General features: G+C 49.2%; 2 protein-coding genes and 2 non-coding genes across 12 annotated transcripts; all 4 read left to right on the top strand.

Moving 5' to 3' along the window:
* Positions 1-8,549: 8,549 nt before the first annotated feature.
* On the top strand, positions 8,550-65,666 carry CARS1 (cysteinyl-tRNA synthetase 1). 4 transcript variants are annotated; one of them, XM_050758286.1, is made up of 23 exons: positions 8,550-8,661; positions 17,931-18,179; positions 24,450-24,541; positions 25,720-25,808; positions 26,779-26,875; positions 27,416-27,514; positions 28,623-28,772; positions 37,911-38,051; positions 38,268-38,356; positions 39,541-39,662; positions 46,290-46,402; positions 47,353-47,481; positions 47,862-47,991; positions 48,097-48,200; positions 48,665-48,762; positions 49,334-49,523; positions 50,806-50,874; positions 54,232-54,313; positions 59,731-59,811; positions 61,585-61,652; positions 63,989-64,048; positions 64,540-64,623; positions 65,349-65,666. In XM_050758286.1, exons 1-23 carry the CDS (start codon positions 8,637-8,639, stop codon positions 65,481-65,483), a joined length of 2,496 nt encoding a protein of 831 aa, XP_050614243.1. In that variant the 5' UTR covers positions 8,550-8,636; the 3' UTR covers positions 65,484-65,666. The 4 variants fall into 4 exon arrangements, with proteins under 4 accessions (XP_050614243.1, XP_050614245.1, XP_050614246.1 ...); XM_050758288.1 differs by lacking the exon at positions 17,931-18,179 and having other exon boundaries at positions 8,556-8,661; XM_050758290.1 differs by lacking the exon at positions 8,550-8,661 and having other exon boundaries at positions 18,087-18,179; positions 25,673-25,808.
* LOC126936755 (U1 spliceosomal RNA) lies at positions 17,407-17,569 on the top strand. Its single transcript, XR_007719562.1, has one exon. It is a non-coding gene; the product is annotated as a U1 spliceosomal RNA (small nuclear RNA).
* A 9,206-nt stretch (positions 65,667-74,872) lies between the features above and the next one.
* NAP1L4 (nucleosome assembly protein 1 like 4) lies at positions 74,873-122,046 on the top strand. Of its 6 annotated transcripts, none has more exons than XM_050758320.1 (16): positions 74,873-74,960; positions 86,342-86,372; positions 87,244-87,302; positions 89,448-89,547; positions 93,535-93,676; positions 94,248-94,334; positions 95,822-95,953; positions 100,955-101,026; positions 105,870-106,009; positions 107,226-107,371; positions 110,601-110,623; positions 111,660-111,779; positions 114,430-114,459; positions 114,915-114,971; positions 116,946-116,983; positions 120,855-120,913. In XM_050758320.1, exons 2-15 carry the CDS (start codon positions 86,359-86,361, stop codon positions 116,949-116,951), a joined length of 1,128 nt encoding a protein of 375 aa, XP_050614277.1. In that variant the 5' UTR covers positions 74,873-74,960; positions 86,342-86,358; the 3' UTR covers positions 116,952-116,983; positions 120,855-120,913. The 6 variants fall into 6 exon arrangements, with proteins under 6 accessions (XP_050614277.1, XP_050614273.1, XP_050614278.1 ...); XM_050758322.1 differs by lacking the exon at positions 116,946-116,983 and adding an exon at positions 78,838-78,872 and having other exon boundaries at positions 74,879-74,960; positions 120,855-122,046; XM_050758319.1 differs by lacking the exons at positions 74,873-74,960; positions 116,946-116,983 and adding exons at positions 74,971-74,985; positions 78,838-78,872 and having other exon boundaries at positions 120,855-122,046.
* Positions 101,797-101,920, top strand: LOC126936718 (small nucleolar RNA SNORA54). The gene has a single exon (XR_007719537.1). It is a non-coding gene; the product is annotated as a small nucleolar RNA SNORA54 (small nucleolar RNA).
* Positions 122,047-125,340: the final 3,294 nt, after the last annotated feature.

Genomic DNA, 125,340 nt, shown 5'->3' with positions numbered 1-125,340 from the left:
GTGGATCACGAGGTCAAGAGATTGAGACCATCCTGGCCAACATGGTGAAACCCCATCTCTACTGAAAATATAAAATTAGCCAGGCATGGTGGTATGTGTCTGCAGTCCCAGCTACTCAGGAGGCCGAGGCAGGAGAATTGCTTGAACCTCGGAGGTGGAGGTTGCAGTGAGCCGAGATCACGCCACTGCACTCCAGCCTGGTGACACAGCAAGACTCCAGCTCAAAAAAAAAAAAAAAAAAAAAATACATGAACAAACATTTCTCAAAAGAAGACACACAAACAGCCAACAAACATGAAAAAATGCTCAACATCTGATAGGATCTGGCTGTGTCCCCACCCAAATATCATCTTGAATTGTACTCTCATAATTCCCACATGTTGTGAGAGGGACCCAGTGGGAGATAATTTCAATCATGGGGGTGTTTTCCCCCATACTGTTCTTGTGGTAGGAATAAGTCTCACAAGATCTGATGGTTTTATCAGGCGTTTCTGCTTTTCCATCTCTCATCACTTTCTCTTGCCGCCGCCACGTAAGAAGTGCCTTTTGGGAGGCTGTAGTGAGTGGAGATCGAGCCACTGCACTCCAGCCTGGGCAACAAGAGTGAAACTCCATCTCAAAAAAAAAGTGCCTTTTGTTTCCCGCCATGTTTCTGAGACTTCCCCAGCCATGTGGAACTGTAAGTTCAATTAAACCTCCTTTCCTTCCCAGTCTTGGGTATGTCTTTATCAGCAGCATGGAAACAGACTGATACAGAAATTGGTACCAGTAGGGTGAGGCATTGCTAAAAAGATACCTGAAAATGTGGAAGTGGCTTTGGAACTGGGTAACAGGCAGAGATTGAAACAGTTTGGAGGGCTCAGAAGGAGACAGGAAAATGTGGGAAAGTTTGGAACCTCCTAGAGACTTGTTGAATGGCTTTGACCAAAAGCCTGATAGCGATATGGGACAATAAGGTCCTCTGAGGTGGTCTCAGAGGGAGATGAGGAACTTGTTGGGAACTGGAGCAAAGGTGATTCTTGTTATATTTTAGCAAAGAGACTGGCAGCATTTTGCCCCTGTCCTAGAGATTTGTGGAAGTTTGAATTTGAGAGAGATGATTGAGGGTATCTGGCAGAAGAAATTTCTAAGCAGCAAAACATTGAAGAGGTGACTTGGGTACTGTTAAAGGCATTCAGTTTTATAAGGGAAGCAGAGCGTAAAAGTTTGGAAAATTTGCAGTCTGACAATGTGATAGAAAAGAAAAACCCATTTTCTGAGGAGAAATTCAAGCCAGCTGCAGAAATTTGCATGAGTAACGAGGAGAGCTGAATATTAATCCCCAAGACAATGAGGTAAATGTCTCCAGGGCATGTCAGAGGTCTTCACAGGCCTGGAGGCCTGGGAGAAAATGGTTTTGTGGGCTGGGCCCAGGGTCCTGCAATGTGTGCAGCCTAGGGACTTGGTGCTCTTCGTCCCAGCTGCTCCAGCCCTGGCTGAAAGGGGCACTTCTTACATGGTGGCAGCAAGAGAAAATGAGGAAGATGCAAAAGCGGAAACCCCTGATAAAACCATCAGACCTTGTGAGACTGATTCACTACCACAAGAACTGTATGGGGGAAAACACCCCCATGATTCAAATTATCTCCCACCAGGTCTCCCCCACAACACGTGGGAATTATAAGAGTACAATTCAAGATGAGATCTGGGTGGGGACACGGCCAAACCATATCATTCCACTCCTGACCCCTCCAAATCTCAAGTCCTCACATTTCAAAATCAATCATGCCTTTCCTACAGTCTCCCAAAGTCTTAGCTTATTTCAGCATTAACCCAAAAGGCCACAGTCCAAAGTCTCATCTGAGACAAGGCAAGTCCCTTCTGCCTGTGAGCCTGTAAAATCAAAAGCAAGCTAGTTACTTCCCAGAAACAACGGGGGTACAGGCATTGGGTAAATACAGCTGTTTCAAATGGGAGAAACTGGTCAAAACAAAGGGGTTACAGGGTCCATGCAGGTCCAAAATCCAGAGGGGGAGTGGAATTTTAAAGCTCCAAAATGATCTCTTTTGACTCCAGGTCACATAGATGCAAAAAGTAGGTTCGCGGCCGGGCGCGGTGGCTCAAGCCTGTAATCCCAGCACTTTGGGAGGCCGAGACGGGCGGATCACAAGGTCAGGAGATCGAGACCATCCTGGCTAACACGGCGAAACCCCGTCTCTACTAAAAACACACAAAAAATTAGCCGGGCGAGGTGGCGGCGCCTGTGGTCCCAGCTACTCGGGAGGCTGAGGCAGGAGAATGGCGTAAACCCGGGAGGCGGAGCTTGCAGTGAGCTGAGATCTGGCCACTGCACTCCAGCCTGGGCGACAGAGCGAGACTCCGTCTCAAAAAAAAAAAAAAAAAAAAAAAAAAAAAAAAAAAAAAAAAAAAAAAAAAAAGTAGGTTCGCATGGTCTTGGGCAGCTCTGGCCCTGTGGCTTTTCAGGGTACAACCTCCCTCCTGGCTGCTTTCACAGGCTGGTGTTGAGTGTTTCCACTCACTGCAGCCTTGACTGCTGGGCTCAAGCGATCCTCCTGCCTCAGGCTCCCAAGCAGATGTCCACGACAGAGAAAGGGCTGTGAACAGCTGTGAGTTCCACAGCAGCACACTGCACAGCTGTGAGAGAGGACTGGGGGTCCCTGCACACCACGAGGGGTCCCACAGAGGTGAGGGCATGCCACAGGACGGTATGCACAGCATGACCCCCTTGATGTCAGCTCACGGGCATGTGCTGTTCGACACGTCTGCTCCAGGGCTGTTCAAGAGGGTGGTGTAATTATAGGCAGAAGACGAAGGCTGACGTGGGATGTGAGCTGTGCATGGTCAAGTTCTTGGTATCAAGCCAGGAGAGACTGGTGCTACTTGAGCCAGGGAGGTCCTCGGGGGAGCTGGGGGCTTCCGGGCTGGGCACTGACAAAGCCCATCCACTCCGTGTTCTGCCAGATGTTCAGCAATGGGTTGACAAGTTTTTCAAATATAAGGAGATTTCTTGGTTATGAATTAAAAGCACTTTCATTCCTTCACAGAAGTCATGGTCCCAGTTAATAGAAATTCATTTCACGTCTCCTCTTTTTGCTTTCAGAAGAGGCAAATGAGCCCGGCAGCCCTGGAAGGACCGTGCTGGTGTTTGGGCACATCCTCCTGGAAATGCCTGACGTGTCTCAGAGCCCCGGCACAGAGCTGGGCGTTTAGGCCTTCACATGGGCAAAGCAAAGTCCCCAAAAGTTCCAGGAGTGGGTGTGGGGCAGCCCCAGGCCTTCCCGCCTGCACCCCCAGTTTTAGCCTGTGTCATGGTGTTTGCATTCACCTTATTGTAGCCCCAGGTGTCTTTGCTGGAAGACTGAAATTCTGGTTGTTTAGACCACTGAGTGGAAACTGAGGCACAGGGAGGAAAAGGGCTTCATCCAAACGTCCCAGAGCTGCAGTAATAAATGACAACAAACTGGGGTGTTCAAACCATCAGGATTTACACACCCACCATGCACTCACAACAATTAAACATTAAAAACAGGAACAATAGGAATTCACACATCAACCATGTACATTCCCACAACAATTAAATATTCAAACTAAAAACAGAAACAATCGGGATTTACACAACCACCAAGCACCCACAACAATTAAACATTAAATATAGGCCGGGTGCAGTGGCTCAAGCCTGTAATCCCAGCACTTTGGGAGGCCGAGACGGGCGGATCACGAGGTCAGGAGATCGAGACCATCCTGGCTAACACGGTGAAACCCCGTCTCTACTAAAAAATACAAAAAACTAGCCGGGCGAGGTGGCGGGCGCCTGTAGTCCCAGCTACTCGGGAGGCTGAGGCAGGAGAATGGCGGGAACCCGGGAGATGGAGCTTGCAGTGAACTGAGATCCGGCCACTGCACTCCAGCCTGGGTGACAGAGCAAGACTCCGTCTCAAAAAAAAAAAAAAAAAAAAAAAGCAAAAAACCAATAGGGATTTACGTGCCTGCCTACCACATACCCACAACAATTAAACAGTAAAAACAAAAACAGAAACAACAGGGATTGATTATTTCACAGCTATAGAGGCCAGAAGTTCCAAATCAAGGCGTCCGCGGGTGGGTTCCTTCAGGGCCTCTCCAGGAGGTCCTTCCTTGCCTCTCTCCTGGCTTCTGGTGGCCACTTCGTGGCTCCATCACTGGCTTCTGGTTTCTGGTGGCCACTTCGTGGCTCCATCACTCCAACTGCTTCCCCCTTCACATCTATCTCTGTATCTCTGAATCTCTCTTCCCATAAAGACACCAGGCATTGGCTTAGGGCTCATTCTAATCCAGATGACCTCATTTTAACTTGATTATATCTGCAAGGACCCCTGTTTCAAATAAAGCCAGCCAGGTACAGGGGCTCATGCCTGCAGTCCTCTCACTTTGGGAGGGCAAGGTGGGAGGATCGCTTGAGCCCTGGAGTTCAAGACCAGCCTGAGCAACATAATGAAACCCCACCTCTACAAAAATATAAAAAATTAGCCAGGTATGGTGGTGCACATCTGCAGTCCCAGCTACTCAGGAGGCTGAGGTGGGAAGATCACCTGAGCCCAGGAGGCTGAGGCAGGAGCTGTGACTGCACCACTGCACTCCAGCCAGGGTGACAGAGTGAGATCCTGCTTCCATAAATAAATAAATAAATAAATAAATAAATAAATAAAAATAAGTAAAAAGCAAGTCACAGTCACAGGTACCAGGGGCTAGAACATGGGCATAATCATTTTGGGGGGAACACAGCTCAACCCACAACAGGCTTGTCTTGGGACCCCCCAGGAGTTGGTAGCAGAGCTGGGAGCTCACCCATGTGTGTTCATCTCTAACCCTGTGCTGACCCGGCTTGCAGGCCATGCGGCATTTCTTTCCCTAAAAGTGGTTTGGGTAGGACCTGAGCTGCTGGCTGTGCCAGCAAAGAAATGACTCTGCTTTAGTCACCTCAAAGCGGTGGGCCCAGCGACATCCTCCTGCCCATGGACACTGAGGGGGACCATCCATCCTCTGGCATGGAAAGACCAGTGTTCTTGGAGAAGAACTTGGCCTTGGCCCTTAGGACACTCAAGGGAGAGCCCTGCATGGTGGCCACTGGTGGCCGAGAAAAGCCCAGCTGCCCAGGGAAGGTGCTGTTCACTCACCCACTGCCCGTGGCCCAGGGCCAGACCAAGGCATCAGCCCCTCAGCCATTCAGAACAGGCCAATGAAGCTTCAGGATGGGTCTGCACTTGTGGAATATTTAGTAGGCAGGGTTCTGTGTTACGTCCTTACCCTACGTGCTCTTGTGAAATCCTCATTATCAGTTTGCTGGGGCTGCCACGCTTGGGGGCTTCAATAAGGATTTATTGTCTCACAGTTCTGCAGGCTGGAAGTCTCAGGTCAGGGCATCAGCAGGGTGGGCTCCTTCTGGGGCTGTGACGGAGAATCTGTCCCAGGTTCTCCCCTGACTTCTGGTGAGTTGCTGACAATGCTTGGTGCCCTTTGGCTTGTAGAAGCATCGCCCTGATTTCTGCCTTTACCTTAACATGGCACCCTCCCTGCTTGTCAGTGTCCAAATTTCCTCCACTTAAAAATTTTAATTAATTGGCCGGGCACAGTGGCTCACGCTTATAATCCCAGCACTTTGGGAGGCCGAGGCGGGCAGATCACCTGAGGTTGGGAGTTCGAGACCAGCCTGACCAACATGGAGAAACCCGTCTCTACTAAAAACACAAAATTAGCTGGGTGTGGTGGCGCATGCCTGTAATCCCAGCTATTCGGGAGGCTGAGGCGGGAGAATCTCTTGAACCCGGGAGGCGGTGAGCCAAGATTGTGCCACTGCACTCTAGCCTGGGCAACAAGAGTGAAACTCCATCTCAAAAAAATTTTTTAAAATTAATTTATATATGTGTATTTATTTATTTATTTATTTATTTATTTATTTTAGAGACAGGGTCTCACTCTGCACCCAGGCTGGAGTGCAGTGGCACAATCATAGCTCACTGCAACTTGAAACTCCGGGGCTCAAGCCATCCTCCCTCTTCAGCCTCCCAGAGTGCTGGGATTACAGGCGTGAGCCACCATGCCCAGCTGAAATTTTCCGTTTTTTTTTTTTTTTTTTTTTTTTTTTTTTTTTGAGAGAGAGTCTCGGTCTGTCGCCCAGGCTGGAGTGCAGTGGCGCGATCTCGGCTCACTGCAAGCTCCGCCACCTCCCGGGTTCACGCCATTCTCCTGCCTCAGCCTCCTGAGAAGCTGGGACTACAGGCGCCCGCCACCACGCCTGGCTAATTTTTTTGTGTTTTCAGTAGAGACGGGGTTTCATCGTGTTAGCCAGGATGGTCTCGATCTCCTGACCTCGTGATCCGCCCACCTCGGCCTCCCAAAGTGCTGGGATTACAAGCATGAGCCACCGCGCCCGGCCAATTTTCCCTTTTTACAAGGGTATCAGTTATACTGGATTAAGGTCCACCCTAATGACCTCATCTTACGACTTTATCATCTGCAAAGACCCTATTTCCATATAAGGTCACATCCACAGGTCCTGGTGGTTATAGGACTTCCACATCTTTTGAGAGAGACACAATTCAACCCATAAGAACCTGTGACCCAATGTGCTGCCCCAACGAACTACGACACCAGAGGGATGCTGAGGTTCAGAGAGTGTCCTCGCCCTGGTGGTAGGGCTGGGACGCAGCAGGACCGAGGAGGCGGGACCCACTGCTGCTGGACACTGCAGCACTCTTAGACACAGCTTGGCCACCTGAGCAGGTGATCATTTTCCAGTTCTGCTCTGCAGACCTTTTTTTTTTTTTTTTTCCAGTAGAGATGGGGTTTCACTATGTTGGCCAGGCTGGTTTCGCACTCCTGACCTCAAATGATCTGGCTGCCTCCGTCTCCCAAAGTGTTGGGATTACAGGCATGAGCCACCGCACCCATCCCCCCTTTGCAGATTTAAAAACAAGACATCTGGAAGCTCAGAGAAGTTAAACTCACCCCAGGTCACACAGCCAAACTCTGGTTTGCCTGACCTGATGTCAGGAGGCCTTCTCAGTGCGAGAAAGGAAGGGCGGGGCAAACCTTAGCCGACTGTTTACCTCCAAGAGGCTTCTGACTCTCCTGGGCGCCTCTGGTTCCTTCTCCAAGGAAGGCATGTGGCCGAGCTGGGCTTGGGTGATTCATGGTCCTAGAGTGATGAGTGAGCAACAGGCACCATGAGAGTCGTGGTAGGACCTGGCCAGACCTTCATCCCCTAAGTCCTGGACCTGGCCCCTTCTTTGGGATCAGTTGGGATCTCACAGAGCCTCCCACATCCTGGGCAACAGTTACGGCACATGCTACAGGGGCTTCGCAGAAATGTAAACAAACTCTTCCCTCGTTTTTTTTTTTTGTTTGTTTGTTTGTTTTTTGCCACCAATAGAATTTAGAATTAATTTATTATTTATTTATTTTTTATTTTTTTATTTTTTTGAGACAGAGTCTCGCTCTGTTGCCAGGCTGGAGTGCAATGGCGCAGTCTGGGCTCACTGCAACCTCCGCCTCCCGGGTTCAAGCGACTCTCCTGCCTCAGCCTCCTGAGTGGCTGGGACTACAGGCAAGCGCCACCATGCCCAGCTAATTTTTGCATTTTTAGTAGAGACGGGGTTTCACCATGTTGGCCAGGATGGTCTCGATCTCTTGACCTCGTGATCCGCCCGCCTTGGCCTCCCAAAGTGCTGGGATTACAGGTGTGAGCCACAGCGCCCGGCCTCAGAATTTATTATGAAATTAGACATGAGGTTCCAAAAAGTAACTAGAAGATTTTTGATTTTTTTATTTTTCGAGAAAGGGTCTCACTCTGTCGCCTAGGCTGGAATGCAGTGGCAATCATAGCTCACTGCAGCTTCAAAATCCTGGACTCAATGATCCTCCTGCTTTGGCCTTCCAAGGTGCTGGGATTACAGGCATGAGCCACTACTCCTGGCTAATAATTTTTCTTGACATACTAAAATTCTGTTTCTCAAATAGCATTTCCTCTCATTTTGGGTGGGTGCACGAACCTTGGGAGGGATATCCTTGGGAGATGACATCATGCACACTGAGGAGCCCTAACGGGGTTGGAGATGGCTCCAGAATGGGGTCTGAGAAGGAGATGGAGAAGCCTGTTCACGGAACACTTCATAATGGCTTGCTTTCCGCAGGGTCACTGGCAGGACGGTCCCTAGGCCTGGAGCGCGCTTCCCGTCCATCCCCAGGCCCTGCTCCAGGTCGGCCTCCTGGGAACCATCCCGTCTCACACCCAGCCCCGAGGCCGCCTCTGACCTCCAGGCTGGGCCTGGTCCTCACGGCGCTTAGTGCAATGGTGACTTAAACACCTATTACAGGACACTCAGTCTTTAGTGCCTGTCTCCCCGCGGCTGGGCTGACTACTCCCAGCACGGACACCGAACGCTTTGCCGCGCGATGCTCCAGAGAGCGGGTCGCCGGGGGTTGAACTACAGCTCCCAGCATGCTCCGGGCCAGCGACATCCTGAGCCGCTGGTGGTTGCCTAGCGACCGGGCGTGTCCCGGAAGACGGGCCCGGCGCGGGGCGGGACTTCCGGGGCGGTGATTGCATCAGATTCTGGGAAGTGTCTATAGCCGCAGCTGTGGGTCCGGGATTCCCAGCCATGGCAGGTTCTTCCGGGCAGCAGGGTGAGCGGCGCGGCCGGGCCGGGCTGAGGGCGGCTGGGGTGCTCGGCTCGAAGGGCGGCGAGTCCTTATGTCTGAGGGGCCTGGGTGCCTGGGGTCTGAGGGGCGTCAGTGCCCGGGGTCTTAGGGACGGCACGTCCTTGGGTCTGAGGGGCGGCAGTGCCCGGGGTCTGAGGGACACGGCAAGTCGTCGGGTCCAAGGGGCGGCGGGTCCTGAGGTTCGAGGGGTGGCATGTCCTAGGATCCGAATGACAACGGGTGCCCGGCTCCGAGGGACGGCCACTGGGACCTCTGCGTGAGGGTCTGCCCGACCCGTGGCTGGAGCACAGACCCGCGGTGACCCGAGCCCGGCCGGGGAGCTGCCCAGACCACCCAGCCTCAGTTTCCTCACTTGGTTCCTGCAGAGGTCCCCTTGCATCCTCACCCCGGGAGGTGGCCCTGCATCAAACAGCCTCTCCCCAGCCGGTGCCTGGGCGGGCCCTCGCCCCCTCTTGCCCCAGCTGGACTTTGGGGGGGAGACAAAGGCCCAAGGGTTGTTTTGGTTTTCTGCCCAGACCTGGCAGCTTCCGGGAGGTGGGCGGAGGGCACCTGAGGTTGGTACTTAGGGAAATGGGGCAGAGGACGCCAGGGGTACGCGTACACACAGTAAAAGGGCTTGGGGCTTTACGAAGGCTTTCATCTCCAGTTCCGCAGGCAGTCCACTGCAAGCTGATTGTGAGAGCATTACTGACCCACTTTATTGCCAACCTGGGAGGTTCCCCAGGGACACAGCTGTGTCAGCTCCCCCAGTCACTCATGTCACCAGCGGGTAGACCTCGAGAGACCAGTGGGTCTTCTCTCACTGTCCCTCCAGCAAAATTTTAGGTGCTGGAAAGGCAAGAGACTGAATCAGAAAGCCCAGATTCCTAACAATCTGGAGCAGGCTTTCCAAAGGAAACATTCTCAGTGTCTAGTTTTTAATTCTCTTGGCTGCAAAAATTAGATGCAAGCTCTTTTAAGACACCTCCAGGCCCCATCGTCAGTTTAGATTGCACCAGGATTTCCTTGGCATCCGGTGGTGCCCTTTGCCCCTGAGGGTTTATTGGGTTATAGATAGGTAGTTCTGACAACCTGGGTAATCTGGCAGCGTGGGGACACCCAGATGACAGGGCTACACTCTTGTGCCTAGTGGCAGGAGGTAGTCACCTTCCAGGCACGCCACCTACCACCCTACCTGTGTGCCTGGATTCCAGCACCATCTCCACCCGTCCCAGAGCCGGGCAGTCCTCAGAAGTCACCCAGATTCCTGTAAAACAGCATCATGGTTAACAGCACCAACTCTGGAACCACCTTGACAGGGCCAGGGTCCCAGCTCTGCGCCCCCCTCACAGCAAACCATGGGTAATGGCTCCTACCTTGGAGCATGGAGCGTAAATGAGTTAATAGATGGGAAGGACTTAGAACAGTGCCTGGCACTCAGTAAGTGCTGTGTCCATGCTGAAAACTAGAGCTTTTTTGTTTTCAAAGTAAAAATGTGTTTTTGTTCATTTGTGAACATAAACGACATATTAGTAGTGTTTTATATCTTGTTTTTAAAAATAGCTTCAGAATTTTAGGTTTTCAGAGCCTTGTAAGAATTGCCTTCTTTTTGGAGCTTGCCAGGTAGCTTGGGATTGCCCACTCCTGGCTCTCAGGGCAGCAGGCAGATTGCCCAGTCCTCAGCCTGCTCACAACATCTCCAGCCGGTGTTCTTCTGCCCCAGGGCATGGCCCACCTGCCCTTTACTATCAGCTCCTCCCATCACACACACACTCTCAAAGATGAGAACAGGAAATAAAATCCAATCGTAAATGCTTTCAGTGATCATCTTCCTAGATTTTTCAAAGAGGCCCTCATTTTTGTACCATCTTCCCTAAGTTGACTCAGAATGTCTGTTTATTCTTCATGATCTCATTGGGTGTACAGCTTCTCCTTTGTAGTCTTGAAGGTGCATAGGCTTGGTGTCCGTCCAAGGGCCCAATTATTTCAGAAGGATGAGTTTCATTTCTGAGATTTCTGGGGTAGACGAAGCCTACCTCAGGGCCTTTCCATACAGACTTGGGATACCACTTGGGTGACTGCTCATTAGGTCAGACTTATAGTTTAATTTTTATACAGTTTAATTCAAGGGTCTTCATAATAACACAGCCAGCATTTTTTCAGCATGAGTCTGTGCCAGGCATTGCTCTAAATGCTTTACCTCTGTTATCTCCTGCCACCCTTGGAGGAACCCCTTTGAGGAAGATCCTGCTGGCATCTTGTACAGATGAGAACCGTGAGGTTCAGAGAAGTCAAGCAATCTGTCCACCATCATGACTAGCCCAGAGGCACAGCCAGGCTCCCAACCTGGGCAGCCTGACTCAATAGGGACCTTAACTACTGTGCTGTGCTGCCTTTGATGATTCTCTTCAGACTCAGAGTAACTCAACCGAGTTAAGGCAGATGAGAATGAAGCTGATGCCCTTCGATGTGTTCCCCAGAGCCACGTGAAATGTTTGCTCCTCTATGAACTCAGGTACCATATTTCCAGATATTCGAAGAGTCTTAGGCAGTACCCTTGGGATAGAGATCAAGCCATTTCCAGTGTGGGTGCTCTGGGTGGCAATATGGCTGTCTGATCGCCCCACAGGCTCACTGTGAGGGATGTTGGATTTCCCTAATAATGAATAACCTCCCTGCCAGTAAGGAGGAAGATGGAGGTGCCATTCTTGGGGGTGAGAGAGGATGCCTGGGGGCCAGCTTTGTGAACGAGTGACAGCTGGACCTCTGGGGCTGGTGATCAGGAGAGATGGAGGCAGGGCGGGTGAGTGAGCCCTCACCTGTGGGAGGAGGCTCTGGTCTCTGGGAGTGGATGGTGTTGGCTCCTAGTTGGTGAGAGCAGGGGTGCATGCCCCTCTCTCCTCCCCACGATTCATGTCTGGGGCTTTTTCCAGTCCTCTTTCTGAGCACTTCTTGGGTAGGGAGTGGGTCACTGGGAAGGACCCAAGAGGAGCCACTGTAGAGGGTGGGGGGGGCGGGGTGGGATCAGGGAAACATTTGTAGAAAGGGAGTAACCTGCAGGGTGAGGTGTTGCCTGGACACCCACAAGATGAGGACCCTGGTGGGACCGTAGAAGTAGCAGATTCAGAGGGCAAAGGGTCAGGGTGAGTGTGGGGTGCAGACCCCACCAAACCGAGGCACTTCTTAGGAGCTCAGACCTGCTGTAAAAGGGTCTGCGTTGGCCGGGCGCGGTGGCTCAAGCCTGTAATCCCAGCACTTTGGGAGGCCGAGACGGGCGGATCATGAGGTCAGGAGATCGAGACCATCCTGGCTAACCCGGTGAAACTCCGTCTCTACTAAAAAATACAAAAAACTAGCCGGGCGAGGTGGCGGGCGCCTGTAGTCCCAGCTACTCGGGAGGCTGAGGCAGGAGAATGGCGTGAACCCGGGAGGCGGAGCTTGCAGTGAGCTGAGATCCGGCCACTGCACTCCAGCCTGGGCGACAGAGCGAGACTCCGTCTCAAAAAAAAAAAAAAAAAAAAAAAAAAGGGTCTGCGTTTTAGCGAGCTGCCCACCCATAGGGAAGGTAGTTTAAACCTTACTTGCTGGGCCCACCCCAGAGATTCTGATTTGGCAGGTCTCTGGTGGGTGCAAGAAAGTGACTTCTATGGAGCCCCCAGATTCTGCTACTGATGGCAGACCAGGACTATGCCTGGAGTGGAGCTGGGAGAACCTCAAGGGAAGGCAGGAAGAGAAACAGGGCAGCCGGGAGAGGTTTAAATGCCGATAGGAGGCCAGGCGCGGTGGCTCACACCTGCAATCCCAGCACTTTGGGAGGCCAAGGTGGGTGGATCACCTGAGGTCAGGAGTTCGAGACCAGCCTAGCTAATATGGTGAAACCCCGTCTCTACTAAAGATACAAAAATTAGCTAGGTGTGGTGGCAGGCGCCTGTAATCCCAGCTACTGGGGAGGCTGAGGCAGGAGAATCGCTTGAACCCGGGAGACAGAGGTTGTGGTCAGCCGAGATCATGCCACTGCACTCCAGCCTGGGTGGCAAGAGCAAGACTCTGTCTCAAAATAAAATAAAATAAAATAAAATAAAATAAATAAATAAATGCTGATAGGAAAGAGCCAGAGAGAGGGAGAGGCCACACTGGCACGGTTGTTTGACGTGTCTGGGATGTGGTTCATTTGGTGTAGATTTGTTTTGGTATCTGTGCTGAGTGATTGCTTGGTACTTGCACTTTATTTCAATAAATGTTCTGTAGAGACTCCACCTTTGTAGCCAGTGATAACCACCTTCCACCTTTGGGACATTGCCATGTCCTTCAGTGTGTTGATGAACTGAACTGCAAGGTCACCCGGTAGTGGACATTCCTTCCCATGGGGGCAGAGCAGGAGTTTCAGCACGGAGTGTGCAGGCTCTACAGTGAGGGCCAGTGTCGAGGAACAGGTCCCTGGGAGGTTTTCCATCTGCTCAGAAGTGTTCTCATCTGATCTCAGCATCAGACTGATAGACCACAGCCTGGCTCAAACCCATGACCACTTGATAGCTAATCTATTTTTATTTGTTTCCTCGAGACACACTTAAATGCAGCTACCACAATTACCCAAATGACTGACTGCGTCCATCTCGTGGAAGCCTGTTGTTCTCCTCTGCTTCCCTGGGCACCAGCACCTTTCTGCTCTGAGAGGATCCTTCTCAAGCGTGGACTTGGTTCCCTTTTGATGAGTAGTCTAGGCTGCTCTAGACGGTACATTTAAGAATGATGTGGTCCAAGATCAAGGCAGATTTGGTAATAAACTTTTAAAATAATAAAATTAATTAAATAAAAATGAGTGCATGATCCCCAGGAAAACTCCAGGAAATTCTCTATGTGTAGCATGCGGCTATTACCATAACTCTAATAATACCAGAGCGATTATGATAATAATGATGGCAAATGGGGCCCCTGACTCTGTGCCAGGCAGCTTTTAAACATTTTACAAGTGTAATTTGACTTAATGGCCTGCAGCTTTACAAGGCGGACGTTCTGAGTGTGTTTTACCATGAGGAAATGCTGCTGTGGGTGTGAGTGTAGGCACTCAGCCCTGGAGGGCGTCAGGGCCGCCCCTCGGGTCTCCAGAGAGCGGATCTGCAGCAGCTTCAGTTCCCAGACTGCTTCCTCAGCACTCAAAAGCCACTGCAACCGTTAGGACATATTATGTTTTTCTCATTTTAAAAATAGCAGATGCTTACCGCAGAAAATGTGAGCAATGAGGAAAAAGGGGGAATTAAAATCACCTGTAACCCCCTCTCATCAACCACCGTCACTGTCAGTGTTCAGGCCGTTGCTGGTGGTCTGTTCATCAGAATCGATTCTGAGTGTGAGAGGCGCATGCCTGTCAGCTCGCTGTCGGAGCTGGAAGCCGACGCTGTGTCACTGTTTCTCAGGGTGCTGCTGTTGTCTAGCCCAACCCAGGCATGAGCAGTTGCAGAAGACCAAGGCTCAGCGAGGGGACAGGAGAGGAGTGGGGGGGGTCAGCATCGGGGAACAGCTTTCGAACTGTGGCCTGACCTGTGAGGGTCACCTTCCCGCTCTGTCCATCCCTCTGGCAGGTTCTCTAATCTTTAGTGAACTTCATTTTCTTTATCATGAAATGGGACCGCTGCTGGCGGCTGCAGAGCTGTTGGAGGGAAATGTCCAGCTAAACTAGAAGTCTCCCGGTTGGAAGTTGCTCTGCAAAAGAGTTTGTAGGAGTCTGATATTTATTTAGAGTTAGTTTTCCAGGACCTCGCTTTGGGGTGCTTGGAGCTGCCATGGTGGGTCTGCCTCCGCCTCCGTCCTCCCTGATCTCATCTCCAGCTGGGAGGAGAGCGCATTTCCGTGTGAGCAGCCTCCTTCCTTTCTCAGAGGGAAGCCCCGGCAGTGCCAGTGCTGACACCGGGCCTGTAACTGTGGGGATGGGGCAGGTGAGCTCACAGGCCCTCAAGGGCTCCCAGCACCCCCCTGGCGTCTTCAGCTGGGCAGAGTCCGCCCCTGTGTTTCTCTTTCCTTGGACTGTTGGAAGAGCTGAAGTGAAAAGTGACTTGTTCTTGTGTCTCTGGTATCTTTGGGCAGCAGGGCTCCTGCTAAGCAAGCCCTTGGGGGCTCAAAGCAGCAGAGGCTGTGGCCGGTTCCCAGCACTGGTCCTTGTGCAAGTGTCCTTCTGAGAAGGGTGCGTGAGGCCCAGTGCCATAGGGGAACGCCAGCCCACCACCGGTGGCAGGCACTCTGTGGTGCCATTCTGCTGTCCACTCATCTGTTCCCTCAGCAACTTTCACTGGTATCTGGAATGTCACACGCTCAGTTGTAGATGCTGAAGATCGAGCAGTGACTAAGGTAGATGGAGCAGTGGGGCAGATGGTGAAGGAAAGAAATGCGTGCATATGTTAGACGGGGGTGCTGCGGAGAGAAACAGCAGCCAGACTCGGGGTCTAGAGGCGGGCACCATATGGTCCAGGAGTCCTTGAAGACCTGGTGGGGAAGCCAGCACCCAGCAGAGCTGTGAAGGATTAAGGGGCCTACTGGTGTCTGGGGAGCATTCCCCCTAAAAAAGGAGCAGCAGGTGGAAGGGCCCTGTGACCAGGGTATGGAGAGCCAGGTGGGGGTCCATGGCCAGCATGAGGACAGGCTTGTGTTGCTGGCGAGGTGGGTGTTAGGGGACAGTAATGTGAACTTTCTCTTTTCAGCAAAGCTGCAGGAGCCCTGTGGCTGTGAGGGGAGAGCCATGCTCTCCAGGTGGCGGTGTCTGGCTTACAGGAATCCAGGTGACAAAGGCTGGCTCTCAAGTCCAAAGCCTCTTGAGTTAGTGGCCCTGGATCCTCCCATGGGTTGGCTATCGGTGCTCATAAGGATAACTCATAAAGGGGTGTGATTCCAGCTTTGGCTAGAGAGCGTGCCCAGAGCTTTGCTTCTGGGTGCCTCTGGCTGCTTGGAGTGGGTGGCCATCTTATTGGGGTCAGATGGGACGGTGGCTCCGTGCAGGGGGAGGGAAGCAGGGCAAGTTAGAGGGACACTGCACTCATCATCCCACCAGCGAGAGTCATCCCAGGAAGTCATTTTAAGCCCTGCATCCATGTTGAGACTTCAGGAAGGCTTTCTCACACAGTGCCCACCCCTTTACTGCAGGTGGCTTCAGGATATCCTCTCCGGCGGCCACGGAGGCCGGGCCCTGGGGCATCACGTGGCTCCGTGGGCTCCCTGGCGGGTGAAGAACTCAACCCAGGGGGGCATTCTTGCTGCTGCAGCTATGCACTCCGTTCTGACTCATCTTTGCTGACACCACAGCATTGTGGGAAATGCCAGTTATTGGCCTGACACTAAGGGTTTTCCCCACCCTAGGCAAAGCAGGAAAGGCATTTGTGTGCAGTTACCTCCACAACACACTCTGCTCTCCGTTTTCAGAAGCTGCGTGGGTCTGGTTGGGGTGACTGGCTCTGTGCCAGGGAGTAAACACAGAGATGGGGGACAAAAGGAAATGGGAGAGGGCAGAGAGGGGGACTGTGACGTGCAGGTCATCCACCCCCATGGCGGTGATGTCGGGCAGCTTGTGCCCAGGAAGGGGTGGCCAGACATGTGCTTTCCCACCCTGAGTGAACTCGGGTGGGAGGGTGTCTGCGTGGAAGGAGCAAGCATTGGGCCTTTTCCCACAGTCCTCTCAGCAAGCACAGTCACTGGTTCAAGGTTTGGATGCACTTGTGCTCATGGGCTCAGGGACCAGACTCCCTCCCCTGGCCGGAAACCTGGTACCATCTGCCTGCTCTGCCCCCACTTTAGGGAGGCGGGCTGTGGACACAGCACCTGGTCCCCAACTCTCGTGTCGGAGGTAATTGCAGGCAGATATTCCTTAGAATGGTGAGACAGATTTTATTCCCTAATTCCTGGCAGTAAGGGAAGGAGCTACGTTCCCTGCCGACTCAGCAGAGGTGACTTTTGAATTTAAAGGGAGAATAATTAGCTGGGCCTGGTGGCATGTGCTTGTAGTCCCAGCTACTCGGGAGGCTTAGGCTGGAAGGTCACTTGAGCCCAGCATTTTGAGGATGTGATGAGCCTTGATTGCACCACTGCACTCCAGCCTGGGCAGTAGAGTCAGACCCAGTCTCTAAAAAATAAAAATAAATAAAAAAAAATAAAAAATAGAGGGAGAATGAAGGAGGAGAAGGAGGGTGAGCAGGGGCTCAAGTGCACAATGCCATGGGGCTGGTCAGCGTGCATGTGCCAAGGTAGCTTTGTCTACAGCTGGCAGTGGTAAAAGTTAGGGTTCTGCTGATCCTCCCAATGGTGACATGCGGAACAGCGGCTCTTGGGTCCTTGAGTGACACACCTGAGTGGTGGAGGTGCATGCTTACTACTTTGAAGGCTCTAAGGAAGGAGGCTGGGGCCTGGAGCCAGGGGCCAGGGGCCAGGGGCCAGGGGCCAGGGGCCAGGTAAGGCTGGCTGGAGCAGCCACGTTATCCTGGCAGCCCTGTGCTTTCTTGGGCTGGTCCTTTGAGGGGGCTCAGTCCTCCTGAGGCTGTGGCCTTGACCTGCAGAAGGCACGCTAGAGTCCAGCTGTCTCTTGGTACAGGGGTGTAAATGGCACACATTGTCAATGTGGGGTTCTCCCTACCCCTCATCCCCCAGCACCCAGAGGGAGAGGGTGCCACTGCGGCAAAGAGACTTGAAGTTGGTTTGGTTTGGGAGATTTTTGTTGTGAGTTTTAAAACATTGAGGTAAAGTTCACGTAACATACTTACCTGGCAGGAGGGATACCACGATGGTGTAGGCAGCTCTCCCAAGGCGAGGCTTATCCTTTACACTCCAGATGGGCTGACCGCGGTGATTTCCACAAATGTCAGAAACTGAACTGCACAATTTGTGATAGTGTGGAACTGTGTTTGTGCTTTCCCTGATAGAAAAAATAAATTAAAAACTTAAAAACTAATTTCTATGACATAAAATGAAAAGTGCACAATTCCGTGGTATTTGGTGCACCATGTTGTCATGCAGCCTTCAGTTCTGTCTAGTTCCAAAGCATTTCATCACTCAAGAGGAAACCCGTCCATACCTGTTAGGTAGTCACTCCCCCGACCCCAGTGGACGCGCTGCCCCGTCCCTTTGCCTGTTCTGGATGTTTGGCGTCCAGGGAAGGGCTTGAGCACCTTTTTCCTTGGTTCTGCGCCATCCCCTGGTCCCTGTCTTTCTGAGTTCTGCCTGGCGGCCTCTGGGCTGCCTACCTGCTGCCTGACGCCGTGTGCCCTCTGTCTTTGCAGCTCCTGACTACAGGTCCATTCTGAGCATTAGTGACGAGGCAGCCAGGGCACAAGCCCTGAACGAGCACCTCAGCACGCGTAGCTATGTCCAGGGGTACTCACTGTCCCAGGCAGACGTGGACGCGTTCAGGCAGCTCTCGACCCCGCCTGCTGACCCCCAGCTCTTCCACGTGGCTCGGTGGTTCAGGCACATAGAAGCGCTCCTGGGTAGCCCCTGTGGCAAAGGCCAGCCCTGCAGGCTCCAAGCAAGTGAGTAACAGAGTGGGTTCCCTGGCCATTAGAACCTCTCCCCGCAAGGTCAAGGGCTTTCTCCATCACACTGGTGCTTACCTGGCACCTGTGGATACCTCAGAGGGAGCCTCGCCCAAGTGTGTCTCGAGCAAGTGGCCTGGATGGGCAGATCCAGCGCTCGCTGGGTGGAGGTTGGGATAAAGTCATACCCTGTGGAGTTGGGTATTCAGGAGCAAGATGTTCACATCACTGTTGTGGCAGAATTGCCTGAGGTGGTGGGGTGCAGAGCTGCTGCGGCTCTGGGGTTCCATGTAGCATGCCCAGGCCACGGGCCCTAGCCTTGTGATTTTTAGCTAAGACTGTGCCTGGCTCTGGTTGACTCAGTTCTTTCTCTTTATTTTTTCCATAAGATTGCAGCGTGTCTATCCTCCAGCTTTAAAATCGTTGAATCCTAAAGTTTTTTTGTTTTTGTTTTTGTTTTTTTGAGGCGGAGTCTCGCTCTGTCACCCAGGCTGGAGTGCAATGGCGTGGTCTCGGCTCACTGCACCCTCCGCCTCATGGGTCCATACCATTCTCCTGCCTCAGCCTCCCAAGTAGCTGGGACTACAGGCGCCCGCCACCACGCCCAGCTAATTTTTTTGTATTTTTAGTGGAGACGGGGTTTCCCCATGTTAGCCAGGATGATCTGGATCTTCTGACCTCGAGATCCACCCGCCTCGGCCTCCTGAAGTGCTGGGATTACAGCTGTGAGCCACCGCGCCCAGTGAATCCTAAAGTATTAATTGGCATTGAACTTTTAAAAAATCGGAAATAAGTCATTTTTTCTCTTTGAGATGATGTCTGTCCCATAGCTCCAGCCTGTGGTTGTTGGTTGTGTCTGGGAAACGTGGCTGTGGTTATCTGAGGGAGATACTCCTGGGGTACCTGCATGGCTTTGTCACTGTCTGTGGCAAATCTGAGGGGGCTCCATGTCATCATCACTGAAGTATGCCTTTGGGTGGCTCAGCTCCTCCTGTGGCTGTGGGCACTCCTCCACCTTCATGTGGGGGTAGGTTTTGTGCCCTGGTAGTCCTGGCTGTACCTGGTGGCCTCCTGGGGGCTTCTCTAAACTCATTTGGGGCCTGGGATTTGGAACATGCCACCCCGCCTCTGCCATGGGTCAGGCCTCTGCTAGACCACTGTTTGAACCAGGGTGGAGGTGGGGATGTCACATCTCCTAGGGGCCGTGTTTTCTGGATAACTCTGCAGCAGACACTCCTTCCCCAGCATAGGGTGGAGGCCATTGCTGTGCAGGTCATCTCCTTCCCCATGTAGCCATTCCTGCCTGAGCCTCCAGTGTGGTCACCCAGGTGACACCTGTGCTATGAGGTGCCTTCTCTCCAAGTGCTCGGGTGTCAGGTTGTTCCCCCTGCCATGTGCCGTTCCAAGACACAGGCAGAGGGGGGCGGGATTAGGGGGTGGAGTGGGCCTCGTACCTCTAGCTCAGCAGTGGCCTGTCCAGTTTTCCCTCATAGGGACTTGTTGAAAGAGCGGTACAGACACAAGCCTCCATCCACACTATGAGATGAAGGAAGGGTTTTGCAAACACCTTTTAACCTACAGGGAGGAAGCAGAGCCATGTTGTTGTGTAACAGAATGGACCGTGGATAGCACTAATGGAGTTGTTGTGCCCTCCCCAGGTTCCAAATCCCCTCATCACCCAGGCTGCCCAAGAGGCTGCCAGGGACTGCTTGTGCCAGGAATGATGGACATTATGTCAGGCGACCCTCACTCAAGCTTGGTGTACACTGAGCAGGGGCTGAAGAGGGAGGTGGGAACTGGAGCCTGGGACTGCTAGAGCATCCAGTGACCTCTAGTGGGTCCGAGGCGCCATGGAGTCCAGTGGAGTGTCCTCACTCATGTCCCCAGGATGACGGTAGCCGTGGATCTCCCTCCATGTAGCTGTGAGAATCAGAGCCGCTACCCTCACTGAGTGGGAACGCCCTCCATTTCCATTGCTCATACTCCCCAAGTATGCACCTTCCCTCCTGGCACGGTAGGCCACGTGCCCCTCCTCCTGCTCGCCCTTCCACCTCTGCTGGCCATCCCAGCAGCATCAAATGTGCCCGTGTCCGGCCCTCAGCATGCCCGCCTGTCACCAGCCCCTCCCATGTGCCTTCTGTGTCCTTTCTCTCAGACCATGGGCCTCAGCAGCCCGAGGGATCTTCTCAGACATGGAAAGGCTGTGCTTGGCCAGGCGCGGTGGCTCACGCCTATAATCCCAGCACTTTGGGAGGCCTAGGCGGGCGGAGCATGAGGTCAGGAGATTGAGACCATGCTCGCTAACTCGGTGAAACCCCATCGCTATCAAAAATACAAAAAATTAGCCAGGCGTGGTGGTGGGGGCCTGTAGTCCCAGCTGCTCGGGAAGCTGAGGCAGGAGAATGGCGTGAACCTGGGAGGCGGAGCTTGCAGTGAGCCGAGATCGTGCCGTTGCACTCCAGCCTGGGCGACAGAGCGAGACTCTGTCTCGGGGGGGGAAAAAGAAAGGAAAGGCTCTGCGTAACCCCCAGGGCCCTATTCCTGTGAAGCCAGACCCCTTCCAGGGGAATCCCTTCCCTGGATCGCCGGCCTCCAGCATGGAGGTCCACTGGATATCAGGACGTTGAACTTGTTGGGCACTTCTCACCCACAGTGGAGGCTCAGCCCTTGCAGCCTGCCGGCCTCTGCCTGCCCCCGGGAAAGAGTGTCAGGCACACCCTTCACTGAGGAAGGTGTGGGTCTGTCAGACGAGGCCGTGGTTTTACGAACATGAAGGTTTGGTGTTGCTCTCTCCCCTCGGATGGAGGACCCTTAACTTCCTGATGAAGGATTTCTCTCCATGAACCCCTCGCTTGGGTCCTGATTTCTCTCCATGAACCCCTTGCTTGGGTCCTGATTTCTCTCCCTGAACCCCTTGCTTGGGTCCTGATTTCTGTCTGTGAGCCCCTTGCTTGGTCCTGATTTCTCTCCATGAACCCCTTGCTTCGTCCTGATTTATCTCCGTGAACCCTTTGCTTGGTCCTGATTTCTCTCCGTGAAACCCTTGCTTGGTCCTGATTTCTCTCCGTGAACCCCTTGCTTGGTCCTGACTTCTCTCCGTGAACCCCCTGCTTGGTCCTGACTTCTCTCCGTGAACCCCTTGCTTGGTCCTGACTTCTCTCCGTGAACCCCTTGCTTGGTCCTGACTTCTCTCCGTGAACCCCTTGCTTGGTCCTGACTTCTCTCCGTGAAACCCTTGCTTGGTCCTGACTTCTCTCCGTGAAACCCTTGCTTGGTCCTGACTTCTCTCCGTGAAACCCTTGCTTGGTCCTGACTTCTCTCCGTGAACCCCTTGCTTGGTCCTGACTTCTCTCCGTGAACCCCTTGCTTGGTCCTGATTTCTCTCCGTGAACCCCTTGCTTGGTCCTGACTTCTCTCCGTGAACCCCTTGCTTGGTCCTGACTTCTCTCCGTGAACCCCTTGCTTGGTCCTGACTTCTCTCCGTGAACCCCTTGCTTGGTCCTGACTTCTCTCCGTGAACCCCTTGCTTGGGTCCTGATTTCTCTCCATGAACCCCTTGCTTGGGTCCTGTCTGCATCTGATGTGATGTAGGCAGACACTGCTTGCCACTTCCTGGCTTCTCTCTCCATCGTTTTATCGTCAGCCTCCCACATCCCTGTTTCGAAGGCATGTCTCTCATGAGCGGTTCATAGTTGTTCTGTTGTTGGATCTCTCAGGTCAGGGTGGGACTGTGGAATCAATGAATGTATCTTCATTTTTCCCAAAAAAACAAAAGCACAGGCCGGGTGCGGTGGCTCACGCCTGTAATCCCAGCACTTTAGGAGGCCGAGGCAGGCAGATCACAAAGTCAGGAGTCCGAGACCAGCCTGGCCAATATGCTGCAACTCCATCTCTACTAAAAATACAAAAACTAGTGGGGCGTGGTGGCGGGCACCTGTAGTCCCAGCTACTCGGGAGGCTGAGGCAGGATAATTGCTTGAACTCGGGAGGCGGAGGTTGCAGTGAGCTGTGATTGTGCCACTGCACTCCAACCTGGGTGACAGAGCGAGATTTTGTCTAAAAAAAAAAAAAAAAAAAAAAAGCCGGGGGGACAAGGGTCCTTATGTAGTATCTCTCAGTTCTTTCCTTTTGCAAATCTGAATTTGTATATCTGGGCCTCGTAACCCGTTTCCTGGGGAGCCCGTCGCCAGCTGTATGGAGGTAGCAGCCTTAGGGGAGCTGGAACGCTGGCTGTGGCCAGGCTTCTTGGACGAACTTTCAGTCCTGTGAACCCTGGGCCCTTTCCTCATAGCAGGGCAAGTGTGATGATCCCGTGGCCTCATGGCTGTGTTTCTGGGCAGTGTCTCCAGCTGTCTGAGATGGCAACAGTGTCCTATGGAAGGAGCTCCAGGGTCTTAGTGAGGGAGGAGAGTGAGGGATCCTAGAGTGACCGGATCCTAGAGTGACCGGTTGAATGCCTCCAGGCATTGAGTGAGATTCTCCTTCAAGGGCTTGTGAGGCATTTAACGTAAACTGAGGCCCAGCTACACTTGGCCTCAATAAGCACATGATGTTTGATTAGGATTGGGAATTTCCTATGCTTTAGAATCTGACCACCTGTGACTGCTGGAACTCACCTAGAGTGGGGGCTCCTGCTGAGCACTGGACCTGTCTCCGTCTCCTGCCCCATCTCCTATCTGCCCACACTTCCCTCCCTGCCCAGACACACACACTGCAGCCGCCCTCCTTCCTGCCCTTGGCCTGTTTGTCATCACCGTCTGCCGTCCTGGCTCTTGTGGCCCAAGCAAGAGCCAGGAGGCCAGGAGATGGCTGCTGCCCAGGACCAACTTCCCCGTGATCACTGTGTGGCGATTTGCTGGCCATGCTGCCAGACTGTCTGGCACAGAAACCAAGGACAGGAGGAGGCAGGATGCGAGCACCCTGGTGAGCTGCCAGGCGGCCTGCTGGGGTGGGCACAGGTCAGTGCCACGAGTATCCATCTTGTAGGCCTTCCTGGTGCCACTCAGCAGCGATATGTGAAGCCCTTCCCAGGGCCAGGCACCAGCTGAGGTCAGAGGTGTCCAGCAGAGCATAACGCAGAACCTGGACCTGTAGGCGACAACTGTGGAGGAAAGTGGGGATCTGCTGAGGGGGCAGGGCAGGCAGGAGCCAGCCGAGGACAATGGCAAAGTCACCAGGTACCGTCCTCCACACCCAGCTTTGCAGGATTGACGTTTCAGAGGATGAATAATCACCCTGTGACTGCCCCTGGCCCCAGGGACAGAGCTCTGCCCCTTCAGGGGTCCCAGATGTAGGTTGTGTAAGGACAGCCTCATGCCAGGTTGGAAGCCAGACCTGGAAGCAGTGTGGTCAGAGCAGCCCAGGCAGCCCACAGGCGAGTGGAGGGGAACAACTGGGGAAGTCTGGCTAGGAGGAGGTGACTGCACTGAGGGGCTAGCTGGCAAGGGTCTCTGCCTGGGGGCTGAGAGGAGCTCAGGTTATTTCTGAAGGCAGTATAGACCTGTGTGGAGCTTGAAGCCCAGTGTCTGGATCAGAGTCTGCTGGGCTGCGGGCCCAGAGCTGGGAGCCAGCCGCTGGCTTCTGCAGTGTCCGAAGTGGTGAGGAGGAGCTGGGCTGGAGCCAGTCTTGCCTGCTGGCAGTGGCCACGGTGGGGTCCTTTCTGCCCTGACTCCTGGCCTCTGTTGCCAGGGCTTGGAGGCTTGGAGGTGGCCTCTGTCCCAAGAGGAGTCCCCAAAATCCTCACTTTGTCCAGTGAGGGATTCTGGGAGGGGGAGGTTCCCAGGGCTGCGGTGGCACAGACCATACCTTGTCAGTGTTGAGCCCTGACTGACCCAGGAGTGCCAGGTGGTGGTGTGCTCGCTGCCAGCAAGGGGCCAGTATTTGAAGAGCAGTGGAGTGTGCTGAGCACGCTGTGTAGGCGTTCCTCAGCCCTTCTGGGTTCCAAGGGTGGTGTTGGGGTACGCTGCCATACAGAATATGAGAAAGCAAAAGAAACACACGGTTGTCAGGAGGCGGAGCTTGCAGTGAGCCGAGATCACGCCACTGCACTCCGGCCTGGGCCACAGAGCGAGACTCCGTCTAAAAAAAAAGAAAGACACCGTTGTCTTTGACCTGCGTGATGTTGACCGAGGTTCGCGTGGTTTCACGTTGTGTAAATTTCATGGAAAACTATAGTCCCGTTGTAAAAACCAAGTCTCCAGACGAAGAGGCGACTTGCACTTCCTGGTGCTGCCCCTGGACCCTGACCCCGCTCTCTTCGCCTCCCAGGTAAAGGCCGGCGTGTCCAGCCCCAGTGGTCCCCTCCTGCTGGGACCCAGCCATGCAGACTCCACCTTTACAACAGCCTCACCAGGAACAAGGTAAGGAGGACACAGATGCTGTGGTACATGCACACGATGGGAGGCAGGACGGCCCCTGTGCCTTGTCACACAACAGACTTCTCCGTTCCTTGTGTTGGGCTCTGGAGTTCCATAAATCCAGGTTTAAGATCCTTCAGTCACTTCCATGTTAGAATCTCTGTGGCCCAGGGGCAGAGCTGTCCTCTGAAACTCAGACACATGAAGGATCACGCCTCATGTGGCAGCCTGCGCATGGCTTCTGGGCATGGATCACCCTGGCTTGTCTCTCGGACTCTGCCCAACCGTGAATACTTGAGGTCATCCACAGCCAGGCCTTTCAGGAGGACATGTGGTTGCAGCAGGTGTCACCGTGTGAGCCGAGCAGGATGGGCAAAACTGTAAACCGGCTGGATGTTGCTGGGAGCACAGCAGGTTTTGAGAAGAAGGCAGGATTGGTTCCTAACAGAATGGGGTTTGCATGGTTTGCTTGGCTCAGGGCATGGCCAGTGACTCCAGAGATTTCAGACCAGACTCTGGCCGGGGGTGCTTGGATTTCCATCAGGGAGCACGTTTGGCAGACAGAGAGTCAGGTGTGAGGGAGTTCATGGCCTTCCTCGGGAAACTGGTTGAGGATACTGCCCCCAGAGAGGTCTGAGGATGCTGGGAGGTTGAGGGGTGGTGCCAGAACAGTGGTGAGCAGCACCACGATTCAGGGGTCCTGGCCTCCAAGCCGGGCTCCTCCGACAGGGACTGACCCTGGCCAAGTGCTGTCTGCCTCAGTTTATCTGTTAAAAGAAAATGACATAACCTACATCCTAGAGTGTACTACGTATTGAGTATTTAACTCAGGGCCTAGCACATGGTAGGTACTCAGTAAATATTAGCTGTGTTATTGTTAAATAAGCAGCATTTCAGCAATAAATAAGATCATGGATTCCCTTTATAGCGTCCCTCCATAGGTGAGTAGAAGGCCAGGGAGGAAGAGGCTCCACCCACCCAGGGCTCAGTTGGTGGGAGGTGCCGTACATCTCACTGGGCTCCCACTGAGACTGTGACTTTTCACAGTAAAACAAAATGGTCTCTGTTGAATTGTTTGCACAAAACACAAGCCACACTGTGATGTTTGTTGCTGTTTTTGGTAATCCTGTGCAGTGTTTCTTGCATTTCTTGTGATCGTCATTCCTTCATTCCTAACAAAGGAAGTGTTCATACCTCAAGATGGGAAAAAGGTGACGTGGTATTGCTGTGGGCCAACCGTCTATGACGCATCTCACATGGGGCACGCCAGGTAGGTCCACTGCGGAGTGTCCCTGCGGCTTCTGCAGTTGTACGCAGAAGTCAGAGCCACTGGGATCCACAGCGGGAATCTTAGGTCCATAGAAATCTTAGATCTGCTACAGAGACCTGAGATTTGAGGAATCAAGCCTGAATTTCTTCTCTTGTTTTTATGATGAAAATTTTAATTCCATAAGTAATCCATATTCGCTGCAGAAAGACTACAGATCACCAAAAACAAAATGTCCATAGCCCCACTGCTAACATGCTGGACTCGACCTAGGCGCTTTTTCTCACGTACCTTAAAGTTTTCTCTCATCCCTCAGGCTCTGGTGGGGGTCCCCAGATGCTGAGTTCCCGTGACACTCAGACCTGACAGGCCTGAGGCTGAGTTGGCTGTGACCCCCCTGACCACTGGATGGTCATGGCTGTAGCTCCTGATGAGTAGCTGGCTGTAGATGCCACAGAGTCCTTTTATTTGTTCATGTTTTAGTTGCAGTGCCAAGGACATGTATAGTCAACCCTTGAACAACCTGGAGGGTAGAGGGCGTGACCCTCTGCACATTTGAAAACCCACACATAACTTTTGATTCCCCAAAAACTTCACTACCAAAATAGCCTCCTGTTGACCAGAAGCCATACCAATAGCATGCCAGTCAGTGAACACGTATTTTGTATATACATTACATACTGTATTCCTAACAATAAAGAAAGCCAGAGAAAAGAAAATATTATGAAGAAAATCTTCAGGGAGAGGACATATATTTACTATTCGTTAGGTGGAAGTGGATCATCATGAAGGTCATCTTCCTTGCCATCTTCATGTTGAGTAGGCTGAGGAGGAGAAGAGGGGGTTCTTGCTGTTTCAGGGGTGGCAGCGAAAATCATGTATAAGTGGGCCCGTGCAGTTGAAACCTGTGTTGTTGGAGGTTCAGCTGTACATATCGTCTGGTCTGGAAATGTTTGTTTTTTCGTTGCTTTAGGTCCTACATCTCTTTTGATATCTTGAGAAGAGTGTTGAAAGATTACTTCAAATTTGATGTCTTTTATTGCATGAACATTACGGATATTGACGACAAGGTAAAGGGAATTTGTAAGATTAAATTTTAAATGCAATTGGATGGTGTGAAAGGAGATAGGACTTTTGCATAAGTAAATAAAATAATGTAGGCTTGAGCTAGCCTGTGTTTTGACCTGATAAACATCATTTTAATCCCCTCGATGAGTTAATATTACCACTTATGCTGCTGATATCATTTCTATGATGCTCAGACAGGTTAGAAACCTGCATGTTGCTCAGGGGTCAGTAGCCCCTGGTGTTGTGCAGAAGGAAGGCGTCCCATAGCACGCACTTCAACGTGTGGCTTGCAGGGGAAGCTGGGGCCCCCCGGGCTCATTTCGTTAAGTGTCACAAAGATCACATTAGGCCTTGGGCACTGGGCAGGTGGGAGATGGAGGGTGGTGTTTCTATTTGATGATGGTATGCATGTCTGGGGCCCACAGTTGTCTGCCACCACCCTCACCCTCACTTAGGGTTGGCCAAGGGAGAGAGTGGCCTGCTGCAGAGGGATGCAGCTGGGTTCCAAGCTTCACTCCCCAATGTCTGTCTTCCCTCCCTAGATCATCAAGAGGGCCCGGCAGAACCACCTGTTCGAGCAGTATCTGGAGAAGAGGCCTGAAGCGGCACAGCTCTTGGAGGATGTTCAGGCTGCCCTGAAGGTGGGCCTCTTGCTGTCTGCTCTAGAAACCAAACCCTTTGCTTCTTTTCTCGGTCCTTTGTAGGTTACTGTCCTAGGGTAGTGTCAGTCTCACAGGCTTTCACAAAGTGTATGTTACTCAAGCCAGTTCCATCAGGGGCACTGAAGTCTCGATAGGTAAGGTCCCCTGGCCTGTGACAAAGTCACCAGGAAAGATGCACTGGGGTGGAGTGGAGAGTAGGTGACCTTCCTACCACTTACAGGAAAACAACTGAATTCATCACGGTGCCACTAATTACACCTATAAAAACGCTTGCCAATATTGCTATCTAATTTTCAATGCCAAGGTCACAAGTAAATCAGAAACTTCTGCCTGAGATACAAAAGCTGTACTAAGCTTTTTAATTTGGTAATACTGTAAATTTCCAGAATCTTTTGAAGAAGTTAGTTCTCTCTAGTATTTTCATTCTGAGTAACCATTATTATATAGTTATTTTTATGACAATAGTAAGAATAGGTGACTTTACTCTCTACTAATTATCTTTAGTAATTACAGTAATCATTACAGATATGTTTATGGCATTTTATCTCTGGAATTAAAAACAGGAATAAAATTAGAGCTTAGCAATCTTTTAGGTCAGTGAGGCCTGAGTGCCTTCTTTTTTTTTTTTTTTTTTTTTTTTTTTGAGATGGAGTCTCGCTCTGTCGCCCAGGCTGGAGTGCAGTGGCCGGATCTCAGCTCACTGCAAGCTCCGCGTCCCGGGTTCACGCCGTTCTCCTGCCTTAGCCTCCCGAGTAGCTGGGAACTCACTGGGTGGCCCACTTTTCCTCATCCCCAGAACAGCCCTAGAAATACTGCTCTCACACCCATTTTGCATTGGAGAAACTGAGGCACAGAGAGGTTAGGTGCCCTGTCCAGGGGCACACATGAGAGGGCAGTACCAGGAGCTCCTGAGTGGGGTGCTTCAGTCTCCCTTAGTTACTTACTGCCCTGCCACTTGGGGTGCAAACTTCTCTATCTCTATGGGCCGTGGGAAAAACTGGTCTGTTTCCTACCTGGAATCACCTTTATGAACTCGGGGTTTTGCTGAGCAGTATCTAATAGGTTTGACATCTCTTTATGGTTGTAGCCATTTTCAGTAAAATTAAATGAGACGACGGATCCTGATAAAAAGCAGATGCTCGAACGGATTCAGCACGAAGTGCAGCTTGCCACAGAACCGCTTGAGAAAGCTGTGCAATCCAGACTCACGGGAGAGGAAGTCAACAGCTGTGTGGAGGTGAGGCTTCACATGTCTCCAGCCAGCCCTTTCGGGTCACATGTCGGGCCGTGCATAGATGGATCTGTGTGCGCGGATTGATTCCACAGTTTGTCTTAGTGGAAGACACGCTGTGTCTCCCGTAGCCCCACTGCGGCAGGTGGCCCTGTTCTGTGGTGGCAGAGTCAGTGCTCCTCCCCTCCCACACCCTCTTGCCCCATTTCCTGGGTGCAGAGCCTGTGCCGCTGGAAGGAGACTCGGGATCCACACCCTCCCAGCACTCCCATCAGATAGGCAGGAGGTGCACTTGGAATGTGGGGAGGCCGCCTTCTGTGGAAGCATTCCAGGATTCTCCAGTGGACTCTCCCCACACCCGCTGGAGAAGGAGGAGCAGGGATTACCACTGAATTGAGAATTGAGGCCTGTGGGTGCCTACTGAGCTTGGAGCCTTCACGTTGACCAGGTCTGCTGCCCCTGCCGAGATCTCCTTCAGACACAGGGGAGAGACCTGGGTGCAGAGGGGACCCTGCCCTCTTCCTCAGGCCTTCCCCCTGTGACTGGCACCCTGTCAGGAAGGCCTTCTCCTTTGTGCCAGCGCCACCTGCTGGTCACCCTTTAAGAACTCGATGGAAAAGAGAAGAGATGGCTGCAGCCGTGCGTGGAAAAAAGAGGCCCCACTTAGGCGGCAGCCTTGCCTTCCCTCACCACTGCCCTGGCCCCACCTCAGTGATGGGGCAGGGAGTCCGCGTCTGCCCTTCGCCGGCATGTTTCTTTCTAGTTTGGTCTCTTCTGTGTCCTGACTCAGCAGATTGCTTCGTTGTGCCTGTTTCCAAACTTCATGGAAACGCGCCCCGTGTGTGTAGTCATGAGTGTGCTTTCACCCAAGCTGTGCTTCTGGGACGGACCCGCATGTGGTCGCTGTCACTCCCTCAGTGCCCACCTGGGGGCCGAGCTGTTTGTCTGTTCTCCTGGGACAGGCAGTTAGGTTTCCTTGTTACCAACAATGCTGCTGTAATTTTTTTCCCAGTTGTTCCACTAATATATATATTTTTAAATTGTGGTAGAACACACATTATAAGAAATTTACCATCTTAGCCATTTTTAAAAGCTTTTTTTTTTTTTTTTTTTTTTTTTGTAGAGACAGTGTCCTTTTGTGTCTGGTTTATTTTGCCCAGCGTAGTGTCCCCATGGTTGACCCATGCTGTAGCACGTGTCAGACTCTGCTTCCTTCCTGTGACTGAACGATGCTCTGTTGTATATAGATGGGCCACATTTTGCTCATCCTTTCACCTGCCCTTGGACACGTGGGTGGTTTCCACATTTTGACGATTGCGAGTAATGCTGCCGTAAACCTGGGTGTACAAATATCTGTTTGAGTTCTTGCTTTCACTTCTTTGGGGGACATACCCAGAAGTGGAATTGCTGGGTCATAGGATGATTCTATTTTTGATATTCCGCGTAACCACTGTATTGTTTCTGCAGTGGCTGTGCTATTACACATTCCCACCCATAGTGCACTGGGGTTCTGTTTTCTCCGTATCCTTGCCAAAGCTTGTTATTCTTCATTTTTTCCATTCTAGTAGGTGTGAGGTGGTATATCCTGTGGTTTTGGTTTGCATTTCCCTAATAACTAGTGACGTGGAGCGTCTTTTCCTGAACCATGAGTTGTTCTGTGTTGTCTCTAGGTAGACATTTGCAAGTTTCTTAAGGCCGTATACCTGCAAGTGGAATTGCTGGGTTGTATAGGATATATGTGGGTGACTGTGTCGGGGTTCCCAACACTGCCCACACATTCTGGGGTCCTCTAGAAGGACTCATGAGACTTGGCATTGACTTATCATCTCGTCTAAGGTTTATAACAGTGACACAGCGAGGGTGCAGAATCTCAGGCAGAGTCTTCAGTCATCCACGGACAGGCTGCTGAAGCTTCCTCCCTCCCTCCCATGAGGGGACACAGCACACTTTCCCCCACCAGGAAACAATGCAGCCATATGTGTGAAATGTCCCTGCCTAGGGAAGCCCAACATAGGCCCCCTCTGCCTGGCACATGCCACAATTCCCGACTCCCCAGAAGGAAAGCTGGGGTTCCACCTGCATAAGCCACAGTGTTTGTTCAACAGCCCACGGGGCTGCTGCCGCAGAGCTGGGTTTCCCGGCCTCTTAGCACAGGGGACATTTCAGCTCCTGGATGACAGCCAATGGCCAGCTCTACAGGCAGGCCTTTCTCAGGTGGCAGACACAGACCTGCTAGGCTCATTCTTATCTTCACAGTAGCCATATCAGAAATGTCTATGTGGCCAGGCACAGTGGCTCACACCTATAATCCCAGCACTTTGGGAAGCCAGGGCAAGAGGATCACTTGAGCCCAGGAGCTCCAGACCAGCCTAGGCAATATAGTGAGACTATTTCTACAAAAAATTTAAAAACCAGCCAAGCATGGTGACGCATGCCTGTGGTTCCAGCTACTGGGGAGGCTGAGGTGAGACAATTACCTGAGCCTAGGAGTTTGAGGCTGCAGTGAGCCATGATCGCACCACTGCACTCCAGCCTGGGCAGCAGAGTGAGACCCAGACTCTTAAAAAAAAAAGAAATAGGCCGGGCGCGGTGGCTCAAGCCTGTAATCCCAGCACTTTGGGAGGCCCAGACGGGCGGATCACGAGGTCAGGAGATCGAGACCATCCTGGCGAACACCGTGAAACCCCGTCTCTACTAAAAAATACAAAAAAACTAGCCGGGCGAGGTGGCGGGCGCCTGTAGTCCCAGCTACTTGGGAGGCTGAGGCAGGAGAATGGCATAAACCCGGGAGGCGGAGCTTGCAGTGAGCTGAGATCCGGCCACTGCACTCCAGCCCGGGCGACAGAGCGAGACTCCGTCTCAAAAAAAAAAAAAAAAAAAAAAAAAAAAAAAAAAAGAAATAAAGAAATGTCTATGCAAATTTCTTCTTCCTCTACCACATTTCGGGTATGCTGTGTATTTGCACATACACCCACCCCACATTTGTATTGTCAGATTCTTCCCTTTCAACAATGCCATGAATGCAAAGTGCTGATTTCTTTGGTTTCAATGTCCCTTTTTCCAACCTTTCCTGAGACTGAGCATTTTGTCACATGCTTGCTTCCAGCTGTGATTCTGTGCCCCCATATCTCCCCCTTTCCCATGCGGTTATTGGTCCTTTTCTTACTGTTTTGTATCATTCTTATGTCTTCCGATACTGATTTCTGTGATTTGAATGTTTGTTCCCTCCAAAGCTCATGTTGAAACTTACTCCCTAGTGTAACAGTGTTAAGAGGTAAGGCCTTTTAGAGGTGACTGGGTCATGAGAGCTCTGCCCTCATGAATGGGTTAATGGATTAATGGGTTATCACAGGAGTGGGGTAGTTATCATGAGAGTGAGGCTGTTACAGAAGCCAGTTTGGCCTTCATGAGGCCCTGGCCATATGATGCTCCACGCCACCCTGGGACTCTGCGGAGAGTCCCCACCAGCAAGAAGGCCCAGAACAGATGTGGCCCCTTGACCTTGAACTTCCCAGCCTACAGAATTGTAAGAAACAAATTTTCTTTTAAAATTACCCATTCCCAGGCCGGGCATGGTGGCTCACGCCTGTAATCCAGCACTTTGGGATGCCGAGGTGGGCAGATCAAGAGGTCAGGAGATCGAGACCATCCTGGCCAACATGATGAAACCCCATCTCTACTAAAAACACAAAAAATTAGCTGGGCATGGTGGTGCGCATCTGTAATTCCAGCTACTCGGGAGGCTGAGGTGGGAGAATCCCTTGAACCAGGAAGTCAGAGGTTGCAGTGAGCCAAGATCGTGCCATTGCACTCCAGCCTGGCGACAGACCAAGAGTCTGTCTCAAAAAAAAAAAAAAAAAAATTACCCATTCCCAGCCAGGCGCAATGGGTCGCACCTATAATCCTAGCATTTTGGGAGGCTGAGGTGGGCGGATCACCTGAGGTCGGGGGTTTGAGACCAGCCTGACCAACATGGCAAAACACCGTCTCTACTAAAAATACAAAAATTAGCCAGGTGTGGTGGCGGGCGCCTGTAATCCCAGCTACTCTGGAGGCTGAGGCAGGAGAATAGCTTGAACCCAGGAGGCGGAGGTTGTAGTGAGCCGAGATCACGCCACTGCATTCCAGCCTGGGCAACAGAGTGAGACTGTCTCAAAAACAAAACAAAACAAAAACAGACTAAGACACAAATTATCTCCGTTACATGTTGGGTCTCCATGTGTTTGTGTCTCTTAGTTCCGTTCTGTTGGTCAAATTGTCCAGCCCAGACCAGGTGCAGTGGCTCGTGCCTGTGATCATAGCACCTTGGGAGGCCAAGGCAAGAGGATCCCTTGAGCCCAGGAGCTTGAGATCAACCAGGACAACATAGTGAGACTCTTATCTCTACAAAACATTTAAGAATTTAAAATTTTAAAAATTTATAAAAATTGTCCCGTCCTGCAGGAGTGTCATGCTGTCTCTCACACGTATCTGGCGGGTAAGAGGCCCCATCTTGGTTTTGTCGTTAGGTGTGTTTTGAAGCCTCAGCTTGTCAAGTTCCATGTAAGACACTGTTGGGATTTTGCATGTTGTATCTAAGAACCAGTATCTCGGCCGGGCGCGGTGGCTCAAGCCTATAATCCCAGCACTTTGGGAGGCCGAGACGGGCAGATCACGAGGTCAGGAGATCGAGACCATCCTGGCTAACCCGGTGAAACCCCGTCTCTACTGAAAAATACAAAACACTAGCCGGGCGAGGTGGCGGGCGCCTGTAGTCCCAGCTACTCAGGAGGCTGAGGCAGGAGAATGGCGGGAACCCGGGAGGCGGAGCTTGCAGTGAGCTGAGATCCAGCCACTGCACTCCAGCCTGGGCAACAGAGCGAAACTCCGTGTCAAAAAAAAAAAAAAAAAAGAACCGGTATCTCAGATCCAGTTTTTTGTGTCGATCCTCTCTAGTCTTTTTGTTTTTATCAGTTTTTGTCCATTCTTTATTACTTCTTTTCTTCTTTTTTTCTTTGGATTTATTCTGTTTTTCATTGTCTCACTTAGCAGTTTAGCTCATTTTCTGATTTAAGAATTTAAGGCTATACATTTTCCTCTGAGTGTTTTTGCTGCAAAATTTGACATCATGTACTTGTGAACAATTTCTAATACCATTTTGGATTTTTTAGCCCAGGAATGATCTAGATGTAATTATCTAAAAGTTAATTATCTAAAATTACCTAGAAGTTTGAAATTTCCAAATGGATGGTATTTTTTCATATTAACTTATTGTTATTCCCTTATAACTTTATTACCCAGTGGTTGGAGAGTATGGTCTGTCCCGAGCTGGATCTGAACAGAGACTTGTGTTGTGGCTCCTGTGTGTGCTGGCTTCTGAATGTTCTCTTGTGTTTGAGAAGATTTTGTCTGATCACCTACTGCACAGTCCCACATGCCATCCGCTTAGCTATACCTGTTGGCCATGTTGTTAATATTTTGTGTGTCTTTGCTAATTCTTCCTGCTGGCTTAGCCTATTCATACAGTTGCCTAAAAAACAAAAACAAGAACCAAAACAAAACTCCTCCTCTGACGGTGAATTTGTCTGTTTCTCCTTATTTTTTCACTTTTTAGAAAAAAAAAAGTTCTTTTTTTAAGAGTAGATTCTGGTTCACATCAGAAGTGAGAGGTCATATGTATATCCCCTACCCACCTCACCGTCACCTCCCCCGGTGTCCGCACCCACCAGAGGGTACGTTTGTTACAGTCAGTGAACCTGCACTGAACGTCATGACCCTGAGTCTGTGGTTTACATTAGGATTCACTCTCAGGATTGTACATCCTGTGGGTTTGGACAAGTACTATCTCGTATCCCCCATTACAGTATCACACAGAGTAGTTTCACTGCCCTGAACGTCCTCTGTGCTCCAGCCATTATCCCTCCCTCCCCACCCCAACTCCTGACAACAGCTAGTCTTTTTACTGTCTCCATAGTTTTGCCTTTTCCAGAATGTCACATACTTGGAATCCTACAGTGTGTAGCTGTTTCATATTGGCTTCTGTTTGAGGTAGGGGGGAAACAATGTTTAAATTATGTAGGGATTTCTCCCTCACCCAACCCACCTCTGCCCCAACAACCTGTCAGTTCTCTAGCAAGCATCAGCTGGGAGTCCTGTAATTTAATTCATTTCCAACACAATCTGCCAGGAGGCAGTGTCAGATCGGACAGGTTGAAGGCTTAGTCCCGTAAGACTGTCCCCAATTCAGATGTCAATTGAAAGTAGTAGTTTGTTACCTGTACTTCTGACCTACCAGTTATTGGCCGGGTGCGGTGGCTCATGCCTGAAATCCCAGCACTTTGGGAGGCCCAAATGGGCAGGTCACAAGGTCAGGAGATTGAGACCATCCTGGCCAACATGGTGAAACCCCATCTCTATTGAAAATGCAAAAATTAGTTGGGCGTGGCGTCACGTGCTTGTAATCCCTTCTACTCAGGAGGCTGAGTTAGGAGAATTGCTTGAACCCAGGAGGCGGAGGTTGCAGTGAGCCGAGATTGCACCACTGCACTCCAGCCTGGCGACAGAGCTAGACTTTGTCTCAAAAAAGAAAGAAAGAAAGAAGGAAAGAGAGAGAGAGAGAAAGAGGAAGAGAAGAAAAGAAAAGAACAGAGTGCACTGGTGTATTTTGGAATGCTTCCTTTCCCTTCTTGCTATTGGAAACACAAGGGGATTTTTCTCCAGTATTCACTGTGAGAGCCTGGTCAGGTTCCTAGAGGTAAAACTCACAAAAGTGTTGGGTCACCTTTGACTGGGTCCCTGGAGTTTTCAGCTGTCTGACTTGCCTACACCAAGCGTACAGCAATCTCTCAGTTACAGTCCTGGTTTTCCTCCCCCAGCAGTGGTTCCCCCAATAAGTTTTCAGCTTATGAGTCTCTGCTCTGGTAAGTTGTGATTCTCTGTCTTCTCCTGTTGGTCTCTCCAGTTTGGGGGGCAGTGGTTTGCCCTATGACCTTACTTCTCTTATGGATCTAAGAAGAGTTGGCTTTTCAGTTTGTTCAGCTTTTTACCTATTGTTAGGTAGAGTGACAACTTCCAAGCTCCTGACTTACGTGAAACTGAAACCAGAAGTCTCTTATCTTTTTGTATTTATACATTATGATAGTTAATCTGTATGACCAGCAGCATTGAGTATTCCAATCCTATCACCAGGCAAGTTTTAGAAACATCATCTTAGAAGTATTGGTGGGAAGCAGCTTTTGTCTATCTCGAAGTGTGTATATCTCCCTGTTTGTTCGAGGTGGTTGCCGTCCTCTGGCTTCCATTGTTGGCTGTTGTTGAAAACATCGGTTGCCCTTCAAATCACTTTTCTTTGATCGGTAAATATGCCTTTTCTATCAGGCACCTTATCAAAATATTCTCTCTTTTCAGTTTTCTGCTATTTGACTAAGACATTATAAGAGATTTGTTTTTACTTATCCTATTGGATATTTTGTGTGCTTCCTGGGTCTGGATTGTTGCCTGGGTTTCGAGAAATTCTCAGACGCGTCTTCAAGTATCACTTTTACTCAATTCCCTCCCTCTTCTCCTCTGGGATGCCAGTTAGATGTGGGTCTCATCATTTCATCTCATCCTTCTCCGTGTCTCTTAACCTGTCTTTCATATTTTCCTTCTTGTCTCTATTCCATTTTGGATGACTTCTTCAGTTCTGTCTTCCTGTTCACAAATTCTCCTTCAGACAGGAAGTGAAACACAGTCACTCAGTAGGATACGTAAGACTCTTTCGCCGGTTAATAGATTTCATCTCTGCAGGTTCCGTTCGCCTCTATTTTCAGATCTACCTGGGCCATTTTGCTGGCCTCTCCCTGCTTGCTGTTGCGTATCTGTGTCTCCTTATTTCTTTAAGCATGTCATACTTAGTGGATTGTATTATGTATCTGATAACTCTTGCATCTGAAGCGTCCATCTGTTTGTCGTTTCTGCTGACTCCCATTCACAGTTGCTCACGTGCTTGGGCGTTTGGTGACCTTGATTAGGACATCAGTTCGTGCTGGGTCATGGCCTTGGTGACCCTGAGGGCCAGGATGCATGTGTCCCTGTTCTTGGGACAGTCCCAGAGTTTGCTTTCCAGGCAGCAGACTTGGCAGCCTTTGCTCCCCAGGGCGCACACCCTGCTTTTGGTGCTTGTCTACGCACTGGATGCCCCGCCGTGATGGGAGGGTGTGCTCACTCCTGCAGACGTGCCTTGCCACTCGCAGGCCTGCAATACATTAGCACATCTGTTTGATTCAGGAGCTGTAGGCAGGGACTGCGTCAAGAGCCTGGCCCACATGGGCCCTGTTCCCCTTCTCTGTCTGTGTTGTGGCTTCTCTGTCCACCCTGTGTCCTCACTGTCCGCCAGGCCATTTTCCTACACTTTTTCCCTCTATCCTTGGTTCTCTGCCTCCCATCCCCATAGTAGGCCACAGACCATCCGCTTGGTGCCACGCCCTGTCCTAGGTCCAGGTCAGTACACTGTGAGCGCTAGGTCCCTCCAAGGTAGGCGGAGGGTGGACATTTCTCTCTTCTGACATGAGTGCATTTGGGACATGTCTCATGCCTAGAGTGTGTGTGGTCAGTACCTGGGTCACACGGATGCAATGTTGTTCTGGGATTGGTGGTTTTTCCTCCCATTCCATGGTGTGTCAAGTGGGGATGGCATCTTCAATCAATGGCATCAGGGAGATGGGGCTTTTGAGACCTCTGGGACCAGTGCCTTGCCTGTCTTTGCTAACCTCTGGCTGTCCCTGTCATGAATCTTCCTGAACGCACCAAGTGGTTGTGTGTAGATGACACACTGTGTACTCCTGCCCAGCCTCTGCCCATGACCCTGCCCTGCACGGCCCAGGTAGGCTGCACACGCTCACCAGGCTCACCGTGGCGCTCCCACCTCTTTGTGCCTCTGCACCCACAGTCCCCTCGGCTCTGCTCTTCTGAGTTCATGTGAGACCCGCCTGTTTGTGGAGTCTTGTGTTTGTCCCAGCCAAGCCAGTTGTGTAAGCATCACTGTCTCCCTGGGAGACGGTGACTCTTCACAGATCAAGGCCAGCACCTTTGAATTCAGGGCACTGATGGGCTCACACCAACTGCACGAGATGTGCTCACGCGAAGTATGTGCCCACTCCTGGGTTTTTGTTTCTTTCTCTTCAGGTGTTGCTGGAAGAGGCCAAGGATTTGCTCTCTGACTGGCTGGATTCTACACTTGGCAGTGACGTGACTGACAATTCCATCTTCTCCAAGCTGCCCAAGTTCTGGGAAGGGGAGTTCCACAGAGACATGGAGGCTCTAAACGTAAGTGTCACGATTGTCTCATGCTGGCTCTCTTGCACTGAGGGCCCTGGTTTCTGAATTCCTGTTTTGGCAAAGCTGGCTCAATTAAGTGGCCAAGTCAACATTGAACTTGAGTTGGGGGCATAATGGGCTTTTTGTTTTATGAACTGGGGACGTTTTTATGGAGCGTGTGGTTTTCAGAAGGAAAATCCCAGGGCTTTCTCATATCTTGCACAGGTTCTCCCTCCAGATGTCTTAACCCGGGTTAGTGAGTATGTGCCCGAAATCGTGAACTTCGTCCAGAAGATTGTGGACAACGGTTACGGGTAAGCACAAGGGCCCTCCCTAGGGAGGGGGGCTGCAGAACATCGCTCAGGGAGGAGCTCCCCAGCTCTGAGTCTGAGTTCGGGAAGCAGAGGAGCAGGTGTTCTGGGGCTGCATAGCTAGAAGTCCCCAGCAGACCCTCCTGAAACTCTGGGCCCCACCCAGGGGCTGAGGAGGATGGGTCTGCACTGCCCTGGGGGCCATGGTGAGAACCTAACCCAAAATCTGCTGGGAAGCTCGGCAGCCAAGACCATTGGTCATGGGGCCCCAGAGCTGCATAATGGTGAGTGTGAATACTGCTGGGCCTTCACAGACATCAGCGCCATTGCACAGACATTTTGAGAGCGCTAGTCCTGGTGTCATATCCCGAGGGAGAGTGCGTTTCATCAGCATCTATTGCTTGGCTATGATTTTAGTGACTTTTTGTTGGCGAGTCCATTGCACACTTCCCTGGCCCGTATTGTCTCAATCTCCAAAGTAAGCATTTTCAGAAATGGCCAACAAATGGGAATGCAAACAGGAACCCGGTTATCTGTCTGTAGCGCTCAGTGCTGTACCGTGCCCCTGCTCCCGGAGACCCACTGTGTCCAGCCTCAGGTTGCTTCCCTCCCACAGGAGCTACACTGGCTGGATGAAAGAGAAACGAGAGGTAGTGGCAGTGCCAGGAACGGGGAGACTCTTTAGCATTAATGCCGCTTCTCTCCCCACTTAACACAGACGACTGTGAGGCAGCATAAGAGGCTGTGCCAAGCTGAGAGGCACGGGCAAGCCGAAGTTCAGAGAGGACGGGTCATTCCAGACTGGAGTAATCTGGAGTGCTTCGTGGAGGCCAAGAGCCTCAGCTGGGCCAAGCTGAGGGTGTGTGGACATTCAGGGAAGGCAAGGCCACACAGGAGTGAGGATGGCAGCAGGCCTGAGCAAGGCAGGGTGGGAGCTGCATGGGTCACAGGACGCCAGGCAGAGGGGTGAGCTGCCCAGGGCAAGCAGGCCGCCTCCTCAGCGGGATGGGCCCTCGTGTCCCACTCAGTCCAAACAGCTGATACCATTTTCAGTGGCCACCACAGAGAGTAGATAGGCCACAGATTTCGCAGTTTTATAGCCCTGCTTTATTTTGTTACTGTCATCCTGCTGAAACACTTTTGGGTCTATTAGATTCCCCCCACCCAATTCCTCTTTTGTTTTCCAGCTATGTCTCCAATGGGTCTGTCTACTTTGATACAGCGAAGTTTGCTTCTAGCGAGAAGCACTCCTATGGGAAGCTGGTGCCTGAGGCCGTTGGTGATCAGAAAGCCCTTCAGGAAGGGGAAGGTGAGGAGGGCATGCCTGAGAGCGCTGTGGGCTCTCCCTCCTGGCACAGCTTGGGTTGTGTTTATTCTGCATGGCCACGGAGGCTGCGCTGAGCCCACCCCTCAGTCTCTTGGGAACAGTGGTTTTTCACCTGAAGGAATTAGGAGTTTTCTACACTCACCGTTATGCAGCTCTAAGACCATGGAATGTGTTTTTTTAATTGATACATAATAATTGTGCAATTTACGGGGTACATGTGATGTTTTAATACATGCACACAATGTGTAATGATCAGGGTAATTAGGATGCTCATCATCTTAGACATTTATCTTTTCTTTGCATTGGGAACGTTCCAGATCTAGCTATTTTGAAATATACAACAAATTTTTTGGTAACTGTAGTCACACTACTGTGCTGTTGAACACAAGAACTTATTCCTTCTATCTGTGTGTTTGTGCCTAGAAACCAACCTCTCTTCACTCCCTCGCCCTGACCTGACCCTTCTCAGCCTCTGGTGACCACTGTTCTACTCTATATCTCCTTGAGGTCCACCATTTTTTAGCTCCCACATAAGAGAGAGAACATGTGATACTTGTCTTTCTCTGCCTGGCTTATTTCACTTAACAGAACATCTTCCAGTTCCATCCATGTTGCTGTAAAAGACAGGATTTCATTTTTTTATGGTGCGTTATTTTTTAAGAAACAAAAGACAGTAAACACAGCGCTGTCTTGAGAAACATAGCGGCCCCTGGGGCCTGGATTCTCAGGCTGGTGTTTGCTGGCTGAGCATGTGAGGTTTAGGGGGATTGTGGGGTGCCGGGATGTGTGCTGAGTGATGCATATTTGACAACAGCCTCTGCACCCATCTGGATCCAAATGCTTCAAACACAGATATTGGGCTTTTTATAGACCAGGCAGAATTATATTGGGAACCCTTTCATTGGCGTTTTCTTCATGTTTATTCCTTAAGTGAATCTGGGGACACATCCACAAGAGGCAAGGTGGGAAGCCTCCCTGCAGAGTGGGAATTCCCTCAGTGTGCCAGGGCACGTTCTGTACCCCCACCTGCCTGCTCTCGTGTTTCTGGAAGACAAATTTGGCCATAAAAATGTTCATACTTTTTGATCTAATTTTAGGTCTCTATCCTAAAGAAATATCAGAACCTAAAATAAAGGTGCAGTGGCTCATGCCTATAATCCCAGCACTTTGGGAGGCTGAGGTGGGCGGATCACCTGAGGGTTGGGAGTTCGAGACCAGCCTGGCCAACATGGTGAAACCCCATATCTACTAAAAATACACAAATTAGCTGGGTGTGGTGGTGCATGCCTGTAATCCCAGCTACTCAAGAGGCTGAGGCATGAGAATCACTTGAATCCGGGAGGCAGAGGTTATAGTGAGCCAAGATAGTGCCACTGCGCTCCAGCCTGGGTGACAGAATGAGACTCTGCTTCAAAAAAAATAATAATAAAATAAAACCACACAGCACAGACTGAGAAAAGATAGAGGTAGCCAGGTTAACATGTAAGTATCAGACCCATGGCATTTTAGGCTCCAGGTTTGTGAGTAGAGGGGCGGGTTTGTGATGATAAAATGCCTCAGCTCTGAGAGGACACAGCTTGGGCCTCTGTGGACCAGAAGCCTCCACAATCCTAGAACCAGAGCGGACACACCCACATTTCACACACTTCCCCGGAGTTGACAGATCAAGTAGGCCAAGAATTAATATGGGTGTGGAAGGTTTGAAATACAGTTAACAGGCTTGGTTTGAGAGCTGGGAACTTCGCACTCAGGAATTACAGAACATCCTTTCCTTCCAAGAACACAGAACCATACGCCGGGCCGCAGAAAGAGATTTCCGGAAATCCCAAAGAACCGTTTTCAAGGAGACCTCATTCTCTGACCACGGAGCGATTGTATTAGATAACTCTACTTGGCCGGATATGGCGATCCACACCTGTAATCCCGGCACTTTGGGAGGCCGAGGCAGGAGGATCGCTTGAGTCCAGGAGTTCAAGACCAGCCTGGGCAACATAGGGAGACCCCCTTTCTACAAAAAGTTTAAAAATGAGCTGGATGTGGTGGCATGTGCCTATAGTCCCAGCTACTTAAGAGCCTGAGGCAGGAGGATCACTTGAGCCCAAGAGGTCGAGGCTGCAGTGAGCCCTGATTGTGCCGTTGCACTCCAGCCTGGGCAACAGAGCAAGACTGTCTCAAAAACATTAAAAAAAATTTTTTTAATAGAAAAGATACCAACACTAACAGGACATCTGAAGTGTACAAACTTGTCTGGGCGGTTGAAATCATGCTCCTGGATAACTCCTAGGAAAGAAAACCACGATGGGAAATAAGGGGTGTTTAAGCAGAGTAGGAGCAAAGCTGCCACACACCGAATCTGGAGAATGCCTCTAAAGCACCAATTAGAGGAAATTGATGTTTTTAAATGTAGTTATTAAAAAACAAAGATTAAAAATGAGTGAGCCGCCGGGCACAGTGGCTCACTCCTGTAATCCCAGCACTTTGGGAGGCCAAGGCAGGCGGATCACAAGGTCAGGAGTTCGTGACCAGCCTGGCCAATGTGATGAAACCCCATCTCTACTAAAAATACAAAAATTAGCCGGGCGTGGTGGTGCTTGCCTGTAGTCCCAGCTGCTTGGGGGGCCGAGGCAGAAGAATCGCTTGAACCCCAGAGGCGGAGGTTGCAGTGAGCTGAGATCGTGCCACTGCACTCCAACCTGGGTGACAGAGAGACTCCATCTCAAATTTAAAAAAAGGAAATAAGTGAGCTAAGCAGTGAGTCAAAAAGTCGAGAAAGGAACAAGAAGAAGTGGAAAGAAATAGGAGGACATAAAGTAAAATCAGAGATTAAAGAAACAAATAATTGTAAAAGCCAAAAGCTGATTCTTCTCAAAAAATAATATAGAAAAACCCTTAGCAAGTTTTTTTTTTTTTTTTTTTGGGACAGAGTCCCGCTCTGTCGCCCAGGCTGGAGTGCAGTGGTGCGATCTCGGCTGCACTGCAAGCTCCGCCTCCCGGGTTCACGCCATTTTCCTGCCTCAGCCTCCTGAGTAGCTGGGACTACAGGCACCCGCCACTGCACCCGGCTAATTTTTGTATTTTTAGTAGAGACGGGGTTTCACGGTGGTCTCGATCTCCTGACCTTGTGATCCACCCTCCTCGGCCTCCCAAAGTGCTGGGATTACAGGCGTGAGCCACCGCGCCCGGCCAGCAAGTTTAATTAATGAAAGTAGAAGATTGAAAAACATATTAGGACTGAATTATAGCTCATGCCTGTAATTCAGCACTTTGGGAGGCCGAGGCAGGAGGATTGCTTGAGGCCAGGAAATCGAGACCAGCATGGGCAACGTAGTGAGACCCCATCTCTAAAAAAAATTTAAAAATTAACTGAGCGTGGTATCGTGCACCTGTAGTCCCAGCTACTCAGGGGGCTGATGTGACAGGGTTGCTTGAGGCAGGGAGGTCGAGGCTGTAGCAAGCTGTGATTGCACCCTTTCTCTCCAGCTGGGGTGACAGAGCAAGATCCTGTGTGTATGTATGTATGTATGTATGTATGTTTGAATAACAAGACAAAAACGGAATGTAACTATGGATATAGTCGAGCGTTTCTTAAAGTCCTTAGAGGAAGCCGTGAATAACTCACACTGCATTTGACACTTAGATGCCAGGAGGAAACCCGAAGCGCATGGGAAAAATGGGAGTGGTAAGTGGAGCAGTGCCCTCAGGTCACGTGGTGAAGGAATGTTCCGGAGGCAGCTAGAGCACACTGACTCACCACTTTATGAAGAATTTTGCTATGGGCCCCATCTAGGCTCTTTTTCTTAAGTATCATTTATTCTTGGACCCATTTTCTTCCAGAATGACTTCAGCATTGGTTTAAGTTCCAGGAAACAGGAGTAGAATCTAACAGCAAATATGCAGGACGGAAGAGGGACATGGATTTCCACCCCTCCACAGTCAGTGATCAGACCCTGAGCACATGACCACCCCCACAACCTTCCCCCACCGTAGGGAGTCATAAGGAGTGTAGCCTCAGCTCTGTGCAGTCACATGCCTCTAGTCATGGGGACTCTAATGGTAGAGGAAAAGGGGAGAGGTGATGCTGGGGCCCGAGTGGTCCTAGATGATGACAGCTCCTCCCTCCGTCAAGTAAGATGGCCCACCAGAGGCCGATGGGCCCTGCAGACCACTTGGGAAGGCATGTGGCAGGAAGGCCTAGTGCAGGGAGGAAGCTCCCTCGATGGGAGAGAACAGGACCCTGTTGTGCTGGTATGGACATGCTTGTAGGGTCAAAGCTAGAAACACTCACTCTGCCTCTGGGGAGAGAGACAGGAAGTGAAACCAAGAAGGAAAACTTGAACGAGATTGTGTTGTAACCATAATAGGTCTGTTGCCCAGTGCACAGTGAGTCAAAATACCGGGATACCAGGGGTTGCCACAGAAAAAGTGTAGTAATTGCGTGGTGGACAAATGGAGATGGGAGGAAACCTCAGACCCGCCTCCCTGAGAGATTTGTGGAGGGGTTTTTAATTGGCCTGGACAGGTGATGGGGATTGCTGGTTGCTGGGGAAGTGAGGGGTGAAGTCATGGGACAGGGAGGTAAACCGCATTTCTGCGACGAGTCAGTTCCTTGGTGCAGGTCTTCAGACCAGTTGGCAGCAGCTGTCCTCCCGGAATTCAGAATCTGAAAAATACCTTAAGTAATTCTTGGTAAAAGGTCCAGGGTCAGAGAATCTATTTCTAGGAACAGTGGTGGAGCAGGTGGTCAGCGGGTTGTGTGACTCTCAGTTAGTTAGAGCTGCAGGGAAGCGGGTGGACATGCGCTACACCTGGCCGGTGACCGGCCTCGTCATTCTGCCTGTAACCTGGCTCGGAATTCTCATTAACCCTATGAGGGCAGTTGCAGTGTGACATTTGCTGGAGGATAGGGTATTTGTGGGGAGGGTCCTGTGTTCTCTGTTGTAAATTTTTTCAAAGTGTATTTTTTAAAAATCAGATATAAACTTTCATGAGTAACTTCATAATAATGAAAAATTAAAAACGTAAATGTACATTTTCTATCAAAGAGCATCTAAAAGAGAATGTCATGAGCCATATCAAATTGTGCTTTCGCAAAATTGTCGATGGCAGAACGGTGAGGGGGTAGAAGGAAACTAGGACAGAGTCCTTCCATGTTGGTGGATAAATCTGGTGGATAAATCAGAGGTTTTCTGTTTTTGTTTTTGTTTTTGTTTTTTAAATCTGGGATTCAGTGCTCCAAAATGTTAACAGTAGTAATTCCTAGGTTAAATGATTATGGCAATTTTTTTCCTAGTTTTCTTTTTTTTTAATCTTCCAAATATTTTACATTTAGTACATACTTTATAATCATGAAGTTGGTGTTTTAAAAAATATATTTAACAGTACTTTTCCTCTTGACTCTGTTTCTCAGGGCAGCTTAGGTCTGTTCCCTGATTAGGTACCTGAAAAGTGGATTTGTTACCTGGAAAACTCTCACTGCAGCCTCTTCAAGGTCACCTGAGTTAGAACCCTAGGTGGAGTCTGTTCTTCCTCCACAAGGGGGTGACAGCACCTAAGGCAGCCCTTCGACCAGGGACCAGGGAAGGCTGCAGCAGCCGGGCAAGACCTGGAGTGGGTCCTGGCAACCTTGCGCCGGCAGGGAAGGCCTCTGCTCTGCCCATTGGTCGAACAAAGGGTGATTCTCTGCGTGGCCTTTGGACTGGCTCACAGGTTTCTGTGTTCACAGCAGCTACTCTCTTCCATTGGTCCTGCATGTATCGTTGAGAGAAATCTGCAGTGATGGTGCCTTCCTTTTCTGGGGACTCAGACCATCTTGTACCCTGAGTATCAGGTGGCTGAGTGTCACCAAGTCAATGCATGGAATTCACCAAGGGCTTATTTCTCACCCCTCCGGCAAGGCCTAGACTGTCTCATTTTTTGTTGGCCGGGTGATCATTGGCTTTGTCTAGGAAGTAGAATTTGTGCCAAGAGTAGTACTCCCCTTTTCTTATGGCCTTCCTGGACTCTTCTTTAGTTTCCTTCACCTTTTTTCCCCTTACAAATACGCAGGGACAGCAAGTGTCCTCTTCACCACTGCACTGCCGCCAGGTTCCCTGCAGTAGTACACGGCAGCTTAGCTGCGTCCTTGTATCCCCCGGAACCTGTAAGCAAGCAGTCGTGCAGGTTCTTGACATATTGGCCCCGCCTGCGTGAGCCAGGCAGGATCCCTGAGCCATGCCCCAGTGGGCTGTACCACTACGTCACCTCCTAGCTTTAGCCCAGAGTGCTATCACCTGTCCTAGACACTGGTGGGCTGATGCTGTGAGAAGGCAGCAGGAAGGAGAATGTCTTACGGAGACCCCAGATGTGGCCTCAGGTCAGCCAGGTCTGCTTGGACACTGGTGTATACGCTGGTAACTTTGGGGCTTATGAACCATTTTGTAAATCTAGACACTGGGTCAACACCAGAATCTGGTAATACATAGTAAACTTGAAGCAGTGCTTGAGCCAAGTTAATAAACGGAAGTTAATCAGAAGGACTGACCGTTAGGCACCCAGGATGGCCTTGAAGTGAGACACCTGGATCTGTGGGTGCTGCTGAGTGACCTTGCCTGGCATCCCTCGTGTTTGCAGGGGACCTGAGCATCTCTGCAGACCGCCTGAGCGAGAAGCGCTCTCCCAACGACTTTGCTCTATGGAAGGCCTCTAAGCCCGGAGAACCATCCTGGCCATGCCCTTGGGGAAAGGTGAGTGAGTGGCCTAGAAGGTGTGGGGCTTGGGCAGGGGCACTGGCACCAGCCGCACTCTCAGGCCCCCAGCAGGGGCCGCTTTATGTGTGAAGGATGTTGTCACTGGGCCAGAACCTGGTGTGTGTGCAGCACACTGGCCCGAGGGACCTGGACATCATGGAAACTCCCTGAGTCTCTGGACAAATCACTTCCCTCCGGGGATTTCTGTTTCCTGGCCTGTAAGTGGAGACGTGATCAGAGTAGACCCCCATGGAGGCTTCTTGGTTCTCGTGTTGTGTGACTCTGAGTATTCCAGGCCCCAGGGTGTAGGATGCCTTCTGATACTCCCGGTGACAGCAGTTCTCGACTGCAGGGTAACCTAGGAAGGGGCGTGACCATCTGCAGCTGTCCAGGGCTCAGAGGTCTGGATGTAATTCACTAACTTCACCTAAGCCTCAGCTCATATAGGACTGGTTTATGAACTTCACCAAAGAAGGCTATCCGTAGTCTTTTTTTTTTTTTTTTTTTTTTTTTTTTTTGAGATAGAGTCTCGCTCTGTCACCAGGCTGGAGTGCAGTGGCGCGATCTCACCTCACTGCAACCTCTCCCTCCTGGTCCTGGTTCAAGCGATTCTCCTGCCTCAGCCTCCGGAGTAGCTGGGATTACAGGCACATGCCACCATGCTCAGCTAATTTTTGTATTTTTAGTAGAGACGGGGTTTCACCATGTCGGCCAGGCTTCTCTTGAACCCCTGACCTCGTGATCTGCCGCCTCGGCCTCCCAAAGTGCTGGGATTATAGGTGTGAGCCACCTTGCCCGGCCTTCCCTTGGTCTTTTCATGTGTGGGATTTAACGCTTATTCCAATAAAGTTCAGAGGGTTTAAGGGCCATCAACTTGGAGTGATAAATGATAAAGGCCTGGACACGCGGATAGGCCAGTCGGTCACTGTGTGTTCGACTTTCTCCAGGGTCGTCCGGGCTGGCATATCGAGTGCTCGGCCATGGCAGGCACCCTCCTAGGGGCTTCGATGGACATTCACGGAGGTGGGTTCGACCTCCGATTCCCCCACCATGACAACGAGCTGGCGCAGTCGGAGGTAGGCGGAGACAGGGTCCCCTTGTCAGCTGCAAGAGCACTGCAGTGGAGGAAAAGTCAGCCCGGGCCTCGCCTCAGGAGGGCCTCTCTCACTAGCACTTGACAGCTTCCTCAGGGCTTGTGGAATCTGAACCCTGATCGTTTAGTGTGGTTGCCTGCATTGACAGCCTGGCCTTTGGCAACAGACTGGCCTGGATTTGAACCAGTTGTGGTACCTGCTGGCTTATTAACCTGGGCTCTCCTTCCAAGCCCTGCCTGCACCACCTGGGAAGTGCAGCTCCTGCCTGTGGACAGCACCCACAAGGCAGCAGACAGTGCAGGTGGCAGGAGGCGGCCCCAGTGACACATGACTGTTGACGTCCTATGTCTCTTTCCGCACAGGCCTACTTTGAAAACGACTGCTGGGTCAGGTACTTCCTACATACAGGCCACCTGACCATTGCAGGCTGCAAAATGTCAAAGTCACTGAAAAACTTCATCACCATTAAAGATGCCTTGAAGAAGCATTCAGGTATACACTGGCTTCTCCCACAGACCCTACCCACCTTCTCATAGATGTGTAATGGCTGTAGCACTCGGGAAGATAAGGGCGTCGCTGTCTTGTGTCCCCCTGCAGCACGGCAGTTGCGGCTGGCCTTCCTCATGCACTCGTGGAAGGACACCCTGGACTACTCCAGCAACACCATGGAGTCAGCGCTTCAGTATGAGAAGTTCTTGAATGTGAGTTCCCAGCCCCTTTGTGGAGGTTGGCAGAGCAGCCTCCCCTGCACAGTGAGCTCCTTGTGGAGTGGTCATAGGTGCAGCAGCCTCCCGATGCCTCTAATGGAGACCAGCACATTGGTGAAAGCACCTCCATGCTAGTGGGTAAAGCAGGCTCGGGACCGCTCCTGAAATGGCCGATGGCTCAGCAGAACGGACGGAGGCCTCATCCTCCTCGTCACTGCAGTTCACGTCCTTCTGACTTGTACTTCCCACCAAATGAGCATCCGTGAACCTAAAGCAAGAACATGTTTCTGTCAAAGAAATATCTTTTCCTTTCTTTCTGACCACTTGCATAATGTCAGTGTATTCTGATCTTTCAGGTTTTTACCAAAAGTAAAATCACAGCAGTAGAACAGTTTTATCAGATATTTCAGGATAGAAAAGTTGTCTAAATGCTGTTAAACTGATTTTTCTAACTTCAGGAGTTTTTCTTAAATGTGAAAGATATCCTTCGAGCTCCTGTTGACATCACTGGTCAGTTTGAAAAGTGGGGAGAAGAAGAAGCGGAACTGAATAAGAAGTAAGGTGGTGCCTTTTCTTTGGGGTTTTCCAGCATGCCCATGTTCTATGCCTAGCCTCGCATCTTGGCCACCATGTGTCCTGGACTGTCGAGGAAGGGCTGGGGACACTGTCGTACATTGTGCAGAATTCATTCAGGATAGGTGGCTCCGCTAATGGGAGCTGCTCTAATTGTTGAAGTGCATGGAGAATTTATTTTTTGTTTTTTTTCCTTTTGAGATGGAGTTTCACCCTTGTTGCCCAGGCTGGAGTGCAATGGCCTAATCTCGGCTCACCGAAACCTCCACCTCGCGGGTTCAAGTGATTCTCCTGCCTCAGCCTCCTGAGTAGCTGGGATTACAGGCGCCTGCCACCATGCCCAGCTAATTTCATATTTTTAGTAGAGACGGGGGTTTCTCCATGATTGTCAGGCTGGTCTTGAACTCCCGACCTCAGGTGATCCACCACCTCAGCCTCCCAGAGTGCCGGGATTACAGGTGCTGTAATCCCTGTAATCTGCACCTGGCCACATGGAGAATTTCTATGATGTGTTATCAGGTCTGACTTCACATTCCTTCCTCTTTGTTGCTCAGCTTTTATGACAAGAAGACAGCAATTCATGAAGCCCTCTGTGACAACGTTGACACCCGCACAGTCATGGAAGAGATGCGGGCCTTGGTCAGTCAGTGCAACCTCTATATGGCAGCCCGGAAAGCCATGAGGAAGAGGCCCAACCGGGCTCTGCTGGAGAACATCGCCCTCTACCTCACCCATATGTTGAAGGTAACCCAGGCCCCAGGTAGGCATATCCCTCAGCCTGTGCAGACACAGGAGCCAGGCCCCAGGACTGGGAGAACAGAGGCCTCTGGTGCCCCCCAAAGCTGTGCCTGGTGCCCAGCACCTCTGAGTCGTGGAGACGTGCTTCTATCCACGTATTTGGTTCCCGGTGTACTTTTCATGCGTTAGAGATGACACCCATAAGCACAGCACAGCTATAACCTATAACCTATAACACTTTGGGAGTTATAACCATCTGTAACCCCAACACTTTGGGAGGCAGGTGAGTGTATCACTTGAGCCCAGGAGTTCAAAACCAGCCTGGGCAACATAGTGAGACCCCATGTCTATAAAATACATTAAAAATTAGCCAGGTATGGTGGCACACACTTGTTACCCAGCTGCTTGGGAGGCTGAGGTGAGGGGCTCGCTTGAGCCCAGGAGGTTAAGGCCATAGTGAGGCGTGATTGTACTACTGCACTCCACCCTGGGCAGTAGAGGGGAGACCCTGTCTTAAAAGCAGACAAAAAGAAATAACACCCATATAGTTGTCCTTTATTCAGAGCTATTTCTTTCCTTTGCCTCAGTTTCCCTCTACTCCCATCTTGGAGTTTGAAAAGCAAAACCAGGCCAGGCGCGGTGGCTCATGCCTGTAATCCCAGTGCTTTGGGAGACCCAGACAGGCAGATCACGAGGTCAGAAGATCGAGACCATCCTGGCTAACATGGTGAAACCCCGTCTCTACTAAAAAAAATACAAAAAATTAGCCAGGCGTGGTTGCGGGCTCCTGTAGTCCCAGCTACTTGGGAGGCTGAGGCAGGAGAATGGCGTGAACCCGGGAAGCGGAGCTTGCAGTGAGCCGAGATTGCACCACTGCACTCCAGCCTGGGCGACGGAGTGAGACTGCATCTCAAAAAAAAAAAAGAGAGAGAAGGAAAACCAGGAACAAGGCCTCCTCTCTGAAGACATCCTTCTCCGCAGTGCACGTTGAAAGGCCAGCAGGGCCTGGCCTCACTCCCCTGCCCTCTCCTCCTCTTTCCTTGTTGTCGGGCTCCAGTGGCTTCTGGCTGAAACAGAGCTGCAGAGGGTAGCTGTGAGTCAGGGCCATCCTGGAACAGTGAGGGCACCCTCAGGCTCGTGTTTCTGGGGCTCCTGGAACTGCTGCTTCCGTCTCTTTCCTGGTTTTGGGGCACCCCCTCCCGTGAATGAGGAACACAGCTCATGGCTGCTCACCACATGCGGGCTTCATTTCCCCACAGCTTCAGGTCCCATCTGTTTCTTTTCCTAGATCTTTGGGGCCATAGAAGAGGAGAGCTCCCTGGGGTTCCCGGTTGGAGGGTCTGGAACCAGCCTCAATGTGAGTAGCATACAGGGTCCTGCCTTCTGCACCTGCTCCCTCCCCACGCCCTACCGCTCTGTGTCCTTCTGAACTGCCCCCGCTCTTCTAGCCACCCACACCAGACCCTTCCGGGTGGCGCCTCGGGCTGAAAGGCAGATCTGGCTCTGAGAGTGCTAAGTGTGGTCAGCTGCCCTGCCAGTGTGGAGGGTCTGTCTCGGTTGTGACTGTTGGTTCGGGGCACTTTGCCATTGTGCTGTCCCATGAGCTTAGTCTTGGACCCCAACTACATAGGCCACTGCTTATTTGCATTTTGCTGTGGCCACTTGGCATCATGAACTCTCACGTGACTTTGTCACATATGCTGACCTGTATTCAGTAACGCTTCATCGAAAGGCTGCAGAGTTCACAAACAGCACAGAGTTTACACTGATGGGGAGATACACCACTGTCTGCCTCAGTCCCCTTGGGGCTGGGCAGATGCCCTGCCAGGCCCAGTCCTGACCCTGAGCCCAGGTCGGTCCACATGGCCTGAACCAGAACCCCCTGCCCCTAGAACTGTGGCCCACAGGTCAGGGGAGGTCTTCCTATAGAGCCCCCTGTCTAGCGGGTCTGTGCAGTGAGAAAATCTATCCGGAACACCCTGACTGTCCGTTGCTGGCTTCCATTTGCAGTCGGCATGTGAGCAGACACTGTCAGTCATATCCCTCTGCTGTAGAACCCCGCCCCCTCTGACATGACCACAGTCTGGCTTCTTCAAATGGACTTCCACCCCCTCCCGGGTCACGAATGCTCTTTAATATTCGATAGAATGCAGATCTGAATATTTAAATATAACAACGGTAATTTTAATTAAAACAGGAGCTTAGTACAAAGTGAAAATGCAAAACCTTTTTAAAATCCTGTTTCCTAATGACAAGTGGTATGAAGAGCCCCCACGCAGATGGAGCTTACAGATGCTCCCCCAGGAACCAACTTGCAAAGAGAAAACAGTCCGTGTCGTAAGAAGTCCTGCCAGAGCGCCTAGCCTGTGTATCTGGTGCCTTTTGCCAGCCTTAGCACTAGCTAGCTGTTGGTGTGGTATTTTTGAGACTTCCTGATATGAACCTTCTTTGGTGCTTTTAAGAAAACCCACATAGCTTCTTTGTTCTCTTGCGCAAATGATACTAAGATATTTATTTTCTTTAAAAACAAAAAACCAAAACATACCTCCTGGGTTAAAGTCAGCCTGCCTTTGAACTGCAGGGTTTTTCCTCTTAATGGCTGCTGTGGTTGGTGGGGGGTGCCTTCAGTGTGCTGTGTACATGCATCTGCATCCCCCAAGCAGCCTCGTTTGGCCTTTGCAGTCAGCTGATTGGGAAGAAGCAGCTGCGGCGAATGGTGAGCCTGCTGGCAAAACGTCCTCTGCCCACACATCATGGCCATTTGACATTCATGGATTAACTTCCAAATCCAAATGGTTTTAGGAGCAAGCGAGGCAGCTCCTACATCTTGTACCATCTCAGTGTTGCCACACAGCCACCTGCTAGTGTGCTCAGGTGGGGGTTGCAGCCCCAGGCATCCTTGAGACAGACCCCTGCAGCCATTCTGAGAGCTCCCCTCCAGTGCCCCTAAGGCTGGGGCTGAGCCTGGCAGTGGGGTCCTTCCCTGAGGCTTGTCTGGGTTGGCTGTGTGATGGGTAGAGATACAGATCTAAAACCCCCAAGAAGTCCAAAGTTCAGATGCAGAATTGGATGTAAGGGAGCTTGGCTTAGACTCAAGGGCTTGTTAACCTGCCTGACTTTTGCACTTGCTAAATTTGTGTGTTTTTGTTTTTGAGATGGAGTCTCACTCTGTCGCCCAGGCTGGAGTGCAGTGGCGCCATCTCCGGTCACTGCAACCTCCGCCTCCTGAGTTCAAGTGATTCTCCTGCCTCAGCCTCCCAAGTAGCTGGGACTATAGGCATGCACCACCATGCCTGGCTAATTTTTTTTGTATTTTAGTAGAGACTGGGTTTCACTATGTTGGCCAGGCTAGTCTCGAACTCCTGACCTCATGATCCACCCGCCTCGCCCTCCCAAAGTGCTGGGATTACAGTCGTGAGTCAATGTGCCCAACTAGCACTTGCTAATGTTTTTGTTTTGGTTATTGAGCTGCTGAATCAGCTAAGGGGCAGGGAGCAACCTTGCTCAAAAGCCTAAAACCTTTTCTGTCCTGTTAAAAAAAAGGGAAATGCTAGCCCAGCGTGGTGGCTCACACCTGTAATCCCAGCACTTTGGGAGGCTGAGGTGGGTGGATCACCTGAGGTCAGGAGTTTGAGACCAGCCTGACCAACATGGAGAAACCCTGTCTCTACTAAAAATACAAAATTAGCCAGGCGTGGTGGCACATGCCTGTAATCCCAGCTACTTGGGAGGCTGAGGCAGGAGAATTGCTTGAACCTGGAAGGCGGAGGTTGCGGTGAGTCAAGATCGCCATTGCATGCCAGCCTGGGCAACAAGAGCGAAACTCTGTCTCAAAAATAAAAAGGGGGAAATGCTTTGGGAGGCCGAGGTGGGCGGATCACGAGGTCAGGAGATTGAGAACATCCTGGCCGACATGGTGAAACCCTGTCTCTACTAAAAATACAAAAAATTGGTTGGGCGTGGTGGTGCGTGCCTGTAATCCCAGCCACTCGGGAGGCTGAGGCAGGTGAATCTCTTGAACCTGGGAGGCGGAGGTTGTAGTGAGCTGAGATCAACCACTTCACTGCAGCCTGGTGACAGAGCAAGACTCCGTCTCAAAAAAAAAGGGAAATGTAGTAGAAAGGTTTTTCTATCCTGTGGCCGCCTCCCCAGTGTTACTGTGGGTAGTGAATCTTAGTGTAGCTGCTATTGTGCATGTAGATAGTAGGTACTTAATGGAGTTCATTAATCTTAAACAAGTGTATGTGTGACCACAGATCAGACGAAAGCACGGCCCGGGAGCCGCCAGCCTCAGCATAGGTAAGGCCCCAGCCTGGGGAGTGATGTCCTTGGGCCCCTTAGGAAATAGTCCCTCCCAGAGATGGCCCCTCTGCAACCATAAAGACAAGCTGTTTCACAGCAGCGTGTCTGACCTGAGAAAAGCAGGGCCTGTCAGCAGCTGGGCAGAGCGGCTGCAGAGCCCACCTGCTGCAGTAGAAAGGAGGCTCACTTCATGCTGTCTGACCTGAGAGTCTGTGTGACCTGCACACCTAGCAGGGACCGCGCGTCGGGGACGAGAGCATCCAGGCTCTGGGATGCCGGTCACAGCTGTAGTGTGCACAGCAGCACTGCCCATGGCAGTCCCTGCCCTGTGTCATGGCCGCTGAGTTATTATTCAGTTATGAATATAGGAGTGTGAGCAGCTCTCAGCGAACCAAAATTGTTCTTTCCACAGCTCGAGTCCACAGTCATGCCCTACCTTCAGGTGTTATCAGAATTCCGAGAAGGAGTGCGGAAGATTGCCCGAGAGCAAAAAGGTGAGGACCAGTTGCTGGAAAGAGTGTGGGAGCCGTTCCCCTCACTGGGCTCCCTGGACTCGGGCGTCTCCCCCTAGGCACTATGGCGTTCGGGCCGGATCACCCTCTGTGAAGGCTGCCCTGTGCACCACAGGGTGTTGAACGGCATCCCGGGCCTGGACCCACCAGGTCCATTAGCACCACACACCCCAGTCACCACAGCCCTGCCTGTCCCTGCAGGGCAGACTCCTTGAGTGAGTGCAGCTGAGTGGGCACTGGGGACCAAGGATGTGATACGATGGGCCAGGGTTGATTTGCCTCTTCTTCTCTGAGCTGAGACAGAATGGAGGGCCTTCTGACCAGCCCAGTCACCACCTGCCCTTTGGCTCACGCTGCGGCTTATTTTTGCTCCTGGTGACCTGGTAGGCTGGGTGCGCTGAGGTGTGGCTCGTTCCTGCTGCAGAGTGGAGCTGAGGTGGAGCTTCCGGAGTTCCCTTTTCTGCTCAGGCATGCCAGATGAATGCTTGAACTTGGGGTTCACACCGTGGCCCCTCACTGTCCATAAGCAGCCATTCCCTCACCTTTTGACATTTCTGAGATGTGTGTGGTTTAAGACTTAGAAAGTGCTGGATCTGAGCATTCATTTTGAGGGCCAGTTTTTAAAAAGTGTTAAACCCAGCAACAAGCAGCGTCAGTCAGGCCTTTGCTTCTCACTGAGTAGTTCTGATTGGTGAGTAACAGCACAGCTGGGAACACACACTGAGGACTTAGGATGTGCTGGGCCCTGCCTACTGCTTTCTGCACATTGCCTCATTTACCCCCATGATCCTCCGAAAGAGGAAAGCAGAGCCCCAGCCAGGTCACACTGACCTTGAATGCTACTCCATCACCTGCTGTGCTATGCTTCCTCCCCAGGGGGCCTCTATGTTGTGGGAAGTCAGACCTAGGATCCACCTGGTCCCCATCTGTGCATAGCCCATCATGGAGGGTCACAGTGGGGCAGCATCCCGGCAGGGCACGCTGAAGATAGAGCAGACAGAGACCCAGCAAGCCTCTAGGAGAAGCTGCACCTTGAGGAAGGTCAGGAAGCCTGGGCAGGTAGAGGGCCTGAGAGGTGGAGGAGCCGAATCCGGGCCTGTTTCAGGCAGGAGACAGCGGAGCAGGAGGCGGGAGGGCAGGAAGGAGTTTCAGGAGCTCAGAGCTCCACAGGCTGCAGGACAGAGTGCAGGACACTGGGTGAAAGGAGAGGCTGGCTGGGCTGCTGGGCTGCTGGGCTGCCACAAGTGGTCTGTGGAGAGGGGCCTGGGCCTGACCGAGCCCCTAAGAGGCCACGGTGGGTGCACTTGACCTGACCAGGTAAGCACCATCGCCTCTCTCCAACACCTGATGCCCTCAGCATTTCAAAGCACTTGAATCAAACGGAACCAAGCCTGGACCAGCCCATTCAGGACCAGCGCAGGGCTCTCCAGCGATCTTGGCAGCATTGACTTAGCGACATCGCTGGGGTCATGGGCTTGGGAAGACCATTCTTGGAGGCAGCCTGGGCATTTCCATCTGCCTTCTGGGGAACATCGAAGGCCGAGCCCGGGCCCCAGCAACCTGGGTCACACAAGACTGTGCGTGTGGCCTTGGTTTCTCTGGCATGCCACAGCCCCAGGAGGACGCTGAAGGGGGACTGGCCAGGCACAAGCTCGTGCTCGGTGGCACTGTCCAGGACAGGGCTTGCTCAGGCCTGGAGAGTGGCACCAGCCAGCCAGCATTGGAAGTGGTTTGGTTTTGCTTTCGGTTTGCTTTTCACTTTTGTTTTGTTTTGTTGCTTGCAGCAGGTAGATGGATGATGTGGCCCCAGGTTAAGATGGGGGTGACCCCTACCCTGTACATCATCCCATATGTGCCTTGTGAGCCAGAGACCCTGGGGATCCAGGGGCTCAGACCTTCCGATGGGGCAGCGTGTTAGAGGTGGCTCTGGTGCAATCACCCTGTCTCCCCAGCAGCAGCAAATAGTGACGTTTTTGTTATTCACTGTTATCTCATGGCTGGCCGAGGAGAAAGTGAGTGTATAACAGACTCAGGGGTGGCCCTCAGATCAGCTGGGATCTGCTTGGCCCAGGCCAGGTGCTCCACAGACGAGAAAGAAACCGTTTCCCCTGGAAACGCCTCCATGGTCTAGTCAGCTAGAGAGCACAGGCCTGGCAAGGAGGGTCGTGGGTTCGGGGTTTGACCAGGAGGGAGGCATTGAAGTGAGAAAGCCAGGGGCTAAGCCAGGGTCCGCTGCACTGGCGAGATGATGCCATTTCCCCATTGCCAGTTTTTTGTTTTCATTGTGTTAAAATACACAGCTCAGTGCCATTAGGGACGTTCACAGTGTTGTGCAGCTGCCACCATCCGTCTCCGCAACTCTTCCCTTTTCCCAAACTGGAACTCTGTCCCCGTGGAACAGCAACTCCACATCCCCTCCCTCAGCCCCTGGTGCCCACCCTCTACTTCTGTCTCTGTGGATTTGACTACTCCAGGGACCTCACATGAGTGGAGTCACACAGTGTTTGTCCTGTGTCTGGCTTATTTCGCTGAGCACAGTGTCCTCAGGTCTACCCATGTCGCAGCCTGTGTCAGGACCTCCTGCCTTTTTAGTGGCCGAATCATATTCCGTCAGTGGATGGACCCTGATCTGTCTGTTCTTCCGTGGATGAATTCTCATCACCTTTGCGTTATCTTTGTAGCCCACGTTTCTCTTCAGTAAATCCCTGATGATGATGTCACTGTCCGCTCCTCTGCCCCAGCTCTGCTAACAGAAGCCGCAGAGGCTAGCAATGGGTGACCATCGGAGCAGGCACCAGGAAGCCTCCCAGGCCACACTCCCTGTGGGAAAGGGACACACGCCGTACCCCTCAGGCCCACACCGGCCTCTGGGTCTGGATTCTGAGGAGCTGAGGAAGAAGCCTCGTAGCCACTATGGCACCCAGCAAAGGAAAATGTAGTCCCTGGGTCAGGGGCCACTCACGAGGGCACCTGCGCCAGCTGCCCAGCCTCACAGGGTCAGGGGCCGCTCACGAGGGTACCTGCGCCAGCTGCCACACCAGAAGAGGTGTGCCCGTGCCTGGCATCTGCACTTAAGCTCTGTGAACACAGGTTCCTGGAGCGCCAGGGAATGCCCACCACGGGCTGGGCCGGGGGCAGGAGGCAGGACACTTGCTGGGGAGGCAGCAGTTACACTGTAGGTGTTCAGGCGCTGTGGGTTCCCCTGATGCTTCTGAGGAGCTGCTCACTGGCAGGTGGCCCCGATGCACCTTCTCCTTCTCAAATGTCACGGAGACAGCCTCCTACATTCGACAGGACTGTGAGGCTGGGCAGCTGGCACAGGTGCCCTTGTGAGTGGCCCCCGACCCAGGGACTACATTTTCCTTTGCTAGGTGCTGTAGTGGCTACGAGGCTTCTTCCTCAGCTCCTCAGAATCCAGACCCAGAGGCCGGTGTGGGCCTCAGGGGTACGACGTGTGTCCCTTTCCCCCAGGGAGTGTGACCCAGGAGGTTTCTTGGTGCCTGCTCTGATGATCACCCATGGTGGGTGGGCTGGGGTGCTGGCCTTGTGGCCTCCCATGACACCCATGACGGTAACCACAGGTGAGGGTGCTGTCCAGCGATGGCTTTCAAAGACTGAAAGGCAGGCACCTACCTCAGCTCATTCCCCAGTCAGTCCTTCCTCAGATGACTGAGGAGGGCCCATTCCCAGGAATGATACTGCGGACAAATATAAAGGCCATCGTTCCCCTAGGTCCCTGCCTGGGGAGGTTGAAACTCAGGAAGCTGCCCAAGGTGGCTGTGCTTGTGGGCAGGTCCTTGAAACCCAAGGATATGCATTTTTTTTTTTTTTTTTTTGAGACGGAGCCCGTCGCCAGGCTGGAGTGCGGTGGTGGTGTCATCTTGGCTCACTGCAACCTCTGACTCCCTGGTTCGAGCGATTCTTCTGCCTCAGCGTCCCCAGTAGCTGGGATTACAGGCACGTTATACCACACCCAGAGAGTTTTTGTATTTTTAGTAGAGATGGGATGTCACCATGTTGGCCAGGATGGTCTCGATCTCCTGACCTCGTGATCCACTCGACTCAGCCTCCCAAAGTGCTGGGATTACAGTCATGAGTCACCATGCCTGGCTGGATATGTAAATGTTCTATCTAGCAGTGAATGAAGGTGTGGGGCGCCCAGCAAGGAGCTGTAGGGGGTCTCAGTCATGAGGACACAGCAGGAAAAGGACAGATGAGAATGGCAGCATGCGTGTGGTCAGTGCCGCCCAAAGTCAGGGCAGGCAGGAGGATGGGGTGGGATGGCGGGGGTCCCAGCAGGCTGCGGGCAGGGCACCTGCCCACCTAGCACAGTTGGGTGCAGCAAGCTGAGGGGCCAGAAGAAAACTAAAGGGTGTGGTGATTCCAGCAAACCCAAGGTCAGATTTCAGAGCAGAAAGTTGTCACTTGGAGAGCAGCAAGCATCCATCCTGTCGATGTAGTCTAGCAGATGCTGTTGCATCACCCAGTACTCAGGAGTCTTTCTGAGATAGGTTGGCATCCCATTTACCCTGCAACACCCAAAACTCCTTATGTCCTGTTCCCCACCTGGGCGTTGTGCGTGGGCAGGGGACGGGGAAAACTTGGGCAGAGCAGAGGCACCGGGGGGCGTCTGGTAGAGACTGCATGAGGAGCCCCTCAGGAGAACCGTGGGATGCCGGGCAAGTCTGCAGTGCTGTGCTCTGAAGCCAGTCAGCCACAGACGTGTGGGTTTCCAAGTGAAGCTCCCTCCCCATGTGATGGAGGTCATAGCCGCTCTCCCTGTCATGCTTCCCTTCACCCTCCCAGCTGGGCTTGGTCCCCAGTCAGAGGCAGAGGTGAGCACAGTCTTGGGAAGCAACCTGTGGTCCAGCCCCACTGCTCACCCCTGCCTTTCCAGCTGCATGTGCTTCAGCCCTGGGAGGCCTGATTCTCACAGAGCCAGAGCTCTTTAGTGGTCCTGAGACTTAGCTCTCCTGGGTCCCGGTCAGGACCCCCGTCCCAGTCCTGTGTGCATTTGGGAACCAAGTCCTTAGGGGTTTGAGTCTAAATGGTCCTTCCGTAAGAAAACTGATTGTAGCACCAACAGAGAAACTGCCTCAGATGAAGAGCGTTAGCACCCGTAGGGACCCCCAGGCCTGTCCTGACCCTCCCGCCCCTGCTATTGGCCCAACTTGTGTCCCTTTCCTGGAAGAACCGCTTCCAGCAGCCATTGTGCTATGTTTCCTCCTGGCTCTGCCCTGCACCCCCAGAACAGCCCCTGGGTTTACGGGGGACACTAGTCTCTGGGCTTCTGCAGCCGGTCAAGCTGCTGGCCCCTCCCTCCCAAGCACTGGAGGAGGCACTCGTTCTGTGGGCCCCGGCCCCTCATGTCTGACGGAACTGCTCTGCTTTCCCTGCAGTCCCTGAGGTTCTGCAGCTCAGCGATGCCCTGCGGGACGACATCCTGCCCGAGCTTGGGGTGCGGTTTGAAGACCACGAAGGTGGGTGGCCCTTGCTGTTTGCTATGAAGTTACCAGGAGCTTGGAGAGGTGTCACAGGGAGAGCTCCCGGGGCTGGGCCGAGGCTCCTGCATCATAATTGTTGATGCAGAATCCCAAAGTGGCAGCCCCATGGGTCCCCCGGCACCATTCCTACGCTGGCCAGCCTGGCAGGGGCAGGGGAGCACCCCGTAGCTCCATCCCACTGCAGCATGTGGTGGTGTCACCTCCCCTGCGTGTCATCTCCCCTTGGGGCCTGGCTGCCCACTGCCCCCGTTGCTGCTGCCTCTGATGCTCTCAGCTAAGGAAACCAGCCTGTATCCTGTACACTGTCAACAAATTTCATGCTGTCCTCCCACTTGGTAGAGGTTTTTTTGTTCTACAGAAAATTAATTTTTTTGTTTTTTATTTTTAATTTTAATTTTAATTATTTTATTTTATTTTTTTTGAGGCGGAGTCTCGCTTTGTCGCCCAGGCTGGAGTGCAGTGGCCGGATCTCAGCTCACTGCAAGCTCCGCCTCCCGGATTTACGCCATTCTCCTGCCTCAGCCTCCCGAGTAGCTGGGACTACAGGCGCCGCCACCTCGCCCGGCTAGTTTTTTGTATTTTTTAGTAGAGACGGGGTTTCACTGTGTTAGCCAGGATGGTCTCGATCTCCTGACCTCGTGATCAGCCCGTCTCGGCCTCCCAAAGTGCTGGGATTACAGGCTTGAGCCACCGCGCCCGGCCTTTAATTTTTATTTATTTGTTGAGACGGAGTTTCGCTCTGTTGCCCAGGCTGGAGTACAGTGGCGCGATCTCGGCTCATTGCAACCTCTGCCTCTCGAGTTCAAGCAATTCTCTTGCCTCAGCCTCCCGAGTAGCTGGGATTACAGACGCCCACCACCATACACAGATAATTTTCATATTTTTAGTAGAGATAGGGTTTCACTGTGTTGGCCAGGCTGGTCTTGAACTCCTGACCTCAAGTGATCTGCCCACCTCGGCCTCCTAAAGTGGCATGAGCCACCATGCCCGGCCTTATTTTCAGTTTTTGTGGATACATAATAGTTGTACAAATTTATCGGCTATATGTGATATTTTGATACATGCATATGATGTATTATGATCAAATCTAGGTAACTGAGATTTCCATCATCTCAAGCATTTATCATTTCTTGTGTTATGAACCCTCCAATTCCACTCTTCCACTCTGCCCCTGGTAATTTTAAATCTCAGATGACATGTCATATTTTCCTACTCCTGGCTGGCAAGACCTTCCTATCTTCCAATTACAAAATGTTCTCGCCAGGTATGGTGGCTCATACCTGTATCCTAGCACTTTGGGAGACTGAGGTCGGCGGATTACCTGAGGTCAGGAGTTCGAGACCAGCCTAGGCAACATGGTGGAACCCTGTCTCCACTAAAATATAAAACATTAGCTGGGTGTGGTAATGCGTGTCTGTAGTCCCAGCTACTCGTGAAGCTGAGGCACGAGAATTGCTTGAACCTGATAGGCAAAGGTTGCAGTGAGCTGACATCATGTCACTGCACTCCAGCCTGGATGACAGAGCAAGACTGTCTCAAAAAAAAAAAAAAAAAATCACACACAAACCAAAATGTTCTCTTGTGCTACACTGCTGCTATGGAGGTTCTTGTTTGTTTTTCTCCAGTGGGCCCTCGCTCTGACTGGGCAGCACGGCATGGTCTGGGCAGGGCAGGGCAGGGCAGGGCTGGCCCAGCAGTGGAGATGGCCCACAGAGCCCAGCCTCTTCTCACACGCTGTTTATTTTGCAGGACTGCCCACGGTGGTGAAACTGGTAGACAGAAACACCTTATTAAAAGAGAGAGAAGAAAAGAGACAGGTGAGTAAAGTGAAAATGACTCAAGCTTGATATTTTTTGAAAATGTAAAAACCATTGCAGTTATTACATAGTTTACTTTTTAAGCATTGATGTTTACACTTTTTTTAAAATCCCAGTATTTATAAATGTCAGAAAGAAAAATTAACTAGTATCTTCTAATGAAGCACCTCTTTTAAAAAGATTATTCCCTCAGTTTAAGTGAAAACCAGTCACTTTTAGCAAACTGTGAAGCTGACATGTTAAGATCGCAGTCACACCTTGCCCTCACCTGGGTGGTGCGTGTCACTGATGCAGCTCCACTTCCTATGCCCAGCATACTCCCCACTTGCGCCCCACAACACTCCCAGGATTAGGGATGGTCCAAGTTCCTCGGTGCCTGATAGGAGGGAAGAACAGGAACAAAAACGCAGTGTCAGAACCTCTGGGCACAGTGTGTGGGGCACCCTGGGATGCAGGCAGCAGGATGAGAGGCACGTGGGCCCCCAGTGCACACTATGGGAGGTGGGCCTTGGGTGCTGTTGCCACCAGCAGGTGGGTCCCCAAGAGGCTTAAAGCAGGAGACCGCCGTGGAGGGCGAGTTTGGATGTCACAGTTCTCAGGAAGGAGGCTCTGGGAAGAACTGAGGAAGGAGAATCGACAGGGTGGGTGATTGACAGATGAGATGTGCAAGGTCAGGGAAGGCATCTGTGCCCAGCCCTGGACTGGCCCAAGGCACAAAGGGAGAGCTGATGCCAGATGCAAATGTGGGTGGCTGGAGTTTGCAGTGCTTTAGAGGAATGACAAACTGGAACTCTGGGGAAAGCTCCAGTGGTGAGTGGTCTGCAGGTCCATCCTGGTTGGCAGGTTGGGAGGAGCTGGGCTTGCCCTGTGAGGTTGGCTGGTGTGACTGCCTCATCAGGGCCCCTCCTCATTCCATCACAGTCACTCACCTAGCCTTGGGTCTCGCCTGCCATGCTGTGCTGTGAGGCGGCCTGGTGCTGGCTGTACAAACACCCTGGCTTGCTGCACTCCCTGGCAGAGTGCTCAGAAGCAGGAAGCAGACAAGAGGAGCGCCAGGGTGGCCCGACCAGAGCCTTGCAGGCCCTGTACTCTTTGTGCTGGCCTTTCCACTGGCCACCTTGGCTGTGGCTTGTGACTTCTAGTAGCTCCTGTTTCCCAACCAAGGGACTCTTACCTCACCACACTGCCGCGAGAAGGCATCCCCAGGCCCGAGGCACCACGGGGGAGGGATCCTGACTCCCTGTACCATTCCCACCAGCACATAAACATACCCTAACTTTTAAAGGGAAAAAGCAGAAATCCTGAGCACTGCCTCTCTGGCTCCTCCAAGCTCAGTGCCCAGCTCCTTCCTCCCCCACCTCAGCCCCTTCCCCTTGGCCGGCCCTGCCCTCCCTCCATCTACCTCGAAAGAGCTCGATCCTGTTGGCCCAGCCCCTTCCTGAGTCCCTGAGATCTTTGTGCCTTCCTGGTTTCTTTTCCCCAGCTCTGTGTGTGGAGCTCCAGGAGACCTTACCTGGTCCTGCGGCTTCTCCACCATCTATCATGTAGCCGATGGCCCAAAAACACTTGTGCCCAGCTGCCTACCTGATAGCTCCACTGGGCCGGGAAGCACCTGAAACCTAGGCTGTCCAAAGGAAATGTGAAAATGTGATTTTCAACTCCCCAAACTTGTTCCTTTTCCGTCAGTGGAGGGCATGTCTATTCGTGCAGTGGCTCAGGCCAGAACCTCCCAAAGCAACGGAGGGCCTCCCTCACCAGCACACAGCCTGCTGGCTCCACTAATAAGCTCTCCCTGCAGCATCAGGCTGCGCTCGCCCCTGCCCGGGTACTGCCTGCTGGTTGGAGTGGGCTCTGGTCTCCTCACCCAGCCCCCAAGGCTGGCCTCCACCCTCCTCTCCCCATCCTGCCCTGGGGCTCTTGCTCCTTCCCAAGTATCCCAAGACCCGCTCAGGGTAACCCTCGCAGTGCTGTCCTGGTCATCACCTGACGGATCCTCTCTCCTTAGGCCAGGCTGACCATGCTGGTCCATTTCTTCATGTTAGTGGTGCCTGGATCTTTTAGCATTGGTTCTGTTTGTCTGCCTACTGCATACCTTTGCATCTAGGGCAGGGCCAGGCACCCAGGGGTGCCACTGAGGATCCCCAAAGGGAACGGAAGAGGGTGGGTGTGCTGCCCAGCACATGGACTTGCCTCCCCACAGTGGAGTGGGCCTGGTCAGAGTTCAGCCCTCCATGCCAGGCCCTCCGGGAGGGGCTTGTTTTGCGGGACCTCTCACTCTGAGAGACGCAGCAGCCCGAGGCAGCCCTGTCTCATCTGGCTGTGTGCTGCCCCTCTAGGTTGAAGAGGAGAAGAGGAAGAAGAAAGAGGAGGCGGCCCGGAGGAAACAGGAACAAGAAGTAATGCACTTTGTTTGTTTGGGGGTGGGGGCTCCCCTGGGCAGGAGTGCACCCTGACTCCATGCCCTGTGACTCTCTGTGCCTCCGTGGACCTTAGCCAGGCCCCTGCAGACCCTCGCAGAAGGAGCTCCGCTCTCTGCCTCCACCACCTAAGGCCTGCCAGGCCCTTCTCACATCGGGTGCAGGGAAGGCCTGGCCAAGGGGAAGGCTGTGCCATTTGGTCACAAGCTCCAAGACAGCATTTACAGACTTACTACTATTAGTGGTTCTAGCAAGCTTTCCACTATTGCTGTAGAAATAACATCTCGTTTAATTTTAAATTCCTTGTATGTTCCCTCCACCTTGGCTTTCCCCTTCCCGTCTTTCGTAGCACTCTGAATCTGAGGGCTGGGAAGCAAGTTGACGGCTGGAGGTATGAGCAGATGTCGTTCACAGTGTGGAGCCCCAGGTGCTGCTCAGTGGCAGTGACTGTGCTGTGTTGTGTGTTCCAGGCAGCAAAGCTGGCCAAGATGAAGATTCCTCCTAGTGAGATGTTCTTGTCAGAAACCGACAAATACTCCAAGTTTGATGAAAATGTAAGCATCCTTCTCTTCTTTTCGGAACTTTATTAGACCACATTAAATTGGGAGGACAGGAATTTTCAATCTTGGACAAGCAGATTTTCTGTCTGTAGAAAATTTGGAATCAAATCTGACACCTGCTTTAGGTCCAGGGCCTCCTGGCCCAACTACTGAGCTCCTTCCACAGCCCAGGCAGCTAGGCAAGCCCGTGCCAGGGCCACCCCTCCACTGGTGTGGCAAGCTCTGGTTCCTAGCCCTGGGAGTTGTGGCCCGGGCCGAGATCCACCCAGGCCCTCACAAGCTGGCTGAAGTGCAGTGGTGCAGATAGGCCTCCTGCCCCCAGGTCCTTCGTCATAGCGATTCACAGCCACTGCCTCCAAACCTCTAGGCCCCTCCCTGCTGGCATTTGGATGTGTTTGCTGTGTACCTTTGGGCCGGCTGTGTCAGAACTCAGCCATGGGTAGGCTCTGAGGGGCACAGTGCCTCTCACCTTGGTCAGGAAGCACCCCCAGACTCTGGCCTCCCCTCTCCCATTCTTAGCTGCTAGAGCTGGCACTGCCAGGTCAGTGTGCCAGCACCAGATCAGTGTGCTGGCTCCAGAGCAGTGTGGTGACTGTCCAAGCAAGAAGACATGGCGGCATCAGGGAGATGCACGCTTTGAGACAGGACGGCCAAGAAAGGGGAGTCGGGCTTACCCAGGTGCAGAGGAGACCAACAGCCACTGTGCTCTGGCTTTTCAGGGTCTGCCCACACATGACGCGGAGGGCAAAGAGCTCAGCAAAGGGCAAGCCAAGAAGGTGAAGAAGCTCTTCGAGGCTCAGGAGAAGCTCTACAAGGAATATTTGCAGATGCCTCAGAATGGAAGCTTCCAGTGAGGGGCGCAGGACTGACTTTTTAAACCGTTGCGGACTAGCGGCTCCTGTCTGCCTCAGTGACAACGCTCCAATGCTCCAGTCATGCTTACAGTTGCCCTTGGGTCCTAAATTAAGAGTTGTGTTCATGTAGGTTCATGTCGTCATTGGCTCTGAGACATTATAATAAATTTTTCTGAACAGTGAGACCCTCTCTGCCTTGTTCTGCATGTTCAGCACTTGGCAGGGGGCCTGGTGGCCGGCCAGGGCCGCTTGGTCAGCAGGTCACAACCTAGGTGCTTGGGTCAGTTGAGCTGCTTCAGCTGGCCGAGGAATTTCTCCCCCATGCTGATGGCTATCGGCTAATCTCTGGTGTGTGGGCACATTTGGAGGTATTTGAGTAGGAAAAAGACAGGCTCAGACTGGCAGAGCCTGCTGAGCCCTAGACAAAGGCCACTCAGTCTGCCCTCGGGTTCTGATGAATAAACACACTGCAGGTTTTCCTAGAGCCATTCCATACTGGGCAGCAGCATAGCCAGTGGCTCAGCAGGCGGGCCCCTGGCGAGCTGCCCAGAACTGCCGTTGGAGACAGCAAGTCCAGGATGTGCATGGCTCATGGGTGAGATGTGGGGGTGTTCTCAACACAGCAGGGACCTTCTGTCCCCAGTGCCCAGTGTTGTCCTTGCCACCCTGCCCCTACACTTGGTTCACCTGGACTGAGAATCAGCACCCAGACGCGAAGGTGCTTACCCATCCTTGGCTGAGGAGGGCATAAGCAGAAGCCAGAGCCTGCTTCATGCCTGTGGAAGCTGGTGCCAGGCCATATCCATCCGGACAAAAGACAGTCATTGGTGCTGTGGACAGCCGGGGGACACTCTAGCCAGTGCACGTGGCTGGTGGCAGCAGCCCCAGCATGGGGAGTGTGGCAGTGTTGGGTTGTGGGCGCGCCGGTTCTTTGTTGTTGCCCTCCACGTGCGCTTGCTGTTTACTGCAGTAGTGTGTGACACAGCAAAAGGCTGGAACCAGCCTGTCTGTGCATCAACAGGGTGCTTGGCACAGCTTGAGAGCACCCACCCAATTATGTAGGGAGCACTAAGCTTATAAATCAATGGGGACAGTCTCTGGGTATTGATAGGTCTGACTTTGAACCTTGTCAGTGTTTTTTATATACATATATATAAATTTAAACCAGCAAGAAAGAAAAGTCCCCCAAACAAAATAAAACAAACGTGTTCAGTTATCTGTTGCCACTTAACAAATCACCCCAAAACTTCATGGCTGAAAACAACAATGATCATGTTAATAACTCATGGCTCTGGATTGACTGGACTCAGCGGATTGGTTTTCAGTTGCAGGCAGATGGGGTCATCTCTAGGTTTGTGCCTGGGTCCCATACTGGGGCTGCTTGGGCACCTTTTATCTCTGTGTGGTCTCTCTAGCTTGGCGGCTTCAGGGTGGCTGATTTCTGTCACAGCAGCCTGTAGCTCCAAAGGTGCAAGTCCTGAGAGAGAGACGGGAGCTGTCTGGCCTTTTAGGATCTAACCTCGGAGGTCATGTCCTGACTTCCACTGTCCTCCCTAGTGGAGGCCGTCACCAGGCCCACCCACGTCCATGGGGAGGGGGAGGCATAGACACCACCCTGTGATGGGCATTACTGGGTTCCAGAAGGGATGGGAAATACTACTGTGGCTATTTCAGAAAGTACCATCCGGCACAAAACGATAAATCAAATTGGCAACCTCAAGAATTTGAACTTTCTGAGAATTGGCCATTTTTTGCTACACATCTTTAATGGGGTATCTTCTAAGGTCAAAAAAGGTGCAGAAAAGTCAAACAATTCAATAGTTTGTTTTTTTTTTTTTTTTTTGAGACGGAGTCTCGCTCTGTCGCCCAGGCTGGAATGCAGTGGTCGGATCTCAGCTCACTGCAAGCTCCGCCTCCCGGGTTCACACCATTCTCCTGCCTCAGCCTCCCGAGTAGCTGGTACTACAGGCGCCCGCCACCTCGCCCAGTTCGTTTTTTTTTTTTTTGTGTGTGTATTTTTTTTTTTTAGTAGAGACAGGGTTTCACCTGTTAGCCAGGATGGTCTCAATCTTGTGACCTTGTGATCCGCCCGTCTCGGCCTCCCAAAGTGCTGGGATTACAGGCTTGAGCCACTGCGCCCAGCGCAATAGTTTTGTTGTTAGTAGTAATATTGACACTGTAATTTTCAAACTCTATATGCCAAGACAAATAAGATCACTGACACCCAGGCTGGAGTGTGGTGAAGCAATCTCAGCTTGCTGCAACCTCCACCTCCTGGGTTCAAGCTATTCTTTTGCCTCAGCCTCCCAAGTAGCTGGGACCACAGCCACGTGCCACCAAGTCCAGCTAATTTTTGTATTTCTAGTAGAGATGGGGTTTCACCATGTTGGCCAGGCTGGTCTTGAACTCCTGACCTCAAGAGATCCGCCCACCTCAGCCTCCCAAAGTGCTGGGATTACAGGTGTGAGCCACTGTGCCCAGCCTAGCAACCAAGTTTTTAATGTAAGAGAAAAAAATACAAGGATAAAAATCAAAGAAGTCAAGGAAAAGCACTTTACTATTAAATATGAATTAGAAAATATGAAGTAACTTGTGATTTTAAAAAGTAGGTTGTTTCTTGGCTGTGTAGATGGGAAGGGTGGAGAAGCAAAGCAGCCCTGGTGGCAGTGAGCAGCCCCAGCCCCGATCTGGGGCTCTAAATCCCATCTCCCTACCCCCTGGAGAAATGGCCAGTTCCAGGTCTGCAGCAGCAGGAGTAGCCAAGCACTCTTGTGCCCCAAAAGGGGAGCCTTCGAACACCAAGAAGTCAGGTCAGAAGGACACTGGACAAGCTAGTGACACATAGCAGCTGGGTGGTATGTGTCAGGGGCATTCTGCTGGGTGGAAAAGCCACCCCTGAAAGGTTGCCTACTGTGTGATTCCATGTAGATAACATTCTCAAAATCCAAGCTGTAGGAATAGAGAACAGATGGTGGTAGCTGGGGTTAAAGATGGTGGGGGGCAGGTTGGGGGAGTGACTGTACAGGGACAGCGGGGGGTGGGGGTTGGTGGGGAGGGCACGTCCATGTTCTCATTGCCATGGTGATCACACAAATCTGCATGTGTGATAACACAACGTAGAGCCACACACATTGTACCAATGTCAGTCTCCTATGTTGATCATGAACTCTGGCCAGGCAAGGTGTGACCATCAGGAAACAAATTTTGCAGTTTTCTGGGAGCCTGTACTTACTGTAAAATAAGGCTTCAGGAGCTCCTACTGGCTAAGTTTGGGACAATTTGAACATTGAAAAGAATGATTCCAGCCAGGGCAACATAGTGAGACCCCATCTCTACTAAAAATAAAAAAAATTGGCCGGTTTGGTGGTGCACTTGTAATCCCAGCTACTCAGGAGGCTGAGGTTGGAGGACTGCCTGAGCATGGGAGGTGGAGGCTGCAGTGAGCTGTGATCACACCACTGCATTCTAGTCTGGGTGACAGAGCAAGACTCTCTCAAAAAAAAAAAAAAAAAAAAAAAAAAAAAAAGATTAATCAAAACCCAGGCATCTATTTATTCTCAAAAATAGAGAAAGCGAAAACATATTGTCATTACTGGAGGTGGCTCCTGTGTCAGCTTTCTGTAGAGTTACTCATTGGTGACAGAACCAAGTATTTCACCTTGCATGGGAAGTGTATTTCAGAAATGGCCCTAGCTGAAAGGAGAAAGTTGTTCTTTCCCCAGAGATGCCAGCTAAGGGAAGAAGCACCAGGATCAGACATCTCCATTCTGCAGCCCCAAATGAAGTCATTGATTCAGGCAGGGGCTGAACATGGAAGCTGAGACCCCTGGGTGAAAGCTGGTAGGTGCTGGATAATTTCGTGGTGCCAAAGTGTCACCTTGTGCGTGGCTTGTAGGTTTCCAGGAGGGGATATGTGTTACTTTCTGATGCCGGGCTCTGGCTCTCAGCCCCCCCCCACAAAAAGAAGGATTTCCTCTAAAAGTATAAGTCAGTATTGAATGAAGCTTTTAGGCTAGGGCTCCTCAACCTTGAATGAGAATATAAACTGCCCAGGATTGCTTGTTAACACAAATTCCAGTTCAGACCTAGGAGGAGCCCGAGAGTCTGCATTCCTGCAGTCTCCCAGCTGTGGCCTGTGCTGCTGGGCTAGAGGCCCCTCAGGAGCAAGGCTGTCCAGCTCACTTCCTGTCTGCAGGAAATACTGGACCCAGAGGGACAATGCAGGTGAGGCCATGAAGCAGCCACCACACGTGTGCAGAAGGTGGGGCATTCTGCCAGATGCCCAGCTGGTGTCTTCAATATGCCTGCGTCAAAGGGAGCAGAATAGGGCATAAAAAAGGACTGGGAGAGACTCAAGAAACAAAACCACCAGGTTTGAGGGATAATCTTTGAAGGATTTGAACAAACCTGCTGTAAAGACATTTCAAGGGGGGCTGGGCGTGGTGGCTCACACCTGTAATCCCAGCACTTTGGGAGGCCGAAGCGGGCGGATCATTTTTAGTAGAGATTCCATTTCTACTAAAAATACAAAATAATTGGTTGGGCATGGTGGTGCATGCCAGCTACTCAGGAGGCTGAGGAAGGAGAATCACTTGAACCCAGGAGGTAGAGGTTGCGGTGAGCTGAGATCGTGCCATTGCACTCCAGCCTGGGCAACAAGAGTGAAACACTGTCTCAAAAAAAAAAAATAAAAATAAAAATCAAGAAATTTGAATGACCAGGTATTGGATGACAGTCAAGATTTTTGCTAATTTCGTTAGTGTGGTGATGGCAGCTGCCTCCAGAGGTGTCTTTAATGAGATACAAAGTAGCCTGAAGCCGGTAACTCAGTATCCTTCAGCCAAGGAAACTGATGAAGCCCAGCGGTCACCCCAGCAGCAGCAATCCCTTCCACAGTGTATCCTCTCTACCAGCCTGTGCTGGAAACCATGTATCAAATGTCCTGACAACCGGGCCATGAGGAAATACCCTTGTCTGTAGCTGCCACGACTGGGGTGAGCGGAGGTTGGCCCAAGGCCACGGTGCCATCCAAGGAGACAGGAAGGAGTGGCCTGTGCCCCCCCGTTTCCAGTGGTGAGTGCACAAAAACGTATTCAGATCGCCAGGGGCACACCTGGTCCCCACAGCTGAGGAAGGCCTGGCTCTACCTGGACTGGAGTAGGGTCAGGCTGTGGCCCCTGTTTCACACCCCCTCCCCCATTCAGAGTAATTCTGGGCCGATTTTCTGCCTGGAGTTTACCCCCTCTGAGTGCCCACTACCCGGTGTGCCTTCTCCCTGCCCTCCCCTAACTTCCTCCAGTCTCCCCAGGTTGGGTCGAGGGCCTGCAGTGACAACAGGCTGGCTGGCCAGGCCACTGGCTTGGTCCCCAAGAGGACCCCAGCACCTCCCTACCCTGCAGTATCTTGCTGTCAGGCTGCAGCAGATCCTTCTTGATCAATGTGGGGTGGACACTTTTCTTAACTTGTATAATATTAGTTTGCCTGTGAAGTGTTTCTTTTGTGTACATGGAAGCTCTGTTCAGCTGTAAGAGCCAGATTTACATCTTCCTGTTTTTCCACAAAGAGCAATCTTTGGTGTCTTTACTATAAAAAGTCATGTATTCATTATTTAAAAATAAATAATATAGCAAATTTCCAATATAAAGTAGAAACTGAAAGGCCCTGTGCCCTGCCTCTCAAATCCCTGCAACATTTGGGGTACAGTCCTCCAGATGCCTTCTTTCCGAGGCTGTGAAGTTTACAAAGTCACTCCCTGACTGTGCACCCCGCTTTTGTGCGCAGTACACCATGGGTGTTTTCTGTTCTCCATACACCAGAAGAAACCTGCCACCTCTCTTGGATGTCTCCAGGGCCCCACTTTGTTAATGCCCCATAGGCTGAGCCACCACCCTACTGAGGAGGATTTGGGCATTTCTGAGGCCTAGGCTCCAGCTCTTGGCGGCTGCGAGGTCGTTTGAGGAGTAGCGCCCCGCCGCAGGTGAAGGGCATGGTCCCCTCCAGGGCCAGAGCCACTTAGCTGGGGGCATTACAGGGGTTTCTCTGTTTTCTCCTCTGTTTAATGGGACAGTGATTCCTGCCTCTACTTCCAGGCCAAGGTGTAGCCATTGTCAGTAGCACCCAGGTAAGGGCACAGCTCGCCAAGTGCCAGGCACTTTTCCAGGTGCTGGCCACGTGAAGGAGAAACACGTGGTGTCTGTCCAGGACTGTCTCCCGGAACCCCACTGAGCACAAGGCAGCCAGGAGCAGAACCACAGGCAAGGCAGCCTCTGGAGGGGACTCCTGATCTCCAGGTTGGAGAAGGCTGAGATGGCGGAGGGGTTGTAGACAGGTGGGCTCATGCCTGAGGCCTGGCAGAGGCAGCGCTGGGAAAACGGATGAAACCCACCGAATGCTGGCTACCCTGGGAGTCCTGATCCCAGTGGTCCTCAGCCCTGGTTGCATGTCTGTCATCTGGGGACTTCTTTTTTTTGACACAGGGTCTTGGTCTTGCTCTGTCACCCAGGCCACTGCATGATCACAGCTCACTGCAGCCTCCAACTCCCAGGCACAAGTGATCCTCCCACCTCAACCCTCAAGCAGCTGGGACTATAGATGCACCACTATGCCTGGCTAAGTTTTAGATACTTGGTAGAGATGGGATCTCATCGTGTTGCCCAGGCTGGTCTCAAACTCTTGCGTTCAAGCAATCTGCCCATTCGACCTCATTACCTAATTGCATCTGTGAAGACTCTTATTTCCAAATGAGAACCTTCTAAGGAGAGAAACCACCAACCACCAAGAGAAAAACACCACCACCACAATCATTCCAGTTCCAGCAGATCTCGCAGGGAGCAGGTCCAGCTGCCCCCAGCCCCAAAGCCCAGCTCCCTCAGAGGCTCCACCCACCCGGATGCCACCCCCTACCAACCCCAACATCCAGGAGCAGCTGGATCCCATTACTGCAAATGGACTAGAGACTTTATTAGACGGGAGGAAGGACCCTCAAAACTTCAAATGCCCAGGTTCTTGTGTCGTTTCTTTCCTTGTTTATGCTTCCACAAAGCATAAAGCATGACCATTGTAGAAAAGTCTGAAGGTCTAAATAAGTAAAATAGGAATTGAGAGCACACACACCCTCTCCTAAAACACAGATGGCCAGACAGGACTGAGCACGCTGTGTGGGTCAGGGCTCAGCCATGCACTGGTCACCTCTGAGGGGTTTTTATGGTTTTTGTTTTAATTAGTTTCTTTTTCTTTTCTTTTTTTTTTTTTTTTTTTTTTTTTTGAGACGGAGTCTCGCTCTATTGCCCAGGCTGGAGTGCAGTGGCACGATCTCGGCTCACTGCAAGCTCCACCTCCCCAGTTCACGCCATTCTCCTGGCTCAGCCTCTGGAGTACCTGGGACTACAGGCCACCATGCCCGGTTAATTTTGTTTTTGTATTTTTAGTAGAGACGGGGTTTCACCGTGTTAGCCAGGATGGTCTCGATCTCCTGACCTTGTGATCTGCCTGCCTGCGCCTCCCAAAGTGCTGGGATTACAGGCATGAGCCACCGCGCCTGGCCTCTTTTTCTTTTCTTTTCTTTTCTTTTTTTTTTTTTTTTTGAGACTGAGTCTTGCTCTGTCGCTGAGGCTGGAGTGCAATGGCACGATCTTGGCTCACTGTCTTGGCTCACTGCAAGCTCCGCCTCCCGGGTTCATGCCATTCTCCTGCCTCAGCCTTCCGAGTAGCTGGGACTACAGGCGCCCGCCACCACACCCGGCTAATTTTTTTGTATTTTTAGTAGAGACGGGGTTTCAAACTGTGTTAGCCAGGATGGTCTCGAACTCCTGACCTCGTGATCTGCCCACCTCGGCCTTCCAAAGTGCTGGGATTACAGGCGTGAGCCACCGTGCACGGCCTCTTTTTTGTTTTTTTTGAGACAATATACCCCTCTGGTTACCTAGGCTGGAGTGCAGTGGCCCAATCTCTGCTCACTGCAGCCTTGACCTCACCGGCTCAGGTAATTCTCCTATCTCAGCCTCCCAAGTAGCTGGTATTACAGGCCTGAGCCACCACGCCTGGGGAATTTTTTTTTTTGGAGCGGGGGAAAGGTGCTCTCACTATGTTGCCCAGGCTGGACTTGTTGTCTCTACCTCCCAGAGTGCTGGGTTTACAGGCCTGAGCCATGGTGCTCCACATTAAATTCTTTTTAGAGATGAAGTTTCACTATGTTGCCCAGGCTGGACTTGAATTCCTGGGCTCAAGGGATCCTCCTGCCTCAGCCTCCCAGGTTACCTCTGAGGTTTATAATTGACGCTATGTTCTTAATCCCTCAACCAGAAGCCTTTAGATGGTTACAAATTTTCCCCATTACAGGCATGACTTGCTAATAATAATAATTAGCAATTATTTCAAAAGTAACCTCACCCCCAAAAAAAGAACGTTTCTGAAAAAATGCACAAAAGACTTGAAGACCTCCAATGGCACGGTTGAACATGGAAATGACTAGCCTCAAAAGCCCCCAGCGCAGGGGTTATTTTCCGATCAAATCGGACGTCTTTCTACAAAATGTGATGTGGAGAGGCTGGGGCTATTACCTTCACCCCAGCCCAGGGGGCACCCTGAGAGGGAGAACAGGGTGGGCGAAACGGGCCAGCTCCTCCCCAGCCCCCCGCCCTGCTCTGCTTCAGGGGCCTGATCTGAGGGCCCAGTGCGCACTGTTTTTCCTCCTTGTCCGACAGTGTCTCCCCCAGGCCAGAACTAGGCTGCTGGGACACTGCGGGGCTCAGGGCGTGCGGGAAGAGACGCAGGAAGTGGGTAGTTCCGTCGTGTCCGCGGAGGCGACCCAGCCCCGACCTTTTCGCAGAGGAAGTGTTATCCAGCCTGGGACCTGGGGGATGAGCAGGGGTTAAGCTTAGGTCCCAACCACTAACGGGACTGGTTGAAAACGGCTCCCAGGCGGTGGGGCCCCCCGCGATGTTCTCAAGGAGTAGCGCCAGGGGACGACGTGGGAGGTGGGGTTCTCACACCAGCGGGCGCACGGACGGCTGGAGGCACCGACCCGCCGCGGACGGGATTGAACTAGGGAACTGGGAGGGCGCAGGAGATAAAGACGGCCGGGACCCACGGAGAGAGGTGGTGCCCAGTGTCCCGCGAGGATGCAGTGCCAACTGGGGAGGGTCCCGGGAGCGGGGACCCAGGCCCGCGCAGAACCACACACGTGGTCTGCACCTCGCCCCGCCCCATCTAAAGAGGCGGAGGAACGCAGGGCGAGGGCAGCGCGGAGGAATATTTGCATAAGGCGGGGCGATTCTTCGGTGGCTTCTGATTGGCTGCCGTCTGCGGCGCGAAGCGCAGTTGACTTGCGCCGCGCTCGCCCAATCGCAGCCTGTCTTGCTCGCGGAGAGAAGAGCTAGGAGCCTCGGCCAATGGGAGGCGGCGTTGTTGGCGGCCACGGCGGCGCAGCCCCAAAGCGAGCGAAGCCAGGGTCGCCGCCAGTGCCGCAGGAGGCGTGAGGTGCGGAGACGCGGGTGCTGGGCCGGTAACGGCGGCTGGGGAGGGCGGCTGGGCCGGGGCGGGCGGGAGGGGCCTCGGGGCCGGCGCGGGCGCGGCGGGCGGCCATCTCTGGAAGCCGCGGGGCGGTGGGGCAGGGGCGGGGCCGCGTCCTCGTCAGAGCAGGTAGCGGCGGCCGCGGCGGGCCTGGAGCCTGGGGCTTGGAGCTTGGGGCCTGGAGCCCGGGCCTGGGGCGCTGGCGGGCGGCCCCTCCCAACTCCCGGCGCGCCTCTCCCGGCTGCCGGCCCCCCTGAAGGTCAGGGCGCTTTGTTCTGCGCCGCGGGCGGCCTCCTGGGCGGCGGCCCCGCGGAGGAGGCGAAGACGGCTAGAGGCGGCGGCCGCTCAAATCTCCCGCTAGCCCGGCCCGCCCCGCGTGCGGGGGCCGCGGCGGTTACACGGCCGGGCGCGCCGGAGCGTTCAGGCTTCCCGTTTTTAAGGTGGAGACGTCCAGGACCTCTTTATTAGATGTTGATGAATTTGAGTTTTTCCGTAGGGCGATGGTCATCGTGAGCCTCTGTGGGGTCAGGCTGCGCTAACTGGGGTTTTGATGTCAGTTTGGTGTGGCCGAGGGCATGTCTGACGGGGAAGAAAGTCCTTGGCGTTGCTTCTTAGCTGTTGGGAGCTGTGCGGTGCGAGCGAGATGGGCGGCGTGCGCTCCCCGAGGACTGGCCTGAGTAGCCTTAGACTAGTTACTTGCGGGACTTGGTTTCCCAGCCAAGGTGGGCAGCAAGTCTGTTTACTGTTTAAAACCGTCTTTCACAAGGGAAAAGCAAAATCTCCAAAAAAAAAAAAATTGTACATGTTATGAATGGAAAAGTGCCATGCTTTTCTTTCAGTTCAGAGATGGTGAAAGAGGTCACATTTGTATTTTTTGACCTGACCAGTGTCTTTGTTTTTTTCAATTTTCCCCTTCTAAATGCTTTCCGTTCACCCCAGCGAAGGATGGCCTGGTCATGATAAGACTTTTCACCGTCCACACTTCACTAAGTCTGATTGCGGGGCAGGAGGCAGACAAGTTTAGGGTCCAGGAAAGGGGACTCCAGCCTTGGGACCTTTAGACCCTAACGTGTGTGTCACATCACCTGCCTGAGTGACTCTGCGCTCCTCTGGCAGGAAGGTCCGCCATTTCATTATGTTCTCGGCAGAATCGTCGGGGCACATTCATCTGTGCTGTTCACATACCCAGTCTGCATTACTTTTTCCTGTAGTAATCCCTGTCTCATCTTCTTGCATTAGGTGTACGGTATAAAATAGACTTTTAAAAGTTATCTTACCTTAAAAATATACAAGTATGTAGATGAGGTTGTTGGACCTTAAAGGTAAGTCTTTTTAAGTTACTGCCTTGCAATAGGAACTATATCTCTAAATGACTAATACCTTCACTACGCACCAGGGACTCCTTCAGCCTGTTTGCGTGTATTAACTCATTTCGTAATCTAATAACTTGTGAGATAGATAGTATTGTTTTTCCATTTAACTACTCTGGAAGCTGAGGCCCTAGGAGGTTACGTATAATGACTTGTCCAAAGTGATAAAGCTTAGGTAAAGACCCAGGCAGTTTTAACTTTACCCAGGGTTACTGCTTCTGTAGAGGGAATGAAAGAATTTTTAATCAGAAGTTGTTTTCATCATTGTACTAAGCCTCACTGAACTCTAGCTTACGAGGTTTTGAGCTGGTTGATCATTTCCATCTCAAATTATTCCACAGCATGCCAAATGCCTCCTGTAGTAGAATTTTGAGATTCAGACCGGGATGAGCAATTACTAATAGAATAAATAATATGCAAATGTAAAATGAAGTTAAGAGAAAGGAACGTGGTGATAGAATCGGGATATATTCCAAAGATAAAATGAGTGACTACAGAGAGAGAGAAAAGTTAGTTATTTAGTAGTAGTTCACAAGTTTACTTAGAGACATTTTTACTAGAATTTTAGGGCCTCATGATGTGATTTTTATGGACCGTTTTAACACGTTACTGCTTTTTTTTTTTTTTTTTTTTTTTTTTTTTTTGAGACGGAGTCCCACTGTATCGGCAGGCTGGAGTGCAGTGGTGCGATCTCCGCTCACTGCAGCCTCCGCCTCCCGAATTCAAGCAATTCTCCTGCCTCAGCCTCCCGAGTAGCTGGCACTGCAGGCGCCCACCACCATGCCCGGCTAATTTTTGTGTTTTTATTAGAGACGGGGTTTCACCATGTTGGCCAGGATGGTCTCGATCTCTTGACCTCGTGATCCACCCGCCTCAGCCTCCCAAAGAGCTGAGATTACAGGGGTGAACCACCGTGCCCGGCCTACTGCTGTTTTAAATAGCTGTTATTACATATCCAGTTGCAGCCTTTTTTTTTTTTTTCTGGTTGAGCAGTGTTATTGCTTCAGAATGTCTGCAGTTATTTGTGCCTATATGTCATGGCATCTTAACACTTTTGTGAATTTTGTTTTGTAAGCTTTAAATCCGGTACTATTTTTCAGAATGAATATGGAGTAGTCATTGGAGAAATTGGTTGAATTCTTTGCAGTAGCAAATAAATTGTATTCATTTTTAAGTTTGATAACCTTGGTAAACTGAATTCTGCAAAGTTTACACGTGTTTTAGGATCCCCTCAAAATGTACAGGGCATTGTGTTTTGCAAAATAGCCATTTAGCCATCAGATTCTTCTGTAGAATTTTGATCTTTTTGCCCATGTGAGAGGTAGTTCTTATTTGTATGGAGATTAAGTACCTGCGGATGGGATATGTTCATCACCACTTTACAGTATGAATTTGAACTTGAAACTGAAGTGAAAACTTTTCTGTTAACCTGTCAGAGTTTTTAGTAGCCTCTTGTTATTGACCACATATTAATTCCCTATGTTAGTTATTCGAAGCTAAGTGTGGGGACTGAAATCTTTGTTTTTCTTATTTTGAGCAGTTGATAGTCTCTAGCATCAGGAGGAGTTGACCTCAAATATGTATGTATATATAGTAGTGCTTTTCTTCCTTCTCTTTCGTTGTCTGCAGTTTAAAAACTGTTGTGATAAGTTTATGTTGTACTTCCAAAAATGTTGCCAAAGAGCCTATATTTTTCCATTTGTTTTGGAAGAAAATTACTTTGTGGGCAAGAAGGTGATTTAAATTCCTGACGGCCTAAGAGGCGTCCGCTGTGTGAAATAGGCCGCTGCTGTTAGTGCTTGAGATCGATGATGGTTTGTATTTGGTTAAGACACAGCGATGGACTTGTTGGGAGTTTGGCCTGAGATCGCTAGCTGAGGAATGCTTGCTTTTTTTCTTGAAGGGAAATGTGTTTTAGGCATCCAGAGTAAAAAGCTGGTGTTACTTAGTTTGATTCTTCGACCACTATGGTGATAGGAAGTAGCCAGTCTGTGCAGGAAACTGCTGTTATCCGGCCTCAACTTAGTTTTTGTGGGACCTCTTGAGGTTAGCAAATTTATGCCTCCCGAAACTATAGTTGTAGGGTTTGTCTTTGAGCATATAGTAATGGAAAAACCCTTATCAATAGGTAGATAGTAAATGATTTTGTATTTGGCTGCTATGAAATTTTTAAGAAACAGTTTGTGGTGATGTGAATTTGTTTTCATCTGGCAGTCACTGGTTTTTCCACCCTGCCCTCTTAAGAGAACAGGGTTGCTTTAATTTGTTTGCCAGAACTTTAAATTTTGCATTTAGTAACAACAGAGGCATTGTGTTTTTGTAGTATGAAAACAACGAAAGATCACTTTGTGAACTTTACTTTTTGATATTGACCACTTGCTGTGTAGCCTTAAATTTCTTACAAGTATCCCCTGTTAACTGTTAAACACAAAATCTATGTTCATTTCATGTTCTTGGGACCTTTAAAAATGCAGCGTGCATTATCCGGAAAAGCCTGTTCAAAAACAAGGTGAGATGGTTTTTGTTTAATAAACTTGTGGTAGAAAGAATGACTGTACACTTTTATGTGCAAAGGTTTTAAGTATAATAATTAAAATAGTACTTGTTTACTCAGTTACTGAAAAGTAGCTTTCAGTGATTTGCATCTATTTCCTTATTCATGAGCGTCTTCTATGTGCTGGGCACAGTTCTAGGTACTGGGGTCTCCCGCTGAATAAAACAGAAGTCTTTGCCCTTGTTTCTGCTGTGGGAGACAGACTAACAAGTTAGATGGTGGCAGGTGCTTTTGAGAAACAGTGGAGAGGAGTAGGGACTTTGGTGGTTGCAATTTGAAATAGGTAGAGAGGGAAATGCCTTACTTTCAAGATGACAAGATCTTACGGTGTCTCACTCTGTCTCTCAGGCCGAAGTGCAGCGGCACAATCTCGGTTTACTGCAAGCTCTGCCTCCTGGGTTCACGCCATTCTCCCGCCTCAGCCTCCCGAGTAGCTGGGATTACAGGCGCCTGCCACCATGCCCGGCTAATTTTTTATATTGTTTAGTAGAGACGGGGTTTCACTGTGTTAGCCAGGATGGTCTCGATCTCCTGACCTCGTGATCCGCCCGTCTCGGCCTCTCAAAGTGCTGGGATTACAGGCATGAGCCACTGCACCTGGCCGACAAAATCTTTTAATATGTATTGGATTAAGAAGTTAGCGTCATTGAGTCATATACTAATGAACTGCCCAGAAAAGAAGGGTGGAGGAGATGGGAGTTTACGCCACAAGTAAACGTAGTGTTTCAGTTAAGGAAAGGAAATCATTTTTTACTTTCTTGAAACCCCAGGGCGTGGCACCCTACAAGTCTCTGAAGAGAGTCTGCTGCTGTTTGGAGGCAGGTATTTCAGTAGATCTTGTAACCAAACCTCAATGACTAAAGCAGTGTCTCTCTGTGTCTTCAGAAACTGCTTGAGACAGGCACGTGTGTGCATGGAGTCCCGGACACCATGCATGCTGTGTACTGGTAACACAGAGACAAGCTGTCACTTGCTAGCAGTAAGTTAAGCAAAGATTTCTTGGCAACCAGTCTCATCCCAAGTCTTGTGCTGGGCCCTAGAACCGCTGCATTGGGCAAGTAGACAGGCTCCCTGCCCTCGTGGAACTTGTTCTTTAGTGGGCAAACGTGTATTATTCATTGCTTTTTTTTTTTGGAGTTGGAGTCTCGCTCTGACACCCAGGCTGGAGTGCAGTGGCATGGTCTCAGCTCACTGCAACATCTGCCTCCCAGGTTCAAGCAATTCTGTCTCAGCCTCCCGAGTAGCTGGGATTACAGGTGCCTACCACCACGCCTGGGTAATATTTGTTCTTTTTAGTAGAGATGGGTTTCACCATATTGGTCAGGCTGGTCTCGAACTCCTGACCTCAGGTGATCTGGCCACCTGGGCCTCCCAAAGTTCTGGGATTACAGGCGTGAGGCGCCGTGCCCAGCCTGTTCATTGCTTTTAAACAGTATCATGGGCCTGGCACGGTGGCTCATGCCTGTAATCCCAGCACTTTGGGAGGCTGAGGTGGGCAGATCACCTGACGGTCAGGAGTGTGAGACCCTCTCCAGCCTGGGCGACAGAGCAAGACTCCACCTCAAAAAACAAAACAAAACAAAAAACATTATCGTGGAAAGTTTAACAACATGATTAACTTCTGATCCTGGAGAGTGGTAATGGTAGCCTGGATCAGGAGTCTACTGGTCAGGGCAATAAAAATGGAATCTGAAGTGTCTCAGGGCTTCGTATAATTGTCAGGTTTTGTGGGTGGGGGTGTTGGGGTGTCCTGCAGGGGTATCTTGATTCCTTCTGAGAACAGATCATTCCTTTGTCCCTTCTGATGTCCTAATCTAAAACACTACTCCTGGAAGATTTGAACCTGTACCCAGTGACCGGTCAGACTCCCTCTTGGATTGAGAATGTTGGATTGCCATTCCTCAGACTGAATGTGGGCCAAGCAATTGTGCTTTAGAAATTTATCTTAGAGGCTGGGCGTGGTGGCTCATGCCTGTAATCCCAGCACTTTGGGAGGCTGAGGCAGGTGGATCACCTGAGGTCGGGAGTTCAAGACCAAGCTTGGCCAACATGGTGAAACCCCGTCTCTACTGAAAATACAAAAAAAAAAAAAAAAAAGCGCCACTCGGGAGGCTGAGGCAGGAGAATCGCTTGAACCCGGGAGGTGGAGGTTGCAGTGAGCTGAGATCGCGCCTCCAGCCTGGGCAACAAGAACAAAACTCTATCTCAAAAAAAAAAAAATTACTACCATCCCTAATTTTGTAGGATTTATAGGATGTAAGGAAATTATAAGGAGTCTTGTGAAAACAGTAATTACATTTGAATTAATTTTAATCCTTCAGTTATCTCCCATAAAGACACTGAGGACCTTTGAGTTTATTAAGACAGAGTAAATATATAAAAGTTTTGGGGAGTATGACCACACTGTCTTTTGTCTCTCAAGCATGGCCCAATTTTTTTTCCTTTCTTTCTTTTTTTTCTTTTTTTTTTTTTTTTTTGAGACTTGTCACCCAGGCTGGAGTCTAGTGGCGCCATCTTGGCTCGCTACAACCTCTGCCCCCCAGGTTCAAGCAGTTCTCCTGTCTCAGCCTCCTGAGTAGCTGGGACCACAGGCGTGTGCCACCATGCCCAGCTAATTTTTGTATTTTTAATGGAGATGGAGTTTCACCATGTTGGCCAGGCTGGCCTCGAACTCCCGACTTCATGTGATCCGCTCGCCTTGGTCTCCCAAAGTGCTGCCCAATTTTATAGTTACTCTAGCTATAGAGTAGATGTTTTCAGTTCAAAATTAGGAATGTAAGGTTATATTTTGTTACAAAAATCTTTTAAAATTTCATATGAAAACAGTTGTTTGGCCGGGCGCGGTGGCTCAAGCCTGTAATCCCAGCACTTTGGGAGGCCGAGACGGGCGGATCACGAGGTCAGGAGATCGAGACCATCCTGGCTAACACAGTGAAACCCCGTCTCTACTAAAAAATACAAAAAACTAGCCGGGCGAGGTGGCGGGCGCCTGTAGTCCCAGCTACTCGGGAGGCTGAGGCAGGAGAATGGCCTAGACCCGGGAGGCGGAGCTTGCAGTGAGCTGAGATCCGGCCACTGCACTCCAGCCTGGGTGACAGAGCAAGACTCCGTCTCCAAAAAAAAAAAAAAAAGAAAACAGTTGTTTGGGGTAAAAGGAAGTTAATCCATAAAGAGGATTGTTACAGTGTCTAATATAAATAAAAGAACATTTGTGTAATCATGGGGATTCATTTTTTTTTCTCAACCCAATTAAAGATAAAAATTTGCTTGCCAGTTCAGATTTAGAATTGTAGACACAGTTAAAGTTTTTGATCTTGGGAGGGAATCTGAACTTTAGAAAGCTTAAAACATTCTTCTGCCTGGTATCCCTGTTATAATTTAATTTGATTGTCTTTTATTTGTTTTTAATTATTAACACAAAAATTATATTTATGATGTATAATGTGATGTTTTGAAGTATACATTGTGGAATGGCTAAGTCAAATTAATTCACATTAAGTGATATACTGATTCTGACAAGAACACTTAAAATCTGCTCTCAGCAATTTTTCAATTATGTGATACATTGTTAACTATAGTCACCAGATTGTATAGATCCCTGGATTGCCTTTTAAAAGTGAGAGAACGTTCTGGATGAGTCTTTGGGCTCTGGTTTTATAAAACTAATATTAAACTGAACATATCAACATTTAAAACAAACATTTATTTTCCTCACACCTGTATATTTGATAGTTCCTTATAACTTTCTGTTTTAAGGGTGATAGGGATTGTTAAACAAAAATAAATAATTTGTGTTGCTGAAACTTGACTGAATTCTAGCTTGTTTATAATACCACCACTCTATGTTGTCTTTCCTTATACAGGTTGAGCACTCCTGATCCCAAAATCAAAAGTCCAAATGCTCCAAATTCTGAAACTTTGTTAGTGTTGACATTGATGTTACAAGTGGAAAATTACACACCTGACTTCATGTGATGGGTCACTATTAAAACTTTGTTTCATGCACAAAATTATTTAAAATAATGGTGTATAAAATTACCTTCAGTCTGTGTGAATAAGATGTGTAGGAAACATGAATGAATTTCATGTTTAGATTTGGGTCCCATCCCCAAGATACCTGATCATGTTTGTACAAATATTCCAAAATCTGAAACACTTCTGGTCCCAAGCATTTCAGATAAGAGATACTCAACCTGTATAAAGGGTGCAGTGTTTAAAGTAACTCAGTATGTTGGTTTCATATCAAGGAATAGATACAGTCTATATGCATGACGGTTACAAAAGTGAAAAGAGACCTGGCCTGCTGTTATGTACTAGGCAATTTATCTTCATTAACAGCTTTTCAAGTAGCCACTGAAGGTTTTGGATGATGATACTGAGATACAGAGGAAGGTTCTGCAGAAGAGCGTGAGTGGAAATGAGTATGGGGAAGTAGACAGGGTCTGAATTGATAGGAATGTGTATTCTGCAAAAGGTGATGGGGGAACCACTGAAGTGTGTTTTTTGTTAGTGTTTTGTTTTGTTTTTGTTTTTGTTTTTTGTCTTCGAGACGGAGTTTTCGTTCTTGTTGCCCAGGCTGGAGTGCAATGGCGCAATCTCGGCTTACTGTAAACTCCGCCTCCCGGGTTCAAGAGATTCTCCTGCCTCAGCCTCCTGAGTAGCTGAAATTACAGGGGTGCGCCACCATGCCCGGCTAATTTTGTATTTTTAGTAGAGATGGGTTTCTCCATGTTGGTCAGGCTGGTCTGGAACTCCCAACCTCAGGTGATTCACCTGCCTTGGCTGGGATTACAGGTGGGAGCCACTGTGCCTGGCCGCCATTAAAGGGTTTTTGAATGTTCACTGACTAGAGCTGGGTTTGGGTTGCTGCTGTAGTCGTGGTGGTGAGCATAGCCAGCCATTGTAGGATTTGTTGCGCCTTTTTTTTTTTTGAGACAGGGTCTTTCTCTGTTGTCCAGGCTGGAGTTCAGTGGTGCAATCATAGCTCACTGCAGCTGCCAGGCCTCCAGCTCCTGGGCTGAAGTGATGCTCCTGTCTCAGCCTCTCAAGTAGCTGGGACCAGAGGCATCATCTTCCGTGTCCGGCCTCTTTTTTTTTTCCCCCTGTTTCTGTTTTGAGACAGTCTCACTCTGTCTCCCAGGCAGGAGTGCAGTGATGTTATTTCAGCTCACTGCAACCTCTGCCTCCTGTGCTCAAGCGATTCTCCTGCCTCAGCCCCCTGAGTAGCTGGGACTACAGGTTCACACCACCATGCCTGGCTAATTTTGTTTTGTTTTGTTTTCCTTTCTTTTTTTCTTTTTTCTTTTTTTGTAGAAACAGGGTTTCCCCATGTTGCCCAGGCTGGTCTGAAACTCCGGAGCTTCAGGCAATCTGCCCACCTTGGCCTCCCAAAGTGCTGGGGTTATAGGCATGAACCACTGTGCCTGCTGCACTTTTTTTTTTTCTTGGTTTTCATCTTCTTCATTAAAATGTAATTTAGTTTTTTGAAAAAGTGTGTAATACTTGTTGTATTTTGAATCTTAAAAATAGCACATTTTATTTCTAAACAAAAATTTTAAAAAGTAGTTGAGTTAATACAGAACAGTCATAGATCATAATTAGAGCTGTTTTTGTTAAATATAGAGGGTTTTTTTGTTGTTGTTGGTTTGTTTTACCCTAAACAACCATGGTTCTGTGGTTTGGGCTTCACTCAGGTACTGAAGAATGAATATTGACCAGTTTTCTGCTGGAACAATCCCTTAGCAAGGCCCTCAGGTGTATTTCCCACATCTGAGTTTAAGGAACTTTATAACCACAACTGGGTTATTTTACATTTAAGGACCTTTTTAAGCTATGCATTTAGCTGTTACTTTAAAAGCATTTAGATTAGATTTTGAAATTGTATAGGCCAGGCATGTTGACTCACACTTGTAATCCCAACACTTTGGTAGGCTGAGGTGGGAAGATCTGTTGAGGCCAGGAGTTTGAGACCAGCCTGGGCAACTTAGCCAGACCCTAGCTCTACAAAAAATAAAATTAGCTGGGCATGGTGGCATGTGCCTATTGTCCCTGCTACTCAGGAGACTGAGATGGGAGGATTGCTTGAGCCCAGGACGTTGAGGCTGCAGTGAGCCAGGATTGCATAACTACACTGCAGCCTTGGTGACAGATTGAGATCCTGTCTCAAAAAAAATGATAAATTTTTTTTAGTTTTATTTATATCAAGTTCTGTTTAAGAAGTAAATGCCCTAGAACACACCCTTAATATTCAGCTACAATGTCATCTAATTCTACCAATATAGAAATAATCATCTTTTAAAGTGGGATAATACTGAGTATATTACACAAGGTTTTTACACAAGCAGTACATCCTCAGTGTAGAAGTAATGGAAGATACGGAATAAATGCAATTAGAAAATAATCCCATAAGCTTGAAAGTGTAAACACTAGTAAATGCTTTGAATTACTCTAAAATAATTGGGCTATCATTAATATATGTTTGTGTTGCCAAATGTATTATAAAAAATAAGGCAAATTAGAATTGACATTATTCTGAAGTCTGATTATTTTAGTGCCAATAAGAGAGTTTTTTTTTTTTTTTTTTTTTAGATGGAGTTTCACTCTTGTCGCCCAGGCTGGAGTGCAATGGTGCGATCTCGGCTCACTGCAACCTCCGCCTCCTGGGTTCAGGTGATTCTCCTGCCTCAGCCTCCCAAGTAGCTGGGATTACAGGCATGCGCCGCCATGCTCGGCTAATTTTGTAGTTTTAGTAGAGACGGGGTTTCACTATGTTGGTCAGGCGGGTCTTGAACTCCTGACCTCAAATGATCCACCCACCACGGCCTCCCAAAGTACTGGGATTACAGGCCAAGAAATTTTTTTTTGTTATTTTTTTTTTTTTTTTTTTTTTGAGGTGGAGTCTCGCTCTGTCGCCCAGGCTGGAGTGCAGTGGCCGGATCTCAGCTCACTGCAAGCTCCGCCTCCCGGGTTCACGCCATTCTCCTGCCTCAGCCTCCCGAGTAGCTGGGACTACAGGCGCCCGTCACTATGCCCGGCTAATTTTTTGTATTTTTTAGTAGAGACGGGGTTTCACCGTGTTAGCCAGGATGGTTTCGATCTCCTGACCTCGTGATCTGCCTGTCTCGGCCTCCCAAAGTGCTAGGATTACAGGCTTGAGCCACCGCGCCCGGCCAAGAAATGTTTTTATGAGTAAAGTATGTGTGTGATGAAATGCACAGATCTGAAGTGTACAGTTTAATGAGCTTTAACAAATTATACACCGAGGTAACCTCAGTCAAGATCTAGAACATTTTCATCACTCTAGAAAGTTCCCTCCTGTCCCTTCTAGTGGACTCAATCCCATAGACAACCATTGTTTAAAAAGTATATTGAACAAGTATTTTTGTTATATGAATATAATTATTACAACTCTTTTTAATTTATAGGGGATAAAAACATTCAGATGGCAGATCACAGGTAAGCCAAAGTGGACTTTGTTTATTGGAGTTTAAAATTCAGTTGGTGAGCAACAGCCAAGCCATATTTCAATAAATATTAGAATCAAAGTTAAATGCATTTCAGAGTCTAGCTGATGGCTCTTTTCTTGTGTATGTATTTGAGCACATAAAGAAATTACTTCAGACATGAACAGTGCCTCAGATGTTGATACTTACAGATCTTTTATGGAAAGCAATCATTTTGCTCTCCATGCTTTAACAAAACCCCTGGGGTGAAGTCAGGTAATTTTGACACTATCCTAACGGTCTGTAGTTGTCAGTGATCAAGTGGGAGATTTTGTTTTGTGGATTGAGGGTTACTTTTAGTTGTGTATATTGTTTGATGTTTATTTTTTATGAGGGAGGTATGTCCAGGCATCTTTGAAAACTGTTTCATGGCTTATTTTACATTTGTTGTAGCTAATTTTACAAAGCCACTTTGGACACTGTCTTAACTTCGTAAGACTGCCTTACTCTGTCTGATCACATGAGCTGCTGACCAAACAGTAACATGTTTGTTGGTTGATGGGTTTGGTTTGAGGGTTGGGAGCAGATTTTTTGAGGAAAGAAGCTGTAGAAATGAAAGCTGTCTAAGAAGCTTTGGCTAAGGTTGGAAATAAGAACTTTGTAGGGCTTTATGTTTGGGAGACGAGGGGGGTGTTAAGTAGTAGAATATTTTTATAGCAGGGAGGACAGCCTCTGAGATGACACATGCACATTAGTAGTTGTCTTCTCAAATCTGACGTCACTGTAGAGATGCCTCTTAATATATTGAATAAGAAACGTCCATTTGTGCTACTTCTTTGGAGCTTTCTTGACAATGATACTTTTTAAACGTACCGTTGTTTTAGTTTTTCAGATGGGGTTCCTTCAGATTCCGTGGAAGCTGCTAAAAATGCAAGTAATACAGGTCAGTTCACTGCACATGGAGAGTTTGCATCCAGTATGGGGAATCTTCCTCTCTCTTGGAAACATTAATACAAGTAAAGGATTCCTTCTTGTACTTCAGTGGTTTTAGGAAAGCTAGAGTAATTAAAATGAAAAATCAGTATCTTATTAATAAAAGATTTATTTATTATAGGAATTCAGACTCTACAGTAGTAAAGAGAATAATAGTACAGTCTACCTTCTTGTACCTACCATCACTGAGCTTTAGTATTGATTAACAAATGACCAGTCTTTTTTCTTATTTTTGAGATGGAGCCTTGCTGTGTTACCCAGGCTGCTCTTGAACTCCTGGGCTTAAGCAATTTTCCTGCCTCAGCCTCCCAAGTAGTTGGGGCTGCAGGCACAGACCACTGCACCTGTCTTTTTTTTTTTTTTTTTAATCTATACCCTTAACTTTCCTTCCTTTGGAAAGCAAATCCTAGGAATGTTATTTTGTTCATAAATTCGCAGATGTGATATCTTTCCCCCATTAAAAAAAAACCCTATATATCTGTACTCCCCACTCCCTCCAAACTGTTTGAAAGCAAGTGGTGGATATTTGTTTTCCTAAAACAATTCTACAATGCCATTACCAAGAAACTTAGCATTGGAGCAATACCATTCTCTAATAGACAGTCATGCCCCTGTTTTCCCTGGTTTTCTCAGCAATTTTTACCCCACCCCCAAATCTGGCACCTACTCAAAGATCATGCGTTTTGTTTTGTTCTAGAGTCATCTCCCTACCTTTTGTATCTTTTATTAATACATCAACACAGCAGCGCTCTGGGCCACTGTGGTCTTATAGAGTGCTCACAGTCTGGATTTGCCCAGTCGTTTCTTCCTGATGAGATTCAGGGTAAACATTTGGCAAGAAGGGCACACAGGTGACATGATGCAGTGGTCATTGCTTCCGGAGGCACAGTATGTTGGCTCGGCACCTGTCCGGGGACATTGTGATTGATTAAGACAATGCCTGCCAGACTTCTCTGTTACCAAGGTCCTTTCACCTTGGAAGCAATCTGTCAGGCACGTGTAGATATCCTCTTCTTTTTCAGCAAACTTTCACACAGTGGTTTTAGCACCCATTGATGTGTGTTTGTATATGCATGTAGTATTTACATACTATACATGTGTATACAATTTTATATATACAAATTATGTACCTTAAATATACTTCACGTGCTTCATGTTAGTGGTTGTGTTTGCAGTTCTGTTATAAATGTTTAAAATTGAGTGCCTACTTGGTGTGTTTGACTTACCCACATCATGGGAGAATACTCGGGATGGGAGAATACTTGGGTATGTACTGGCTTTAAGCAAGGGAAGGGCGCTAGGTTTGGGTTTCTATATTGTATCATTAAGAGGGAAATTGTTAGGAGTCTGTGTCATGAGCCAGATGTCTGCCACTCCTTAGTCACACAGCTGGGTAGAAGGACAGTCACTACCCTCTCAGGATCTCATTCATTGGTTTATTGGGAAATGGGCTTCTAAATACAAACATCTCGAGATTGTGAGCTCACTACACATGTAGGTTAGCAGTAAGTGGGGTGGAATGGTCAGAAGTACTTCCTGGAACGAGATGGGCTTAGGCAGAAGAACATTCAAGGCAGAGGCGAGAAGCACATGCAAAGAAAACTTAGGAAACAGTGCCGTCAGGGAGCTAGTGAGCCTTGGGCTCTCCTGGACTGTGAAGGCTGTGGCAACACAGTGAGCGAGGGAACTGGTGGATGCTCTTTCACTTTGAAAAACTGATCTCATCTCTGTTCTTGGCTTCTGGACACCACACTGGGACTTGGGGGTAGACCATGTGAACTTCCATTAATGATGTCCTCAGTTGTTTAAGCCTGGGGGTTAAACAGCCGCAGTCCTGGTGAGAACCAGGACTCTCTAGGTATTTATTCAGTAAATTTGTAACTACCCATCAGGTGATTAACCTAGAGTGTTAAATGCTCTTAAAATAAATTTTAATTATTTTCAAAACGTGTTTTAGAAGTCACTGGTATGTGTATTTAGAAATTAGTAGATGTAAATCTAGGCAAAGCTAAGTAGATATGTTACTCATTTTTGACTCTTGGCTATTGTGTGTGGTGGGCATATTTTAAATATGTTTGGTCTTAACTCTTCATAGAAAAGCTCACAGATCAGGTGATGCAGAATCCTCGAGTTTTGGCAGCTTTACAGGAGCGACTTGACAGTGTCCCTCACACCCCTTCCAGCTACATCGAAACGTAAGTGTGCTGTGAATCGGGTCTCATGCAATTTGGAGAAACAAAAGGAAAACAAAGGAAGAAACTGTTTTTCAGTTCCTCAAAACAGGAATAAATGTTTTTTTTTTCATTCCAAGACATCGTCTGTGAGAGACAGGCACTGGGATATGAGAAGAATGACCCTACCCGGTGCTTAGTCTCAGAGTTTGCCTGGTGGACGGAAGAGAGTGACCTGTCAGTTTCTGATAGGAAGTGCACAGTGCCATCCTGTGGAGGGCTAGAGGACTTCACGGATCAGCCGAGTTGGGGAGGACAACTGGTGGCTCCTACATTAAACTAAGAGAACCGCTCCTTCCTGACTTACCCACATGAGCCTGTGACACCAACACCTTAAAAAAAAAAAAAAAAAAAAAAAAAAAAAAAAAAAAAAAAAAAGCTGGGCATAGTACCAAATACCTGTGAGTTTTCACTACCCTCCAGCCTGGGTGACAGTGAGACTGTCTTTTTAAAAAAAAAAAAAAAAGAAAAAAAGTTAGAATCTTGCTATATTGCCTAGGCTGGTTTTGGTTTTGAACTCCTGGGCTTAATTGGTTCTCCTGCCTCAGCCTCCCAAAATGCTGGGATAACGAGTGAGCCATTGCACCTGGTTGACACCTTTCCTTTTTTTTTTTTTTTTTTTTTTTTGAGACGGAGTCTGCTCTGTCGCCCAGCCTGGAGTGCAGCGGCCGGATCTCAGCTCACTGCAAGCTCCGCCTCCCGGGTTTACGCCATTCTCCTGCCTCAGCCTCCCGAGTAGCTGGGACTACAGGCGCCCGCCACCTCGCCCGGCTAGTTTTTTGTATTTTTTAGTAGAGACGGGGTTTCACCGGGTTAGCCAGGATGGTCTTGATCTCCTTACCTCGTGATCTGCCCGTCTCGGCCTCCCAAAGTGCTGGGATTACAGGCTTGAGCCACCGCACCTGGCCTGACACCTTTCCTTTCTTATGAGAGTCTTATGTCCTAAATGTATTGCACTATGAAAATGATAAGGATGGTGATCCTAAAATCCTAGGATGGCTCTTGTCAGGACCTCCCTGTCTTACTTCTGGAAGGAATTTTTGGTTTTTGAGTTGGAGTCTCACTTTGTTGCCCAGGCTGAAGTGCAGTGGCATGTAATAGCTCATTTTAACCTTGAACTTCTGAGTTCAAGTAATCCTTCTACCTCAGCCTTCAGAGTAGCTGGAACTATAAGCATGTATCACCATACCATGCCTGGCAATTTTTTTTTTTTTTTGAAAGGGATGAGCTGTTACTGGGCTTCCATCTGTAATCGAGTCAAGGCTTGGTCTCCCAGGAGGCCCCACCTTCCAACTGGTTTCCCCGCTATTATGACAAGAAGGGGACCTTTATTTTTTATTTTTATTTTTTGAGACAGAGTCTCGCTCTGTCACCCAGGCTGGAGTGCGGTAACTTGGGATCTCAACAACTTCCGCCTTCCAGTTTCAAGTGATTCTCCTGCCTCAGTCTCCCGAGTAGCTGGAATTACAGGTGCACGCCACCACGCCCAGCTAATTTTTTGTATTTTTATTGTTCTGGGGTAGATATGCTGAACGTGCAGGTTTGTTACATAGGTATACGTGTGCCATGGAGATTTGCTGCACGTGTTTTTTTGTATTTTTAGTAGAGACAGGGTTTCGCCATGTTGGCCGGACTGATCTCTAACTCCTGACCTCAGGTGATCTGCCCACCTTGGCCCCCCAAAGTGCTGGGATTACAGGCATGAGCCACAGCGCCCAGCCTAGAAGGGGACATTTAGAGTTTGCTTTGCCCATTTAGAAGCTTCTTGGGGATTACTTAGTGGGCCAGGTTTTTTGATTTTTTTTTTTGCAGACTACATTGATGGGATGGAGTGATACTGTGTAGGAGTGGCAAGAATTGAGAATGAGTAATGGTTTCTAGTTTTCTCGCTTTAGAAACTGGGTTGGTGGGGTGGCATTCTGTGAGAGGAACTGCTTGAGTGGGAACAAGTTTATGTGAGACTAGAAGTGGTTCCATATTGGCCATATTGCAGGAAAAGTGCCCGCAGATGGCTGGGTGTAGTTGGTATGAATGATTGAAGGACTGCTAGGGGCACACTAGGGTCCAGTTTGTTTAACATCTTTTGTCATTTTACTTCAGTTGGAAAGCTTCAAAAATTAAACTAATTTAAAATTGTATAATTAGCCAGGCGTGGTAGCTCACACCTGTAATCCTAGCACTTTGGGAGGCCAAGGCAGGCAGATCGTTTGAGCCCAGAAGTTCAAGACCAGCCTGGGCAACATGGTCAAACCCCATCTCTACAGGATGCAAAAAAACTAGCTGGGCATGGCTATGTGCCCCTGTAGTCCAGCTACTCGGAATGCTGAGGTGGGAGGATCATTTGAGCCCAGAAAGTTGAGGTTGTAGTGAGCCGAGATGGCACCACTGCACTGCAGCCTGGGCAACAGAGTGAGATCCTATCACAGTAAATGAATGAATGAATGAATGAATGATCAGTGCTGAAAAGAGGTACAAGTGGCAGTGGGAGTCTATGATTTTGTTAAATTCTTTTTGCTTTTCCCTTGTTCTCATCTACTACTAGCAGTAGTTCTAGAATGTTAAGCATTATTTGAGAGTCTAAACTAAGGACCTTTAGCTTGAGGTAACTGTGATTATATTTCACCCAGGAGAGTGGTCCTTTGGGATGCAAGGCAGTTGTTCTAATACCTCCCAGACCAGTGATATGTGTGTGTGAATTGCCTGCTGCTCTGTGCTGTGTGGTGTTGGAGGATAAGTCAAGTGCTTAGACTTGAGAACTCTGATCGTGTGAATGGGTATCTAAGATTCAGGACCCAGGGCCCTGCCCCAGGTAGATTATTTGGGTCTATGATGAGGCCGGGAATCTGCTGTTCAGTCCACATGATTATGACCAGGGGCTTTGCTTTAAGCAAATAGTTTTGATAGGTTAAACAGGGATTTTTCTTCTGATTTATAGAAGTTATACATACAAACTAAAATATTTTTTAAAACATAGAACAGGATTGAGCAAACTCATAGTTGACCTGACTCTCAAGGACAAAGTTGTGTTGCCTGTGGTCTGTGTTTCTCAGATTTTTCCTCCAGTGTGTTAACAAGTATGGACTCCCACGTGGCACTAAATATTCCTGTACAATGTGATTATAAATAGGCCATATTTGAATACCGTTGAACTTCCATTGTCCAGTTTTTCACTTGTACAGATCTGTCGATGGACAATCCAGCATAAATACTTGATTAGGATAAATTTTTTTTTCCTTTTGGTAAGATAGGGTCTTGCTCTGTTTCCCAAGCTGGAGTGCAGTAGCACAATCATAGCTTCCTGCTGCCTTGACCTCCCAGACTCAAGTGATCCTCCCACTTCAGCTTCCTGAGTAGCTGGGACTACAGGGGCACACTTGGCTAATTTTTTAAATTTTTTGTAGTGAGGGGTCTTGCTATATTGCTCAGGCTGGTCTTGTAGTCCTGCCCTCAAGCCGTCCTCCCACCTTGGCCTCCCAGAGTGGTGGGATTACAGGCATGAGCCACTGCACCCAGCCTTAAGGATAAATTCTTAGAAGTGGAATTACTGGGTCCAAAGAACACTTTCAGTATTTCTGCCCTTAAGAAAGATGAGTCAGAGGGCTTCTTGACCCTTAGCCTCGTAAAACCTAGGTGTTTTGTTTTGGTTTTTAATTGCCAATTTGGTAAGGAAAAGATGAGCATTCTTAAATGTTTGCATTCTTTTGGATATTTTATGAGATTGAATCTTTCTTCATGTTTGACAATTTGTGTTTTTTCTTTTGTGAATTATCTTTTCTGCCTCCTGTATCTTTTTTTTCCTATTGGGGTATTTGTCCTTTTCCTAATTTTTAAGAGGTCTTGTTCATTATGTTAATTCCATGTTAACCTAAATTTATTTTAATAAAATTGAAAAGCATGGTGCCTTATTTTGCAGGCATGAGGATGTTGTATTTCTTACTCCTTTTTTTTTAGTTTACCTAAAGCAGTAAAAAGAAGAATTAATGCATTGAAACAACTTCAGGTGAGATGTGCTCACATAGAAGCCAAGTTCTATGAAGAGGTACATGACTTGGAAAGAAAGTATGCAGCACTATACCAGCCTCTTTTTGACAAGGTAGGGAACTCTCTTAACGAATTTAATATACAGATAGTCTTCAACTTACGACGGTGTTAGGTTGTGATAAACCCATTATAAGTTGACAACATCTAGGGTAAGAACGCATCTAAGCTACCAAACATAGCTTAGTCTAGACTACCTTAAATAAGCTCAGAACACTTACATGAGCCTGCAGTCAGGCAAAATCATCTTCCACAAAGCCTATTTTATAATAAAGTGCTGAGTATCTCATGTAATGTATTGAACACTACACAGAGAGTGGAACAGTGTGGGGCTGTATTGGTACTCAAAGTGTGATGGCTTCTGCACCATCATGAAGTTGAAAATCTTTAGTTGAGCCATTGGAAATCAGGGACCGCCTTTATTTTAGATCTTTAGGTGAAACATCCAGATTTACCCAGGAAATCATTTAATATTTTTCTTTGAACCCTAAAATTTAGAATCTTAAAATAAGTTATAAAAATACCCAGTTTTCAAAGTCTTTTTGTAGACATTATTTATAAATTTCACTCTTGAGTTTCCAAGTAAGCTAATAACACAATTCTAATAAGGTCTCATTTTTATGTAGAGAAGAGAATTTATCACCGGTGATGTTGAACCAACAGATGCGGAATCGGAATGGCACAGTGAAAATGAAGAGGAAGAGAAATTGGCTGTAAGTCTTTTGAAAAATGTGACTTATGTTCTGTTTTAATACTATTAAAAATAAGCATTTTTTAATGATTCTTAATGACTAGTAAACTTACGTGCTTCTAGCAGTAGGTGCTGCTGCATCATTAGGTTGGGTTTAGATTCCTTTCTGATACTGATCTAGCATCTGGCACAGTACTGTCAGTTCATAGGAGGAGTAAGATGTAGTGCCATGTCAGTTATCTGTGGACAGGAGCATATTGAAATAAAGGATCAGACAATAAAGATTAAAACATCAGAGAAAGCAAAGATCAAGAAGAGATACCCCTGTGTTCTCAGTCACTGGAATATTGGGGGAGTTGTGAGGGGAGTGCCTTCCTGCTCAGTGGCGTGGACTAGCGTGCTCCCTGACAGGTGCTCAGCCAGTGGATTGGTTGCGTATGGTGGTTGTGGTATGGCCGTCAGTTACCTGCTCACAGCCGTGAAAGCCTGATTTTATGTTTGGGAGACAAGTAACTTTTATCCTATAACTAACTTTTGGCATGGGTTTTTTTTTTTTTTTTTTTTTTTTTTTTAAGGTATATGATAATTTTGGTAGCCTTATGTGTTTTTTGATCTTTTTAAAATATGTAGAACCTGGCCGAATTGAAGCCATGGCTGTGGATTGATACAGTTGTGAATCAGCTTCTAACAGCTCAAGGAGATCTGCCTTCGCTAATTTAAAAGGCCTACGAGATCATTTCATCATAACAATCTCATTTGGCAAGGCATTCAGAATCTCCCATAGTTCCATTTAGTGTTATGTTTTACCTCCCTTGGTCTACCTTTTCCCTGGGGCCTGATGTTATAAGACTCCCCTTCACTTTACCATGTACCCTTTCTGATCACTTTCTGATGCTTGCGTTATGTCCCTGAACCAGCATTTATAGCCACCTGCTTAAAGCTGGATAAGTTGCTGAGCACTTCCTTGCTGCAGATACTGCTGCAGCAAATGTTTTTTTTTTTTTTTTACTTCAACTTACTGCCCCTACCCCACAAATTTTAACCAGAGGTCAGATTATTAGTCCAAGTGAACTTACCGATCCTTGGACTGGACTTTTTTTTCCCAGTGATAGATGTTCTGCATATTTGCATTCCATTTCCTTAAGGTTGATGTACAGTCTTTGCATCTGCATTTGTGATGATGATTGTCTCAGGATGGCACCTCACAGAGTTAGCACTGGATGACCTTTCCCAGAGTTGGTGGCACTTTGTCATCTCTTCAGTTTCTTCGCCTTTGATGTGAAATCATAAGGAATTCCATGTGGATATAACGCCTTGACTGCTTTTTTCCCTCGGAAGCATCTGAGAAGTGTCGCATGGCACAGTGAATGGGTTGGAGATGCAGACTCTGAAAGAAAGGTTTTTGATCGGAGATAATACAGGATTTGGAAATGGTACTCTACATTAAGCCACTGCGTTATTTTTAAATTTGTATTTTTTGCGATCTTTTTGCATCTTTATTTTTTTTAGGGAGACATGAAAAATAAAGTAGTCATAACAGAAAAAGAAGCAGCAACAGCTGAAGAGCCAAATCCCAAAGGAATTCCAGAGTTCTGGTTTACCATCTTTAGAAATGTAGATATGCTAAGTGAATTAGTCCAGGTAAGCACATTTCTATCTTTTAGAGAGATTATGTGGTAGTCTTCTAACATTACTTATCTATGGCATTTTTTTAAGCACTAAACTGGGCGTTGAAAGGTTGTTCATAGTGGGCGGAAGGGCACTTTCTGTGACCAGAACCTAAGGTGAGCAGTCCTGATCTCACAGTGAATGGTTTATTCACTGTGGGGCTTCCATGCTGTCTTTTGCAGTTCTTGGTGGAAAGCCAGGCAGCTCAGCCTGATCCAAAACTTTCAAATCAATTCCTTTTACCTCCTGTAAATGTCTGTTGTCTCGCCTGTGAATAGATTCAAGAGCGCATCTGTGTCTTACTGTGGTGTGAGTGCGCAGGAAAGGGTGAGGGCGGGAGACCAGAGTAGGAGAATGAATTTTGAAGGGATAAGTTCTGTGTGTGTATACACACACACATCCCAGTGAATTTTTGAACAAGTTGCTAATATTTTCTGATCATTTCTCTTGAAAAGTGTCTATTTTAAAAAAAGAAGGCCAGGCATGGTAGCTCATGTCTGTAGCCCCAGCACTTTGGGAGGCTGAGGTAGGCAGATTGTTTAAGACCAGCGTGGGCAGCATGGCAAAATCCCATCTCTACAAAAAATACAGAAGTTAGCCGGGCATTGTGTTGTGCACCTGTGGTCCCAGGTACTTGGGAGGCTGAGGCAGGAGGATCACCTGAGCCCAGGAGGTCGAGGCTGTGGTAAGCCATGATCATGGCGCTACACTTCATCCTGGTGGGTGACAGAGTGAGACCCTGTCTCAAAAAAAAAAAAAAACAAAACCAACCAACATTTCTGATTTTGTCTTGCCTTGACATTTTACTTTCTACAGTGAAATGGTGAACAAATTAAAAGGTGACAAATTTGGTTTTCCCTGAAATTAGTTATAATAGAAGTTTCTACAACACAGAAACAAATCTTGCCTTAAGTCTCACTGACTGACTTGCTGTCAGTTTTTATTGCTCCAGAGTCCCCAGAAACAGTACATCTACATTCACACTTGCTCAGGACAGCTCCAGGCTCTGCTTGTGTGGGCAGAGTGCTTCTCCCATCACAGAGCATAGCCACTGTCTGTTGTCCTTTACAAACTGCTGTATTGTAATTTGCACGGGATTTTACAGCTACGTTTTTTAATGGTTTTCACAAATGTATCACATTGCTGCCTCTGCTACCTCCCTTGTTTCATGCTTATCCTGTGTCCTAAGCCAAAACTTGAGAATTCAAGATGGAAAGAATGATGTATTTCTTATTCTCCTTCCAGAGCAGAAAGCATCTAAAATAGAACAGCCTTGGTTTTTCCTGATCTGAGCTTCCTTTTTATATGAAAAGGTGGAATTTACGAAGACTAGACCATACTTTTAAAAGAATGCCATGCACCAGAATTTCATTGGAAAAATTAAGTAATGTGTACCAGAGCCGTAGTCTCACCCTGACTGTGTATTACAATCACCTGAGCAGCTTTAAAAACTAAATAGCAAAAACTGAATGCCTCATCTGTCACCACGGCACTGAGAGTTTTGAGGTGGTTTTAGGAACTCTGATATGCATGCTGAGAGTTGAAAATCCCCATGGTAGGGAGCAGGTGGAAAGACTAGCTCTTAGGTTAGTTCTTCTCAGACTTCGGGGGGCATGGGGAGTGGCCATGGCAGTGCAGATTCTGGTTCTGTGGGGCTGCCTGTCTCATGGGCCCCAGGGTGATGCTCATGCTGCAGGGTTGGAGCATCTTCACGTGGGATTGGGGGTGCAGTGATAACAGGGTTTGGGAGCAAGAGTTAGGTGACTTGAGTGAGTTTTGGTGTCCCCTTCTGTGCATGTGGCCACCTGGTTATGGCATTGGGGTCACTGGCCATGGATAGCGCTGCCTTGGGTTTTGAGAGCACAGTGAGGCATTTGGCCACATTTTAATGGGGTGTCCCTTCTCATTCTCCCAGCACCTCTGTATTAGTGTCAGTGCTTCAGCATTTCAGCCAAGAGGTGTCTTGTTGCTTTTTGTTTTAAAAGCTTTAAAAAGATATGCAGGGGTTGATAGAGTACTCATTTAATATGCAGAGAATGAGGAAATGTTATTTGTACTGTTTGTAACCTCATAGCAGGTAACGGTAGCATGTTCTATTTTGATTTTTTAACACATTTTTTTTTTTTTTTTTTACGGAGTCTTGCTCTGTTGCCCAGGCTGGAGTGCAGTGGCATGTTCTCAGCTCGCTGCAAGCTCCGCCTTCCGGGTTCACGCCATTCTCCTGCCTCAGCCTCCCGAGTATCTGGGACTACAGGTACCCGCCACCATGCCCGGCTAATTTTTTGTATTTTTAGTAGAGACGAGGTTTCACCATGTTAGCCAAGATAGTCTCGATCTCCTGACCTCATGATCCCGTCCGCCTCAGCCTCCCAAAGTGCTGGGATTACAGGCGTGAGCCACCGCGCCCGGCCAACAATTATGTTTTAATGTCTGGTGTTGGAGTCTGCCATTTCTGAGAGAATCCTTTTCCTTTTTAAGGGACATGGTCTTGCTATGATACCCAGCCTAGAGGTCAGTGGCTTTTCATAGGCACAGTCAGTGCACTGCTGTCTCAGTCTCTTAGCCTCAAGTGGTCCTCCCAAGTAACTGGGACTGCAGGTGTGCGCCACTGTGCCCAGCTCATTTTGGTCAAATATTAAATTCCAAAGTTGGATTAACTCTGAATCCCTTTGTTCTAAATTTGGGGATAGTTGAAATATATTCCTTCAAGTAGAGTGGAAAATTTGAGATGGCGGCTTTATGATCTGAGTGTGATGCTTCCAGTGTTGTTTGTGTCTTTGCTTCCTGAGTCTTGAGTGTCTGCCAGTGTGGGGCATTGCCTTATATCTGCCCTGGACATTTAAATTTTGACCCACAGGGTACATGGCTTCTTGAGGAAATTAGAACATAATGGTTATTTTATGAAGTTTGGGAAAACATCAGTGAGCACTGCGTCTTTGAGTGGGATGAGTTTGAAGTTCCCAGTGCCATCTCTGGAAAGCATGCTGGTGAAGGTGTTCATCTTGGTGATCGAGAGCCAGTGCATGCCTCCATGGGTGGCACGCGCAGTGTTGGAGACTGAACATCGCATGCAGGTGTGGCCCATTTCACAACTGCCTTTGGGTTACTTTTTGTCTAAATACTTGCAGGTATCTTTTTGTCGCTGTTTTTGTTTTTTCTATAATGTCAAAAGAGTTGAAAATTAGGACTCACTTAATGGAAAGTCAGGCACAGAAAGGGAAATACCTCATGTTCACACTCATGTGGGAGCTACAAAAACAGCTTACCGAAGCAGAGTTGTTAAAGGCTTAGAGGGAGAGAGAGGGGAGAACAAACAGGGACAGGTCCGTTATTGGATACAGAGTCACTGCTAGATTGGAGGAGTAAGTTCCGGTGTTTTGTAGCACTGTAGGGTGAATGTGGCTAACGATAATTTAGTGTGTATTTTCAGATAGCTAGAGGACGGGTTTTGAATGTTCAAAAATAAATGAGGTGATGGTCCTGATTTATTACACATTGTATATGTGCATCAAAATGTCACTGTGTCCCATAAATTAGTACAGTTGTTACATAGAACTAAAAAAGGGAAAAAATGATTTAAGAAAAACTTAATGGAACTTCAAGACATTTTGAGGTTCAGTGCCCAGACTTTGGGGGTAAAGAAGCGACTGTAATGTTACAAACGAAGCACCTGCTGCCAGTGCGTGTTTATGAGGATTCAGGTCTTTCCATTCCTCTTCTGACTTTCCTCACTTGAACCTTCTAAGCTGACAGGTATCAGCAAACTCTGAGTTTGAAGAAATACCACTTGTAAAATGATACAGACAGATAAGAATTGTACGCTTTTCCATGGTGCCTGCAAGTTAGATCTCAGACACGCTCTGTGTAACTGTCCTTAAAGAAGTTACCGCGTGTGGCTGGGCGCGGTGGCTCATGCCGGTAATCCCAGCACTTTGGGAGGCCGAGGCGGGTGGATCACGAGGTCAGGAGATCGAGACCATCCTGGCTAACACGGTGAAACCTCATCTCTACTAAAAATACAAAAAATTAGCCGGGCGTGGTGGCGGGCACCCGTAGTCCCAGCTACTCAGGATGCTGAGGCAGGAGAATGGAATGAACCTGGGAGGCAGAGCTTGCAGTGAGCTGAGATTGCGCCGTTGCACTCCAGCCTGGGTGACAGAGCAAGACTCTGTCTCAAAAAAAAAATAAAGAAGTGACCGTCTGTATAGTGAATTTTGGATACAGTCATGAGCCACATAACACATTTTGGTCACAACAGACTGCATATAGGATGGCGGTCCTGTAAGATTATGATACCATATTCTTACTGTACGTTCTCTGTGTTTAGATACACAAATAATTACCATCACTAGCTGCTTCCAGTATTCAGTACAGTCACAAGCTGTACAGGTTTGTAGTGTAGGAGCAGTAGTGGATAGTAGGCTGCACTGTCTAGGTTTGTGTGAGTATGCTCTGATGATTGCATGCCGAATTGCCTAATGGTGTGTTTCTCAGGAGGTGCCCCCATTGTTAAGGCATGCACAACTTTATTGCCGCAGGTGGGGAAGCTGGTTGCCACGGCTGTAGCTGATCTAGCCTTCTCTTCTGACTTCCAGGCTTCTGCTCTGTCTCCTCAGCAGTCTTGGTTGGTAGCATTTCTGATCTCTGTGTGCAGTGGCAGCTGGTGGCAGGAAAGCAGTGAAGGCCCTTGCCCCAGTATTGCAGGCAGGCGGGTGTCAGTGGCACTGCCCTTCGCTGTCAGTGACACCCACCGTTGCTCCACACTAGGGAAAGGGGACACCTTGGTGCTGCTTTTCTATGACAGGGAGTTGGTGAATAAGTTTGGGTTTCTTCCTGATAGTTATTACTTGACAAGGACAGAATTCCAGTAGGGCTAGTTATGCAGCATCTGGGAGCCCATGCAGCCATGACGCTTGGGGAGAGATGTGCTGTTTTTTAAAAGCCGATTGGAATTTTTTTTCTCTTTTTGATTAGGAATATGATGAACCAATCTTGAAACACCTGCAGGATATTAAAGTGAAGTTTTCTGACCCTGGACAGCCTATGGTGAGTACTGACTTGACCTGGTTGGCATCAGAGTCAGTCCACAAAGATGGAAAAACTTGGAGCCAGGGGCAAGAAACCTGCAAAACCCACACTTAGCCACTCATCTGCTGGGCAGCGCTGGGCAAGACAGCTCTCCAAGAGTTAGACTGAGTACCGCATTGTCTCTTTGCTCCCTGAGAGACAGGATCCCGTTGCCTTTCTGTCTCGTGCTTGGCACTGTAGTCGTGAGTCTCTGCTGGATGATTTGACAGTGATGCCGACCATGTGATGTTCCAGACCCTACAGCCAGGTGGGCACCAACGCAGGAGTCAGACTGCAACTCCTGGGCTGTGGTGGTGCTGTCCACTGTGCCTGCCCTCAGTCTTGTAGTTTGTTTGTTTACTCGGTTGGTTGGAGATGATACCGTTCTTTTCCCAAGTGTCTCTCAAGTTTGCATGCATCTAATGTGTATTTTTAACGTTTAAAAAGATGGGAGCTATGTACACATATGAACAGCACTTATTCGAAAATCTGAACCTACTAGGTTTTACCCTAAAAAAAAAGGCACAAAGACTGAAAAATGTTTTCCTGCTCTTTGATTTGTCCTGAAACAAATCTTTCCAATATACTTGCTTTGGTGTATCATTGCAGTAGTAATGTTAGTGGCATGGATCAGCCTGCCAGTTGGTAAGACAAGCTTGACTAGGTCAGCCCTTACTTTTATCTGAGGAAACATGCTCATCTTCAGATAGCCTCCCCAGGCTGTCTCATCCTAGCCTGGTTCTCCCAGGGAGCACTGTTCGTTAACCTGTTAGCCTGGCTGTAGCTAATGGGTTCCATTCCAGTGCAATAGCATTTCCAGCGACACATGACTGACTGACTGGTGGCTTTCAGTTTCAGGTCTTGGAGACAAATACTGCATGACAGGCTGTGGGTTAGGGATCTTGCGGATGGGTGATGGTGGTAGGGACCTGGGACCAGTCAGCAGTGTCTTCCTTCCTCCCCATCTCAGCCCTGGGGCCCGGGCTAATGGATGAGGGCCACTAGGAGTGGGATTTCTTCAGTATTGGGGCCCGGGCTAATGGACAAGGGCCACTAGGAGTAGAATTTCTTCACTGCAAGTGCTGCAAGTAATGCCTGGGGCAGCGGCAGGGGCAGGCAGTGGATCCACCTGTATCTGTCCCTTCTACTTTTTCCTGTTCCTGTCTGTTTTCCACTATGGAAGGTGATATTCGGGTGTCTCTCTCCAGGTGGGGCACTGGGAGTCAGGAGTGATGCCTGCTCACCAGCTAGGGGCTGCCTCCAGAGGGGACACCCCATCTTCCCTGTCCCATGTGGGTCATAGCAGGTCCTTCTTCCTGGGCTTGCATCTCTTCTGTTTAGACTTTATCACAGGGCCCCCGGGAGCCGCCTGGGCACGTCTGCCTAGTTTGCCCTCATTGGTGTGCATTCTCTTCCCCATGGTGTGAGTGTGTGGTGCTTTAAGGTTCTGTGTGTGTTTTCCTTGTATTTAATTCATCCAGACTCAATTAACTTTTTTTCTCCTTTGGGTTAGTTCCTTTTTTTCCCCTTTCTTTTCTTTTCTTTTTATTATTACTATTTTTTGAGACGGAGTCTCACTCTGTCGCCAGGCTGGAGTGCAGTGCTATGATCTCAGCTCACTGCAACCTCCGCCTCCCGAGTTCAAGCTATTCTCCTGCCTCAGCCTCCCGAGTAGCTGGGATTACAGGTGTGCGCCACCACGCCCAGCTGATTTTTGTATTTTTAGTAGAGACAGGATTTTACCACATTGGCAAGGATGGTCTCAATCTCTTGACCTCGTGATCTGCTCACCTCAGCCTCCCAAATGCTGGGATTACAGGCGTGAGCCCCCACACCCGGCCTCTTTTTTCTTATTGGACACCTGTTTGATGATTTCCTAGGTCAATTTTCTTTCTTTCTTAGCCTGTCATCTTCTTTTCCTCCATCTCATGGTGACTCATAGACTAGAGCTCTGGTTGTGGTAGACTGTGGACCAGTAATCTTTTTTTCTTTTTACTTCCCTATTATTAAAGTCATATGTAGAAAATACGGGCAAGTGTAAAGAACACCATTACAAATCTGATTTTTATAAGTAAATAGCAGCAGCTTAGTGAGTTTCCCCATACTCTTTTTCCTTTGTAAAATTATTATGAAGCATCTGAGGCATTTTAAGTTATAAAGAGTAATAAAACTTCAAAATGAGTCTTGGCTGGTGTTTTTGCAGCTCCCCACCATGCCTCATTCCCTTCCCTTGAGCACATGCCCACCTGGACACACAGTGCACACGTGTGCCACATGGCTCCTGCCACACCACATGGTGTGTGCACAGTGTCACCCTGCTGTCACATCACACAGGCTTGGCTGGGGGAATAGTTGTTACTGCCGCCATTGGCTATAAAATGTTTTAACATTCCCCTGCATGCACCACCTCCCCCATTGTAAATTGTTGCATTATGATCAGCATACTTGAACCCAAATTTGTGTTAAATTAAATGTTTGTTAATTTATTTAGTTTAGATTCCTTTCAGTATACTTACTGAGTGAAAGAAGATGAAGCTTTAGAAGGCCCAAAGGTCGTTCAGTTGGGATTACAGGCATGAGCCACCTAGGCCCTGCTAATTTTACATTTCTTTAGTTGCTTGTAAGATTGAGCGTGGTTAGCATATTTGTGGCTTGCCTGACTGTAGTGCATGTGTGAATTAAGCAATCTTATGTTCAAGCCACTTTTCATTTGGGCAGTTAAACACTTTCTTGAATCATCTTCAGTTGTCTTTGGGTTACTCTTGACTGAACAAAGTCAGAGGGGAGAGAAAAAAGGAAAATAGGAAGAAATATGAATCTATCTATAGAAAAGTAGGCTGGGTGTGGTAGCTCATGCCTGTAATCCCAGCACTTTAGGAGGCCAAGGTGGAGGATTGCTCGAGCCCGGGAGTTCGAGACCAGCCTGGGCAACATAGAGAGAACTGGTCTTTAAAAGAGAAAGTAAAAAGGAGGGGAAAAATGAGTAGGACATGGTGAAGGACCACAAGTCTAATAATATTATTTGTATTATTGGGGTCATCCCATGCCCTGGGTTGGTTGTCCACACTGTGGTTACAGCCTTAAACAGTTCTGGGATCACAGCAGTCTCTCCATTGGTTGGCTGCTTGCCTTCCCTCTTTATGTTGTTGTTTTTTTTTAAAGCCCTGGAGGGTTGGGAGAGAAATTGGCATTTTATTTGATGCTGATTCCCTGTAGCTGCCTCTTCCTTTCCTTGTGACTTACCGGGCAAGTGACTGGCCTTTCCTTTGTGTGGTTCATCTGCAGTGCCCTACCCGCTTCCTTTGCTCTTGCCAAGGCCAGTGAAGAGCTCCTAGCCAGGTCCTGCTGTCATCGCTTCTAGAAACCAACTACACTGTCTCCCTGATCCTGACTTCCTAAGCCCTCATGGCTCCCCTCTCCTCCTCCACCTTTCTTTGGAAGTTACTTTTTCAATTCTCCTTTGTGCAAGTGATTTGTTTGAATGTATAAACTTTTTTTTGAGGAAATTATTACTGTATTTTTTTTTTTAGTCCTCTTAATTTCCCCTCCATTGATGGTTTTACCATTACAATGAAAATGGAAACAGCTAACGTTTAACCAGCCTTGTCCATAAACCCGGCTCTGTTCTAAGTCGTCTAGATTAACCGTCAAGGCAGCTCCTAGAGAGGGAGAGAGTTATTTCCAGTTTCTAGAAGGGATGACAGCAGGATCTGGCTAGGAGCTCTCCACTGGCCTTGGCAATGGAGAAAAGCAGAGCACGGAGACATTGAGTAGCTTCTGCGAATTGCCCAGCACTGAAGGCAGAGATGGGATTTGAACCCAGGCTGTCTGAGCGCAGAATTGGTCTTGTAAACTGTCTATAAATTACTCGACCAAGCTCATTTTCCAGGTTTTTCTTTTATAAATAGGGATGAGGTAAAATGTCTTGCACATACCAATGCATCATCCAGGTATTTTTCTCAAATTGAAGAAGTTCCTCAAAATGGAATTATTGAGTCAGGGAATATGGCTTTTTATTTTATTATTTTTTTGATATTGCCAAATTGTCCTTCATAAAATCTGTTGACAGTATATGAGTGTGCCCAGTACCCCAAAATCCTGGCTGGGTCTACATATTTTTATACATTTTGCCCCAAAGAAAGGCATCTCATTTTGGTGTTCTTGTGTTTTGTTACTTGTGAGCATAAATGCCTTGTTGCTGCTGTTGGATGTTACCTATGCCTGCATTCATGTTTGCATCGTTTTTCCCGGTGTGCTTACCTCTCTTCCAGGTCTGTAGCATGCTTTGTAAGTGAGGGATGAGCTTTCTGTCCTTGTAGAGATTTGTCCTTTTCTCCCACCCACCTCCCGGGAGAAAAGCTGTGGGTCACTGCTTTTACTGCACAGCACAGAATACAGACCCTGGCTTCCCCCAGCAGGGTGGGGGCTGGGGCTTAGGCTGAGCGGAAAAGGAGAGGAGGAGGATGGACTGCTGGTGCCCCTACTTTCCCCTAGTCACCTTCCCTCCTTCCAGGAAGCAAGGGTTGGGAGCAGCTAAGAGAAGCTAGGATTCTTTAGGAGAGCTTGACCCCTATTGGTGAGGAGGCATTGGAGCAGGACATGCCCCTACTCATGAACTGAACAGGTATTTCCCTCCAGTCCATCATTTGTTTTTTTTAACTTCATGGTGGCCTTTTTTGCAATGGAGAAGTTTTTCTCGTTCCTTGGCCCTATCTGTTGAGCTTTCCCAAAATAGCTTCTAGTCAGTGTTGTGTACTGCAAGCAATCTGTCCTCGTTATTTTTCGATTTTAACTGGTGCTTACTCTGAGTTTCTGCTTTTAGTCTTTTGTGTTAGAGTTCCACTTTGAACCCAACGACTACTTTACCAACTCAGTCCTGACAAAAACCTACAAGATGAAATCAGAACCAGATAAGGCTGATCCCTTTTCCTTTGAAGGTCCTGAGATTGTGGACTGTGACGGGTAAGAAAATGTCATTCTACCTTGTTTTTCTGAAACAAAATGAAGAGATAATTTTGTAACTTGATGGGTAAGATAGAAGTAAGGAGTAAAGTACAGTCTTGAGTCTGCTTAAAAGCCTGGTAGATGGATATTTCAATAGTCTTTCAGTTTGGGAATGCTTGTAGTGCAGAACTTGGAGATGGTGGCCGAACCTGGGAAATGAGTCACGTGGTTGCACGTGCAAGCCTTTGGGATAGTGCCCGGTTTCTTCATTTTAATGAAAGTATTGGGTTCTCTAGACATCATGAATTGAAGTTCTTAAAATTGAATTCGTGGATTACCCTCAGCAAATAAATACTTATTGAATGAATGAGTCTGAGTCCAAGGCTGTCAGCTCATTGCTTTGGAGATAGGTGGGGGCAGCATAGCTGTTGTTTGACTCACTGATTTCAGGCTTTATAAATCACTAAAGAGAGAATTTGGTTTAGAATTAATTTCTCCAGGTTGGATTGACAGAAATGGTTTTAGTCTTGACTTGAAACAATTAAGTTTATTTACCAGAACTAAGTACTAATTGTTAATTCAGGACTTTATTGAAATCCTGCTGGAGTAATTTAGAAAAATGATTTTCCAGGGCCAGGCCATCGTGTGAGAAAAAGGCCTGGCCTTTCCAAGCATGTTCTTATGCGGGCAGTATTGAGATCTGCCAGGTGTTTCCTGGGTCCATGGTGATTGTGTGTTAGAGAGCGTGCTGTGCTCAGCCCTTGCCAGCCTCCCTGGGGCTGGAGTGGTCTGCACTGGCCGTCAAGATTCCCAGTGGCCACCTATTTCCTTTTTTCAGCTTGTTCTGCTCACTTGGCTGCCTTGAACAGCAGCAGCAACTCCTGCTTCCTTGGGAAGCCGAGGACAAGTTCTTGTGCATCATGCAGACTTGACACAAGGGCTTTGCCACAGAATACACATTTCGGAGTCCTGATGAAATGTCTTGGGAAAATAATACCATTGTTCCAGAAGTCTGAAGTTTGAGGCAGTGGTCACACCCAAGTTGAAAGAGGACCAGGCCATTTCTCTTTTGCCAACCTCCAGATGAACTTCATGGGCCATTGTATTTGGTTTGCAGATTGGTTTTATTTAGTTTTCCAGGTTTGGCATAGAGCTGTGGTTTGCTTCCTGCCTGCATTTGTAATGGATTTTTCTCATGGATTGTGTGTTCATGACAGCTGTCTTGTCCTGGTAGGTGTACCATTGACTGGAAGAAAGGAAAGAATGTTACTGTCAAAACCATCAAGAAAAAGCAGAAGCATAAGGGTCGAGGCACTGTTAGAACAATTACGAAACAAGTACCCAATGAGTCCTTTTTCAACTTCTTCAATCCACTGAAAGGCAAGTCTGTTGGTGGTTAATATTCATTATGTACTTGTATAAAATAATTTTGGTCACCTGATAGATTCCTAACACCCAGAGACTTTAGTCCTGTTCTTTCAGGCAAGTGTGGTCAGTAGGGGCACATTGCTGTGTCCCAGGCTGTTCTGTTGGTGCGCTGGCAAGTTTATTGTGGCGGGCAGAGGTAGCTAGGACAGTAAGAGTATGATTGTCATCTTCTGCAGGAAAGGGAAGAGCTTTGCTCTGCTTGGCTGCAGCCCAGGCAAAAACTTGTAGTTCTGTTTTAATAAAACTGAATGGAGTGTTTGCACCTGGGCTGCTTCCTCACCTGAAGCACCCTTCTCCACCAGTTGGCATTTCTGCCCCTCTGTTATGTCTGTTTTGCACCCCCCAGAGACCACTCCCAGCCTGGGAGAGCTGCTGGGTTTGCTCTCCAGGTACCCGTTACTGCTGTACGCTGGTTCTAGTTGTGCCGCTTTTGGATCATCTGCTTAGTCCCCCTTTTCTCATAATTTTATTTTATGCACAGTTTGATAGAAGTTTTTGGAATTTATATGTTGTGAGAAACAAGTAGTTGGGACTTTCAGTTTTGAAAAACATTGGCAGAATCACAGCTTGGAAGCTGCTTCCATTTATTTATTTGTTTATTTAAATTTTCCTAAGTGGTAAAATAAAGAGGAGACCTTTGAACTAGTAAAGACTGACCAGTTGATTTTGAGAGTAAATTACTTGGGATTTTTCATATAATTTCCTAATCATGAGAGAATGTGAAGTTCAAACTACTTGTCAGTGTTAAAATATCCATATTCTCTTTAGTTTCCATGAACAAAAACATAATTTGAAGTGAAGAGATGCCATCCCCTGCTGCAGATAATCAGTTAGTGTTTGTATGTGGGGCCACAGGGTGGCTCTCTTCTCCAATCTGAGTGTTTAATTTTTTTGATTTTGTCTCTGAGCTTAGCACCCTTATTTATCAAGCTATCCTTCAGAGTTCAATTCGTTATTTTAATTGTGGTGCCTATTTTCTGCAATTAGACTTTGAATATAGAAGATACAAATATATATGGTTTGGGGAATGAGAGCAGTCATAAAATTAGGTATTACATTTCATGTTCTTTTGCAAGATTCCTTTTAGACATTTGGGTTGGGCATATTGGAGATTGTGAATTCACCGTGAAGCAGGGGGCTTTACTTTCTGGAATCACTGACTTTTTGTAGGAAGTTTTCTTAAAACTGATTTAAAAATAATTTTTTGTTGGGCGAGGTAGCTCATGCCTGTAATCCCAGCACTTTGGGAGGCCGAGGTGGGTGGATCACGAGGTCAGGAGATTGAGACCATCCTGGCTAACATGGTGAAACCCCGTCTCTACTAAAAATACAAAAAATCAGCCAGGTGTGGTGGCGGGCACCTGTAGTCCCAGCTACTGGGGAGGCTGAGGCAGGGGAATGGCGTGAACCCAGGGGGCAGAACTTGCTGTGAGCCGAGATTGTGCCACTGCACTCTAGCCTGGGAGACAGAGCAAGACTCCGCCTAAAAAAATAATAATAATAATAATTTTTAGGATAAAAATGGAGTTGAAAGTGGACTCAAGGGAATTTTTAAGTGTTTTTTTTTTGTTGTAGGTTCTAAAACTTTTATGGTATGGTTGCACAACTCTAAAGTTAACACACTGAAAGTCATAAAGTTGTACATTTAGAGTGTATGCCTTTTGTGGTATGTAAATCCCATCAATAAAGCCACTTTTAAAGTAATCAGCCGGGCGCGGTGGCTCAAGCCTGTAATCCCAGCACTTTGGGAGGCCGAGGCGGGCGGATCACAAGGTCAGGAGATCGAGACCACAGTGAAACCCCGTCTCTACTAAAAATACAAAAAATTAGCCGGGCGCGGTGGTGGGCGCCTGTAGTCCTAGCTACTCAGGACGCTGAGGCAGGAGAATGGCGTGAACCCAGGAGGCGGAGCTTGCAGTGAGCCGAGATCGCGCCACTGCACTCCAGCCTGGGCAACAGCGTGAGACTCCGTCTCAAAAAAAAAAAATAAAATAAAGTAATCAAACACATAATACCATATGGTAAGTGCTATGAAAAAAATTGAGGATGGGCAGGGAGTAGGTAATGGGGTAGTGAAGGAACAGACAAAATGAACTCCTGTGGTATGAAGTGAAGGAGGCATTAGCTAGTGAGTCCAGCTCTGTCTTTGTCCTTAAAGCTACAAAGCCAGTCCAGAAGTATGAGTGCTGAGAATCCTTGTGCTGATTCATGACCCCGGCCAGAGTGCCCTGGGGAGCATGCTGCTCCAGCGTTTAGACACCCAGCCATGCCCTTAACCCATGTCTTAAACCCCTGGGTGATGCTGGCACACCGAGGCTTGGGAGCTCTGCCTTGCTCATGGGTGGTGTTTACACACCCAACGCTCATGTCTCAGCAGCAAACAGCAAGTGCTGCCAGGGTTGTGGTCGCTTAATGGGAAGAGAGACTCAGAAGAGCCCAGTGAAGATTGAAAAGGCAGGTATGAGACTAAGTAGAGTAAACATTCAACTCCTGATGAAGGTCAGGGTCTTGTAGTAAATGTCTCTAAAATCAGGGGGTTGGATCGTGTACCATTTGAATGTTGCATGGCTTCATTGAGTGTGGTTAGAAGTCCCTGTCTGTCTTGGTGTGCTTAGCTCATCTAAGCATCAGCTTTCACTGAGGAGCTGCGCCACTCTACGGGGGCACTGGTGGGCATTTCAGCACTCTCCAGTTAGAAATGCAGTTTCTGCCTCGCCGAGATGCAGTGCCTTAGTAACACAGCTTATAAGGCTTAAGGACTTTCTCTTTCTCTCCTGCACCATCATGTATAGTTCTGCAGGACATGAGTTAAATTTCTCCATAAAGCACAAATGCACTGAATGGCCACATGGCCATAGCCTAGGGGCTGTTTGCCTTTCCTCCTGTTAATATATTAACCCTCTCAAAATGATTTTCTCAAGCTTGAGTGCCAGCCCATGGCACGTGATGGAGGAGAGGGGAGGGGGGCATAGAGGCACTCAGGCCAGCTTCAGAAGTGGTGGATGGAGCTTGCGACGATGTCTGTCAGGAGATGCAAGGCTTTGGGGATTTCTAGTTTAAACCTCAAGGTGAAAAATGTTACATTTTGTCTACCAGCACAACTTACTCCTGTGTGGGCTTTAAAATTCTGGGACTTGTCACTGTAACTTAAATATGTTTTGTCTTTTTTTTTTTTTCCTAGCATCCGGGGATGGAGAATCACTGGTAAGATTTGTTGTTACTAGTCTGGTTTTGCTGTTGAAGTCTCTCCTGAGTGAATGTCTACTTGTCTGCTTGTTTAAAAAAGTCCAGTCCTGGCTGTGTATGGACTGTGTATGCCTGTAATCTTAATGCTTTGGGAGGCTGAGGTGGAAGGACTGCGTGAGTCCGGGAGTTTGAGACCAGCCTGGGCAACATAGCACAGCCCCATCTCTACAAAAAATTAAAATCAAATAAATTAACTGGCCGAACACAGTGACTCACACCTGTAATCCCTGCATTTTGGGAGGCCAAGGTGGGTGGATCACCAGAGGTCAGGAGTTCAAACCAGTCTGGCCAACATGGTGAAACCCCGTTTCTGCTTAAAATACACACACACACACACACACACACACACACACAAATTAGCTGGACATGTTGGCAGTGCCTATAATCTCAGCTACTTGGGAGGCTGAAGCAGGAGAATCACTTGAACCCGAGAGGAGGAGGTTGCAGTGAGCTGAGATCGCACCACTGTATTCCATCGGGCGACAGAGGGAGACTCCGTCTCAAAAGATAAAATAATAAATTAGCTGGACGTGGTGGTGCACTGTGTAGTTCCAGGGTCACTGGGGCCCAGGAGCTTGAGGCTATAGTGAGCTGTGATTGCACCACTGCACTCCAACCTGGGTGATAGAAAAGTAAAAGTACGTGTTTCATATGTTGGTTTCAGTAGCAAACGTGTAGTGCTTTAATACTGCCTGTTCCCCATGTGTGAGACTCTGATACCCCCTACTCTGAGTGAGACCTTTGGACAGGTGATGGAGCTGTGAGGCCCTCAATTCCCACTTGCTCTGCCATTTTGCTTCAGTAGCTCTTTAAAGCTACTTGCAGTTGTTTTAAAAGGGCTTTGAGTATCTAGTGGCTGTCCCCCAGCAGTGCAGGAGTTTGGTGTTTTAAGTCAAGTAAATCATAAGTGAGGGGCTGAGGTTTAGCTGAGGGTGGTGAAGCAAATGTTTTTATCCCATTAAAATGAGTTAACACGTGGGTTTTTCCTCCTCAGGATGAAGATTCTGAATTCACATTAGCCTCTGATTTTGAAATTGGACACTTTTTCCGTGAGCGGATAGTCCCGCGGGCTGTGCTGTACTTCACTGGGGAGGCCATAGAGGATGATGACAATGTATGAGGCTCGGGGAAGGGGGGCTCCCACCTGGGTGCTTATCTCTGTTGGTGCAGAGTGGCCCTGAATTGTGGCTTGGGAAACCCCCATGCCTAATCTTTTTATGACATCATCAGTCAGATACGTAGTCTAAGCTGCTGTCCTTGTTGTGGGGGGAATATACTTGAAGAGGAGAGGTCTGAGGAACAGAGCAGAAAAAGCAGGTGTCTGTGAGGCAGTTTCAGAGATGATTGCCAGTTTCCTATGTGAGCCCTGCCTAGTGATTCAACAGTATTCTCTAAAAACCTAAGCTTCAGGGTACTTCTGAACATGGGGAAAATCTCTTTCATGGAGGTCTGACCACAGCAAACATTTATTGACAGTGGACTCATGCTAGCCTGTATTTCATCAACCCAAAAGAAATAGAAATTCCTGAACTTCTGTCTAATTAGGTAAAAAGGAAAAAGACCCATGCTCCCAAGAAAACAACAAGATTGCATGTCACTTTCCTTTCTGGGCTTGAGGGAAGCCAGCTCTTCCACGGTCAGAACTTGCGGGCACACAGCCCGTGCACCGCTCAGAAACTCCCATCCTCACTAAGGTTCAGGCAGCTTCAAGTCTTCTTGATCTGTGGAAAATAAAGTTTTGTTTTATAGAATGTTACTGGAAGTGTGTTCTAGATGACATTCTCTTGCTTGTGGAGCTCTTAGGTTTTGTGGCTGCGCTAAGTTTCTTTTCTTAGAAGGGCTGGCCTGTTGGGGCTTCAGACAGGGCAGCAAGAGCCTAGGTGGGTTCAAGGGCCTTAGCCCCCTGTGGCAGTAAAGACCAACATCTCCTCACACTTCTCCCATTGTACTGAGTTCCACCAGTGGGGAGAACAGGCCAGCGTGCTCTTTGTCAGCTGTTAGGTCTTAGACTGTTCGTTTAACTTCTAAAACTCAACTTGCTGGCTCATCCCTAGGCTGGGAGGTGATTGTAGGTCAGGGAACATGGACAGTCAGGTAGCTGCCAAGACATAGTTTTACGGATTCTAGACCAGCACTTTCCAATAGAACTTCCTCTGTTGATGGAACTATCCTCTGCCTGCTTGGTGCAGCGCAGTAGAACTGACCACTTGAGGACTTGAAATAAAATATGGCTGCTGTGACTGAGGAACTGAACATTTCATTTACATTAGTTTAAGTTTAAATAGTGAGCTAAGGGCTAGTGGCTACACATTGGAAAGCTTATCTCAAACTTTTTTGATCATACACCCATCAGTTTAAAAGACTTGAATATGCATGTGTGCTATTTGTTTACTTATATGCGATGTCTGTACTACTGGTGAGCACTGTGCCACATTTGCTTATAGTAAATGTGTATTTCATTCATAATATGTTCAGCACAGGTACTACTGATAAGCAGTGTCATTTAGAGGCTAGAAGTGCCAGCTCAGATTAGACTGCTTAGACTCACATCCCCACTCTCCCCCTTAGTAGTTCCACCACCTCCTTAAGCTTCAGTTTCCTCAGCTATAAGTAGAGCTCATGGTGAAGACTCTGATTACTTGTTAAGCCCTTAACATGGCACCTGAACATAGCCCTTAACATAGCACCTGGCACAGAGCAATGACACAGTAAGTGTTGGCATAAAAAGTCCCACCTGCCCAGGTGGGTGATGCATCTGGAGCAGCCGCTGTGCACAGCCCCTCAAGGGCGAAATGCTGTCCTTAGAGCTTTGGAATAGGCCCTGGAGCCTGCTGGAGGCCCATTGGGATCTGACCTGAAATGGAAGATTATTAAGAAGTCTTTCCCTGTCTGATGCCAGTTCGGATCCTTAGAGCGAAAGGGCGCTGCACTGTGGTCATGTCTCATCCTGGCTGCTGCGTGGCGCCAGGAGGCTGTGCAAACTGTGTGAACTCCACACCAGCACAGTAAGATCCTTCTAAGTTCCACTGAAGTTGGCTCTAAGGAATACATGGTGTGAGCTCAACAAAAAGGGAAATGTTGATAAATGAAACTGCATTTTCAGTGTACTACCCTGGTTATGCAACCAGTAGTGATAAGATGGTTTTGCTTTTAATGTAAGTTTCATGTTTGAAACTTGATTTTCAGTCTGACCAATGATGTCTTTGGATGTAGGAGAAACTGATTCAAGACAATTGACTAATGTTGGAGGTTCACTTTTGAGCACCTTAGTGTTTAAAGATTAAACACCAAAGTTTTAATATATTTCTACTAAGTTTTTTTTTCCCTTTGTGTGAGATGTAAAATGATACCCGGGTTCCTGTATCCAATAACATTATGCTACTGGTTAGATCAGCCTTGTAAAAATTTAAGGAAAGCAAATTCATTGGTTTACAAAAATCTTTTCCTGTGTGCCTGCTCCTTGTGTGAGAACACTCAGGGCAGAGCTGTGGTGCCAGGTTCCCAACTGTGTCCAGTGTACAGCCTGGCTGACCAGCTTCCTATCCTATTCCTTGTTTTGCGTGACTTTCAATTTCCTGGCATGCTTTTAAAATGCATTGCACACAAGCAAATGACTCCTCAGCCAAGCGAGGCCCAGCAGGCAGCGTGGCTGAACTTTCTGCTCTTCTTAGGCTTGATCAGTGAGTCATTTGATGGGACTGGTGTCTCCGGCAGGCTGCTGTCATGTTTTGTGAACTTAAAAATGTTTTTCTGTGTTTTTCCAGTTTGAAGAAGGTGAAGAAGGAGAAGAGGAGGTAAGAGACAGGTTTATGCAGTGCCACTTACCTCCCTGAAGTTGTTTTTTTGGCTTTCTCTGCTTGAAGGTTATGGACTCACAGGGCTGTGGTGCACCCATTTTTTGTGACGCTGTCTTTGACTCTAACAGTGTTCTTAAAACACTAAGCAGAAATGCATAGCAAATGCTGTGACAGTTTTTGACCCTGCAGTTGGCTTATGAAAATGTATCTTAGAAAATAATCATTTAACAAAATCTACTTTTTGAAAATTGTGTTTCTTTTAGGGCTATCTGTGAGAATAAAAAGATACCTAGAAATAATTCTAAGTGTCCAGAGGAAGTGATGAGTCACTTGTGGGTAGCAGTAATTGATTTCCGTCTAAGGCAGTGTATTGCTCCGTGTGTTTGTGGATTGTGAACGCCACAAGAGTTTAAATCTTGTCATTCCAGCTAATTCTCACTTTTTAAATATAGGAATTAGAAGGTGACGAGGAGGGAGAAGACGAGGATGATGCAGAAATTAACCCCAAGGTTGGTAACTTTGGGGCCACCCAGACCTACTTATTATGCTACACTCTTAGACTTTTAAAAATGTTCCCCACTTTGAGGCAGTAGTATCAACAGTATTCATTGTTCCCTAATTAGAAAGTTTAAAATGTGTCAGAAAAATACTGGAATGATTATTCAGGCACTGTGTATATAATTTGAGTGTTGAGTGTACATATTCAGTAGAAGCTTTTCCAGCTATCTCAGGCTGTGTCTTAGTTACGTAGACTCCTCAGTGGAGCACCTTGACTTTCCCAATGTTTCATTCTTTTAAGGTAAGGTAATGATTTAACTGACAACATAAACTTTTCTTTGCGCGTGTTTGGAAAAGGTGCAGAGAAGGGACTTGGGGGCTCTTTTTGTTAAGGAGCAGAATAATGGGGTTGTGGGCATCATTTGACAGTTGCAGTTGAGCTGGGCATGCCCAGATGGTGTGTCTAGATATCTCATCTGTCTCAGATAATTTAAAATATATTGGGAAGGTTTACTAAAGAAAACTGAGTTGGAAATGAGTGGACAACCCCATTAATTTTACCTGCAAATTTAGATTTTTATTTGTGGTCTCAGAGTAACTTAAGGTACTTTGACCATTTGACACATTTTAAAATCAGAACTGCTTAAATGTCATCCTACAGCTGTCATAAGAGTTTCCTCTCATAAAACATGAAATGTATAGTTCCCTTGCCTCTTAAAATTAAGTATATTATGGGCTGTCAGAATACTGTTACCTGGTGTTTTTGTAATGTGTCTCTGTCCGACTAGATGTTTTTTGCTTGTTTTTACCCTTGTTTTTGGAGTGTGCACTAAGCTGTCAGTGTGATATCCTGGCTCTGTCATCAGTTGGTTGAAACCAGCTATTCCCATGAATGCGTGTTCACAGTTGTGGTTCCTTCAGGGAAGGGATGGGAGAAGAGCTTTTAAAACTTTTTTGAGAATGTGTCTTATAAAGACTACTCTGGGAATAATATGCTCATGGAAATGTTCATCTTCTAAAGGTTGGCCTGTTGATGTGGGAGGTCTCTGTGCTGAAAGTGTACCTGTGCTCAGCACCATGGTGGTGGGCGGTGAGGGCTGTAGGAGATCAAGGCCTGGGTCTGCCTTGCGTGGATCACAGTGTAGGGACAGGGAAGATGAGGGCTGTCAGTCAGCCAGTGAACAACGCTGGGGGAATAAATGCTGCCCATCACTGCTCTGCAGGGTGTCTGATGGACCCAAGGGCCACGTGTGTTTATTGGGCCATGTTTCCACCTTGTGGGCGCTGAATGGACACTTTCAAGGTTGCAGTTGTAAAGCAAGGACTGGGGGCAATTGGCAGGGCCACCTCCTCAGACTCCGCGCACAGCTGCCTGTCCTTGTTGTACTTGTCTCTCCCCCTCCCTATATTCTGTGCCTCGGCGTCTCTTTTCCTCCCCTCTGTTGTTTGTTCTGCTTCCTTCTGTCACCTTGGAGAACCTTGAGTCTCCTTTCACGTCCCAGGTTTCTAAAAGAGCATTCTCACCAGCCATTATAGAGAACATGACGTGGTGGATTACAGGCTAACACACCATGAGACCGCTGATAGGTTTTGTTGGCTGGGGGAGAAAGGACTAAAAACATATACAGGCTAATGGTGTGAATGAAGTTCAGAGACGGCCGGGCATGTGTGGCCGGGATAAGGCCAAGCCTGCTATCCCTGTCACGTGCACCTTCCAAAGAGATGGGCAGTGTTAGAGTCTGTGCAAGCAAAAGAAAACAAGGAAGGAAGGGAGGTTTTAGTATTGGGGGCAGTCTGATAAAAGCGAAAATCATGCTTCTGCCCATTTTGAAAGTATGATCTGGTGTTGAAGTTGTTCACCCCGAGTTCAGTATCTTGCAGCCCTTTTGTATCATGAGAAATTGTGGCCGTTGCCTCCTGTATAATTTTGTGCATTTCATTTTCTTTCATGCTGACAGTTCCTTTCAATTTTTTTCCCCATTTAGGTGTAATTTTTGTCTGTTAATCATTCATACGTTTCTAGGTAAGGTGGAATTCCATTCATACCTAACTTCCAAACTTCTGATCTATACTTTATACAATGCATTGTTTTGACTTTGAATAAAGAGGGAGTTGCTGTCCAGGCACACTCACTGTGTCACAGGTTTGACATAGAGCTTTCTGAAGAACACTGTTTTTGTACAGATGTCTGTTACATGTACTTTTAAAATCAACGAACCAAACCTAGATTTGGTCCCTGCTTTCTGAGCCCAGTGTTTCTTGCTAACCAAGTAGCAAAGATGTAACTTGGGTGTTATTTTCATTGCTGATGGTACTGCTTTCCAGCAAGAGGGCCCTGGATGGTTAGCAGTCTGCAGGGGGGCGCACACAGGCCACCATAAGGAAGCAGTCCTTGCAGAGCGCATAGCACACTGGGCCCAGCTGTGCTCAGAACACATACTGTGGCAGTTGAAATCAGCCCACTGTCACTACCAGCACGTGTCTGTTGAAATCTACACTTTTTGAATTCATGTTCTGTGCAGACCAGTAGGTACACAGAGGAGTAACAGCTTTTACTGTGCCAGCATTTTTTATCTGCAATGTTAACTGGCATCTGTTTTGGTGTCAGCAGTAAAAAGTACTGTTGTGAGGTTGGCGGAGAATTCTCTAATTGAATGAAGCAAGAACCAGTTGTAGATTAAAACAAGTGTCAGTAATCCTGGAAGCTCTTTCCCACCCCCCACTTTCTTCAGTCCCTGTAGCTCTGCCCTGTCCTGGAATGGCTGACAGGAGGCCGTAAGTAGACAGAGGCCCTTGTCCGTGACGAGACCCGTTCACTCGTGGCACTCATGGGATGTTGTGGGAGAAAGCAGAGAGGTGGGAACAAGAGGTGCCGTGAGAAACCCCACGATCGTAGCAGGGCCTCTGCATGCCGGGGTATGTAGGCACTCCAATTTTAAGGGTCTCATCATGGAACGGCAGCATGATCCTGGCCGCCCATAGACCAGATGTCCTTGAGGTCTTAGCACCACTGTCTCCCTGTCTTCCTCATGTAGGCTGCTTTCATGGGAAACTGATGCGTACATAGGGTAGATGCAGCTCTTGGAACGATTTTGTTTTCCAGGGCCAGGTTTGAGAATTTGCCTGTATGTTTAAAATTATGTCTAGCTGCCGTTAATTCCCGTTGTCCCCTTATGTCTGAAGAACTTAGCCACTCCTGTTCCACCTGTACCCTCACCCACTCCTCCCATGCCACCAGCTCTTTTGAAGAGAATCCTCGGTGCATGCCACCTGTCCGTATTTCAGCATGTGTCCCTGGAAGAGAAGGGCAGGGTGCAACCCCGAGGAGTGTCACCCTGAGGCCACTGCCTCTTCAGCCATAGAGCTCTGGGCACTTGGGGCTTCTTCACCAGCGCAGCTGTGGTCGAGTGTGTTTTAGTGGCATGTCTTTGTTGCCTTTCTCAGGTCGAGTGTTATCTGTTAAAACCTCACCTTTTAAATGGTCCCATGAGACATGAGATTTTTTTCCTATTAGTTGGTACCTTTTAAAATTCCAGCTCCCCCTCCCTTGATAATCTTAGCATCGATTAATGACCCAACCATCATTAAAATCTATGACATGAGATAAAGGATGCTTCAGTTTAGGAGTTTAGGTGCAGTTTTGTTTTTTTGTTTCTTTGTTTTTGTTTTTGGCAGGTATCACAGGCTGAAAACAATTGGTGTCTCATATGTAAAATTCACTTCTAAAACTGTCAGTCACTTGCAGAAGCTCCAGCGTGCTGTGTGAGCACCAAAGCCTGGCAGGGGTGGGCCACGTGCTGCCTTCCTGCCCAGAGGGGGCTGTGCCCTCAGGCACGGGGGAGGCAGCTCTTCCCAGAGCCAGGTGCCTGGCCCACTCCCCTCCAACAAGGCACTGGGTCATGACACCAGTCTTGAGAGTCTGTTCTATGTAGACTCTGTTCCCTCTAGAAGTCTTTACCCAGGATATTGGTTTTATTTAGGACAGATGAATACTACGTTCTCATGGTTGAAAATGCCTGTTACTTCATTTCTGCAACTTAGGATAATTTAGATTTATTTCTGGTTGAGCATTCCAAATCTGGAATCCTCCCGTGAGCATTTTCTTTGTCTTGGGTTCCAGATTTTGGAGTGTCTCAGATTTGGGATTTGGGATGCTCAATCTGTGGTAGGATAAATTATAACCATCCTGGCTAACACGGTGAAACCCCGTCTCTACTAAAAAATACAAAAAACTAGCCGGGCGAGGTGGCGGGCGCCTGTAGTCCCAGCTACTCGGGAGGCTGAGGCAGGAGAATGGCGTGAACCCGGGGGGCGGAGCTTGCAGTGAGCTGAGATCCAGCCACTGCATTCCAGCCTAGGCAACAGAGCAAGACTCCGTCTCAAAAAAAAAAAAAAAAAAAAAATTATAAAATCCTGTGTGTGACATGACATAGTATTTGCATAACTTAAATGCACATAAAGATGGAGTCTTTTACCAGCCCCAGTCTTCCCCGTCCTGCACAGCTCCTTTACTGACCTCCCATTTTCTAGGCATGTCCCTTGGTGGAGGCACACTGCTTTGTCCCACTCCTCCCCTCACTGTGCCTGCCTGGGGCGCGCTGCATCCCCCACACTCTTAAGGCCAGTGGCTCAGTGCCCTTGGCTAGTACACTGGGCCACCTTCAGTCTATCCTTGAATGTCAGATTGACAGGTCTCAGTTGATCTTTTTGGTGAGGGTTTTTGGTCAGTGTCATTTTGTCTCAGCCAGGCTCTTTAGGCAGCCTGTGGGGTGGCTGAGATTGGGAGCTTAGACCAGGGTTCAAGGTTATTGATTTTTTTTTTCATCTTTTATACATATCTTTTTGACTATCCCTTAAATGTGATTTCCCGAAGAATGAACTGTAGCCTCAGCTTATACCATGGAAGATGTCAGTTATGTTAACCCAGCTTATACCATGGAAGATGTCATCTGTGGTTACCCAGGGGTCTTTCTGCCCCATACAGTCCAAGTTCTTGGGTTCCATAGGCACGCTGGATTAAGAGCAGTTTGTAATCTTGGCCAGAAATCACAGGTTATAGGTCCATGAAGTTACTAGCTCAGGAGCATTAGCAAGATCATGTCATATTTCTTAGGCTATTGTTGGCCTCCACACAAATTCATGGAGTTGCTGGATGTGGTTTAAAGGGTACAAGATCTCTGTGTTAGATAATATTGGAGTTAATCCATTCCTCTGGGAGGGGAATCGTGTCCCGGATGCCGTTACTGGAAGGATAGCATTCCCCCTTGGTGAGACTGTTAAGAGAGTGAGTGACAGATGGAGCTCTTGGGAGTGGCAGCCCGTCATTTGTTGGTGCAGTACAGACCACCAGAGAGGATGGATCTGCTGGGGCACAACCTGGTAGTACAAAGAGCAGGAACCTGCTAGAGGAGAGATTTGCTGTCCATGAGCGCCAAGGGTCCGGCCTACCCTGAGACAGATATGCCCTTGAGAAATGAGGACTGTCGGCACCAAGAGGGGTTGCCTCTGCGGTGGCCTTCCTGGGTGGAGCTGCCCATGTTGAGCGCACTGTGCTCTGTGTGGGCAGGAGTGCCGGCTGCTTCCCAGCCCTTTAATGGGCAGCCTCCTGGAGCTTCACCACCCCAAGGAGCCGCAGAACCCTCCTGCCGAACATGACATGAATTTGAATGCTTCAAGGCATAGCTTTAAAAACAAAAAAAGCAGCCCTGCTTTGACTGTGCAGGGGTAGGGGGAGTTAGCTTTGTTCTTGTCACTATTTTTAAAAGTATATTTGCAGTAACCATTTTTTTCAATGAGAATGAACTCATTCAGTCTTGGCTTTCGTTGTTGATTGGAGCTAATTGGTGAATGGAGCTGGCTTTGTTCTCTACAAGCCTTGTCTTTTTCGTTGACAGAAGGAACCCAGCCAGCCGGCGGAATGCAAGCAGCAGTAGGAAGCGGAGGCGGGTGCCTGGCAGACCGACTGTCGGGACTCCAGGCCTGTGGGCGGGGCCCCGGTCCTTGCCGCAGCACAATCCCGTCGACAGAGCTTACTCCATCTAACTCGTTTTCAAGTGCATGATTTTCACTTTCACTTTTCCTTTTTCCTTATTATTTTGCTTAACTTGTACAGTGGCAACTGAAATGCATTTCAGAAATAGGAGGTTTCGTCCAGCACCCTCTGCAGCCTTGGTGCCTGTAGCTCTGGACTTGCCTGGGCCCTGTGGGAGGGCCCCATAGATCACATCGGGGTGGGGGGGGTCACTTGGCAAAAAGGGCCGAGGTCTGATGTGGTTCCCAGGATCTAGAACCTCTCCCGCCCTCCTGCAGTTGGACTGAATTCTTCCCTTTCATTCGAAGAAACCCACTTGCTGTTTCCAGCTGCTTAATCTGCCGAGTGTGCAGCCTGCGCCACCTGTTACATGCTGATCATCTCAGAAGGGCTGTGTAGAGTAGCTGTGTTCTTCTTAGGATGTTGCTTCTTGATTTTCTTTTTTTAAGGGGTGGGTCAGGGTTGTGACACACCAGCCCAGGCAAGAGCTGCTGCGGGTCACCTCATATTTATTTATCCCTTCTTGCCTGTGAGGACTGCGGCCTTTCGCTGTCACTCGTCCTTACCATTTCTGAACCACCTTGGTGACCTGAGCGGGAAGATGTGCCACTTCCTAGCAGGAGCAAGGCCTGTGCGGAAGAAACGCTGCTCCTTGCCACCAGGGCTGAAGACGCGAGCCCGTCCTCGTGACGCAGGCGCCGCCCTGCTGCCGGAGCCGGGCTTCGGCGGTCTTCTCCAGTGAGGGGCTGGGCTGGGAAGTCCTGCGTTTCAGTTGAGCGTATGAGCGTCAAGTCCTGCTTTCTCAGTAGCCCCATTGCTGGGCCCCACCATTCATCCTGTCTGAAGGTCCTGGGTTTGGTGTGACCGGTTGGCGGCTGGTGGGTGGGATTTCCAAGTGGGGGACGGCACTCTCCAGCAGCCTGGGGATGGCCGTGTCCACACCGACCAGGCCTGTGGAGAGTGCTCAGCCTAACCTTAGAACACATTTGTAACTGAATACAGTGTTTTCAATTTGTACAGAATAGTTAGAATATTCTATTAAAGTTGTGAAACATGGAGTCAGCACTGTGCCATGTCGTTCTTTGTAGGGGAATGTGGTGGGGAAGCAGGTGGGTGCCATCTGCTCCCCTCCGGTGGCTCCTATGTGCTGTACAGCCTGTTGGACTCTGTTGAGCCCTGGGTATTGGTGGCTCCAAGACTGGTTGTACAGTTTACTTCTGAGGCCTTGAAAGCTCAGTTTGAGGCAGAGGCTGCTATAGCCGCCCCCACTACACCTTAGTCACTGCTGTATGTAGGCAGCTTCACTGTGGGCCCAGGGGAAGACCGTTCCCTCCCCCAGGAGGGGATCATTTCTCAGAGTTAGTGGGACTGTGCCTTGTCGATCCAGAAGGCTCCAAGAGGAGAACTTCCTGATAAAGCCCATATTAGGTCTGTCTGCTCTCTGAAGCTCTTCCCGGTGTGTCTTCCATCCACAGTGAGAGGAGGCACTCCACTCAAACACCTGCCGCACTGGCGCTTCTTGACCTGACTGTGGGAATCCCAGCCTTGGCAGCGCTGACTGGTGAATGAAACTCCGTCATGAGAAGGCAGCCATGGAGCTGGCTCATTGCTCCCCACATGGCTGGCCCTGCCCTGCCGCCTCCAGCTCACCCGTGGGCTGCCTTCTCCCTGGGAGCAGCAGGAAGGGGAGGTGCAGGCTGGGAAGTGAATGTCCTTCCAGCATACCCCCAAGGGCTGTGGAGCCTGATGTCTGTGCTTCCTGCACCCGTTCCTCCGTCCCCATCCTTTGAAGTACCTGGGGGAGCTTGGTCTCAGGCTCCCCAGCCTCAGGGTGGCCCCATGGGTGAGCAGCACCCTGGCCTTACTTGGTCTGCCCAGGGTCAGACCCCATAATCCAAAGGGCAGGTGGCATTTTGCAGTGACCCCCCATCAGCTGGGGAGATGAGAGCCCTGCACACTGTCCTGTCCGCTGGTTGCCCAGCGTGCCTTTTAGGAAGGGCTCTACAGGCTTGTGCAGTGCCCTCACTACCTAGCTGGGTGGTTTTAGATCAGATTTGCACAAGTGGGGAAAAGGGGATGTTAACATTGTGGTTTCTGGGGATGGGGGTATCTGGATTTTCCCTTTTGAGTAAGAAGTGTGTGAGGACCCTGCACCCACCTGCTGTGCATCCTTCACAGAGCTGGGTTCTTGTGTCCCCCACTGAGTCTGACTCGGGAGTGCATGGTTCGTGGATGCTGCCCAGTTCCAAGGACATCATCTGGGTGCAGGACCTCAACATGAAGCCCAGGGAGCTGTGGAGGCCTGAGGGTGCAGGTGCCTGGTTTCCCCCAAGACCTCAGCACCTGGCCTCTGTCACCCCTGCATGGCCGCTGTCCTGCCTGCTTCCCAGGGTCTCAGGAAAGGGAAGGTCATTCTCCAGTGGCCAAGGAGCCCAGGAACCATCCCAGGCCCAGGCCATTGTCAGCTCCGGGACCTCAGCCATGAGTGGTCACAGAAAGTTGCTGAGTGGTTGAGAGGTTTGCCCAGAGCCACCATCTGGAAGGCAGCTGGGAAGTGGGGGCTTGTGGTGGCCACCCGGCCTGGCCTGGGTGAAGGGTGGCTGCTTCCCTTCTGGTCCTGGGGGCCAGGGGGTGCCGCCATAGAACCTCAGCTCTGCTAGCGGGGCCCCTCCTTTGTCCCTGCTGAGCCCCCTGCTGGGGAGGCAGACATTGACCGTCCAGCCCCACCCCAGCCCCTGCCCTCCCTGTGGCTGTTCACCCTGTGCGGGAACTGAGACTCAAAATGAGTGGCGCTGAGGTCAGGGCAGGAGTTTGGGGAGCAGCCCAGGAGATGGGAGGTGGGGCCTGGGGCACCCCCCTGCACAGGTGGCTGAGACACTTCTGTCGACTGCCATCACACGGGTGTTTCTGGGCAAGGAGCGAAAGAACCCACACAGCAAGGAGTCAGGCACGGAAGACGGCCTCTGGAGGGCCCCAGTTCTGTCTGGTTCTAGAGCCTGCAAAGCTACAGTGCCGGTGACTGCCTGGGAGGGATCTGGGGCGGGGGGATTGACCAAGGAACCCTTTGGAGGGATGGAAGTGATTACACAGGTATATACTGCTGTCAGAATTTTTGAGTTACCTCAAAAATGGGTATATTAGGTTGTTATGTAAGTTAGTCCTCAATGAAGCTCAGCTTTTTTTTTTTTTTTTTTTTTTTTGAGACGGAGACTCGCTCTTGCCCAGGCTGGAGTATGAGTACAGTGGCATGATTTCAGCTCACTGCAATCTCCACCTCCCGGTTCAAGCGGTTCTCCTGCCTCAGCCTCCCAAGTAGCTGGGATTACAGGCATGCACCACCATGCCTGGCTAGTTTTTGTATTTTTAGTAGAGATGAGGTTTCACCATGTTGGCCAGGCTGGTCTTGAACTCCTGACCTTGGGTGAACCACCCACTTGGCCTCCCAAATTGCTGGGATTACAGATGTGAACCACCACGCCCAGCCTGAAGCTCAGTTTTCAAAAGTCCCCAAAACAGGGTGATTCCACTTAAAATTCTGCTTTTTCCCTTGAGTCAGGAGCTGTGACCCCAGAACCTGACGGCTGCTGCTTTCCCCGGCAGGGTCACCTGGGACCCTCTTCCACAGCTGCCTGGCATGTGGGTCTGCGGGTGGTGTGTCCCCCAGGTCGCCCTACCTGGCCAGTCTGCTCTCTAGGCTCATGGCCCCCGTTTATGTGGAGCTGGGACCAAGCCGACATCCCACCCTGCTCCTGTCCTGCTGCCCAGCAAACCTCTCCATCCCCAAGGGGCCACCCAGGGGGCCAGAGCCCCCTTCCCCAAGTCCCAGGTCCAGGGCTTCCTGCCACCCCACCCATGTTGTCCCTCTCTCGAAATGCCCCAGGCTGCCCCCAACCCCATCACTGGACAGGCTGAGTCAGCCTGGGCTGCCAGGATCCAAGCTTGCCCCTAAGGTGGGAGGCAGCCAGGGTGAGTAGGTGGAGCCCCTGGCCTCTGCCTGGCTCATCCAGGCACACCTTGATATTACTGACCTCTGACCTGCCCCTGCTGGGTCCTTGGCTTGCCTGGCTCTGAGTCAGGACTCAGGGCTGGGCAACCAGGGAGCAACAGAGGAACAGCCGGGGGCAGCGGTGGGAGAAGTGACCATCCCAGACTCAGCCAACCACAGCTGCAGTGCCCTGAGGGAGCCCTGGGCCTGCGGAAGGGGTTGCTGTGTGCAGAAGCCTGTGGCTCCCCGCCAGCCAGCCCGACCTGGCCACAGCCTGGCATGGACTTCGGCCTCTGCCCCAGAGCCCTCAGAACAGGTGCCTTCCCAGGTTCCTTCTGCTGGAGCAGGCACCTCCTCCCCAACC

This window comes from Macaca thibetana, chromosome 14 (assembly GCF_024542745.1).
Source record: "Macaca thibetana thibetana isolate TM-01 chromosome 14, ASM2454274v1, whole genome shotgun sequence".
NCBI classification, from domain to species: domain Eukaryota; kingdom Metazoa; phylum Chordata; class Mammalia; order Primates; family Cercopithecidae; genus Macaca; species Macaca thibetana.
The sequence above is the reverse complement of the archived record's forward strand: the minus strand, read 5'-3'. Positions and strand labels throughout refer to the sequence as shown.

Coding starts and splice junctions, on each gene's coding strand:
- CARS1 (XM_050758286.1), top strand. CDS start 8,637: ATGGCAGGTTCTTCCGGGCAGCAGG. Junction 38,357..39,540: donor ATTGTGGACAACGGTTACGG/GTAAGCACAAGG, acceptor TTTGTTTTCCAG/CTATGTCTCCAATGGGTCTG. Junction 49,524..50,805: donor ACCTCACCCATATGTTGAAG/GTAACCCAGGCC, acceptor TTCTTTTCCTAG/ATCTTTGGGGCCATAGAAGA.
- NAP1L4 (XM_050758316.1), top strand. Junction 89,548..93,534: donor CCTTCCAGCTACATCGAAAC/GTAAGTGTGCTG, acceptor CTTTTTTTTTAG/TTTACCTAAAGCAGTAAAAA. Junction 111,780..114,429: donor CCATAGAGGATGATGACAAT/GTATGAGGCTCG, acceptor GTGTTTTTCCAG/TTTGAAGAAGGTGAAGAAGG.